General features: G+C 35.3%; 3 protein-coding genes across 3 annotated transcripts; 1 reads left to right on the plus strand and 2 right to left on the minus strand.

Moving 5' to 3' along the window:
- Positions 1-10,583: 10,583 nt before the first annotated feature.
- LOC120428904 (uncharacterized) lies at positions 10,584-108,348 on the minus strand. Its single transcript, XM_052709918.1, has 8 exons — positions 107,855-108,348; positions 34,573-34,628; positions 21,511-22,846; positions 20,091-21,068; positions 19,894-19,913; positions 19,066-19,499; positions 18,752-19,000; positions 10,584-12,198 (listed from the first exon to the last, which is right to left on the minus strand). Exons 1-8 carry the CDS (start codon positions 107,870-107,872, stop codon positions 11,285-11,287), a joined length of 4,005 nt encoding a protein of 1,334 aa, XP_052565878.1. The 5' UTR covers positions 107,873-108,348; the 3' UTR covers positions 10,584-11,284.
- LOC128093484 (uncharacterized) lies at positions 35,259-35,933 on the minus strand. The gene is made up of 2 exons (XM_052710386.1): positions 35,841-35,933; positions 35,259-35,778 (listed from the first exon to the last, which is right to left on the minus strand). The coding sequence occupies exons 1-2, from the start codon at positions 35,844-35,846 to the stop codon at positions 35,305-35,307; spliced, it is 480 nt and encodes a 159-aa protein (XP_052566346.1). The 5' UTR covers positions 35,847-35,933; the 3' UTR covers positions 35,259-35,304.
- LOC128093485 (uncharacterized) lies at positions 36,168-36,802 on the plus strand. The gene is made up of 2 exons (XM_052710387.1): positions 36,168-36,229; positions 36,292-36,802. The coding sequence occupies exons 1-2, from the start codon at positions 36,224-36,226 to the stop codon at positions 36,754-36,756; spliced, it is 471 nt and encodes a 156-aa protein (XP_052566347.1). The 5' UTR covers positions 36,168-36,223; the 3' UTR covers positions 36,757-36,802.
- Positions 108,349-144,179: the final 35,831 nt, after the last annotated feature.

A 144,179-nucleotide genomic window follows, 5' to 3' on the forward strand; every position in this document is an offset into this window, starting at 1 on the left:
AATTGTTTAATTGTAATCCAATTTCGTGAAAAACGTCGCTAAATTTAAAATATACTTAACTTGAATCAAATTTTTGAAAGCAAAAATTTTTTTTTAAAAGAAATATTGATTTATCTAACCATAAGTATTATGTTTTCTGTATTTTATACTGAGAGAAATTTTAAACCGTCTGGATTTATATTTTCAGCTGTGTGATAATTGTGATGGTTTATCTAACATTTTTCATTTTTTCTAGCACAACATAAAACTCATAACTGGAATATTTGTTGTTCTTAAAATTTTATAAACAAGCATAAACAATGTTTTATTTTAATTGTTCTAAGCTAATGAAGCCATTTCATATTTTGCGAAGCTCCTGGTGCTCTCAAAAATAAATAATTTTAATGAAATACAAAAAAAATATAATCGATGAAATGTCAGCTTCTGAAGTGTCTCCATGGTAATTGGACGACACTATAGGCCTATAATAAATATCTGTTAATAAATAGATTTGAAGAAAAAAAAATCAGTGCCTGTGTTTAATTTCAATGTGTTAAAAAATTTAGATAAATTTTATTAAATTAATTTTCAACGCCAAAATATTCACTGGAAGAGTTGTTAATAATGCATATGTAATGCATATGTAACCGTTAAAATTTTCCTCGATTGCATCAAACATTAAAACGATTCATGTTTAACTATAATATTCCGACTAAACGCCATATTTAAATTCATTACTCATTGTATTCTGAAAATTGGTCCAGAATTTGAGCAAAAATAAAATTTTAAAACATGACAAAAAAATTTATTCAGATCTTCATTCTAAAGATAATTTTTTAATAAAATTTAAATCTATCGTTGCAGTGCTGCTTATCTTCGAAATTTAAAAAATAAATAAATTAAAAATAAAATTTTCTGATCAAATAAACGGTTAAATTTAAACCAAAGAGTATCAAAAAGACATTATTAAAGATATCCAGAGTCAAAATATTTAAAAGTCTATGAATTCATAGAATTCATTAATTTTTTATCGATAAAAAAATAAATCCACAGTAAGCTTTAAAGTGCATATTTCGTTAAAACACAAAAATTAACATTATCCAATTTATTGAAAATAGTGTACAAACTGTTTAACAAGTATTTCAATGAAAATGATATAACAGCAACATCAAGCAAAACTTTTATTGTTCTTATCGTGTAAAGACTCAGAACCATTAGAGATTGATCTATTAGTTCCTGAGACACATCTTCTCGAAATAAAATAAAATGTACGATAAAAATTGTAAATGCGAACACGATTAACAAATTAAAATCTTCAATTCACTTATTTATTTATTTTGAAATAACTATCAAAACTATATTCTTTTTAAAATAAGTTTTGATAACCAATATGATTTTACAAGACAAAGGGGAAAAATAATGTAAATTGGCTGTGGTGGTTCTAGAAAAGACTCTCTGAATATTTCTAAGCAAAACAAAAAAAACACACAAATGAAATCCTTTTTTTCTATTTCTGGGATCTAATCATGTTTAATAATTTAGGATTGTAACCATTTATTAAAATCGATGTTTGTTCAAGCAATATCTTGACTCTGGGAACAAAATCCTGTACATTTTATGGTTTAGAAATTGTATATTTACGAAACCTTGTTAAATTAAAAATAAAGAAAACTTTATGTAAGAATTCATAAATCGATTAGTTTTATCCTGTAAATCTAATCTTAGTCTGCACTAGAATTCAAACATACCAATATTCGAAGCATCAAAAAATTAAGATTATTAAAACATAATTTATTGAAATGATTGAATATTATTTTTTGAATATCTTTATTTAAAAAAGATAAAAAATGTTTTTTTTTATAATTTGAGGATTATTTTAGTTGTAATTATTTTATATTTTTTTATGTTTTTGATTTTTTTTTTTCATTTTTGGAATTTCAGATTTTTTTTTAAATTATCATGTGTAATTATTATCTTAAATTTTTGTTTTAAAAGTAAAGAATACTTTATGTAAGAATTCTTAAATCGATTACATTTTTCCTGTAAATCAAATCTTAGTCTGAATTTTGCTGCAAGAACCATATTTTACATTCGAACGAAAATTTTAAAAAATGTCCTGGAGACTCTTAAAACTCCATATAAAAAAATCTCAAGAAACGGTCAAGAAAAGGTTTACGAAAAGACTTCTCTCAAGCGGTACGCAGCTGAAAAGGAACAGAGACAAAAAGCGTCGTTTGATATTTCTTCGGGTGCAATATGTGTTGATGAGATTTTGATTTGTTTATTTGGATGCGACTGAAAATAACGTTTGAAAATAATGTATTCGCTTAAATAATATTGAAGAATTGCCTCATGAAGCTGACTATCAAAACGCTGAATCTTAAAATGCTGAAATAAGGGAAAAGCTATTACAATAATCACCTAATTTTCTGGTAAAAATAAATAAATTTAGGAATACTAGAATTCAAACATAAAAATATTTAAAGCATCCGAAAATTAAGATTGAAAAAAACATAATTTATTGGATTTTGAATAACTTAATTTTAAAATGATATTTTTTTTAGTTTAGGATTTCTTAAGTATTAGGTTAAGGTGGGTCTCGTGGCGCAGGGGTAGCGGCTTCGGCTGCCGATCCCGATGATGCTATGAGACGCGGGTTCGATTCCCGCCTTATCCACTGAGCTTCTATCGGATGGTGAAGTAAAACGTCGGTCCCGGTTTCTCCTGTCTCGTCAGAGGCGCTGGAGCAGAAATCCCACGTTAGAGGAAGGCCATGCCCCGGGGGGCGTAGTGCCAATAGTTTCGTTAAGTATTAATTATTTTATTAATTTTTCAGTTTTAGATTTTTTAATTTTTTGAATTTCAGATTTTTTGATATTATTCTGTTGAATTGTTATCTTACATTTTTTATGTTTTTATTATTTTTATTTTTGATTTCTGGCATTTCTTTGTCTTATACCAAAAAATCTGAAATAAAAAATTATGAAAATTTGGAAATTTGAAAGTGTAAAATGTTTAAATCTTTATTTAGCCGTTGCGAATATTATTCTGAAGTTTATGTCACTAAACTCTGACCAAAGTCGAGAGGGTTAAAAATCAAAACTACAAGCTATGGATTTATTATTTTAAAAGTGTTTCAAAACACACTTTAAATCAGTACAGTTGTTTTGCATCATTAGTTTTCAAAATATCTAGCTGATGGCGAAATGATTTTTTCGTGAAAAAAAACTTTCCGCGGTTCCGCAACATGTTACAAAAATTCTAAATATTTTTAAACGAGCCCAAACATGTCGTATATGATTATCAAAGCAGGAAAAACATTTCAAATTTGTTTTCCAAACCGACCTGGTCGCTGGTCCTAAAAAGACTTAAAATTGTGAAGCTATTTTTTTAATATTGTTTTTGCTCTCTGTTTTTTGGTCCATTTTGAAAAGGTGGCAACATAAACTTTGGAAAATATTTACAATTGATATTCAGAAATAAGAAATTATAAAAAAATAATAAAGAAATTTTTAAATTTTCAAAATGCAAATTCTAATCTGTAAAATCCAAAAAATAGAAATTAAATAGTTTGAAAATGAATTATTGATCAGAAATTATACAATTTGAAAATGATGTTTAATTAATTTAATTTCAGAGTTTTTGAATCCAAGCTTAAATTTTTTTAACGTTTTGAATATTTTTATCATTTTATTTCTTCCTTTAAAAATCGCAAGCTCATGCACAAAGTGAAAATTAGTTGATAATAAGGATTCACTTAGTTGATCTTCCGATTTTTGATATATTAAATAAAAATTGGAGATTGGCCACGGTGGAAACTAAAAAATGTGACCAAAAGAAAGCATTTTGGACGAGTGGTTTCGGAAAAAAGGTTTACGAAAAAGTAATAAAAAAATACACACAGATATTTCTCAAGCATTTTTCTCTAAGGTCTCAGATATGTAACTAACCATATTCTTAAAACCACAACGATAAAATTAGAATTGTATTTCTGATAATAGTCGAAATTCACTCAAATGTTTTTCATATTAAATGCTTTCGTTTTTGAAAACAAAATCTAAATATTTTTGAGAAATTATGATAAATTTTGAAAAATGTAGAAAAAAACATTTGTTAACAGTTTAAAGGTTTTAATGCAAATAAAGGAGGGCTATTAATTTTACAGTCCAAATTCGACTAGCCGAAGCCTCGATTATCCATAGTTTCGATTATCCGAAGTTCAAAGGACTTCGGATAACCGAATCAGGAACAAATGAAATCGGCATGTTTTATTTGCTTATTTTTAACATCAAATTCGGCATCTGTTTTTTTAATGGTCCAATACACCAAATTTTCAGTTTTTGCATTTTGGGTGTTTTTTAATACCCATGACGGTTTCAAAAGCACCCAAAAAGCAAAAACTGGAAATTTGGTTTATTAGACCTTTAAAAAAAACACCAGAAATATTTCTTGACCTCCATTTTGGCCGCCACATTGAATCCAACTAAATTATTTTATGGTTCTTCAGGGGTCATACTTAAGTTCTACAATCAAAAATAAGACAACAAGATCTAAGGATTTTTGCTGTCCCTATTCAGACTGTAGTCCCAATTCGCCCCAGATGACGGTAATTATTTCTATGTAGCCCCTTAGAGCAATCCGCTCGGAAATTGCTATTTTCGAAGGTTAATAACTTTTTAGCAAAAAACCCAAAAAAATAAGGTGTCTTCGGGAAAGTTTTTCCAAATTTAAAGAAGATATTAGTTCTGAAAATTGGTAAGAACTGGATAGTTATTGCGCCTTCCATTGGTCAAAAACTGAAACAGTTGCTTTTCTCCATACAATTTGACGATTTTGCCCAAACTTGGTGGTCAGTGGTCAGAAAATGCTCAAATTTTGGAACTTAGACTAGTGATCAATCTTTGATTTTAGGGGGTAGCCCCAAGTAAGCCCAGATTTGGACCATCCTAACCAATGCACAGTGGTCCAGATCGCAAAATTAAGTGGAAAATGGATTTTCCGAAAAATGGTGACGTTTTGGAGCTTTGGTGTCTTCAGAAGAGTTGTTGCAAATGGAAAGGGGCAACTTTTAGTTTGGTTCAAAATTAGGGTGGTTCACGATTAGGGTGATTTTGAAAATCTAACTTTTCAGGAATATTTTTGGGAATTTTTTTGTCTTCTAGAAAGTTGATGGGCTTGCCAATCCAAGCAACTTTGTCGAAGACATCAAAATTTTATCTCGTAATCTACGCCTTCTATGACCAAATTTATAAAAAGCATCTGAGCAAACCTTCAAAAATCAGTTTTTTGAACGTGGCAATTCAGGGTTAACTTTTAGAGAAAAGTGATATTCGGAGCACTTTTAGAGCTCTACAAAACAAACATTTTCATTTTTTGACATGTCAATTTGGACTTAAGGGTCAAAAGTTACAGCCATTTTAAGGTAAAAAAGATGCAAATTTAAAACTTAAATATCTCAAAATGGCGCAAGCCAAATTTTGAGCACTAGGTTGCATTTGAAAGAAGAGATCTAGCACTACAAACGCTGAAAAAATCTCAGGGGTGTTTTTCTTTAAACTCGAGATATCTTCATTTGAAAAAGTCTAATTTTCAAGGGAAACCCATATGGGACCACCCTAACGAAATTCGAAAATTGTCCAAATATATGTTTTTCCATGTAATTTTGCCCGCTAAATCTGAATCTGCCCTCAGAATTGAGCCAAAATGTCAACAAATCGATTTTTGGTCATATTTTGGGTTTAAATGATAATTTTACATGGAAACCCAAAATATGACCAAAAATCGATTTGTTGACATTTTGGCTCAATTCTGAGGGCAGATTCAGATTCAGCGGGCAAAATTACATGGAAAAACATATATTTGGACAATTTTCGAATTTCGTTAGGGTGGTCCCATATGGTTTTCCCTTGAAAATTAGACTTTTTCAAATGAAGATATCTCAAGTTTAAAGAAAAACACCCCTGAGATTTTTTCAGCGTTTGTAGTGCTAGATCTCTTCTTTCAAATGCAACCTAGTGCTTAAAATTTGGCTTGCGCCATTTTGAGATATTTAAGTTTTAAATTTGCATCTTTTTTACCTTAAAATGGCTGTAACTTTTGACCCTTAAGTCCAAATTGACATGTCAAAAAATGAAAATGTTTGTTTTGTAGAGCTATAAAAGTGCTCCGAATATCACTTTTCTCTAAAAGTTAACCCTGAATTGCCACGTTCAAAAAACTGATTTTTGAAGGTTTGCTCAGATGCTTTTTATAAATTTGGTCATAGAAGGCGTAGATTACGAGATAAAATTTTGGTGTCTTCGACAAAGTTGCTTGGATTGGCAAGCCCATCAACTTTTTAGAAGACAAAAAAATTCCCAAAAATATTCCTGAAAAGTTAGATTTTCAAAATCACCCTAATCGTGAACCACCCTAATTTTGAACCAAACCAAAAGTTGCCCCTTTCCATTTGCAACAACTCTTCTGAAGACACCAAAGCTCCAAAACGTCACCATTTTTCGGAAAATCCATTTTCCACTTAATTTTGCGATCTGGACCACTGTGCAATGTAATGCTAAAACTACAAGATAAATGAGATGTTACTGAATGGAACAATGTTCAAATGTGCAGCTCAATTTTTAAATATTGGATCCATAATCTACAAAAACTGAGCCCAGCAATGGACAGGCAAATTACTTAGTTTGATCAATCTATTCTTGATTCTCTATCTTGCAAATTATTTCTGGGAAGAGAACACACAATCATTGATTTGAGATTTTTTAAGGTATTAGTTCAATTTAAAAAAAAATTGGAAAAAATTTCGGGGGGGGCTGCAGCCCGAAAGCCCCCCCCCTGGCTACGGGCCTGGCGTTTACTGAAATCAACTTCAAAAATGCCGAGTACCGTCATCAGGGGTGACATTGGGTCTGGGGGGTGAGATTGGGTCATACAAATTTCAGCATTTTTGTAAGACACAATCTCACCCCTGATGACGGTACTGTTATCAAATAGAATTTCACATGGGTGTAGTGGATTTCGATAGGTTTTTGCCTTAGGAACAATTACAATTACAACGAAAAATTCCCAAAAATCGTTTAGAACTCGGGATTTGCGATTTATTGTAGTAATCATAGAAAAATCATCTTTTGTTCTTAAACATTGAAAATTAGTTCAAATTTCACTTCAAATCACAGTTAAGAGACCCACGAATAATGTTCTGTATTCATATCCAGGAAGTCGTCATTTTTCATTGACAACATAATTAAGTTGAAAAACTAACATAATCCATCTAAGTGGTTGGTGCCTTCCTCACTCTTTACCAACTATTGGTGATTCGATGGGTTTGGACACAAATTTCATCTAGTTTCCGCAAAAAAAGTACACAAATATCACTTAAGTGGTCATAAGCTCGACACAGGGTTGCCAGATCTCCAATGTTTTGGACTAGTTGGAAGGTCTTTCGATTACCTAACCAACGGTTGGTTGGATGATGGATCCGGATATAGTTTCAATACATTTAAGTGAGATACTCCCTCAAAAAAGTACAAAAATATCACTTAAGTGGTCATAACTCGAGACAGGGTTGCCAGATCTTTGATTTTTTGACTCATTGGAAAGGTTTTATGATTACAGGAGCGGCCGTGGCTGACTGGTTACGGTGTACGCTTTGTAAGCGAATGGTCCTGGGTTCGATTCCCATCTGCTCCCAACGAGAAAGGAAATATTAATCTTAAAACTCTGAACATGAACGAAAAATCAAAGTCGCTCGAGTCGGGGTTCGATTCCCCGCCTTTTGGATTGGTAAGCAAAAATGCTATCCACTAGGCCATCACGGCTTAATGAGCTATGATTGGAAGTAGGAATACTGTTACTATCAACTATATACGCGCTGGGTCCTTGTCCATTTGACAAGGGTTCGGAAGTTCTAAATAACGTTTGAACCCGATTGGTGAAAACGTTCTTCAGGGCGGGGCTTGTCGATAAAAGCTGAGGTACCTCGCGCTCGGCTAGCCAGCGTAGAAATAGGTCACCGAAGCTCGGAGCTGCTAACACCTTCCAAATGCCTATGCGAGTTATTTGCATGTATAGAATATAGATCTTAAATACTTGGAAACAACTCAATTTGTAAGAAGTGGCCGCGTGGTCCCTTTGGTTGGTTGCACACACACACACACATTGGAAAGGTTTTATGATTACCTAGCCAACGGTGGGTTGGATTATGGATCCGGACATAGTTTTAATACATTTAAGTGGGAACGGCCTCAAAAACGTACATATCTAGATTTTTTTTTTTTTTGAGGTCCGATAAACATATGAAAGACAATAGTTGGTTCTTTTCCAAAAAAAACTCTGGATATATATCACTTAAGTGGTCATAACTCGAGACAGGGTTGCCAGATCTTTAATGTTTTGGACTCGTTGGAAAGGTTTTATGATTACCCAACCAACGGTGGGTTGGATTATGGATCCGGATATAGTTTTGATACATTTAAGTGAGATACGGCCTCAAAAAAGTACAAAAATTTCACTTAAGTGGTCATAACTCGAGACAGGGTTGCGAGATCTTCAACGTTTTGGACTTGTTGGAAAGGTTTTATGATCATCTAACCAACGGTGGGTTGGATTATGGATCCGGACATAGTTTTAATACATTTAAGTGAGATCCGGCTTCAAAAAAGTACATACATATCACTTAAGTGTTCTTAACTCGAGACAGGGTTGCCAGATCCTCAATGTTTTGGACTCATTGGAAAGGTCTTGCGATTACCTAACCAAACATGTATAACATGACGATATTTGAATCGATTTCCTATCACTTATCCAACATCCGGATAAATACAAAAACACATTCTTAAACATAACTTTTGAACTACATATCGAAACTTTATAAAAATCAATAGGTACGTATGGGACCTTAAACCAAATCGAATGCAACTGGTTTGACCAAAATCGGTTCAGCCAGTGCTGAGTGAGAATTTTGGTCACATACACACACACACACACACACACACACACACACACACACACACAGACATTTCTTCAGTTTTCGATTCTGAGTTGATAGGTATACATGAAGGTGGGTCTACCAGCTTTCTGTGAAAAGTTCATTTTTAGAGCAGGATTATAGCCTCAGTGAGGAAGGCAAAAATGTTTTTTTTTGCCTAACATTTTGACGAATTCCGAAATCTTCAAAAACCAACTAAAGTGAAATTGCCACCAAAACCAATACCGTCATCTTGTAGGCAACTTGTTTCTGAACATTTTTTTTTAAATTAGTTTTAGGTACTTCAGTGCCAAGGTACAGCCATTTTAGTCAAATAAAAATGGCGAATTTACCATTTTATTTAATGAAAACTCAATTTTGTCACTAACATCACTGTTTCAGCCCTGTTTCCAAACCTTGTGCATTGTTTTATAATAGCAATTGACATGCAAAATCAATAGTTTTCATTGATTTGGATTGAAAACTCTTCAAACTATTCTTATTATTTTAACCAGTGTATTAAAATATTTGTCAGTATACGTATTCTTTACTATCCTTAGGCTGGTACAAATTTTATTTAAAGTTTTTATGGCTTGTTATTTAAATTTTTATATTTTTTTAATTGATATCAAATCATTTGGACAATAGCATACATTTGTTGATCTTTTCTTATTGTTAGATATCCGCTATATAAATTATTGCAAATTTCAAGTTGTTAAAAAGAGTAAATCCATTATCGTTAAATGCAACGAGCAAATCCTAGGGATTATCCGCATCGACGTCAATAAATTTTCTCTTAAGCCGTAAACATGCTAAATGAGATTGACAACACTGCTTGTACAAGTGTAATCCAATATTCTGTCAGCAGTATGTGTGGTGTGTGCGTGTATGCTATCAACACCGGTTGAGTAGACTCATAAATTAAGCAGCAGCAGCAACATCGCCAGCAAAAAGTCAACTAGTATGTCCTGGTGATAATCCTTTCGCCTGCTCCTCTACTTGCAGTCGTAAATCTGGCAAAACTCTCAGTCGCCAAAGATTGAATTGAGAAATTCTTTGGAAAATGAACTTGAGTTTAATTTATCATGACAAACAAGTGTTCTAGATTTATTATAAAATGATGTTATATTCATAGAAGTATTTTAGATTTTTTTTAAATATTTTTTCAATAAAGCTATTTTTAAACTATAATTATTTAATATTGTTTTAAAAGACCAAAAACGTTTGTTAACCAATCAATAATATGAATTGATATTAAACTTACTTTCCAAAGAATTCGCTACCAGGAATGATTGTGATGGATGTGAGGAATAAAACTGATTGCAAATTAATAGCTTCCATAAATGTTAATGACACCCCATTCCAAAAAGGAGGCGACACCCCCGCGGGGTTTTAATTCTGTTGGAGTAAATAAGAAAGAACTAGAACCGTCACCATGTCACAGGCTATAGTGGAACGAATGTTAATGTGAAGATATCATTGCTTCTGGCGGCAGTCGTAAATCATTCGCTTTACGGTGACGATGTTATTAAGATTGAATTATCTTACGAGGTATTTTTGGCTTTGATGTTATTGAAGTCTTTCTCACTGCTTATTTAATATTATAGTATTTTCTTTCAATCTAATCAGTCAAAAAATGCCATCATTTTCCGAACAGTTTTATTAATTTTTATTTGTCATTTTCACTTCCTTTTTCGACCTTACTCGCTAAAATCGCTATTTTCTCTCATTTGTTTTTACTTCTTCTTTCGACTCATGCGTAAGCTTTACTAATTTTTATTTATGCTTTTCTTCCAATTCTTTGTCTTGAATTCTCCGCTGGGAAAGCTACCTAAATCTATTTGTATCGAATTGTGCCACCCCAACCCCTTCTCCATCCTCTAACCTCACCTCACTCACCCGGACTAACCTTCACAAGTGACGTCGCTCCCTTCCCTAAATCTATGCCTTAAATTTTACGGGCTGGTCTCGTAGATCTTCGCCAATGCCATGCTGCTCGCTGGACTACGCGGCCGCGCCTGCTTCCCGGGAAGGCGATCCATCGTCAGTTATTTTTTTTTTTCTCTGCATCGGAGACGATCTACAAAAGCATCCTTCCGAGTATTTTTTGTTGAGTTAAGTTGAGTAATTATTTGTACGGAATCACTTCGATGGCATGCCAGAGGGTGTTCTATAGGGTGGTCGTTCTGGGGACTTCATCGGGGCAGGGCTCGCACAGTTTTTAAGTCTTTTTGTTGATTTTTGATTTTTGTTTGTTGATCCTTACAAAACTAGTTCCCATTCGAGCTGATGCTTAGCACGTAGGGTTGGGCGGCGCCCCTACCGGGAGGCGTCACGAGCAGACTAATAGTAGAAAAATCTGTATGGCGATGGGGTTGAGTAGGATGGATAATTGTAATAGCTTGGGTAGGCAGAGGCCGCGGCGGCCGCAGTTGGGGCAGCGGTGCTGGCCGGGGTGGCGATGGCAGCTGAGTAGTAAGTTCGCTGAGGGTAGTCATACTGGGGCTGAAAGGCATGGGTGACGGCACTGGCCAGGTAGGGGTTGTACTGGGGCTGAAAGGCAGCAAACTGTTGCTGCTGCTGCTGTTGCTGGTAAGCCGCGGCCATCAGGGCCAGCTGACTCTGGTAGCTGGGGTAGGTCTGGTAAGCGGACTGGTACGCGGACGGGTACGACTGGTACGGATTCCAGCTGTAGTAGGTCGGAACGTAGCTCGGGGTATACGCCGGTGTGTACTGCGCAGGGCTGCTCATGTAATCACTCACGTACGGATACGACTGAGGCAAGACGCTCTGGGCCTGTTGACCATAGCCTCCAAATCCAAGCTGCTGCTGCTGACTAGCCGCAATCACCTGTTGCTGAGCCTGTTGCTGCTTTGCCTTCAACCTCAAGCTGGCCAAGAACTTCTCCGTGTCAAAGTTAGGTGCCAACGTTCCGCTCATCTGTCCGATAGCCTGCTGCCGAGCGTCGTCAATTTCGGCCTCGATTTCATTCTGAGAAACGCGAGCCTCCTGAAATCCCGGTCCAACCAACAGTCCCATCGGAATTTCCTGATCCGCAGCAACCAGTCCATACTTTCCCTTGGTGACAAGTTTCTTGTTCACGGTGATGGGCAGACCCAGCGAACCAATCTCGGACGGTTTGATGCCGGCGATGGCAGTGGCCACGGGACGAGCAACGGCCAGACCACCGTCTCCAACAACGGCGGTGGCAACGGGTTTCGAAGACGCAACGCCACCCTCACCGGCGATGGCAAGACCTGTGGAATAAAAACACATGATTATTTTTTGATTTTGTAAAAAAAAAAAAACAAATCTTGATAGACGCTGTCCTCAACCTAAAAACTATGCCAATAAAGGTAGTCCTCACATTTTAATGATGTTTTTTATCGAAAAATATTTCATTAAAAGTTATCAGAACATCAAACTTCACGGCGACAAAAAAAAGCAAAGTAATCCACTTTAACGACCCCCGGGTCTTTTGTGGTCTCTGTTGCAAGTTTCTGCTCATTTCTAGGCGTCCGAAGGTTATGTGTGGTGAGTCACTCAAAACCTCTTTTACGCAAATGGACCGACGTTTTACTTCCCCATCCGATAGAAGGCGTGGTCAGGCAAATCTCGTCTCGAAAAATGCCACCGGGTCCGTCTGGGATTGAACCCAGGCCATACTGGGATTCAGAGGCTACCACGCTAACCACTAAACCACCGGACCCGACTTCACGACGACACGGAATCCATTTCTGATGATGTAAAAAAAGTTTTAAATTATACTCCAGCCTTAAAGTTTTCAATTAATTCTACGTGAGTCACAATATCCAGGACAGTATTTCTAAATAGTAAAACTTTGTGATTTTTCTCAAAGGCTCTCACATATCTTTCAAGCGATGGAACGAAAGTCATTTTCAGCTAAATTCAAACCTTGACAATTTTGCCAGATGTGCAAAACCATTAATTGATGGGTTAACCCCTTCTCAAATAAAATTGCAATTCCGGTATGAAAATACTACCTTTTCTGTCATTCTATAGCAGTGATTCTCAACTGGGTCTACCTAATTTACATTTACATGTAGGGAAGAGTGAGGATACTTGATCCCCGGGGACACTTGATCCCGAGTCTGTATCTCGTCAGCGTGTGTGTAAAAAAATGACTCAAACTGACTGTAGAATACAAAGAGTACATTTAATCTAAAAAGCACTTTTAAAAAACACAAAGAGATCTTTTTTCTTTGTTTTAATGTGTACAAAAAACAATTCAAATTAATTCAAAACATTACTTATCGTTTGTTTGTTAAACTTACCAACTACAAACCCTAACGCGTTTGACGTAAATTAATCGTCCTTCTATTTTTAACAGTCACTGAAATCAGCCTTGAGAATAAAAAATTGGTTTAGTTTTTTGTACTTAGATTCCTATAGCTTAGTTGAAAATGACTTTTGAACCATTTTTTTTATTATTTGTAAACAAAAATTACCAGCTTTTGAAAACATGCTCAATTTTTGTCAATTTAAATAAAATTCAGACTTTTAAAATATTTTTTTTATTTTGAACACAAACGTATAGGTTTTATGTAAAATTGCTGTTACTCACAGGAAATAATAGTTTGGATGAATAAGAAACATGTTGCTTGAGATTTCTCCAAATGTGAAAATACCAGTTTTAAATATTTTATTTTCACGCTTGACGTGATTCAAAGAACACATCTGATCAAATACCCTTGTTTAAGCTTGTAACTCATGCTAACAGTTCATAGTGTAGTTCAAGTTCGTTAAATTCACAGTTCGACGACTCATATTTTCAAAAGCAGTTTTAAAATAAAATACCGTAACGTAAAAGTGTTCTTTTTGCTGCAGACGAAAAAAAGGACGATAGCAAGCAAACAGCCGAATTCTGAAATCTAATTATGTTGATCAGGAGTTCGTAATCGCGTATGCAGTTTTTAGAAAAAAAACGTCGTTTCTAAAGCCGTAAGCAAAAATTCTGTCGTGCTTAAAAATTCGCAAAGAAATTTTTATTGGCCGACGTCTAGTTTCACCTTGAATTACGTGATTTTTTTTTAATCTTAGACACTAGGGTGAATTCCATCAAAAAATATATTTTTGTATTAAACCTTAACAATCGCCAAACCACGCCCCCACCATAAAACGTCCACGTGATATATCGTCACTTTTGTGCTATCTCGTGACACGTCCTATTATTTTACAGCAGACGTGTCACAAGATAGCACACAAGCAACGATATGGATGGCTCTGACTCATACAAGGTATGAGCAAAAAAAATTCAAATACATTTCCATTTCATTGCATGGAAGAAAATGTGTTTATTTACCACTGTCCGTTTTCCTCATTTTTTTTTATTTTAACAAAAATTCAACATTTTCAAGAAATAATTTCAAAATATTATTCAGATTGAAGTGCACACACTTTTAAAAACTAAATAAATATAATGGCTTTTGTTCTCATCACAACTTTTAACAATCATTTTTGTTTTTTTTTTCGCATTGCGTACATAATGAAACGTTGTTCTCGACTGTATTACACAATTAGGTTGTTTTTCGGCTCAGCAGTCAGAGACAAATTCAAAAACTTGTAGTTTTTTCTTTTTTATTCCGACGTTTCGACGCAACATGTCGTCTTCTTCAGGGGATTAGAAGAAGACGACATATTGCGTCGAAACGTCGGAATAAAAAAGAAAAAAACTACAAGTTTTTGAATTTGTCTCTGACTGCTGAGCCGAAAAACAACCTAATTGCGTACATAGTTTGAAATGCGGTTTGTTGTTGAAGAACATAAACTGGGTTGATCATTTTCGGTAATAGAGTTTGAGGCCACTCGATCTCCTCTTGTGTAACCCCTCTGAATGAAATGACACTGGGGATGATTGGGATAAATTGTTCCTTTACAGTTTTCTTTTTTTGAATATTACGACATTAATATTACGAAAAATATTTTTTGGCCTAATTGGTTCTCTATGAGCTCTTAACACATGCTCTGAACGAAATATTGTTTAAATATTTAAAATATATATTTTAACTGCTTCTTACGATTTTATTTAATCATCACTGAATTTTTTATAAGTTATTTAAAAACCGAAACTGTAAAGTGCACAACTTCAATGAGTAAAGCTATGATTTAAAAAAAATATATTTTTTGTATGAAAACTTTAAATTTTTTACCAGGGATTCGATCGTAGCAATCGGTGCGCGCGGGCGCGAAAAGTTTTTGCTGCGTCAAGTTTTTGCGTTTTTCTTCAATTTTAGGATTTCAATGGAATTTCACGGTTATTTTTAGTTTCAAACCAAGTGTTAATACAAAGAAAGGGTTATTTTGTGAGAGTGGTGTCCTAAACGTGTGAGTCGGTGGTTTTTAGAGTCAAAACGGAGGTTTTGGCATCTTTTCCGGGAGCATCGCCGAGCCCTGTTTTGCGACAAGATGGTCATTTCTGCTGGTTTCGAGCGATCTGTCGGAAGCTAAAGGTCTGATGGCAGTGGTCGGTAGGGGTAGAGTGGCTTTTTCAGTGGAATTTTTCATTGCAAATCAGGAAAATTTGGATGGAAGCAGTAATTTTGCGAAAAATCCAAAAAATAAGATGGCGGATAAGCGGCTGCAAATTAAAATGAAATGTCGAAAAAATAACGTACGGTGAAGAGAGAAAAATTAGAGTGATAGCGTGTGCCAGGAATGCACGAGCACGAAATTTAAATCAAACATGTGTGTGAGCTTTTATGGAAACGATATTCCTTGTGATTCGTTGTTGTGAGAGGATGAATAACGGTCGCCGTCACCGTCGTCCTCGCAAAGCATGGAAGAGTGAAAGAGAGAGAGAGAGAGAGAGAGGCGAGCTGCGAACCGCAGCAAATTCTGGTGGGATGAGATTGTCGGAGAGCTTGCTGAGCAGCATTCAAGCTGTCACAGTAGAAGTCGATGACTACTAGCAACCTACTGGGATCATTCGGGTGAGCTCGTTCTATGTTGTACTTTAGTTAACAATAAAAAAATAAGTATTTATAACTTAACTAACTTTAACCTTTCAATTAAATCATAATTATGTTAACGAATTCCACCAATAACATTCATTTTTGTAGTAAACCTAGTTCGTTATGAGTACATATTTAAATGTTTACGTTTTTTAAGTTTAATTGAAGAAACTGTCACTTTTATTTTATATTCGATTTGAAATTTACAGCTTATGGATCCATCTGGTGGCTTCATTGACAAGATTAACAAAAAAATGTTTAGTCACAGGTATAAATTGATGCATTAAATTTCAGATCCAGTCTTTTTGATTTGGAAGATTTCTAACAAATTGGTCAATTTCTTTTTTTGGGGCACAATTTGCCATCAAAATACATTTTTCAATTGTTAAAATTCAAACATTACAGCTTTGGATCCATCTGGTGGTTACATAACGGGTATAAATCTGTAACATTTTTTTTCAGGCTCTCAGGGGAGATTCCATACCTTAATTATATTTGCTTATTATTTCTTGAATCGTCTCGATTTTGGCACCAATATTTGATTTGCTAAATTGTCACAGAGGAGATGACATTCATAAAAAATATCAGTTTGATTTCTTGGGTTGTCACGATTTTGGCACCAATCAAATTTGCTTAATTGTATAAATACAGAAAAAAAAAATAAAATGTTTAAATAGCATCCCAAATAGTCAATATTTTGTGTTTTGCTGTGGTAGTTTTTAATTTATTTTTTTCAGCATTTTATAATTATTGCTGCCAAAAGCGGAACAATTTATAACTGCCAAATAAAACAAGGTTTGACAATTGTTTTGAAGTTTTTCTTTTCAAGCCCCAACATGTCTCTCTAATTTGGTTTTAACTTAAACTGTTGCTTTTAATTTGCTTAATATTTATATGTTATTTTAATAAATTAAATTGCTGCTTTAATAAGCATTTATTGCTTCCAATATTTATAATACTATTTTGATAATTAAAGATTCGAAACAACTTGTTAAGATCTTATATATTAATAATATCGTATATTTATTTTATCTTATATTATTTTCCTAATATTTCATACGAATTCATCTTAGTTTATAATATTCACTATGTTTACTTTATTTGTTATGTTTATCAAATTTATTATATTTATTATATTTATTGCATTTATTATATTTATTACATATATTTCAAACGCCTAACAACCCCCCCAAAAGAAATACTAACCCCTCTCAAAAAAAATCCCAGGGCCTTCATATATTTTACGGACTGGATGAGGGAGTCGTGGATCGCCTGGCCCAAGTCACATGAATGTCATTTTCTTTTTAATCATATCATAACAAATGGTTGGATTGAAAATGATAATCTTTTAAGGTCCTTAAGATATAAGTCGGTTACTAACCAAACCGTCTCAGTTGAAACATACTGTGGTCATGGCCAAGTCCTGCCAAGACGGGGGTACTTATACATACATACATACATACAAAACTTTAAATTTTTTACCAATTTCAGCCTCGAGTATCATTAACAACAGAGATCTTAAAATAATCAAAAAATACTGCTTGTGGAGCAGAGAATCATTTTTTCAGATGATTATTAATCTACAACACATAGGGAAAATTTACCCATTTTAATCAGTCTAAGCCGTTCGACCAATTCTCATCACTTTTGCAGTTTTCCGCTATTAAATCAACATTTGCAGATACATCAACAATGGAGAGTTGCTTGCTCACTTCGATTTGAGCTATTTATTACTTTGTTACTTTGAATATTATTTTGAACAGTCAAAAACACTTTTTGAAAGCTTTAATTCATGATCAAAGTGTTCATTTGCTGATAATAGAAATAGGCTGAGAAAGTATATTTCCCCTATTTTGATTTAAGTTACGAAAGTTTAAATATTTGGTCCAAAAAGTATCTTTTTGATGTACGCCCTTTTGAAATATTGATTTTTGTGAAGAAAACCCTGTTCAAAAATAACAAATTTTTAATAACCTAATGAGAATAATCAAGAATTATGGCCATTTAACTATGATGTATTTTGTCCATAATAACTTGCATGCAAATTCTCTGTACGAAAATTTCTAGTTAACACTGGAACGCCCAACGCATGTCCAACTTACACGGACGCCCAAGCCTCCCAAAAAAGGTGGAACGGTAACTTCAACTCGCTGGTTCTCGGGCATAACTCAACCAATCAGGACGATTCTTGTTTCCAGTGATTTGTAAGAATGTCTAGATGATCCTACAATTTTGCAGAACTTGATTTGAACAAATCTGTAATTTCTGCGTTCGAAAACATCGTTCCACCTTTTTTTAAACGACAGCCTCCGCGGATTTTTTGGCGAATTTTTTTTTTGCACGCGAAAAAAAAAGTTGGAACGATGTTTTTGATCGCAAAAATTACATATTTGATCAAATTAAGTTCTGCAAAGTACTAGAATCATCTCGACATCCTAATAAATCACTGGAAAGAAGAATCATCTTGATTGGTTGAGTTATGCCCGAGAACCATTGAGTTGAAGTTACCGTTCCAACTTTTTTGGAGCCTTGGGCGTTGGAATGTTAATAAAAATTGAAATTTCACGAAACATAAGGTGAGGTAATTTTAGAAACTACCTACAATCTACATTTTCACACACTTTCGCAAAAAAAAACAAATATTTGCTTTTAATTTTAGGTTTTCTAACACTACATATAATAACAAAATTATCAATAGTTCAAAAGGATGTAACTCAAATTGTTACCATTTAGAACAAATCTGAACGCATTCAGCGTCAAAAAATTATCTCTTAAAACTTATTTTGATGTCTAGTATATCAAATATCAATTCCTGTTGTACTGTGCATAAGTTACTCACCAACTGGCTTAGCTTCCGCGATCGAAGCCTCCTTTTCGGGCGAGTTCACCTGCACGCTGTCGTCAGCCTGGGCCGACACGCTGTCCTCCTCGCCAACATTTTCCTCCTCTTCCTTCTTCTTGTGGTGGGCGGTCGTGGGCTGCGGCTTTTCCTCCTCCTTGCCCTTGAATCCCGGGAACGAGGTGACCTTGTAGCTCGTGGTCTTCTTCTTCTGGGCATCCGACTGGGCGTTCTGCTGGTCGTATTCGGCTAAAATTTGAAGTTTGGGGTTAGTGTTTGAGTGTTTTAAAGGGGGGAGAAGGGTGTTTATTTACAGTTGAACAAGAACTTGATCGCGTCATGGTCGTCGTCCTGCTGCTGGATGTGGGCCAACTTCTGCGCCGCCACGCCCAGCTTCTCCAGGTTGTCGGCGTACACCTTCTTCTGGTCCGGCGACAGTTTGCCCGTCTTCTTGACCTGGTCCTGCAGCGTCACAAGCGATGCGGCCGCCTTCTGGATGTTGAGCAGGTAGTCGCCGAAGGACTGATCGGCCGCCCGGATCTCGTCGTCCTCCGCCAGGATCTCCTCGTTGTTCTTCAGCTCGTCTACGATCTGGTGAACTTTTAGTTCCATATCTTCTTCGTCTTCACCGCGCAGTATTTTGCTCACCACTGTTCCGTCCGAGTTCTTGCGGATCTCGAGGATTTGGCCGCGGGCACCCCCGTAGAACGGCAGCTTCAGGACGTCCGCCGCGGAGCGATGTTCGGGCCTGCGGAGAGATGGTGGGGGAGGGGCGGGATCGCCGGAGAAAAATGGGGAAGAGAAAGAGAGAAACGAGGGCGTCAACACTGAGACCAAATCGGACGAGGTCATGTTTTGGGTGGGTGGGTTTCTGACGGGGGTCTTAATTACCTAGTAGTAGTTCAAGAGCACGCGGCTTGGAAGGTGGTTTCCAGGACGGGCAGGAAAGGTGGTGAGGCGGGAGATAGTGCAGGAAAGGTGGTTGAAGAAGTAGGTGTACACAGCTGGATGCGGCCGTGCATCCCAATAAGGCTTAGAGGAGAGGTGCAGCGAACTTCAAGCAAACGCATGGTATATTGGTATATTTACAGTGAACAAAAGCGTGAAGACCTAGAAAAACTGGAATGTTGCGTGCAGGTCACGTCTGCGCAAGCGGGTCAACCTGTCAATGCAAGACCTTGATCAAGAAAGGGGAGGTGGACGTGCGCTAAGAAAACCAACTGTTTTACACTATTTACAACCAAATATTGGTGTGTTTTATTGTTCGGAACCGCTTTTATGTATGTGTGCAATGCATGAGTGTGTGAAGTCTTTTTGTTCTTACGAATAATTAATTTACATAGTCTACAATAAGATCGGCTTGGGCGTGCGCCCTCCCGTTGGCGCCCACGATCGCCACCGACTGCGGTCGGAAGAGGATCTTGGTTGAACTACCGTGCTTGAGAATGGCGTGCGACACCGGAGTCGAGATCGCCGTCCCACCGTTGCCGGAGATGGCCTTCGAGTTAGGTTCCAGAATGAGCGAAGCTTCGTCGCGGTTGTCGGTCGTTGGGACGCCGTAGAAGGGATAGCTAGCGGTTCCTGTTGGAAGCACGGGGGATCGTGCGATCGGTTGATCGGCGGCCGTTGATCCCGAAGCTGTCACCAGGACGGGTTGCTCGGGTAGAATCGCTTGGAACTGGGACGCATCTTGCTGTATTAGTGGAGCGAACTGTTGAGGTTGATATTGAACCGGTTGAACCGCTTGAACTGGTTGAATCGCTTGCAACTGCAGCGGGACAAGCTGAACTTCCACTGGAGTCTGTAAGCGAGCCGACTGCTGCTGCTGCGCAGCTTGACGTTGAGGCGCTGCCGGTCTAGCTCTCGCTGGAGTCTTTGGCAGCTGCACGAGCTTCGCTGGTTTCACCATGCCCGGTGTTACGTTCCGCAGCTTCGTAACTTGCATCTTTTGCACTTTGAACTGCTTGTTCGGTTGCTGAACCGCTTGTACGTACGGTGCGCTCATGACGCGCTTCGGTTTCTTCTGCTTCCGTCCCTGGGTCAGCGAGGCGGGACGTCCCCGTGCGTCGGTCAGCTTGATCGGCGTAACCGTAATCGGTGGTTGTGGTGATGGATTCACCGCGCCGCCGTACGTTTTCGGGATCCGTGCGAACGGATGCGGTGCGAACGCTTCCGCTGGAATGAGCTGAAACGAGCCTTCACCGGTGCCGTAGGGGAAGAACGTAGCTGCCGTTGCTGGCGGTGGGTAGTTCAGGTTCACGTTGGAACCCGGTGCAAGCAGGTAGGGTGAGGGAAACTGTGACGCTGCCTGCTGTGGCTGGAAGGGGAAGAAGCTTATCGTGGCAAAGAGGTGGGGAGAGAGAGCAGGGGAAAGAAAAGAACATTCGATTACTTAGCTGAATCGCGAAGCTGAAGTTGGCGGGGGTTAGAAGCGGTTACCGGCGGTACTTGCTGTTAGGAACTAGGCTGAAGATTAGAGGTTACGAGTGCGGGTTGCAACCACCACGGCATGCACGGTCTTAGCGCTACAAGTGAAACAGGTTTGTTTTGTTGTGGATTTTACTCTAGAGTTTTATTTTAAAATTAATCCTAAAGTACAATACTATTACGGTCAAGTCGAATAAATGCGAAATCTTGGCAGAGATCCGGGTGTCGGACTTGTAGTGACGATCTCCAGTGATGGCAAGTGTCTCGTATGAAATTTGTACACAAGATATATACAGCATGGCCACTTAAACTCCTCTCAAAAACACGGCTCAGTTCCGATAGTACACCACGGGTCCGTTCGCCACCAGGACGGCATCGAGTGGCAGGCTTCTCTTGGTAGCATTGATCGTCTTGCCCAGGTCTACGGACTCCGGTACGGCGTAGATTTTCGCTCCCGGTCCGGCAATCGTCAAGCTTCTTGGATGGGTAATGGCCGTCCCGTTGGGACCGACAATGGCCGTGCCTCCGCTTCCGGCCGTTGCAATACCTCCCGGTCCGGCGATCGCAATCCCTCCCTGGCGCACTCGCAGACGCTGGATCACGATGCCGCCGTTGCCGGGGTCGGTTTGACGGTTGAATAGCCCGAATGGACCTTTCTCCTGTTCAAGCTCCGCTTGAGGAGCGGTAGCATCGGATGTTTCCGAGATGTCTAGTTGTTGCAGTTCTTTAATGTCTGACGGTTCCAGCGTGGTGGTCGGAGTGCTCGAAGGAATGAACCGGTTGGTGAAGTTCTGGAAGGTAGCCGTTATGTTGAAGCTGCGACTAGTGCCGCGGACACCTTTGTTCAGCATCATCACCTCTAAATCAGCCTGCTCGTCACTGTTCTCCTCGCTGGAATCAGTCAATTTGCTGTTCATAAACTTATCATTCGCAAACTTTTCCGTAACGGGCAATACCTGCTGCTTTTCGTCCTCATCGTCATCCAAATCGTAATCAACCGCGTCCAGCACCTCATCCAGCAGGTCCTCATCCACCTTGTCCTCCTCCACAACCTCAGCCATGTCCTCTACCATACCTTTCCCCTTCTTCACCTTCTTCTCCTCATCGTCCATGGCCTTTCCCCTGCTCCTAAAACTCTGCAGCGATCCAAAGTTGACCGTGCTCGGAATGTACCGCACCTCGCTGGACCGCCCGTCCGCCGACGGAACCGCGATCGGCAGCACGAAGATCTTCGGACTCAATTCCTTGCTTCGCTTAATCTCCAGCACCTCCCCGGACTGAAACGCCCTCGGACCATCCACCATCGGAACCCGCAAGTACGGTGCCGGATAGTAGTACACCTGTGCCCTGAATGGGTCCACCGTAGACACCAACCGTTCACCCGTGAACTGCTTGAACATCGGAACCGGTGCCGCGGGACTCATGGTCGTGGTGCGAAAATTCAACGGCTGGTAGACCGGCCGGGGATAAAAGTACCCTTCGTTGAAGTTGGACGTCCGCGGAAAGGCCACCTCCTGCTTCTTCCGGTAGCCCATGGCGATGTTGATGCGTTCGATTTCGCGCAGGATGCGTTGCGTTTCCTCGATCGAGCCACGCTGCTCGATAAAGGGGGGATCCACGAGGGCGCGGGGTTGCGCGAAGAGGCGCCGCATCAGCTGGGGTTCGATTCTGGAACGAGGGGAAAGAAGAAGAAAAAGGGGAGGGTGGCTCAGTGCGATGGGAAATGATTGGTGAGATGTTTGTGTGAAAATGGGAAGAGAGTGTTTATCGAGAAATATATAAAATATTAAGCTATATGGAAAGACATTATGTACGGTTGAAAGATGAGTTTTTGCGGATTTATCTCACCTGAAAATATTATATTTTTTTCGATGATTTTTTATTTTTCCCGTGATCAGTAGGTTGATTTTAATCAGTGTTTTATGCCTATTCTACAAACTCCAAACATTATCTATCCCAGGTATGTCAAAATATAATCTGGGGCATAAGAAAAATTACTACTTACTTATTTCGACATTAAAAGTAGGGTATATATGTTATTACCACGGCCAAAGATTACTGCAGACCATACTTTTTTTCAAAACATTGACAAAGTCATATGAAACATGTAAACTCTTAAACCCAAGATGTCTTAAACATTTATGAGTTTTGCTTTCCAACGCTTTTTGAAGATACAAAATGAGTTCAAATTATTGTTTTGCGGTTTTTTGTCCGAAATCAATTTAAAAAAAAACAGGTTGAGTTGTAAAAGATTAAAATGTATCCTATATTTGCTGGACTGCATGTTGCAAATACACTTTTAACTAAAGCAATCTTAGAATTTCTCCAAGGAAAAAATGAAAAATTCTCCAAAAGGGCTCCAATTTTTTAGAGACTTTGTCAAAATAAGGTGGTAAAAAATACGGATCTTGAAGCAAACTTTAAAAAAAATGAATCAAAGCTTTGATTTATATGAAACATTCCTTTGATTAGCTAAATCTAGCTAAATATTGAAATAGGTGTGTGGTCCAATCCAATACCCGCTACACAGTTAAAAAAATCATGGTAAAATTTCATCTAAAACGGAGTACATCTTTTATGTCAGAAAAAAGCTTTAATTTTACCTCTAATAATGTGTAAATTTACATCTGGCAGACACTAGGAAAAAATATCTGTAATCCTAAAAAAATATCAAACCGGCGATAGTTATATCTAGCTTACTAAGTCCGCGCCCCAACCCGCACGGCCAACTCGCCGCTGTGAAAACTGGACGATCAAAGCCAATGTAGCTCTATGTGCTCCGTACATTGTATACTGTATTTACTGCATATACGATACATAGAGGTACATTGGCTTTGATCGTCCAGTTTTCACAGCGGCGAGTTGGCCGTGCGGGTTGGGGCGCGGACTTAGTAAGCTAGATATAACTATCGCCGGTTTGATATTTTTTTAGGATTACAGATATTTTTTCCTAGCGTCTGCCAGATGTAAATTTACACATTATTAGAGGTAAAATTAAAGCTTTTTTCTGACATAAAAGATGTACTCCGTTTTAGATGAAATTTTACCATGATTTTTTTTACTGTGTAACCGGTAGCGAAATTATGGGAAAGTATAGTTTGTATCAGACTTTGTATATGACTTATCTCAGTCCCGGGTATTAGGTGGTGATAGCCCTCGCGCTGCTTCCAACGACCCGTTTCAGAATGACAGAGCTCCTTGCGGTCCAATTCCGAGGTCGCTGGGCATTGTTTGGCTCCGCCTAAACATAGAAGCAAGCATCTGAAGGAAACTCGATCTATATTTAGACTTCCAATCCCCTCAGGCAAATCAGGGATCAGCGCGTATTTAATATGAGAAGATAACATGTCGTCAGCTGTGTGCTATCTTGTGACAACGACCATTTAGTACTTTTTGAGAAAATCGATTTTTAAAGTTTGATGATAAATATTTTCAAAACTATGAACGGTAGAGCCAAACTTTTTGAAGCAATCGGTTCGTAAACTATCGCTTAACAAACGCTCCAAGTTGCAACTAATTTGGTTACACCAGTTAAAAGATACAGTAAATTATGTAATCAAAAATCTGAAAAGCACGTGTCACAAGTGTGTTTCGAAAGTAAAATTGTACTACGTGTCACAAGTGTGCACAGAATTCCCATACAAACTAATATAGGTTTAAATCATTAGATTAACCGACTTAATCAGTATATTTTCAAAAACAAAAGGTTGCATTGCCTTTAGAAAGTATGTGTGTACATAAATTTGTGAAAAACAAGAAAAATTTTCCACATTTTCCAACAACATGTATGACGTGTCACAAGTGTGCACAATCATTTTGATGATAAATTGGTCTATGTCACAAGTGTGTATTGCGATATCCGGGAAACGGAAGCGAGTTTCCAAAATTGGGTTAAAGCATCTTGTAGTGTTTGTTAAGTATAGCAAAACGTCATCATTAACTCATTTTCGACCAAAATGGTCTATGTCACAAGATAGCACACAGCTGACGATGTTTCAACACTTCGGATCAATTCACTGCTAGAGTGTAAACCTTCTGATGGCCGACTGCTTAGCGTGCCAGACCACCAATCCAAAGGTGTGAGTTCGTATCCCACCTGATTCATTTTCGTTTTTGTTCATATTCAAATTTCAAATTCCTGATTCCAAATTTCAAAGGTACCGACCGGGATTTGATCCCTGAACCTTCTGCTTGGGAGACAGAAGCTGTAACCATTAAGCCACGGAGCCGGTTGAGCTAAATATTGAAATAGGTCCTGTGATATTTGAATTTGTATATTTCAATGTCCTAAGAGCTCATAGGGTCTTTTAAATAGAACGTATCTCATTTTGAGGTGATGCAGCTATGTTATGCTCCATGTACTTAATTTTTGATATTGTATGTGAAATTTGTTGTGTGGGCGAGGAGGTTTCAAAAGCCTTTAAAAACAAATCTAAATTAAATTGTCAAAGAGTCCTAACTGCATAGGAAACTACATATGTTGTTTTGAAAATTTACTATAGAAATTTTGTGTCATATTTGTATTGTACAATCCACTGTTTTATTTGGTTTTCTCGAAACTTCAAAATTCATTTAAGAATTTGGAACAATTATGCAATTATCTACAAAAAAATGCTACAGAAAGAAAATTTTGACATAGTTAGGATTGGGTTCCATTTTCAATTTCAAATTGCTTTTTTTTCACAGATTTTGACAGAAACTTATTTTCTCATTTCCGTCTTAGCTATATATAACAAGATTTAAATTGAAACACATTTTCAAAGCTAATGTCAATGTGCAAATCAAATACTTTTTTCTCAAAAATGGGGAATCGCACTAATTTTATGAAATTGATTTATCATGTAAATAAAAAATCCTGTTAAATTTTTAAAACTTTACCTTTGCCGTTTTTTTGTTAACTTGTGGAGTATTGTTGAAGTTTCAAAAACATTTCAAATTCTTCAAAGTTGTATGTTAAATCATGGCTGGTTTTCAATTTGTCAAAAAATAAATATAAAAAAAACTGTTTCTCCTCTTCTTATGTTGGTGGGTCACAATATAGAATAAAAAATAAAAAATAATAATTCAATAATTCAATAATTCAAAAAAAAAGTCAAAAGTAGTTTTTCAATGAAAAAAAAAAGGATTACTTAAGAAATGATAAATCTATGAAATGGCTGGTTAAAAGCAAATGACATTTTACAATCAAATGTTGAATCTCAATTTAACTATTGATTTTGTTTCAAAATCTCGATCTGATGATAGTGATAATACATTTTGAGTTTAAACTTGTTTGACCTTGTAATTTTTTTAAATATATTTTTCACATGGCTTTGGCTTTGTTTTTTTTCCTAACATTTCCTTAATTTTAAGTAAAATTGCAATAAATGTAATTATTTTGGTGATGTCTTAGACTACACCCTTGCACATTTGTTTACAATTTAAGTGATAATGGTTTCACTATATAGCAGAACATTCAAAAATCAGGCAAATATTGAAAAAGGGCTGTAATATTTAATGTGAAAAAAATAAAAAGGTAAAGGGGTATGATAGGATATGGTATAATAAGTCAAATACTATCACAGTCAAATTAACACCAAAAAAGATAAGTGCAAATTCAAATACTAAAATAAAACAAGATAAACATAAAACAAGAGAAGAAAACTTATTCTCCGAACAAAAGTTGCTTAAAAAGACCTTTTGAACAAGACAAAAAAGAAAAAAAAACTAGTCCTTAGAGGGTTAAAAAGAACCGTCAGTGGGGGTGACTATGGGTCAAAAAATGATACACCTCTCGTAGTTTCTTAATAACAAAAACATTGTAAATAACATCGAAAAAATTTAAACGTATAATTGTACTTAAATAATTCATTAACATTTTCCCAAAATATGGTGGAATTTGATGAACTCTACCTTAAATGCCAATCGTTTGAAAATTTACCCAATCTAACCCCTTAGAGGGTGTTCTATTGGGTCAAACGAAACTAAAGTTATGCTCAAATACAAAGATAGGATCAACACAAGTCATTTAATAGAGATTCTTGTTTGAGATAATCGCATTGACATGCTAAAATGTTTGAAGTAGAAATTTTCAAACATTTGAGTACTTTTCGAGCAAATTCAATTAAAATATTTAAAAGTTGATTTTTCGAAAGGTCATTTTTGGCCACCCTCAACTTTAGGCAGTTGCCAAAATGACATGATTTGTTCTAGAAACGAGATTTTTTCAGCTAAGTCATCTTAAGAAATGTCCCCTACACAACCCTTTTAGCAGAATTTAGTTTCATTGAGAAGAATTTGAACATCTGAAAAAATGAGAAGAAATTTAAAAATCCGTAAAAAAAATTCCTAGACACAATGTCAACCACACTGACGGAACCGAAAAGTTTAACAAGGTAAAAAGTTTATGATAATGGCAAAAAGTCATAAAATCCAAAATTATTTCTATCTGGTCAATTGGACACATAGGTACCTATAAATCAACGTACTTCACCATACTGTTCGGAATAAAAAGTTTCATAAAAACAGGACAAAGATAAATCCGCATAAAATCACCTTTATTCAAATTAAACCATAGATAACCAAGTTCAAACAAACGATGAGCTTCTGCTTTCGTAGTCCAAAAACGTATCTAAAGAAATTGATTTGGTCAGTCAGCACACGGTGCACCATTCAAAGAATCGATCGACTTTTGACACAACAACACATGGAATTAATAAAACAAATTTTGTTAAGCACAGCAACTGAAGCAAGCAGCTCATCATTGGTATTAAACTTGTAGTAGAACGCTTTTTACAGAGATAGGGTAAGAGCAAGCAAGGGAACATTAATCGAGATTAAAAACGTACCTGTATTTACGCTACACGATATCGTTATTTGTGTGTTTTCTTCGCAATTTATGCCTCATTTCAGCAAATTTACTGTTACAGAGAAAGCACATCACAAACAAGGCACATTCACTTGGTGAGAGAGAGGGAAAAGTTAGAACAACAACAACAACAAAAAATGCATCGACTAAAACGAACATAAATCGAAACACAAACACACGCAAGCGATTCGCGATCGGATTCTTCTCACACATAATTCTTCCTTTAGAACAAAAACAACAGAAAAAAGCACAGAAAGCCCACCAGTTAAGGGTCCAGTGCGCGGATAAAAAGCATTCCCCCGCCCCCCTCGAGTGGACCCTTAACTGTCGTGAGCACGCGATCGTAATTTCGTTTTTTTTTTCTTTTTCATGTTGCACCGCAGCTGCTGCCGTCGTCATCGTTCGTGTGGTCGCGTCGTTTCGTCGTCACGAGTTTTGCAGAGTCATCGTGTGTTTGTGAACCCGCGAGATCTGATCTTTGTCAGATTTTCTTCCCTTTTGCAGAAGCTTCCCGCAGGAAGCTGCGAAAGTGGTGATTTGTGGAAACCCGAGCAAAGCATATAAAAATCGAGAGAAGAACACAGCTTGTTATTAGAAGACGCGTAACAAAATATGTTCTCGATTAGTTTTACTCTTTTGTCTCGGTTGTTTTTCTCAATAAACTAATGAAAGAGCTTTGTTAGCTGGGCCTCTGAGGAAATTATATTGTTATTATTATTCTGTTTTGGACTTTTGTTCCACTATTTACTGCACCCACTCTTCTAAGCTTTTCCATCAGCATAAAGCTCTTTCATACACGAGAGTGAGACTATATTTATATCTCTTCTCTAATTTATGTAAATTATCATCTCTGCCAAAAACAAATTATAATTTCAACAAAATGTTTTGATTGAAGTAAGTGAAAATTACGACATATTTTATACATTTATTTGTTTGAATTATCTGATAATTTCACTATTAACTATCACATTATAACATTTTAGGAAATTTTAGTCTTAACTTAGGGTAAATAGATGTCCCAAATGGCATTTTTAAGTTAATAGGTTTTTTTTTAACTATGTTCGATTGTATGAATGTTCTGAAGACGAACTAGGCTTTTATGACCTAAAAAGTAACTAGGGACTTCAAATATTTTAACTTTTTAACTCATTGAGAAAATCTCTCGATAATCTACCAAACAATGAATCAGATGATAAATTCGGAATAAATATCTCGTAAGTGGATTAACATTTAAAAATGGCAATAAATCATGTTTTGGTCTATTTTGATAGTCGTGATAGTTGAATTCATGATAATTCTTTTTTCCATGAATTCAACATGGTAAATATGATTAATAGTTTTCAAGTTATCGTCGAATGAAAAATTGAGAGCTGATTAGAAAGCACTAAGAAAAACATACTTTTTTAATTTTAATTTTTTTTAAATCTCTAAATTTCGGCAACCAAAGTTTGGATACCACCAAGGGTTTCCAGAAGTATTTATTACTTGCCAGTCTGCTAATTAATTACTCAAATTACTGGTCCAAAATGATTAATTACATAAATTACTAAATTACTTTTCAATACGATAAAAAACATTTAATTTTATTTAAGTATTCATTTCTACGGTTCAAAACTTATTATTTATAAATAGCTCATTCGATAGCTCTTTCAAAAATTATGCTGTTTTTTTTTTGTACCAATCAGGATATTGTGAATTTCGCGTATAATTTTTATTGAAAATAGCTATAGGTGATCAAACGTAAAAAATGCCCCCCACTAGAGGGCGCTGAAACTTTGGGTGATTTTTACAGCGAGTTAATTGGTTTGAAATTTGGAATTGTTTTATTTTATTATTATAAAATTGACATTAGTATTTAATTATACCATTTTAAGGTAAAAAATAAGTAGCTCAATTGATATGAACAGTAATATTTGTTTTATGGCCAATTTAACCTGTTCATTGTCTGATTCGAAATTCCATTATGTTTCACGTTTCGATCAACCAAACCCTTATCAATCAATTGCAAAAGAAGATTATTTAAGTTGACTTACGTTTTTTGATGTCGTGTTTGTCATAAAAGCAAAAAAATACTGTACTGTTTTACTTCAATATATGAATTTGAATATAATTAATTAATAATTTAAAATTGATTTCAGTTTATTGCAAGTCGAATGCCATTAGAATATAGAAGTTGTTTGAAAAAAGGCCCCCTGATTTTTTGTGAAATTCATCAAAATAACGTTAAGTTTTAATTTGTTTTTTCTTCAAATATTGGTTTGACATTACTTTGCATTTTTTTTCTCAAGCAAATTAAAAAATCCGCTGCTAAAAATACGAATAATGTGAAATGTGACATTTACATTGGATTTAATTTCTGCATCTGAATATAAGTCAATTTTAATTTCACTGAGTTTGATTTTTAACATTAAAACATTCGTCTCAGAAATATTTCGAAATTTTTCGAGAAAATTGCTTAGCTCTTAATAGAGAGATGTTACAGGACTGTCAATTTCTGCAGATAATGAAGAAATATAAAAAACATATTTTTATTTTTATTGATTTTTATATGGCTATCACTTGAAAACTTTGTTTTTATCAATGATAATTAAGTACGTTTTGGCTTTAAATATTTGATCCACATAAACTTCAAATAATTTTGACTGCCTATTAGAAGCAAAAGCATAAAAATTTATCAATTCTAATGTAGTTCTTGCAAAAAAAAGAAACATATTTTTATAATTACTTAATAAAACTTAATAAATTTCGGATTCAAAAAACATTTTTCACTGGGTAATTTATCATGGCGTTGCCTTTTGTTGTTAATTAGCTTCGATAAACAACAAGATAAAAATAAATTTTAGGAGAGAACCATAGTGAATAAGGCCTTCTACATACAAAACCAGTATTTTTTAATCTTTGTGTTTCACTTTTATTTCAAATAAATAAAATACTGTTATAATAGATTATATATAAAAAGTAAATAGTTTCGTTGAAGAAGAACAGTTTAAAAAAATCAATTGCTTTAATTACTCAAAAATTACATTAATTACCAATTAATTACTTTAAATTACTCTAATTACCATGAAATACTATGTAATTAAAGAATGACCTAATTACCAGCTATAAATCAAAGTAATTATTAATTACTTGCCAGTCCTAGGCCTTGCTGGAAACCCTTGGATACCACTTTTCAATTGAAAATTCAATTTTATATCCATTAAGAGTTTCGGAAACAATATCGAGTGTGCTTCGAAACTTCAAAAATACATAACTTGGATGGAATAGAAACGTAAGTCATGCACTATAGCCACAAGTTAACTGTACGTTTTAACAAATCGGCATTTCTTCGATTTTTTAATTTTAAATAAAGCTTTGTCCATGCATTCTCAATGTCAAAAGAAACCATTTTACATCATTAGTTATTCCATTCAAGGCACATTACAATTTTGAACGCTGATCATACAAAATTGGCAATTGAATTTTCGAAAATCTGTCTTCGGTAAGGCTTTAGGTCACGGTTTGCAGAACAAAATAGTTACACGGAAAAAAACCGGATTTTCTTGTTTGTCCTTTTGTTACGTAAAGTTGAATTTCTAAAATATGTATTTTTTTAATTTCGCATTTGTTTTACATGTTTTAAGAAACAAAAGGCATTTTTTTCAAAAAAAAAAAAGTTTTTTTAAAGAATCTTAAATATTTTCAATTTTGAAATATTTTTTTCTTTGCAAAAACAAATTTACAATCGAAAATGCATAAACATAAATTTTGATGGATTGCACCGTTTTAAGTTACATGCATTGCATGCAGTTTTTTGCAGTATAACATTGTTTTATGATGAAGAAACAACACTGATTTTTTTTTGAATTCATTATTTGACATTGTCGATATGACAACTGGTTGCTGAGATACAACCAACCTCTTAAAGCATTAATTTTGTGAAAAAAGCCCTCATTTTTCAACTCGTTATCTTGGCAACTGTATTGGTTCAATTTCAACTGTTAATAAATGAAACATTTGTGAAATTTTCTGCTCTTTTCTATAAAAATAATTACGAATTTAAAATCTAGTCCAACATTTGAAAATATCCTAAATAAGTGTTTTTTAACCCAAAAGGTCAATGTTGATTCTAAAATTTTTAACCTATTATTTTAGAAGAGACCAGAAAATTCCACAAAAGTTTTTTTTAAATCGCACCCAGAGTTTCCGGGATATCGATTTTTTTTTTAAATGCTGAAAACCCCTTTTTTCAAAAAATCAGGCTTTTACAATGACAAAAAAAATTAAGGACATATTTCAGTTTTTCGAAAAAATATTAATATTATTATTTAAAACTGAACTTTTTTGAAAAAAGTCAGCAGTTTTATTGTAGTCAACAATGAAATTAAAAAAATTCTGTTTGGTGTTACTTAATTTTTTTTCCAAAAATGATCATATATTTCAGAAATTTATAATTTTGGTACAAAAATTTACACCATCCTAAAGACAGATTTTTTTTCGAAAATTAAAAAAACGTATTTTGGGAATTCAACTTCCGGTAATAAAAAGCAATTAAAAAAAATCGGGATTTTTTTCCGTGCACCTTTTTTGTTTTGCAAAGTTATAGTTATATCTTACATCTTTGCCTAAGACACCAAATTGATCAGATTTTTTTCTCAAGATATAAATTCCCGAATAATTACGTGCACATTTTTTATGAACAGCCCGCAGATTTGTATGGAGTCTTGAATAGAAGAAAATAATGATACAAAATAGCTTCTTTCATCACAACGAAAGCATGAACAAAGTTTCATTCGAACAAAAAAAAATCTCGAAAAAACGGTGAAATTCTTTTCAAAATCGAGTTTTTGTGATGAAAAGTTAAAGTTAAAATCGTTTTTGCCTTCCTCACCTTACTGAGGAAAGGCTATAAAATCACTCGGAAAATGAACTTTTTAATTAGACCTCCTAGACCTACCTTCATTTGTACATATCGACTCAGAATCAACAGCTGAGCAAATGTCTGTGTGTTTGGCTGTATGTAGACATGTGTACCAAATCAATGTCACAGGAATATCTCGTCACAGGCTCAACCGATTTTGGTCGGAATGGTTTTAATCGATCCGTTTTAACGTCCCCTAAGTTGCTATTTAAATTCATACAGTTTAATCATGTATTTAAAAAGTTATGTTGAAAAAACTGTTTCATATTAAATTAAAATTATGGTAAAAAGGGTGTTTTTTCATGAAACCCTCACATGTTATATATTTTTAGAAAGCATATGAGAAGACCTTTTAGGTGGAGTAAGAATTTTCAAGATCTGACTTACCTATCTTAAATTACAAGCAGTTTAAAATATGGTCTGAATTCACATAACCTCAACTGGTCGGGTCTGATCGCCACGAAAAAGCCGTGTAGAGGGATGCCATTTTCCTCAAAGGCCGTGTCTGTATAATCTTGACAAAAAGTCTGTAGGTAGTCTGTTTTTTACTCATCACTTATTTTTATTAGAGGAGATCCATAAACATGTGGACACTTTAGGGGGGTTGGAATCACTATAAATGTGAGGAAGTTACGTTTTTTCCATTCATTTTTTCTAAAAAAATCTTTTCATAACTGAAGACCGAATTTGATCAGAAAATCTCTTCTTAAGATATGGAATGTTATTATCACAGCACTTCTCTTTAGCTTGTATGGCGAAATGCAAACTGGTTTATTTAGATATAGTATCATAAAAAAATACAAAATTGAAAATCGCGAACAAGTACACGCGCAATGCCAGATCTTTCATTCATTGGAAATAAAAGTATTAAATTTGAAAACTGAAGGCAGTTAGCAAATGAAATGCTCTTCAAAATTTACAGTTGAATGTATAAATTAAAGAAGAAATTGTTAGTTGCTTTATACAACAATTCATTTATGTAACACCATTTAAAAAAAGATAATATTGGGATATCATAGAAACAATATCAAAAAAGGAATATTATTATTATTATTTCAAATTATGAAACATTTTGTTTCAAAAATTGTTTGTTTTCTGAAATAAACATCAATATTTAGAAATCAAAAACCATTTTATTTTAGGAATCATGAAATATGTCATTAGTATAACAAGTAAAAATCATTGGGTGCGTTAGACGTGCTTGATTTTCAGGTATAATATGTAGTATGTAAGTATTAGGAGAAGCATAACAAGGAACGTGTGCACGTGCAAAGCATAGGATACCGCACCCTCAAAACAAGCAATATATGGAATGGGGTATGGGAATGAAATGAAATGAATACTAGGTACATGAAAGTGAGTTGATGAAAGTAACATCTAGGTCATGACAAGAACAACAACAGCGAACACAAACAGGAAACGAGCCAAACTCTGATAAGGATATCGGGAACGCTGAACACAACTGCGGGTTCGACGGGAAGACGACTCGGTCTGTTAAAAGATTTACACACCACAAACATTACACAACACTAAAGCGTTCCCAATCGAACCCGAAACCCATCAACGGAACATTTAGGAACAACTCTTTTCTAGGTTGGATTATTCATCGTTATTAGCTGTCGAAGAGGTGGCGAATCAAACACTTACTGCACTGCCTGGGGACGGCATTGTATGCTGAGCACAAGCGTCGATAGAATACACGTCTGAAATTTGAAAAAGAAAAATGAAGGTTAATAAAGGATTCAACAGTCTCGGCTAGCCTTTATCGATATTTGGCACAATTTTAAAATGAAAAGAACATAAAAGCGCGCGAAATCAATTCAATAAGAAAATTATTCGAAATCACCGCGCTGAATAATTCAGACCGTCAGACAAAGAACTTCATCGCGGCAAGTGACGAACCCGAAAATTTTGAGCTGTCCGATTGAGCTGCCAAGAACCGTTTTACCGGGCGCGCGTCTGGTCGCATACGAATTAATAAAATTATTTCTGCTCAAAACGTGGTGTGAGAGAAATGTATTTGCATATCAACGTAATAATGGGTTTGCGGGCGCGATTAGTGCGCGAATAGAGAGCGTCCAGAGCGGGTCTAAACTTTGAACGTGGTCTGGAGTGAGGCAGGGATTTTTTAATAATGAAGAATAATCTAGGCCGATAACTGTTTATATTAATATGAGCATGGTGGTGGATGGTTTTGTCGTTGCTAGTAGTATCTGCGATTGAAGATATGAGATGTCCCAGTTTCTTTTAATGAGTTGATAACATTTTGATTTGCATAATCAAATGTTTAATTTTGATAGCAATCTTTGATCCTTTGAATAAAAATAAACAAATTCAAATAAAACTCCTTTTATTCCATCATCATCCAAATCACACTTTTCAAGCAACGATCAGCTTCTGGTTGATGGCATGTCCAACCAGTGGAGCCACATGGACCGATCCGGGGTTGGCCGCGACGTACTTGGCCGCCGGGATCGCCGCTCCCAGGTAGTTGTTGTATCCGTAGCCGTAGGACGACGCCAGCGGAAGTCCCCACGGGTTGACCTTGGCAACGTTGGCCTGGACAACGGTCTTTCCACCGAGTCCGTACCAGTTGTTGGTGTAGCCGTTGGAGTAGGTCGCTGGCCAAGCCGCCGCCGAGGACCACTGGTTGACTCCGTACGGGTAGCTGTTCAGACCATTCCAGGTGTTCAGGCCGTTCCAGGAGTTGAGGCCATTCCAAGAGTTGAGGCCATTCCAGGAGTTGAGACCGTTCCACGTGTCTACGCCGTAGGTGGACACTGGCCACGCCGACGGAGCATATCCAGCTTGGGCGGAAATGGCCAAGGTGGCAACGAAAAGAGCGATGAAGGCCTGATTAGAGTAATTAAAGTGGGTTAGAAGATTTCTACGAGACATGTCTTAGGTTAACTTACGTTCATGGTTTCACGGATGATTGACTCCTGGACAAATTCGAATGCCAACTGTTGAAGACCTGTGGGTGAACTATACTTGACAATATCTCTTGATGAGCTTTTATACTTTATATCGGTCCAAGTTATAAACATTCACTCTTAAAAGTGGAACAAGTTTGCTTTTATAAAACAAACCATCCATAAATATATGTTATACTTTAAATTCAATCGAGTTATACCTCTTAAGGAAGTGATTGTCTTAAATTGGAAATTGTGGTTAAGTTGACCTTCGACCAATAGCGTATAAAATCAAATGCCTGGTCACCTAACAGTATAGTTCAGCCAAAGCTCTTCTGCAGTTATAGCTACTCGAGTTTGTCCAGAAGTCAACCATCCGTGAAACCATGAACGTGAGTTAACCTAGGATTTGTATCTTACAAATCTCCTAACCCAATTCAATTTGTCTAATCAGGCCTTCATCGCTCTGTTTGTTGCCACCTTGGCCGTTGCCGCCCATGCTGGATATGTCCCCTCGGCGTGGCCAGTGTCCACCTACGGCGTGGACTCGTGGAACGGCTGGAACGGCCTCAACTCCTGGAATGGCCTCAACTCCTGGAACGGCCTGACCTCCTGGAATGGTCTGAACAGCTACCCGTACGGAGTCAACCAGTGGTCCTCGGCTGCGGCTTGGCCAGCGACCTACTCCAACGGCTACACCAACAACTGGTACGGACTCGGTGGCAAGACCATTGTCCAGGCCAACGTTGCCAAGGTCAACCCGTGGGGACTTCCGCTGGCGTCGTCGTACGGCTACGGATACAACAACTACCTGGGAGCGGCGATTCCGGCGGCCAAGTACGTCGCGGCCAATCCCGGATCGGTCCATGTGGCTCCGCTGGTCGGTCATTCCATCAACCAGAAGCTGATCGTTGCTTGAAAAGTGTGATTTAGATGATTTTAAAATAAACGGAACTGTGATCAATTTAAAAACATTCGAATATCTTAGTGACTTTTAAAACATCAGAAACTCCATCAATTTCAACCAATCACAAAGAAACTTGAATCAATCAATCAATCACAGCAGGACTTCACACGACTCGTGATGGCAGTACACACAGTGATGACAAGATTACCGTACAAGGTTCATGTCCCCCCCGGACAGTCATCGGAATGTGGTCGCCGCACGGTAGCATAAGCTCGCAAGGACAACTTTTTCAAAGAGTCATTTAGAATCAATTATTCCAAGAGCGCGCGCGTAATCTCGGTGCGATCCACCGTCCCGCTGAGAGTTCGATTAAAGCATCGAGAACGTCCCAATAAGATGAAAGAAAACGCACACATACACAGGAAATGATCGGTTAATTTCTTTCATTAACAGTACCAATTTTGACGTGCGCAAGATGGGGTGTAGGAAAATCAAGAATTGGCGAGCACACATGGGAGGTGTTCTACTTCTAAACCCGTTTCTGGAGCAAACAGAACGTCAGTAGCTTCAGACGAACGCGCAGAAGTGATTTCGTTACTCCCCCCGGGAGTACCATTATGAAAGAAAATTTGAACAATTTCAAAAGACCATGAAATTATCAAATCGAACTTATTGTTAAGCCCCACAAAATGTTATTGAAAATCATTCTTGTCTAGAGAATGAGTAGGAAAAAGCGATAGGTTCAAATCGGCATCACTCCTCAGGAAAGAACTATTCTGGAGTTTGTTTTGATCAGGTCCAATAAACAATATTCTATATTTTTTTGTTTTTTTGGTTGTTTTTGAAACCACCTTGGGTATTTATAAACACAAAAAATGCAAATTGAAAAAGCTCCAGGATAATTTCTTGATTTGACCACAGAAAACAACAGAACAATTTTGCGTACCACAGATTTTTAATCATGTATTTTGGAATAGAAATCGAACTCCTCATGTTTGGGGTGACGACTTCCATTATTGCAATGAGCTTTTTTTCAAAGTTATATATTTTGCAGCAATTTATAAAAAAATATATAAAGTTATTTTTTTTTTTTTGAAACAAAATTCAATCAGGGACTTCCAAAACCGAACACCCGGCAAAAACTATATAATTTTGATGCAGATATTCGTTTAATTTCTAAGTGTATCTTTAAGTTATGTTCAGTTTTCCTTGAAAAAATGGAACTTGAATCAAATTCATGCTGCTCATTAAGAGCCAGATTTTCGCTAGGGGGAACGCTGCTCGCATCGATGAGCTCCGATTTTGATGAAACTTTCAGCGTTTGTTGGTCTACATAAAATATGAACTCATGCCAAATATGAGCCCTCTACGATGCGGGGAAGTGAGGTAAAATATCAATTCAAAATTTTACAAAAATGCTCAACAAAAATAGGCCAATTTTTTTAAATGCTCATAACTCAAGTTTGGCAATACGTAAACCTGCTCGCTTGGTTTCATTCGAAAGGTCGTGCCATGCACTACAACTTCGACTTTGAATTACATCTGTCGGATTCTTACTTTCAGAGATATTTATTAATTACTGAAAAGTCGTGATTTTTTTTAAAATTGTCGTATCTTTCTCAAAAACGTAGATACCACCATACCCTATGTGGCGAAATTGAGACATGGCTAGTACTCTAAGTCTACAATAATAACTTTTTGGTACCTCCGATTGTGGTGAAAAAATCAATAATTCTTTGATAATCCATTTTTTTTAAATTAAATGTTACAATTCCATCAAACCCAAAACAATGATTCGATATGAAATTGTTCTTGTTGAGTCTCAATTTCATCACTGAATATGTTTTATACGCTGGAGTTGTTAAATATGGCATATTTTGATACAAGACTTTGCGCAAAACATCAGTTTTCATTCAAAAAACTATTATTTTAGGACAGGGGTGCTCAAAGTTTTTGGATGCCGGGCCAAATTTGAAGCTCAAATGAGCTTGCGGGCCAAACGTATAAAATTTATTATTGAAAAAATGAAATTACGATATTATAATTTAAAATTCTAAAAATTCATCTATCACTTGATTTTTTTTGATTTTTTGTTATTTTTTTTAGAAAATTTTGGTATTTAAAAATAATAGAAAACAGAAAATGAAAGTTGTCAATCTGTTTTGCTTATTTTATTGTTTTAAGTATTTGAAATAAGGTATTTAGTTAAAAGTTTTTGTGTTTTCATTGAAATTTTAGAGTTTTTATTATATTTTGAAAATAGTGACATGAATTCTGAACAATTAATGTAATGGCGTAATTTTATCTTTCAATCAATTGTAACGTTTTGGACGTGATAATGCAACAATTTGATTCTGGCTATGGTCGAGGGGAGGCAAAAAAATTAAAAAAAAAGATAAATAAAAAGTGAAATTACAAGTCAGAAATTAAAAATTTCAATGAAAAAATGATTAGAAAATGTATTGTACACGCGTTCATTTGATTTGCAATCATTCTTTTTGCTTTGAAAACTTCAGCAGCATAAACGGATATAAACGGTTAGATAGTTTGATTTTTTTTTATTTCATCCGTTTTTGGCGTTCATTTTGTGATCATCTTTGCGAGCCGTTTTTTCATAATGAGAAATGACATTCAAATCCATTTTCAATTTGATTTTACTCATTTTTATTTACTCACCATATCCTATATTAAAGTATCTCCAAAAAGTCATGAATGGGTTATGAAATTCAATGTAACAACAGCAATAAAGATAATAGTTTTTAAAATAGTTTCAGCTTGTATTCACAAACTTTTATTTTTATTTTTTTCATTACAGTTATTGGAATAAGTTTTGCATAAAAAGCTGAAAGCTATGTCAAATTATGCCATATTTAACATCTCCAGCGTATAAAACATATTCAGTGATAAAATTGAGACTTAACAAGTACAATTTCATATCGAATCATTGTTTTGGGTTTGATGGAATTGTAACATTTAATTTAAAAAAAAAATGATTATCAAAGAATTATTGATTTTTTCACCACAATCGTAGGTACCAAAAAGTTATTATTGTAGACTTAGAGTACTAGCCATGCCTCAATTTCGCCACATAGGGTATGGTGGTATCTACGTTTTTGAGAAAGATACGACAATTTAAAAAAAAATCACAACTTTTCAGTAATTAATAAATATCTCTGAAAGTAAGAATCCGACAGATGTAATTCAAAGTCGAAGTTGAAGTACACAGTAAAAAATAATGTAAATTTGGAAGCTTTAATTTTTGAAGGTTGAATATTACTTCTTTTATGATGTAATTTTACTTCAATTTAGACTGAAAAAGTGGCATTACACCAGAAAAGTGGTAAAATTACACATTTCTAGAGGTAAAATTACACCTTTTTTCTGACATAAAAGATGTACCCCTTCCCAGATGTAATATTACCATGATTTTTTTTTCTGTGTATTTAAAACTTGAGTTATGAGCATTTAAAAAAAAATGGTCTATTTTTTTGGTGCATTTTTGTAAAATTTTGAATTGATATTTTACCTCACTTCCCCGCATCGTAGAGGGCTCATATTTGGCATGAGTTCATCTTTAATGTAGACCAACAAACGCTGAAAGTTTTATCAAAATCGGAGCTCATCGATACGACTTCTAGAACAAATCCGTGCCCCCTAGCGAAAATATGGCTCTTAATATGTTTAAGCCCAAGCACTCAATCTTGAAAAAAACGAGTTTGAATCTTTAATTTTCTTTTGGAATTCTACCTTAAAAATGAAATGGCAGTAAAAAAATGGAGAACTCTTTGCCAAAATGATTATAATCAAACTCAATCGTGGTAAAAGTGACAAAAAATGCAGGAAAATGCATTTGTTTCCAGTAAATTGCACTTTTATTTTCACTAAACATTTCGAAGAATTTAGAATTTTTTTTTTATCCCAACAAAAAAACAAAAATGAAGATTTTTTATGTTTAAGCAAAAAGTATCTTTTGATGCTTTATACATGCTATTGTATAAAGTATATAATCCAAAAAATCCCGAAATGCTGTGGTATATATAATGTGTGGTTCCAAAGCTCAAAAATTCAGGAAAAGATTAAAAGTGCCAAATTTAATTTTAAATAAAACTAGAATAAGCAAAATACAATGTTTACAATCGATTGTGCTCATTTTTATAAAATTATTTTTTTTTATTTTTTTAGCATTTCGTTACTTACATCTCTCCCATTTTTGGGATAGGGGGAGGGGACAAAAACATTAAATAAATTTGAAATAGCCTAGCTGCAATTTTACTTTCTGCATTTCGGTATCATTTGATGACTCTGAATATAAAGCATGTTTTTTTATTAGAATTGTTTTCTTCAATAAGATATTCAAAGCATTAATTTCATATTAAATGTTATAACAATTATATTTCAATGGCTGTGTTCCTATCAAACATTCAAGTTTAATTCAAGAGTTCAAAATGTAAATGTCATGTTTTCAACTGAAAACTTATCGAATTCAAACTTGAAAGCTTTGTGAAAAAAATATTTGTTATTTTTGTGCATTGATTTCCGAGACGATTTTCACGCTGTCCACGTATGCGTCAAAAATCACTAACCCTAATCATTATATTTCTGACACAAAATTGAAATTTTGCAAATTTGCTACTGTCACAAATTTGCAAAATATCAATGAATTTTTGAAAATATTTTTTTTCATCATGTCTCACGTTTTTTTCGAAAGCGAAAAATTCAAAATTTCGTCACTTGTTTGCTATCTTGTGCCACGTCTGATTTAAACAGATAAGACGTGTCGTAAGATAACACAAAGGCGACAATTTTTCAAAGATTAAGAAGACTTAATTTGGCTAAAAATACATAAATAAACTGTATACAGTGCGTTACATACATAGTTTACAACCGATTTTGCTAGTTATTTCCTTGAAAATGTAATTGTGCAATAATTTTTTTTGAAAACTTGAAGGGGTGGGCAGAAGCTTGAAATAAAAGTTTGAATTGGCCTTACATAACAAACATTGGTTAAAGTTGTTTTATTTAAAAACACATTACGTTTAAAAATTATCAAAAATTGGAAAAAATGTTCTAGAAACATTTAACTATTAACAATGAACATAGTGATCTTTGCCATAATTAACTAAAATTCATTTCAATTAATGAGAAAGCATTCAGTACAGAGTTTGGAATGTTTTTTATGATAAAATAATCCATAAATCTACTAACTATTGAAAAAAGATTACAAAAACTTCAAAATAACGCTTGGAACAACTAAGCGTTATTTGTAATGTTTTTGCTCATGCGTACATTAACTGTAAACAAAGTATGGAAATTCCACACAGACCAAAATAGCCTCCCCAAAATGAGGCAAAATATTTTTTCCGATTACGCAATTGATGCCCATTCTCGCTGGAACGAACTCGATTTCGTTTGGAGTGATACAAAAAAAAACATAAAAATGGAAAATTGCTTCTCTTGCGGCGGAAAATAAACTTCCCCCCAGCTTGGCACAAAAATAAATCACGAAGCAGCCAGAAATTGATGAGTTTGAGAGGCAAGAAGAAGAAAAAATAACGACAGAACAAACAAACGGGAAAAGGAAGGCAAACGCGATTATGAGCCGGTGATAATGAGCTGGGTAAAATTGGGAGGAGATGCGAGCAAAAGGAAAAACTTCACTTTCGATTAACTTTCGGACTCGACCGGCGCGAGACCAAGAATGATGTGCGGTGATAATGGGGATAGAATTGTGTGGTCGAAGTTTCTGGCCTTTCGTTCTCACAATTAGTGGAACCGATTAGGAATGTTTGGATGAGGTTTCGCTCTCGGTGGAAATTAAATGGAATTATGGAAAGTAAGTTTTTAATACCTGCTAGTAGGAACCTTCAAGGCGAGGCATGTAAAGCAAAAGTCTCTCACTAGCGAAACTGGGACCTTTTGGAGTCATAAAGAATTCTTTGGAATACTTTTGCGATATTCTGGGTCCTCCAGAGTTTTTTGGAATACAGATCATGGAATCTATCGATTCTGTTTGTATTTTTAAGGAAAATAAATTATTCAGGCATAGTTGATGAATCACAATCCAACTTAATCCACCAAGCGCTAGTAACTAAGGTAATTAATTTCAAGAGTCTTTAAAACCTCATTCATCATATTGATCAATCTTCTCTGAATCGCATAATCATGCCTTATTTGTCCAGCTCGCAATCCCAGAACTTCATCAGCCAATTTACCCCAGGTATGTGTGGTAAAATATAATCACTCAACCAACCGTCAGACTCCAGGCCTTCACGTATCAAGCTACGATGATAACCTCCAGCACGGAACAGCAGCAATAGAGCTTTATGACGTTTTGCGTACACACACTAGCGCACCATTTGATTTTGCTGGCCGGACAAAATTTAACCTCAATCTTTTTTGTGTACGTACACGCAATACATGCGCACGTAGATAGCTCTATTACATACTTTTCAACGCGTGATCTTATCTTATCTCTTGGCTAGAGACAAAATTAACGATACTGCCGCTTCAAGCTCATTATGTTGAGCAAAATACGTCTTTTGCATAAAGATGTCAACGACTTGCAAATGTCTTCACCGCGTATTATGCGCCACGAGTCTTATCGCTACCTTTTATGAGCTTGCTCTCATTTGAGGCATGCTTCCAGACAGCACAGACTGATGGCGCGCACTTTAAGGGGAAACAGGTTACGTACATACATTAGTCGAACATGGTTGATACATTTTATGAGTACCTAGATTTACATGCTACTTATCGAATGATGATAGAATTTCCGGTTTATCTAGTGAACACTTTTAAATAAACTCAAATAAAAAGCTGAAGTTGACCTTTGAAATTTTTGATCCAAATTACACCATAAACCACGAATCTTCTGAACCAGAACCAAACTTGAAACTGACCGTGTTGAAATACTCATCTTGCACACCTTTTGCTGGAAAAGATTAAAACATCCCATCCTTGGCCAAATCTGCGGGAGTGTAATACGATCCACAGTTGGAGGAATCTGCCACTTTCTTCACGCAGCGAACGTTTTGCACTGCGTCCAGGTAAGTGTCATCGTAAATCTCTCGGCCCTCTCTTGGAACAGAGGCGTTAAAACCGTTGTAGCTTTAGCGATATGGCTGGGGACTTCCCGGTTCCAAACAAGGGCATCGAGCGTTGGCCAAGCACCGCGTAATGTGCAGAGTTCTGGGGCATAACGATGTAAAAGAGGTTCGCTTAAAAGGATTCTCAGCTGATTTGGTAATAAATTGGGTTGAAATGTTTCCTTAACAGAAAAATGGAAAAAATGTACATTCAGTGTGTAATATTAAATGACTTTTCTGCGAAAAATATTTAAGTGAATGCTTTTAAATACGACATTGAATTCGAAAAACATGATTTTAAATTCAAAATTTCTCTAGTTTGTTTTGTCTTAATAAACAGAAGGTAGTATTTCTGAAACAAACTGTTAAGATTTTTTAACTTTGATAAAAAGGCTGAACCTCTCCAATTTGCCTCCGATCACCAAATCTTTTAATATTCCATTTCCCGGAATTTCAGCCAATTCTTGAGAATTTAATTTTCCAGAAATCAATTCTTCTTATCACGAATTTGCATATTTTTTTAAACTTCACTGTACTAGAAGGTTTGATTCAAATTTTAAAATTTTAAAATTTTCAAACCTCTAAATCTAAAAAATTTTCATATCAACAATACTGCAAACCATCAAATATTTGAATCTTCAAATCAATTATTTATCAAACATGTAGATTTTCAAGTCTTTGAAAAATGCAATCCACAAATTTTAAAATTTTTCATTCTTCACATCTATCTTCAAATCTTCAAATGTTCTTCAAATCTTCTTATTCAAATCTTCAAATCTTCAAATCTTCAAATCTTCAAATCTTCAAATCTTCAAATCTTCAAATCTTCAAATCTTCAAATCTTCAAATCTTCAAATCTTCAAATCTTCAAATCTTCAAATCTTCAAATCTTCAAATCTTCAAATCTTCAAATCTTAAAATCTTCAAATCTTCAAATCTCAAAATAAAATCAAATAACAAGCCATAGTCTCAACATTTAAATGCAAAAAGTGTTTTAGAATGCATTTACACTAGTTCATTAGTTTTCAAAAAATGTTTCAAAAATCCAATCGATTTTTAAATCAACCCAAACACGATAAAAATGATTCTAAACGCAGGGAAATGCATTTTAAATTGATTTCAGTTCATTGCACTTAAATTTCCTTTGAAATTTTGAAGTTTTTATCGGGCAAACTTGGTGGGGGTAATTTCATATCTTCATGCTTCAAAAAACCAAATCCACAAATCTTAAAAAAAAAACATTTTAAACAATACATTCTGAGATTTTTTTTCATTCTGGGCAATGAAAATCAGAGAAATTGTCATTTGTGGCATAGGAATTTCTAATAATAGCTCCGAGGATTCCTACAAGAATTTAATATTTTTTTCGCAAATTTTCGAGGATTTGTTGCAAAAAGACAGTTTTTTTCCTATTTTTTTCCAAAGCTTAAAAAAATGCTTTTTGAAAACAATTTTTTTACCAATTTGTGCCATACCGTCATCAGGGATGACATTGGATCTGGGAGTGAGATTAGGCCATACAAAAATGCAGAAATTTGTATGATCAAATCTCACCCCCATACTCAACGTCGCCCCTGATGACGGTAGTTCAAAGATGCTTTTTATGTTATCTAAATATCTCCAAAAATTTGATTTATCAAAAATAATTGTTTTCTGTAGTTAATTTTTTGTGTGAAAAGTCGAATTAAAAAAAATGAGTAATTGTTTTCAAAGTGCAACTTTTTTTCTTAGAAGTTTTAACCAATGTGTCTCAAAGTTTTATCCAATTCAAAATGCTTAATAATGAATAACTTATCTTACAGCATAGATAAAACTTTTTTCATGTGTTATATATGATGATATTATAGAATCCTGTTTCAGCACCTTGGAGCTTTTTGATAAAAAACTAATTTTATCTACTCTTAGTTGAAAATTGTTCAAAGTATCCGAAAACGAATTCCAGTGTTCTATTCAGAACCATTTTGATAGAGAAAATCTAGACTTTTTTAGTGTTAAAAAATAAATATGAAGGCCTATTAAGGTTTTTTTTCTCTTTTGATGAATTAATCTTCTATATATATATATATATATAAAAAAAATTCGACGGTTTTGTTCGAACACGCATCAGATGAAAATGGAAAGTCGGATCAAGGTGCTCTTTGTTGCGTTGGGTTCGTATAAGCCGAAGGAAGGTTCTTACCCCAAAAAATGATATGAACCGATTCCGGAAAATCTACAGATAGTATGGGAAAAGTTGCGCAAAATCAAATTCTAATCACAGGAGGCTGAATAAGCAAACAAGCTAAAAACGTCAAGAAACCAAAAAAGGGCAAGACGAAGTTTGCCGGGAAAAGCTTGTATTGAATAAATAATTTCACAAATGCTAATGAAGTTGATGCAAACTAACAAACTTAAAAGTTCAATTCTAGTGTTTTTTTTATTAGGTCCTATAAACATATGAAAGACAATAGTTTATTGGCCCTTTTAAAAAAAAAAACTCTGGAATTATATCATAAAATTATTTAAAGTGACAGTAAACCAAGAAAATGTACCTATGCACAATCTAACCTCTAATTTTCCCACCTGCAATTTTCACCAGTTCTCTGCCAGGTCCATAAAAACGTAAAAGGTCAATAAACAGAGCACTGCCACAAACCCCTCCTTCGTTCAATGACCCTTTAGCAGCGGGGCCAAAATGGAAGATAAATTTTGCATCATTTTCCAGGTTTGTTAGTTTGTCTTCGCTGTGGAGCAATTCTCTGCTAAATCAGTAAAGTGGTTTATGTCATGATGTTACATTTGCTAGATCTTTAAACCCCAAAAAGATTTTATAATATTTTTTGCGGTTTCCTTGAATGTTTGTTTTGAAGTGATTCTCGTTTTAAAATTACATAAATGTGTTAGATTTTTCTTTATGTTTAATCTCCTGAGAATACCTTCACGGTACAGGTAGTAATTTTCAAGCTCACACCACCGGGCACAACTTCAATCGCTCAAATTTACACCGCTCGAAACAAATGTAGGCCTCAACAACTTCTTCAGTAAACCCGCACTCCAAATTACAACGGCTTGGCAAACAAAACTGACTCGGCATAGGTTTGTCATTTCACGCGGCGCACTTCTAATTGGCACAAAAGTGGCCACTTTCAACCTGGCCATCCCTCTTGGTCGACCCCGTTACCATCAGCGCTGGGCCATTTACGATGACCGTCAAACGAGTCCCGTCTGAGGTCGCTCGGTACGTGCCAAGACACACAAAAAATTACGACTTTCGGGTTGAGCGATTGAACGCATTAATTGTAATTTATTGTAGTACTTAACGACTTTTGCGAGCAACTCATATCGGTGTGGAATGCTCGCCTGGAAACGCCCCGCTCATTTCGTGTGGAATATTTGAAGAACCAACCATTCTTTGAAGAGGTTGTTCCAGGAGGAATTCCGAGCACGTGGCTGGAGTGACATTTGTTGGTTTTGTACTCGGCTCCAAAAAAAAACAAATCGGCATTAACCCGGGCATGGTCTTCGGGTCTATTTGACCCAAGAGCATGATAAAAGTTATCGTAACTTTTGACCTTTGGCACTTACAGAGCTGAAATTTTATGACTTTGTGTATTTTACCAAGACACACATTTGAGCCAAAAATGGACTTCCGGTGGCCACCGGAAGTGCCCCCCAGAAAAAAAGTCACACTTATGGTACTCGGGTCTATATGACCCAGAAATGTTTTTGGCTGCCAAAATTCGGAATCTTGACCGATTTTGGATGTCTTGGCCGCAAATGAAAGGTTAGAATGTCTACTTTGCGATTCCAACTGGCAGAACCGGTTTTGGGCACTGTGGCCACCGGGAACCTGCTACAACCGAAAAAAGTCCTTTTTGAGGCCCCGACTTTGAGGACCTGTATCTCCGGAACGATAACACATAGCAGGTTGCTTCCAATTGCATTTGACGGGTAATAACATCAACTTTAAGCTCCCGTAGAGATGATTTGTCAAAAGTGGACACCGGTTCCGTTAACCCGGAACATCCGAACAACATGATTTTTTCAGCTTTTGTTATAAAATCAACACATTAGTCAATTTTTTCAACCGGATTTTTTGTAAATCATTACATACGCACACTACATACTACCCCTGACTGTTTGGGATCGTTCCGGCCAACTGTGGCCAATCCGGAACCGGTTCCAGGGTACCACCAAAACGGTTCCAATAATGGTATCGCTAGAAACCCGTCATGTTGCATATCAAACTTCATGAAATTGAAAATTATGACCATCTGAGGTCATGCCGATATCCTCTGACTCAACCTGGTCATGCTGGAACCGGTTACCGGTGGCCAGTGGGGGACACTTCCGGAGTATGCAGGGAAGCATATCATGCGACATATCAAACTTCATGAAATTGAAAATAACGACCATCTGAGGTCATGCCGATATCCTCTGACTCAACCTGGTCACGCCGGAACCGGTTACCGGTGGCCAGTAGGGGACACTTCCGGAGTATGCAGGGAAGCATATCATGCGACATACCAAACTTCATGAAATTGAAAATTATGACCATTTGAGGTCATGCCGATAACCTCTGACCCAACCTGGTCACTCCGGAACCGGTTACCGGTGGCCACTGGGGGACAATTCCGGAGTATGCAAGGAAGCATATCATGCGACATATCAAACGTCATGAAATAGAAAATTAGGAACATCTAAGGTCATGCCGATATCCTATGACCCAACCTGGTCACGCCGGAACCGGTTAATGGTGGACACGGGGGGACACTTCCGGAGTATGCAAAGAACCCTACCATGCGACGTATCAAACTTCATGAAATTGAAAATTATGACCATCTTAGGTCATGCCAATATCCTCTGACCCAACCTGGTCACTCCGGAACCGGTTACCGGTGGACACTGGGGGACAATTCCGGAGTATGCAAGGAAGCATATCATGCGACATATCAAACGTCATGAAATAGAAAATTATGACCATCTAAGGTCATGCCAATATCCTATGACCCAACCTGGTCACGCCGGAACCGGTTACTGGTGGCCAGTGGGGGACACTCCCGGAGTATGCAAAGAACCCTACCATGCGACGTATCAAACTTCATGAAATTGAAAATTATGACCATCTGAGGTCATGCCAATATCCTCTGACCCAACCTGGTCACTCCGGAACCGGTTACCGGTGGCCACTGGGGGACACTTCCGGAGTATGCAAAGAACCCTACCATGCGACGTATCAAACTTCATGAAATAGAAAATCATGACTATCTAAGGTCATGCCAATATCCTCTGACCCAACCTGGTCACGCCGGAACCGGAGGCCACTGGGGGACACTTCCGGAGTATGCAGAGAAGCATATCATTCGACGTATCAAACTTCATGAATTTGAAAATTATAACCATCTAAGGCGGTGGTCACCAAAATGCGGCCTGCGGGCCGTATGTGGCTTACCGAGGTCTTCTGTACGGCCTTCGGGAGGGTTTTGAAATTATTTTGGAATCCGGCCCACTTTGCGTTCTCATATGAAGTTCGCTAGGGAAATCATGAACTAAGTTTCTTTAAAAAGAAATTTTTTTTTTGACGAAATAACCATAATTGATTTCTGGTTTCTACAATATTTATAAGGTCGCGGGAAGTATTAAACTAGTGGTGCCTTATTTTCCTGAAGAATTTATAAAACGATTAAATTTCTAAATTTGGAAATAATGAATATGAAACATTCATTCCTTTAAAAATATAAAATTATGAATGTGATAGTGTGACAAAAACTTTGTATTATCTGGGAATCACGTTGCTAAAAATACTAAGAATAAATAAATATCCAACAGTTCTAAACATCAGATCACTTTCTGACTAAAACTTGTTAGAAATATTGAATTAAGAAATTATAAAATATGAATTCCGAGCTAATATTTTTTGGTTCAATTTTGTTATCCTAAAAAATCAACAGAACATAAACATTCTATTTGATTTGACTTTTTTTTTGTTTTTTTGTGCCCTAATCTTTGATTCAAAATGAAACGAGCAGATTATACTTCGTACGAAAAGATCTTAAAAAATTTCAAAATCATTGAAAAAACACTTTTTTATCTTGTTCAATAATACAAATTTTTCGAAGCAAAATAAACTTCTAAAATTCAATAAACATGATTTTTTCCTATAACATACGAATAATTCAAAACTTATTACTGTTACTTCAAAATTCACTCAAAAAATCATTGAAAAAATTAGCAAAACATTCAAAGCTTAAATAGAACAATCAAACCAAATGTGTACGCAAAACCAAGAAAATAATTATCAACAATAAAAAGTTATTATAAATATAACAAAAAAATATAATTTTTTTAAGTGAAATATTGTCGAATTGTACAACAATTATATTTTAAAACATGAAATATGATGAGAAAAATTTATGAAGAATGTTGATTTTTTTTCAATTGATTATGTATAATTGGTGACAATTTCTAAGTTGTCAAAAATTTAGTTGTTTGTCAAAATTTCAATTTCAAACTATTCTACTCTACAACTTATTTTTTATTTATATTTTACATGTTGCCCACGACTCTGGGGCAAATTTCCAAATTAGCCCGCGATGATCAGCTGGCTGAGGACCACTGATCTAAGGTCATGCCGATATCCTCTGACCCAACCTGGTCACTTCGTAACCGGTTACCGGTGCCAGTGGGGGACACTTCCGGAGAATTCAAGGAAACATGTCATGCGACGTATCAAACATCATGAAATTAAAAATTATCACCATCTAAGGTCATGCCGATATCCTATGACCCAACTTGGTCACTCCGGAACCGGATACGGGTTGCCACTGGGGGACACTTCCGGAGGGTCTGTAAGTTAGGTAATTTTGGAAGGTTCAACTAAATTTATCTACTACAGAAAATTCAAACCGCCATCAATTAAATGGTTCCGGAATGGTAATCGGGCTCGGTTGTGTAGCTGCTAGTGTGATTGCGTCCACATTTCTTGTGACGAGTAATGTGTCATCACGCCTTCTATCGGATGGGGAAGTAGAACGTCGGTTCCAGCCTCAGTTGTTGTACGGTCATTTGATCATTCCAGTTTTCTCCCTGCTATAAGTACAATCAACACTCCAAACCAAGCCTGCTCCGGTGGAGTCGCTGGCGGCGGTTGGACTCCCAATCCAAAGGTCGTCAGTCCGAACCCTGGGATGGAAGGTTCCTTGGAAAATAAAAAGGATTTGGTGCTCTCCCCATTAAAACCTTTTAAATCTTAGGTTCGAGAAGAAACTTCAAACTTGGTTCTTTGCATGTTTCACAAATTTCCTCCATTCCCAACCCATTTTTGGTTCCAAATTAATCAGGATGGGCCGGAGGACATCGCCATCAGAAATTGTCTCCCAGTGGCCAGGTTGGATTAAAAAACGTGGGCAAGACCTTTGGTGGTCATAATTTGCAATTTCATGAGGTTTGATATGTCACATGATATGCTTCCTTGCATACTCCGGAATTGTCCCCCAGTGGCCAGCGGCAACCGGTTCTGGCGTAACCAGGTTGGGTCAAAGAATAGCGGCATGTCCTTAGATGGTCATTATTTGCTATTTCATGAAGTTTGATATGTCGCATGATTTGCTTCCCTGCATACTCCCGAAGTGTCCCCCAGTGGCTACCGGTAACCGGTTCCGGCGCGACCAGGGTGAGTCAGAGGATATCGGCATGACCTTAGATGGTCATAATTTTCTATTTCATGAAGTTTGATATGTCGCATGATATGCTTCCTTGCATACTCCGTAAGTGTCCCCCCGTGTCCACCGGTAACCGATTCCGGCGTGACCAGGTTGGGTCATAGGATATCGGCATGACCTCAGATAATCGTAATTTTCAATTTCATGAAGTTTGATATGTCGCATGATATGCTTCCCTGCATACCCCGGAAGTGTCCCCCCGTGGACACCGGTAACCGATTCCGGCGTGACCAGGTTGGGTAAGAGGATATCGGCATGACCTCAGATAATCGAAATTTTCAATTTCATGAAGTTTGATATGTCGCATGATATGCTTCTCTGCATACCCCGGAAGTGTCCCCCCGTGGCCACCGGTAACCGTTTCCGGCGTGACCAGGTTGAGTCAGAGGATATCGGCATGACCTCAGATGGTCATAATTTTCAATTTCATGAAGTTTGATATGTCGCATGATATGCTTCCCTGCATACTCCGGAAGTGTCCTCCAGTGGCCACCGGTAACCGGTTCCGGCGTGACCAGGGTGAGTCAGAGGATATCGGCATGACCTCAGATGGTCATAATTTTCAATTTCATGAAGTTTGATATGTCGCATGATATGCTTCCCTGCATACTCCGGAAGTGTCCCCTACTGGCCACCGGTAACCGGTTCCCGCATGACCAGGTTGAGTCAGAGGATATCGGCATGACCTCAGATGGTCATAATTTTCAATTTCATGAAGTTTGATATGCAACATGACGGGTTTCTAGCGATACCATTATTGGAACCGTTTTGGTGGTACCCTGGAACCGGTTCCGGATTGGCCACAGTTGGCCGGAACGATCCCAAACAGTCAGTATGTAGTGTATGTAGTGTGCGTATGTAATGATTTACAAAAAATCCGGTTGAAAAATTTGACTAATGTGTTGATTTTATAACAAAAGCTGAAAAAATCATGTTTTTCGGATGTTCCGGGTTAACGGAACCGGTGTCCACTATTGACAAATCATCTCTACGGGAGCTTAAAGTTGAGGTTATTACCCGTTAAATGCAACTAGAAGCAACCCGCTATGTGTTATCGTTCCGGAGATACAGGTCCTCAAAGTCGGGGCCTCAAAAAGGACTTTTTTCGGTTGTAGCAGGTTCCCGGTGGCCACAGTGCCCAAAACCGGTACTGCCAGTCGGAATCGCAAAGTAGACATTCTAACCTTTCATTTGCGGCCAAGACATCCAAAATCGGTCAAGATTCCGAATTTTGGCAGCCAAAAACATTTCTGGGTCATATAGACCCGAGTACCATAAGTGTATGTACGAAACGAAGACCATGGCCAGGTTAAGTGATGAGTTTTATCGTTCCCGGAAATCAGCGTAGTTGGTGGATTTCGGCGATGAATTTCAATTGAGAAATTGGGACAATTTTGAGGTAGAAATGCCTTAGTCTACTTATTTTTATAGCTGCTGGCTTGACGTCAGTCATTGGTTGTAGAATTGTTGAAGGTGATTCTTACCTGAAAAAGAAAAGAAAAACAAATAGTTATATTACACTGTGATAAACGCAAAAACATGATTTTATTTAAATAAATATTAAAGATAACACAAAGCATCATCAAAAAAAAAACCACCACAAAAAAACTAACAAAACTACTCAACTTCAAAAATCTCAACAAAACTTTTACATTTCTTGAATTTTAAATTGTCTTCGACTTGTAACTTTGAAATTTTCCAAAAATCCTTAACACTTGCTGAATTTTGACAGTTGATAAATGATCGTCATATTAAATATGAAGATCTACGGGAGCGTTCTTTTATTACGTAACGCAGGGGAGGATCGAAGGCCGTGTTACACTACATACAAAAAAAAAAAAAAAATTTGCATGGAAATTTTGTTAGGCCGTTGCAAATATTTTTCAAAGTTTATGTCCCTCGACCTTGGCCATAGTCGGAGGGGGAGGCAAAAAAAAAAATATAAAAATTGGAATTAAAAGCCATGGTATATACATTTGATAAAAAAAAGTGTTTTAAAATGCATTTTACACCTGCCCAGTTGTTTTAAAGCCACTAGTTTTGAAAATATTCAAGTATTGAAGAGATTTTCGCCGAAAAAAAAAACTTTTGCGGTACTGTTTATTGAAATTCCACAAAAAAAAATATTTTTTTACCCACTGATTTTTCGGAGCGATTTTGAAGGGGGGGGGGCGAAAAAAACTTTGAAAACTATTTGCAACGGCCTTACGAGGGGGTCCAAAAATACAAATTTTTGCGTTACGTAATTAAAGAACGCTTCCTTACAGCGTTTACAGATTCATTGAACAATTATTTTTACTGGTACATATTTCTAACAATATTCATTGTTAATATCATCAACTGTAATGTTTGTTTGACGATTTTTTGTTTTGCAAAATTCAACAAAAAATTGTAAAATGAAAACGTAGCTTTATATTTTTTTGCAGAGTTTTATTAAATGTATGTTTGCCATCAAAAATTCAATGGTATATAAATATTGGAAAGTCCATTGAAATTCAGATCGATCTGGTGTTTTTGGGAAAGTTGTAGATATTGATGAAGAACATTTAGACAAAAAGTGATATTCTTAAATAAACACTTTTTTTTTTATTTTACTTTTGATCACTAAAAGCTGAATTTACAAAAACCATTTTACATTTTTTTTAGGAATCCAAATTGCCATGCAAAGTATGTGCGGGAATTTTGCCGCCAAGTTAGGGTTTGTTAAAAAAATACGTTCTAGAATAGCGGAAGGAGGGGAGGGTCTGGTTTTGTGACAGCTCATGTTAAAGGTATAGGAAATATGCGTGACAGAAGGAAAGGGGAGGGGGTCAGAAATCTAGGAAATTTTTGGACGTAATATTTGAAGACACCCTTATGATTTGTTGAAACTCAGTGATTTTTGGATAAATCGGATTTCATGCAAAAAATCTATTTCGCCTAATATTTGGACGTCATTCATATAGTACAGTGGTGCTCAAAGTTTTTGGATGCCGTGCCAATTTTGAAGCTCAAATAAGCTTGCGGGCCATGTGTATAAAATTGGTTATTTATATAATGAAATTTCGTTATATAAATGTAAAAGACTAAAAAATACATCTATTACTTGAAGTTTTTCTTTACATTTCTGTTTTTTAAACATTTTCGTTATTTAAAAGTAATAGAAAGCGGAAAATTACAGTTTTTCATCAGTTTTGTTGATATAATTGTTTTGGGTATTTGAAAAAAGGTATTTAATTGAATGTACTTGTGTTTTCATTTAAATTTTAAGAATTGTCTATATTTTGAAAATGAACCCATAAAATCAGATCAATTTATGCTACGGCATAATTTTATTTTTGAATTGTTACACTCATGAAAAATGGTTCAATTTTTTTCCAACAATAAGGCCGATGCAAATATTTAAAAAAGATGTTGTCCCTCAACTCTGACCATGGTCGAGAGGAGGCAAAAAAAAAAAAGAAATATGAAAATTGAAAATACAAGCCAGAATATTCAACATTTCAATGAAAAATTTGTTGGAAAATGTTAGAAAAACACACTTAGATTTGCAATCATAATTTTCAAAATATGTAAGATTCGAAAAAAAAAATAATTTTGGCGAAAAACACTTTTTGTTGTTTATCCAAAGTTTACTAAAATTCAAATTATTTTTGAATAAACCCGAGCATGCCCAAAATGATTCTAAACGCAGAGGAATGCATTTTAAATGAATTTCAGCTAATTGCACTTAAATAACAAAAGCTTTGAAAAATATTAGCAACCGCCTTATTCTTCCGATTTAAAAATTTTGTCAGTCTGAATCAGATGGTAGTCAATAAGTTTCGTTATCCAACTGTCATGAGTTCGAATCCCGAGGTGAAATATTTCTGCAAAGTAAGTTTGAGGCTCAGTTTATTGAAATGGTCATAATGACTTTTAAATTAATATGTAATGCTTAAATTTTTGCTATTATTACAGCTTTATAAAACAAAAGCAAAACAATCAAAAAGGTTATGTGTGAAGGATAAGGCGGGAATCGAACCCGCACCTCATAGTAACTTAGGGATCGGCAGCCGAAGCCGCTAACCACCGCGCCACGAGGCCCTCCCAGTTTTATACCTAAGTTAAATTTGAACGTTTCATTAACATTTCCAAAAATATTTGATGAATATTTTGACAATATTTACTAGTTTCACCACGAGTTTCACTCACATTGAAACGTGTGAAAATAGTTTTAATTAGAAACATTTTTGAACAACATATTTGTATCGTGAAATAAGGATAAAAAAAGAATAAATCATGAGTTTAATACTAACAAAAAAAAAACAAAAACAGATCAGCACTAAAAAGTTAAAATAAAGTTTAATTTTGAAAAAGTTTAAAATCATTTAACAGATGGTCAGCGGGCCATTTTACTTGATCATTCAAAATGGGTTCGCGGGCCACAAAATATCACCTCGCGGGCCACGTTTGGCCCGCGGGCCATACTTTGGTCACCCCTGATATAGTATGTCACGCAAAAGTCGGCTAAAATTCACAGAATATTTTCAGCGAAGGGCAATTATGGATCTTTTTTCCGAAAAGTGTGCAAAACTCTTTGGGATTTCAAATAAATTTTATACTACAAATAATTAAATTTAAAACTTTTTCATTGAACAAAAATCAATTTATATTTAAAAAATCACTTTTTTTAGTACACAGAAAAAAAATAATGTTGGAAGGTTCAAAATTTGGTTGGTTGAATTTTACCACTTTTAGAGTCATATTAAAAAAAACTGTGCAAAAACTGATGAAAATTTATCAGTTCCTAATCTAACAAATTTTTTTGACACAAAATCTGTCATCATTCCTTGATGAATATCCAAAGTTCGTCAGTTCGAATCCCGGGGTGGAAGGTTCCTTGGAGATACTTGGACTCCAATGTTCGAGCAGAAACTTTCAATAGAGACTAAAGAGACCTGGGGGTCGTTAATGTGGATGGTTTTTTTTTTTACTTTTAAATATTAAATTTGCAAAAAAAAAAATCAGCAAACTTCTTTACAGATCCGACTGCTGGCGGAGATTCTGTCCCGCAGGGCGTAAAAAATGAGGGAACCCGTTCAAGGCGGACGGCCTTCTATTGCGGGCCGCTCCGCTCTAATCGATCCTCGAGATGGAGCGCTGCGCGATTCCATGGAACAGAGTCCGGCGCCGGAAATCAACCCGATCGCCGGTCCGAGCACGCTGCACCGTTATTAGCAGCACATCTATCCGGGTGTCCTCGCCGCCGGCGTCGACCAGAACTGCTGCACTTAATGCAAAACGGTGCCGGTCACAAAGTGCAAGTGGAGCATCAACGAGTGCACAGCGGCCACGCCTCCTACTCCTCCATCTGCTAGCACCGAATTCACGTCACGGGGAGCAACGTGCCAACGGCGGCGACGGCGCCCAGGAGTTCCCAGCTACATCACGGACTTCGAGGCCGGTTTGTCCTGCCGGATCTTGCAAATATACTCCTTCGAACCGTCACCAGTGTCACTTGGTCCGTGTTTTTGACTAAACTTTCAAAAGCAACACACAACTCGATAGAATTGATATTCCTTAGTGACCCACGTACAGAATTTATTTGATTTAGTTTTATAATGTAATAAAGAAATGAAAACTCAGAAAACTCTTCTTCTTCTTATTTCCAATAAAATTTCGGCAACAAACGGTCAATTCAAAAAGGTAAATATTGAAGTGGCTGCGTGCTGCGTGCTTTTGGCGGGGTAGGCGTTACTGCGTTACGTTTGCGATATCGAAAATCATCGTTTGCGATATCGGAAGCAATGCTTCCTGCTGACGGGTGGAAACCGAGATTTGCGATTTTTAGAGCAAATCGGAAGCAAAGTTTGCGATTCCGCAAACCGGATTTTGTTCCGTGTATCATTTTTTCTGTGTAGATTCCTTCCCAACGTGCTATTTTTGTATGGTTGTTGTGTATGAAACGGAATTTGTATACACGATTCGAATCAAATTCGTGTTCAGAATTCAAATTGTACTGACTGGGAGATTCGGCCAAAGCAAACAAGCATTGATTTATTTTTAAAGTGTTAATTTTCATCATTGAATTCCGTAAAAATCAGTAAAATATGAACAAAAAACCGTACAAAAATTCGGCCTGCTAAAAAGCCACGAAAGGGTCGTGTTCAGATACACAGAAATAAAAAGGATTAATTTTACATCAAAAATTGGTTAATATTCATCAGATTCAGGATCACATTTTACACATTTTTAAGTAATATTAGCATAGCATAGCATAGCATAGCATTGGTGTCTTTCTGTAGCTGCTACTTCGTTATTGACCAGGACCTCCAAAAATTGCTCCGTGGACCACAGATGAAAAGTAGGAACCAATCATCACCCCTTCGCAATTTTCAAAGATCTCTATCATGCTGATCAATATCGACGCCGGCCACGACCAGTAGTAAGACATGGGGAAGTGGATGGGAATGTTAGTCCGATACTTGAGTGATGGGACCGCTAAATCGGCTGCGTCTCCGACAAAGTATCACATGAGTTTTGAGGGGTTAGTAAGATGGGTATGAGGTCAGGATTCACTGTGGTAGGTGATGCGACCATAAGCAATTTGTTTATCTGTTGAAATTTTTAAAAAACATACTGATTTTCATATTTGATCTAGCAAGGAAGTTTAAACACATCTTACAGTTATGTTTTAATTAATTCTTTAAAAGTTTCTTAATAAATTGTTGAGATTTTGAGTGTTTTTGATAATTTGAAGCAGACACATTGTCTGATTCAATTCCCAGATATAATTTTATTTATTGATTTATCCGCTCAAATTAGTTCCGTTGTTATTGTTTGCTATCTGGATAACTTTTGGACATTTTCCATTAATACATGTAAATTTAGGTAAAACATCCCCAAACTAAAATAAAGACTACTTTGTTACACCTTGACAAGTGCTTTTAAAGCCTTTTTTTTAAGTATCAGTAAAATAATTCGAGCTGAAAGTGAAATGATTTTTTTTTATCAAAATTACTTTTAATATTTTACAAAAATATAAGAAAAGCATCAAGTTGATGTGAAAAATTCATCTTATTTCGCAGTATTGCTATATCATAAATTGAATAAATCACGTGGAAATTGTTGCGTCTGCACTTTACTTTTTAATAAAAAAAAATAAACAATAAAAAAAGTTCATTGATTGATGGACAATTCCGATTTCAAACCAGGATTTAATCATCACAAATTCTGACACCATTTCAAACCCTTTTCTAGATATTTGTAAACTTAATAGACGTAAACGCTTGAACCATTTACTTTGCTCGGCCATCAAGTCTTGATCTACAAAACGAAACCAGCCGGGAACTGGAATCTGTTCAACGATCGGGCGGTCAGCCCCTAAGTACCGATAAGATTCCCGGGTGCCATTCCTCCGAGCGCCTCCGAGAGGAGCGCAAAGATTTCACGCTCATTAGCGATACAAGTTTGCTGAATTTAGTCGATAAGGACTGGCATTGCATCGTTTTGAAACAGGTTCCTGTGGCAGCGCGGCCAGGAAGAAAAATGATCGCCCTTACTTGGGGGCTTTCTTATGAGAGAAGTGAAAAAGATGTGTCTTTTCCCGCGGGAAACAGCGGTATTTGTAATGATAAAAAAGTGCTCATTATCGCCTCAAAGGCACGAGGTTGTAACGGTTGTGTAGAACATGATTTTAATATGTAGGAAAAAGAGGCGATTAACACAGTTTAGGCATTTGATGTCAGTTGGCAAATTATCTCTTTATAGATATTTTTCTCGTTCCGTTTCATTTGATTGCTAACCAGATTTCTCTAATAAATATTTCATAAAAAATAAGTGCTTTCAAATGACTTAACCTCCAAATGATCGCCAATCATGAATTCACTAACGGATTTGACGATTGTCACTAGCTTGGTCATCCCTGAATGTCAGCAGAGTTTGGTTTGGGGGAAGCTGTAGGTTACGGGTCACTACGAAATCTTGCAACAGTTAATGTAAAGGCTGTACAACAAATGTCGGCCAGACGATATATCATGAAAAAAAAAGTTCTAGATTGGGAAAGAACAACATTTTTAAAGATTTGTCAATAAAGACTACATAAAACTGCAAGCAAAATTACTGTTTACTTTTCTGCTGCCTCAGGTTTTTATAAGCTTTGTTTTACTTCACCAGGCTCGAACCCAGCCCACGGAAGTTGTTCCAGTTCATTCAAGTCGTGGGCCGCTGAAAAGTATCGCAGAAGATAAACCTCAACCTCAACCAACGCCACATCGTGTACCAACAATCTACCCAGCAAGAAGGCGTTATACGTGCGCAGTGCAAAATCCAAAAACTCACTGTCAAGGGCAACTCGTGGTCGCACAGGTGAGTGAACCGCACGCGATGAGAAATGCAACCCGAGCTCTACTCCCCTCACTGAAGGTGGTGAGGGTCATTAATTGGAGCAAATAGCGCACACCGGCCAGGTCTTGCAGGTTCAGAAGCGATTAATTTGGACACTAATGAGAAGGGAAGCTATCTCATTAATCGATCCATTATCGCTAGTCGCTGGTGTTCAATTATGGGCTCGAGCAAATATGTTGCTCTGGTGGGATTTGAGATTGTCCGATGGGCTGAAGAGGCTGGGAATTCTATGGGCTCTAGGAAACGAAAGTAGATCGTGATGGGACGTGAGAAAATTGCAAGTCGCGAGGGGACTGGTAATTAAAATTGTGAAGCACACGAACGTGACAATATTGATGGGATTCGATGGGTTAGGAGAGTCAAATCAAGAACGACGAATTTAATTATTTTAAACTAGAAAGAAACAGTTGATAAATTTTGCCATGCACATTAACACTCCTTCGTCCAAGGCATCCCGTACTTACACGAACGACACAGGCGGAAAAAAGTTGGAACGGTAACTTCAACTCGCTGGTACTCAGCCAAAACTCAACCAATTTGGATGATTCTTTTTTCCAGAGATTTGCCCAGATTATGTTCCAAAAAATTTGAAATGATCTCTGGATTATAATGAGCTTCTCAAATTTCAATTATTTAAAAAAAATCAAAGAACTACGCATCATTGTTGACGAGAACTTAGAATTAATCGCGATAACCTATGTATTTTATTGTTGGAAAAGTTGAAATAGGATTCAAACATATGATTTCTTTACAACACTACGTTAAAATAAGAAAATACTAATATAATACTTTTTCTGTATATACATTTTCAAAACTATATCAACAATTTGTTTCAACAATATTTCGCTATCAAAATACTACAAAATTTTACTAAAACTACGTAAAATGCGAGTGGTGGCTTTCTCAGTCAATAAAACAGATCAAACGATTTTGTTGTTTGAAATTGCCCGACGTTTTGGCTTGGGTTTGAGCCTTTTTCAAGGGAAACTATAATTTTAATTGTTTGAAACAAGTTAAAATACACATCAAAACAAACAAAGAAATGGACAAACAGGGTCTAATCGTTATCGTTAAAAGCCACAAACAATTCGCACAACTACGTAAAATACAAAAAAAAACTTTCTTTTAGAACTATATCTGCTTCATGGAAAAATCATTGATTTCATATATGAAAATGTTCCATATAATCTAAAATAAAAGTTTCAAACTCCCATCAAAAACAGATTTTTTGCGAGTGTTTTCCTGTTTTTCGTTTCGTTTTTCAACACATTTTATTTCTATCGATTGAGATAAATCTACACCATATTCTTTTTTTAAGTCACCTTTTTTTAAACGATTCTCGATTTACGCAACTTTTTTTAAATCATGACTTAAATGAGAATGAACATGACTAAAATTAAGAATCTTTGGAATTTCGTAATTTTTCGGAGAGTTTTCTAAATGTATCAATAATATTTTGTTTAGTTATGTTATTAAAACATTTTGGTATGGTTTTGGAACACCTGGGATGTTCTAGTCCATCCGAAACTTCCGGGAATTTTGTGCAACAGGCTTACCAAAGAAACACGTTCTTCAAGATTTTGGCAACGGATTCTACCCAGACTGCTTCAGTGAGTGTGGTAGGCTACAGTGCAATGTTGTAACTACTTATTGGGATGATCTGGGTCATCCAAGGACTCCCTGGAGTCAAGATCTGTGGGTCTACTACTCACTGGAGCTATGTGAAGGTTTGGGTGCTCTCACCATTCAAGCCTTCGGACTCCTAGGTTCGAGCAGAAACTTGCAAAAGAGACCACAAAAGACGCGGGGTCGTTAATGTGGATGGTTTGATTTGATTGATGGCACACATCTCATGAGTTACATAAGTCAGTTATACAAGTAGTGAAACAAACTGTTATTTAACTAACGTTGACATTTTTTCTCGTACGTTGATCCAAAACAGCTTTCTAACTATTATTCAACAGTCGACAAGTTATGAGTGCTACTTGGGAAGTCACAGCTGTGAGGATCCCGCAAAACTCTGTTCTGCACCTACAAAAACTATTGTTAAACAATAACTTTTGAAAAAAGTTTCATAATTCTGAGTGTGTTTTCTAAATCATCTGTCATAGTAAAATCCTTGTTTTTTTTAATGAAAATGTTTCAAAATATGTTTCAAAACATGTTTAGATTATTTTATTCTTAAATCGTCGCCATCGTGCTAACTTGTCGTACGTGCATTTTGGGCCAAATTGAGTTAAGAACGCCATTTTGTGCAGCTAACAATGCCTCACCTTTTGACCTTCACAGATCCCCAAAATTCGATTTCAATCCTGAGATATTCAACAAAAACCGAAAAAACTCCGTGCATTTTTGTCACTTTACATATGAAAGTAAATTCAATCTTGTCGTGCTATCTTGTCACTCCATGAAAATTGATGTAAGTGCGACAAAAGGCCAAAGGGATTTCAGGCCAGGAAAGTCAGGATGCGTTTGTCGCACGTACAAGCTAGACTACCGTAAACATTTGTAATTATAACTCGGAACTCCAGCAACCAACTTCAACCAAACTTCGGGACAATACACAGAATGGTTAGCCAAACAAAACGTGTTTGTTATTGTTTACATTGCGTGCTCTCGTTTTTGTATATTCAAGGTCAAACATTAAAATGCGTTTTTCTCGGAACGTCAAAATGGCGGGTGCGACAAGATAGCACGACGACGTCGAAATACTAAAACTTTTTACCAAAACTACGTAAAATACAAAAAAAAATACTATCCTTAAGAATTTCATCTGCTTCATGATAAACTCATTGATTTCTTTTATGAAAATGTTTCGAATCATCGAAATTATAAATTTCTAAAACCTTATGAGTGTGTTACGCAAATGCTACAAAATAAATATAAAAACTACGTTAAATAAAGAAAATTATTAAGAACTTCATCTGCTTCTTGGTAAAATTGTTGATTGTTTTGTGAAAATGCTTCAATAATCTAAATTATACATTTGAAACCATTTCTTCCTAAATTCTAAAATATTTTACCAAAATTACGTAAAAAACAGAAAATTTTAAAAATTTATCGAGAACTCCAAATCCTTGATTTTTTTATGAAAATGTTTCAAGCTATGTAAAAAATAAATTTTGAAATACCAGTTTTTATTTTCAAATAATCATATCTCGGACTCCTGTTAATGAACACCTCCAGTTTTTGAGTGTGTTACGTAAAATTTTCCGAAAAATCCGATAAAAATATTTTCAGGCATAGGCTGTTTGGTCCAGACACGGCCAAAATGCCATTTTATGTTTTCATACGACTTTTTCAAGTGTTAAGCTAGATTTTGAAACATCTTACTATTTTTTTTTTTCAAATACCCACCAACCTTGCACGATGTAGGTCATCCTAATGACCAAACAAAAAATACGGGTCTGATTATTTTGGCCAAGGAACCCCCAGAAAAATGTTGAGCCCGATCGGAGAACTTTTTTTCGGTTTAGGATTTTTTCAAAAGGAATTGCTGTATACATAAAAAAGGGTTCATATGAGCCTAGGATAACATGTCAACAAAGTTTCATTGAAATCGGAGAGGGTCGAGTACAAAAGTACCAGAAAAATTCCTGATTTGAGCTTGAATTGCTCCTTTATAAAACATCCTGAATGATGATGGTCTGGCCTACTGCGTACAGTTCACCGCCATTATGAAATGTTTTGAATGGAGCGTAAATGTTTAAAGAGTAAAACATTTCTGAACTCATAGAAAAATTTGAGGAACCTTTGCTCAAGCCTTAGCTAAAACAAATATATTCAATTAAATTGAAGTTTAAGCAATCTAGGATGATCTAGAAAGGCACCCCTGAAAGAGTTGACATCACCAATAACAATCATCGCCGTAACTGTTCCAACTTAAGTAAACAATTATGGACACACAAGTGTCAACAACAACTGCTCGACAGGCCGTTAGATCACGTACTGCGCTTGTGCGAATGCTTCAGATGCTGGCAAATTATTTCATCCTCATTAGGGATCCTCCAAGTGTCCAACGCATTCCCAACGTGGTTCCAAGGTGCAGCGCGCAGCTAGTCGTCTTGACCAGCAGGAATTCAACACCGTAAGACCGGACTGTCTCGATATCATCTCGACCAGACCAGCTGATGATTGACCGTTTTGCTAACATGCGGTGGCTTGAAACCCGGTTAATTGAATCCCGGTGGCCGGTTCCCGAGGCAACCCCACCGGCAACGGGTTATCGATTTGCCACGGGATCATACCTTCCCTCTGTTTTCCAATCATCTTCAATTAGTAGGGACGTCCAGCGTGGAACAGCCAGATGATTGCTATCTGGGGGAATCTTGGGCCAACCAGAAGCTGTAATGAGCCTCCAGAAAATCCCTCGAGGGACTTTCCTATCTCACGCGCCGTATGAAGTTATCAACGGTCTCCAAGAACGACTAGTCTGCGGAGTTTATTTTCCTGTACTAACCGGAACAAGCAGGTCCGTTGACCCACGCGTCGTCAGCTTTGACGGACATCGTCAAGAAGTGTTTAACTTTACACCGCACTTAAGTTGTGCGCTGAGAAAAAGCGCGTTAAAAGTTATGGTTATGTCTTACTTAAAATTCCGCTAGATTTAAAACGAACAATCTGTTCTACACCAAGCCCGTCCGGTCCAGTTAGCTTCCCGGGGAAGATTTATGTGGGCCACCAACTGGCTCGGCCCAGCCTGCAAAATTCTTCCTGCCCTTCTGAGCCGCCGAACCAGAACATCGGAAAGCGATCATTTAATGCGGTTGGAAAGAGCTTGCGAACCCACTTTTCGCTAGATGTTACACATTTGCTTCTTTCGCTAATCACGACACATGCTTTTGCTCTGATAAGTAACGGAACGGACCATTCAGCGAATGGTGAGTGCTCGCGAACAACAGTTGCAATTAAAAGAAAAGGTGCGTAAGAATTAGGATGGCTGGAGGTTCAGTGGGAAATTTTTACACAAGTGTTTAATTGCGTCAGAACAAATGTATATGCACAGAAAAAAAAATAATGGTAATATTCATCAGGAAAGGGTGACAGATTTTGTGTCATAAATATGATTAATTTTACCCCAGAAAATGATGAATTTTTATTATTTTTTGATGAATATTCATCAGGTTCACATTTTTACACATTTTTATGTAATATTACTCAAAAAAAAGAGGTAATATTCAATCAACCACATTTTCAACATTCCAAAATTCTACTTTTTTCTGTGTTTGATTACATTTGATTTCAAACATTTATAAGTTTTTTGTATAATTGGCGTCAAAAGTTAAAGGAAAACGTACTTTTTGTACAAAGCGGATCAATAACACCAGACAACAAAATAAGTATAAAAGACATTCGTATTTTCAAATAACATTATTTTTATGCCATCTCAAAAGTTAGCTAAATTTCAGTGAGAATCAATCAAGTTATTATGATAAAAACTTAAATAAAAAGAAAAATTCCAAAATAAGAAGCAGTTTTTTTTGCCTTTCTTGCTAAAGAAAGGTATAGGTTTTACTTAAGGCAGGACGTCATTTCCATCTTCGTAAATATGTCGATTCAGCATGAATTTTAATCGGAAAAATCGTCAAAAAAACACACTGCATCGATTTTCGACGCTCTATCGATTCACCTTGACAGAACTCGTCTATCTCCAACCCTCGAATTTTGAGAAAATAAATTCCATGGAGGTCGAGTGATGTTCGTATGTGGTAAAATTTTGCAAAATTTTGTGTCGCGCCGTTCTCAGCTCCCATATATCCGATTTCGATTCTTCTGAATGCAGATGAAAGCTAGTGTGCTGAACCTGGGTGAGTTGCCACGCAAATTTCGCAATATCCATCTGTTTTCGGATGCGGCCAGACTTTTCAACAAAATACACAGTTTTCAAATGAAAATATGGTAAATTTTTTTCATTTTCATGTCTTTTATTAATCTCAAAAATTGCATTTTTCGAGCCCTACAACCTCCCAAATTTTCATCCAGATTCATAATATGGTTCTGGAGTTAGAGCCGTTTGATTGACCTGGTTGTTAAAAATAGCTATCTCTGAATCTGTCACTTTCGTAGAAGCTGAATGGCTAGCTTCCCTGCACCGTGCGGCACACGCGGTTCACTTGTACCTCGGTCTTTCTTGTCTTGGTGCGCTGGTACGATGAACCAAAACACCAACACAGTCACACAAAAGGGCTCGTACCGAAACTAGAAAACCAAAACCGCGGTGTGCTTTGTTGGGAAGCTTGCTATGATCGCGTTTGTCATAAACGCTTGTTTGATTAGAAACGTACAAACATATTGTACGATTAAAAATATTCTTTTGGTGAAAATTGCGTTTTTAATTTCTTTTGGAAATCATATCATTCATAATACTCATAATATCATCATAATACTTTGCTTTCATCATAAGACTTTCTTTTGTGCTGACGTTATAAATAATCAAAGTCGATGTTATTAATTGAAAGAAGTTCTACCATTGTTATATTCTTTAGTAAGAAAGGCTCTTTCTCACCTCAGGTGGGATTAAATCGGGTTTTTAATACAGTCATGCCTCGGTTTAGCACCGCATATCGGGGATGCAAAACCTAGGCGTGCATAACTGAAGCACACAGCTTATGGGATTTTGGCTATATGCAGAGAAAAAAAAAGTTTAATTTTGGAATGTTGAAAATTTGGTAGGTTGAATATGACCTCTTTTTTTGAGTAATCTATCTTCCATCTATATGTATAAAAAATTTCGACGGTTTTGTTCGAACGCGAATCAGATCAATACGGAGCGTCGGATCGAGGTGCTTTTTGTTGCGTTCGGTTCGTAAAAGCCCAAGGAAGGTTCTTACGCCAAAAAGTTACAACTTTGGCCACTCTAGAACCGATTCCGGAAAATCTGCAGGTTGTATGGGAAAAGTTACGTAAAACCAAATTTTGATCACAGGAGAACGAAAAAACAGGCAGAACGAAGTTTGTTGGGTAAGGCTTGTATTACATAAAAAATGTGTAAAAATGTGAACCTGATGAATATTCATCAAAAACTGATTAAAATTAATCATTTTCAGAGGTAAAATTAATCAATTTTTTTTTACACAAAATCTGTCACCATTTCCTGATGAATATTACCATCATTTTATTTCTGTGTGGGAGACATTGGCTATATTCGAATGAAAAATCAGGCAAACATCAAAAAATTATAGTGTTTTGAAATCGGAATGATGGCAGCTATGCAATTATAATAACATGAAAATTTTAACAAAAATACGTATTTTTCCTGTATTTTGAAAATGCAAATTTTTTTCTCTAAAAAAACCTTAAAATAATTTTTATCGCAATATGGGTATCAAATGATCGGGTTTTTCATACATTTCGAATGTAATACCATTTATTTGTTGAAAATACTCAAAATTTTCACAAAACTACGTATTTTCGAAAAAATACTCAATTTTTTTTTCTACGATATGGGTATCAAATGAGAGGAATTTTTTCATACATTTCGAATGTAATAGCAACATTTTTTGCAAATACTCATTATTTTTAACAAAATTTCACAAAAATACTCAAAATATCAGTTCTTTACAAAATGGGTATCAAATGATCGGGATTTTTCCATACATCTCGAATGTAAAGACAACATTTTTTGAAAATACTCAAAATTTTCACAATACTACGTATCTTCGAAAAACTACTAAAATCTTCAGTTTTTGACAATACGTGGTTTTGTGAAAATTATGAGTATTTTCAAAAAAATATGTGATTACATTCGAAATGTAAGAAAAAATCCAGATCGTTTGATACCCATATAGTAAAACACTTAAATTTTTAGTATTTTTTCGAAAATACATAGTTTTGTAATAATTTTGCTTATTTTCAAAATTGTAGTTATTACATTCGAAATGTATTAAAAATCCTGGTCGCTTGATAGCATTATTGTAATAAATGAAATTTTGAGTATTTTTTCGAAAATATGCAGTTTTGTTAAAATTTTGTGTATTTTCAAAAAAAATGTGTTATAATATGTGAACTTTCAAAATGTATGAAAAAGTTTTGTAATTTTTTTTAGAATTTTCAAATAATGTTGTCTTTACATTCGAGATGTATGATAAAATCCCGATCATTTGATACCCATATAGTGAAAACTGAAATTTTGAGTATTTTTTCGAAAATACGTAGCTTTGTGAAAATTTTAAATAATTTCCCAAAAAAAAATTGTTACATTCGAAATGTATGACAAAATTCCGATCGTTTGATACCCATATGGGTAATTCTCTACCAACTCACACGAAATCGGAAAAATTTGCCCCGACCCCTCTTCGATTTGCGTGAAACTTTGTCCTATGAGGTAACTTTTGTCCCTGATCACGAATCCGAGGTCCGTTTTTTGATAACTCGTAACGGAGGGGCGGTACGACCCCTTTCATTTTTGAGCATGTGAAAAAGAGGTGTTTTTCAATAATTTGCAGCCTGAAACGGTGATGAGATAGAAATTTGGTGTCAAAGGGACTTTTATGTAAAATTAGACGCCTATGAAAGGCCATGATCGACGACGACTAACTTTTTCAAAACTTTTTTTTCGTAAAATCGCGATAACTCGTGATGTTTATAAGCAAACCCCTTATGTTTATAAATCAAAATTTTTGTAATTGTCTGCTCTAAAACTTTGTAGAACATTATTATACTCCAAAAAATAACCCTGCAAAGTTAAAAAAAAACATGAAATTTTAAAACGAAACATTTTGTCCTAAGTGAAAAAATGACCCTTGTGGGTCAATGTAGATTCGAAAAGTACATTAAATTTTCCTTAAAATGACATGTTACAAATTTTTTTACAGTCGAGTAACGGAAAATGGCAGAGTTTTCAAAACTTTTTTAGTGTTTTTTTCGATGAAAAATACGTTTTTTCGGAATTCTGAGTACGCCATCAAATCGGGCGTACAATTTTACAAAAAAAAGTCCCTTTGAAACCAAATTTCTATCTCATCACCGCTTCAGGCTGCAAATTATTGAAAAACACCTCTTTTTTCGCATGTTCTAAAATTAAAGGGGTCATACCGCCCCTCCGTCACGAGATATCAAAAAACGGACCTCGGATTCGTGATCAGGAACAAAAGTTACCTCTTAGGACAAAGTTTCACGCAAATCGAAGACGGGTCGGGGCAACTGCTGTGTGAGTTGGCGGAGAATTACCCATATTATAAAAAACTGAAATTTCGAGTAGTTTTTCGAAAATACGTAGTTTTGTGAAAATCTTGAGTATTTTCAAAAATGTTGTTATAACAATCGAAATGTATGAAAAAATCAGATCACTTGATACCCATATTGCAATAAAAAAAACCGGGGCATGACTGTATACCAAATTGACTCCAAATGGCCAAATTTGAAATTTTCTATCCGCATTGTTGCTGAATTAACAATGTATTCCAGATCTCCTTCAGAATACCAACTAAACATTAGAACATAAACCGAAAACACGAGTCCACTTCCAAAAACGCTCATGTCCCCAACTTGTACCACACCTGTCTTTCGGCATGCCCGTAATAAAATTTCAATAATGTCGCAATTGCGCTTCTTTAAACAGGAAATTCCAGATCGACCCCCGAAAGCAAACCAAGTCGCGTCCCGCCGGTTGTGCCATAATCTTAATTGGGCGATCGTGATTGGAATTGGTGCAAAAAAAACCCGAGAAGAAGTGATCCGCAATTTTTTCGTCCGCTGGCGTGCCCGGACTTGGCCAATTTCGTTTGAAATTTAATGGTCACTACCACCCATCGGCCATGGTCAACTTTTACGAAATGGATTTCCTCTCTTTGTGGGCTCACGGTGAGGTGACTGACCCGCGGCTGGATGGGTGGGCGGTTTTGCGGACGAACCGAAAAATGTGTGGCAGATTGGGCAATTAGAAAAAGAGGTGCGGGTCAACTTACCGGAGATGACCCTTCTTCCCGTTTATGTGAACTCAATTGGGGAGCAAAAAGTTCTTGGCTGTGATCGGCGTCCAGCGTTTTCCAGGAGGAAGATGCGCCAATGAAGATAATTTAGATTGGGCAAACTTGATGCTCAATTGGTACAGTCATCGTAAATTTTAATCAATATGGTTTGGATTTCTCATACGGTTTATGTCAACCGAATGCATTTTGACAAAACGAAATAAAGAATTTAATTCTAGATAACTTTTACAAAACAAATTTAGAAATAGATAGTAATTTGGACTATTCCACAATAAAGTCTATCAAAAATCAATAAAAAATATTGAATATACGTAAACACATCTGTTATCAACTATATAACTGTTTATTTCATTGATATACCTTCGCTAAACTAACTTCGCGTTCTAAAACATGTTTTTAAAGAAAAAGTTCACAAATTTTAGCGCGCTCAAAACTTTACGTTCATTATCTTGAAGCATTTTTTTTTACTCGTCTTTTGCAACCAGTTTCATTTAGATTGATCCAGCGAATCATGAGAAATAATCGATTTTGTACTTTATTCCGGCAAAAAGGCATACGAATTTTGGCAAGTAACCTCATTAGTGGCGCCACCTACATTTGAAACACAGACGTGCTGAGCAATTCTCTACGAAATCGGTCTTTTTTCTTCAATTTTAATTTTTGTATTTTTTAATCCGACTGAAACTTTTTTGGTGCCTTCGGTATGCCCAAAGAAGCCATTTTGCATCATTAGTTTGTCCATATAATTTTCCATACAAATTTGGCAGCTGTCCATACAAAAATGATGTATGAAAATTCAAAAATCTGTATCTTTTGAAGGAATTTTTTGATCGATTTGGTGTCTTCGGCAAAGTTGTAGGTATGGATACGGACTACACTGGAAAAAAATGATACACGGTAAAAAAAATTGGTGATTTTTTTATTTAACTTTTTATCACTAAAACTTGATTTGCAAAAAAACACCATTTTTAATTTTTTTTATTTTTTGATATGTTTTAGGGGACATAAAATGCCAACTTTTCAGAAATTTCCAGGTTGTGCAAAAAATCATTGACCGAGTTATGATGATAAAGGCTTTTGAAAAAAATATTTTTGAAAAGCTGAGAAAATTCTCTATATTTTGCTTCTTCGGACTTTGTTGATACGACCTTTAGTTGCTGAGATATTGCAATGCAAAGGTTTAAAAACAGGAAAATTGATGTTTTCTAAGTCTCACCCAAACAGCCCACCATTTTTCAATGTCGATATCTCAGCAACTAATGGTCCGATTTTCAATGTTAAAATATGAAACATTTGTGAAATTTTCCGATCTTTTCGAAAACAATATTTTCAAAATTTTCAAATCAAGACTAACATTTCAAAAAGGCCAAACATTCAATATTACGCCCTTTTAAAATGTTAGTCTTGGCTTGAAAATATTATTTTCGAAAAGATCGGAAAATTTCACAAATGTTTCATATATTAACATTGAAAATCGGACCATCAGTTGTTGAGATATCGACATTTAAAAATGGTGGGCTGTTTGGTTGAGACTTAGAAAACATCAATTTTCTTGTTTTTAAACCATTGCATTGCAATATCTCAGCAACTAAAGGTCGTATCAACAAAGTCAGAAGAAGCAAAATATAGGGAATTTTCTCAGCTTTTCAAAATTTTTTTTTTCAAAAGTGGGCAAACATGTGCACTAATTTAAAAAAATGAAAAACTGCGACTATTTTCAAAAAAGTCACTTAAATATGTCTATAACTTGAAAACGGTGAACTTTATCAAAATTTAACTTAAGTACTTTTTGATTGCAAATTCAATTTTACATCGAAAAATAAAGTTAAAAAATTTTTGCGACCAAAATTTCGATTTTTTTGAAAAATTAGTATAGATTAAAAAATTTATAACTCGGTCAATGATTTTTTGCACAACCTGGAAATTTCTGAAAAGTTGGCATTTTATGTCCTCTAAAACATATCAAAAAATAAAAAAAATTAAAAATAGTGTTTTTTTGCAAATCAAGTTTTAGTGATAAAAAGTTAAATAAAAAAATCACCAAATTTTTTTTACACTGTATCATTTTTTACAGTGTAGTCCGTATCCATACCTAAAACTTTGCCGAAGACACCAAATCGATCAAAAAATTCCTTCAAAAGATACAGATTTTTGAATTTTCATACATCGTTTTTGTATGGACAGCTGCCAAGTTTGTATGGAAAATTATATGGACAAACTAATGATGCAAAATGGCTTCTTTGGGCATACCGAAGGCACCAAAAAAGTTTCAGTCGGATTAAAAAATACAAAAAAAATCGAATGACCGAAATCCTAGAGAACTGCTCTGCTGCAAAACCTCAAAACTACTTTTTGACTTTAGATTTTAATGCCAAAACAAATTCGCAATCGAAAAATATTTCACAGATATTTTTGGTAAGGTTCACCGTTTGTCAGATATAGCCACTACCAAATACGACAAGTTTTCTAAAGTGACCAAATATAACAGGAAATACTTAATATTAAATACGAACAATTATTTAATATTTTAACTTACTAACTTATGTTTTTATTCATAATTTTAGAAAGTGTGTCATAATTTTTAGCATAAACAATGTATTTTCCATAAAACGTTTTCAATTTTATTCCACGTAAAAATAAAAAAAAACGTCAAATTTCAATTGTGATATCTAAAAAAAGACACCGATAGACACGGAGATATTTTCAGGAAATGTAGTTGAAAGTGTCTACTTTTAGATGCTTTGTTCAGTTTTGCGCCAAAATGCGCCATTTTGAAAACAAAGCAATTTGAAAATAGGCTCAAAATCACATAAAAAGGGTATAACTTCTCTGTAAAGGCTCAACACATTTTGCTGTCTTGAGCAGAGATGTGTAATTTTATGTCATAAACAACTCTTCAGAACATAGTAGGCCGCTAAAATGCTAACATTTTAAGTTATCACCAAAAAAGTGCTTTTTTGGACCATTTTTGCAAAAATTGCGTATATCTCGAGAGGATAAAAAGCTACAAATTTTGCGCTCTCGACAAACTTTCATGATTTTTTTTCCTCTACAACTTTGCCCAAGACACCAAAGCCCTACAACGTTATCCAACAAAGTTAGTTGTTGGTTGACACCTTGGAAGGTCGTCACCCTGTAACTTCAAAAGATAGCCTTTATCAAGTACAACAACTCTTCCGAAGACAACATTTAGCTAGGGCGTCAAATAAAGGAGTTATTAATTTGTTCCACTTATTTTTGCCATTCCGAACACTGTGCATTAAAGATTGGACCTCTGGTTGCTGAAATACAGCAAATGAAAGAAAAAGAAACAAGAAAATTATGTTTTTCAAGCCTCATCCAAACATTCTCACATTTTCTAATGCCAATGTCTCGGCAACTAATGGTCCATTTTTTAATGTTGAAATTTGGAATCAAGACTCAAGATTTCAATAGGACCAAACATTCAATATTACGCCCATTTAAAATGTAAGTCTTGATTCCAATATTTTCAAAATATTTTTTTCGAAGAGATCATAAAATATCACAAATGTTTCAAACCTTCTGGCCTTTTCGAAACAAATATTTATAGGAACGGACAATTATGAACACTATTTAAAAAAATAAAAAACGGCAATTTTTCAGTTAAAATACAGCTTACAAAAATTTTCATGTTCCTATTTTTTCTGAATAGTCCTCATCAATACCTACAGCTTTGCCGAAGACACCAAATCGATCAGTAAATTCCTTCAAAAGTTACAGAATTTCGAATTGTATGGTGCCTTGTATGGGTGAACCAATGACACCAAATGGCTTCTTTTGGCATAGGGAAGGACCCCACAAATTTTGAATCAAATTAAAAAAAAAACTAACTTAATCCACCTACGTGGTTGGTGCCTTCCTCACTCACAATTGGTGATACGATGGGTTTGGACACAAATTTCATCTAGTTTTTCTTAAAATCCGCAATAAAAAAAGTACACAAATATCTCTTAAGAGGTCAAAACTCGAGACAGGGTAGCCAGATCTTCAATCTTTTGGACTCGTTGGAAAGATTTTTTGATTACCATACCAACGATGTAAAACATTTGAGTCGATTTCCGGTCACTTATCTAACATCTGGATAAATACAAAAACACATTTTCATACATAACTTATGAACTACTTATCGAAAATTTATAAAAATTAATAGGTACGTGTGGGACCTTAAACCAAATCGAATGGAACTGATTTGACCAAAATCGGTTCAGTTAGTGCTGAGAAAACTCAGTGAGAATTTTGGTCACATACACACAGACATTTGTTCAGTTTTCGATTCTGAGTTGATAGGTATACATAAAGATGGGTCTATGAGCTTTCTGTGAAAAGTTCATTTTTAGAGCAGGATTATAGCCTTACCTCAGTGAGGAAGGCAAAGTATAAATTATATCCATTTTCGGTTTTGGTGGAAAATTGCTCAGGAACGATTTCATATGAAGATTATTCCGAAAGGTTAAACAAGCTCAAACTTTGAACAGCCATAATTTGTTTCAAAATCCATTCAAAATACGAGCATTTCCTCCCAAATTTCAAAATTATCCTTTGCTAAATTGTCCACAAATTGCTCGCCACCCAAAACTAACGACGGTAATTAACCTGCGTGGAACATTTCACCTTTCATTGGCTCTAATTTCAGCTTGCAGGGTTCAAAAACCTTCCGGAAATGAACGTTGCTACTCTCTCATCGGCCAAACCATATAGAAATACACGGTAATAGCAGCAGCTCCGGGGCATCCTATATGCAGTTAATCCCTCCAATTATCGGTAGTTATTTCATTGCTGTGAGATCGGGTGTTTGATTCGCGAACCGGTTGCGCGTACATCGCACAGTTAATTACCCACCCGAAGAAAAGCTCATGCTGCCGAACAACTCGTTAAACGTTTTTTTATTTGGCCTGCATGTCCGAAAATTGTTCCATTTAGCATTAGTTTGCACAATTGGCCAGAATTTGTAAGCGTGTTTGTACCGTGAACATTGCTGGCATCAACTGACATACAAACAGCGAAAGAATAAAATAATTAGTTAATTACGGTTTTCAAACAGTTTTGATTCTTTTTTTGGAGAAATGAGATAGAAAGAAAGAGAGTGAGGAATGTCCGAAAAAAGCTTACAGCTGAAGCGTGCTTTCTCTGCTCGGTGTGACCTAAAAGCGCGTATTTTTACCACCTGCTTGATTAGGTTTAGGCAATGCAATATGCACAACGTGTAACATTTTTTTAATGTTTAGATTAGAAACGGGTTTGAAAGAAACATACAGTTAAACGTCGCATAGTCACAGGCGTTACGCTTTGTATTTCGTCAATTTCTCAAACACGGCATAATATTTTTGTAATCTTTTTGAAGTAGTCTGTTCGTCTTGTTCCAATCTACCATTAGCTTCAAATAGATTGCAAAAATATTAAGCCGTTTTAGAGTAATAGAAGAAATACCAAGCGTAACGCCTGCATAAAGGTTGCAAATTTATTAAGTCGCATTATGCGAGGTTCAACTGTATTGCTCATAACAATGTTTCCAAATAATTCTTAATTTAAATACTAAAATTTCAGTAATTTTCAAATGTGATTCAAGAATTCATGTAATTAAAAAATCACTGCATTTGCATAGAACTTTCAAATACTAGTAATAAGCTCATATCTTCAGACAGGATTCAGTATTGAATTTTTCAATAGCATAACGATATTTTAAGGATTCCATCACAAGGGTAATATTGGACCAAAGTGAATTTGATAGTTTTGCTGATATTTTAGAAACTTATCAATGAAACTAAATATTTAAAGGAATGTGTGTAGAACTTTTCCGTCAAACATTGTTAAAAATATAACGTCCTCAGTTATATCCATTTCAAGCATTCAAAGTTATTAAATAATGAGGTATGTTTTTGCATGAAAGTTATGTCTTATTAATTGTCTTTATTTGTAAATTCTTTTAAAATGCTAAGGTGATTTTCACACTCCACTGTCAATAATTCAATGTTATAAGATATATTATGTGTTTAATGAACACACTGTGTATGCTTAATTGTTTAATTGTGTAATGTGTGTAATAAAAATGGTCGAAAATTTAAAGTCAAAAAGAAATAAGGCTGGTACAAATTTTATTTTAAGTTTTTGTCCCCCCCCCCCCTTCAAAGTTGGCTCAAAAAATCAGGGGGCAAAAAAAATATTTTTTTAAAAAACTCTAATATTTCAATGAAAATTTAAGTGCAATCAGTTGAAATTAATTTTGAATGCATTCCCCTGCGCTTAGAATCATTTTTAGCATGTTTCGGTTGATTTAAAAATCATTTGAATTTTTTGAAAATTTTCGATGTTTATTATCGCAAAAAGTTTTTTTTCGCAAAAATTTTGGTTATCGTCAAATTTTACATTTTTTGAAAACTAATGATTGCAAAACAACTGAACTAGTGTAAAATGCATTTTAAAACAACTTTTCCGTGCAAATGTTGAAACTATGGCTTGTTATTTCAATATTTTTATTTTTTTATTTTTTTGCCCCCCCCCCTCGAACCCGGCCCGAGCCGAGGGACAAAAACTTTGAAAAATATTTGCATCGGCCTAAGGTCAAATTGAGAAAAAAAAAACTTCAAAAGTGGACAAAATATTAAATGTACGGAAGATCCAATGTTGATGGCGAACATGATTAAATAAAAATGGATTTTATGTTTTAACATTGCATATTTTTTTCGGATAAATTATTAAAATGAAAATCCAAAAAGATTTTCTGTCCTTTGTTTAAAAACTGAACATAAAATTTAGAATGCAATCATAATTGAAATACTACTACTATTCAGGATAATGCCAAAAATTGATCATTTTTTTAATTTAATAAGCTTTTAAAATAGTAAAATTATCAGCTTTTTATTTGATCAATTTCAAGCACATGTTTTGTGACGCTATTAAAATAGGGATATTTTAATTATGAGTATACTTAGTTATTTTTCACGCTAAATATGCGGAACGTGAACGTGAAAAATACTTAAATAACCTGTGATTTTCAAGCTGAAAATTTCGAGTTCCACGAGACCATCAGGTTTCGTGGAAATTAAACGGGGTTAAAAGAAACTACAATATTTCAGAAAATGATTTTGAGCGAACTTGTTCTTGACCCTGAAAAAAATATTTAAAACTCAAATCTAAAAAATTAAATCAACAAGAATCAAACATTAATACATTTTTAAAGTTGCATGGGGGAAAGTGGGACAAGTGTACCAATCTAAGAAAATGCTCGTTAAAATCCATCAAAAACGTAAAAAAATCAATCGGATTTTTTTATAATCATCTTACTCCAGGTGTTGACCAAGACTTTGATGGAACAAGTTTTTAAAAAATCCTGTTTCCAATGCAAAAAAATTAAAATTTGAAAAAAAAAACTTGATTTTCTGTACGTTCTACTCAACTAGTGGAGCAAGACGAACCCGTTGGGGCAAGAGGAACAATGCATGAAACAACATGTTAATTTGCTAACAATTGAACTGTTACCACGCAGACACATCAGATTAGAATGTATTAAAAACGTTTCTTTCATTTTTAAATTAAATAATAATATTTTATAAAAAATTTGATCGTTTTAACAAAAAAACTAATTACTTCGATGATAAATAGTAAATTTTCATAATATCACTTTATTTTGTATGGACAATTTTTTTTAACAATTGTTTATAATCAAAATTGTAAAAATTACGGCCGTACGAGCGATTGTTCCCCTTGCCCCATATGGTTGTCTTGCCCCAACTTCCCCTACTACACCAAAAATATAAAAAAAATATGAATGAAGTCTTCACAAAAGATCCCGGAGTCCAATCTGTGGTTCCAAAGATTAAAATTTTGAAAATCTTTAAATGCCAAATTTCATTTTAATTGCTAAAATAAACGAAATGCAATGCTATTTTTTCAATAAAAATAAATGTTTTTAGCGAGCATATTTGTTAGCCAAATTTACATTTAAAACCTTTGTGTATAAAAAATTTGCTATTTTTTTTATTTTTGATTTAAGAAAAACTTAGAATTTTGCGAGATTTCACCGAAATTGTGGAATTTCACGAATTTCACGCTGTCCGCGAAATTGTGAAAATTCACTAAGCCTGGTTATGAGTATTGTAAAAAAAATGTCGTTACTTCTTAATGCCGAATGTTATTAATTTTACTAAATTTATTTATGAATATACGCCAAAAAAATGTTTTTAGATTGACATCCATACAAACACAAGCTTTATTTTAGAAGTGTATACTTCGAGTAGTTGTATAGCCCCACCTTCTTTTGAATGATTGATTTTGGACAGGTTCGCCCGTAGAGCGGAAGTTGGTTAACTAAAGAGCTTTCGACTTTTTCGGTAATCCGTTTGGAAACGGTTTGATTTGGGGCTACCCCCTCCTTCATTTTAATTTGGGGTCTTTCAGTACCGCTTGCGGAGAAATGGGCATGAAGCTGGGCGATGTAAAGTGCATTTTAAAGGGCCTTTTGAGAAGAGATTTAAACGGCCTAATCTTAATTGGCGTGCTTCCCAGCCAATTTAACGGGGAGAGAGTAGCTTGACTGATGATTTGATTCGATGAACTACTCAAAATTGAGAAAATATTGCCTTAAAAAACTAACTTGATTCTTCGACTTGGTTGGTGCCATCTTCACTCTTAACCAACTGCAACTTTTTTTGTTAAAGTCATCAATTATTTAAGTATATTTGTATTGATAGTATTTTCAGAAATTTTATACTTGTGTTAATAGTCACCACTCTTCGAACCAATCATCCTTGCATTCAAAAGCTTACCTGAAAAAAGAAAAGAAATAGCTTGTTAGTTATATGTAATGATAAAATTCTTATAAATACTTTGTTCATTTTTCCCAAAGTGAAAATTTTATGAATTTTATTATAACAAATCTGTTATCGTAATTTCAAGATCCGAAGAACATGTAACTTTTGATAAACGATCCGCAAACTCCATTACCATAAACATGGTCTTAAATTATGCCAAGTTTAATATCATTTCAGCATAAAAAAGAAGCAAAGAAAGCCGACGATGTGTTGCATGCCAGGCCGATATTAACAGCGCAGAATCAGCCATATTTCACGTGGAAAACACAGACACGACACGAAAGTGTATACATTTCTCCAAGAACTGGAACCCAGCGGGGCGAGAGGATCGATTTGCACATCGCATTTTACGGGTTTAGTAAATGAATCCGACAAGCGATAAAATCGAACATCTTTCGAGATCTGTTTCTGGGATTCTGGAGTTAAAAATACATTTTGATTTGACCTTTTGTGATTATTTTAAACTCGATATTTAACAACGTATCGATTTTTAAATTTTTTTTCGTATAAATCAAAAATGCTAAAACAGGTTCCAACAGAGTCTCAGCTGATATTCCCTCTTGCTTCAATTCTTCGAATCTTAACAGTTCTGGTTTATCTTCACAATCGACACGCAGCAGTTGTGCAGGTGAAGTTTCGAAAACAACAATCTCTTTGTACGCGGTAATAAAGTAAAATATGGGCCTGGCCGTTGCACAGGTTGTTGGTGGTCTGAATGACATTTCCTGACGAGACACCCCCTGAAGAGTGCCCGACTATAGCCAGGTTCAGTAACACTTGCCGATGTCGAGCAAATCTGCAATTTTGCAAGGCACGAGAGAATAAAAAAAAGTTTCAACTTGAGTCATGGAAAGTACATCCGTTTTTGGAACGCTTCAAGGTTCGCAAGTGGACACGGCCTTGAATGAGGACACTTGCAGTTGTTGGACAGTGGACAAGGTTGCATCAAAATGAAGTTAAATTATTTTATGTTAATACACATTTTATTTTTTCAAAGCAAAGGAACACAACTCTGCAGTTTCAAATAAAAACAAATTTTAACTTAATAAATAATACAAAATTCAATTAATTCAGCTTAAAAATTCAGGCATTTCAAAATCGTAGAACCACTGTCCCAAAGACAACCGGTCCCGCTGCACCACAGTGCATACAGTCCGGTCAATTTATCACGTCGTAAAAAAGTAGATCATTATGACTCCGGGTAGATAATAACTGGGCTGGGCTGGGCTGGCTTGTCCCTGCCCCATCCCTTCATCTTCCAGGCGGCGCCTGAAGAAGGACACGCACTAATGAGTTCACCCTAGGCGTCATCCATAAAGTATGTCACGCTCTAGGGGGGGAGGGGGGGTCTGAGCAAGTGTGACATTGCGTGTTATAAGTATAGGAAAAGTGTGACAAAGGGGGGGAGGGGGGGTAAATTTTGGCTGATTTTAGCGTGACGTACTTTATGGATGAAGCCCTAGATGAAACAATCTCCGCGTGGATTCGGACTAGCTTCCCGGTCGAGAAATGCATCGAATTTACGTAATTATTGGTCGCAAGAATACAGGAAGTAAGATTTACTTACAAATGAGGATATTTGAAATTATGAATGTAAACCAAATGTATGGAACATCAGTGGTGTAAACTGTGATGGTAAAGGGGAAGCGAAATCAACTAGTCACTGGCCAAGGTAGTGTAGTGACAGTCATTGTGTTGTAATTACTGTAATAATTGAAGCGTAAGAACAACCTGCAAATAAATATGTACTCGTCAGCTTGGATATTATTTGTTCACATAAAGAAAAAATTACAACTCAATAAACGCTACCGCGTAATGGACCACACATGAATGTTTAGCAATTTTCTACGTGTTTAATCAATTCAATTATTGACGAAAGTTTACCAATTTACTTCATTCTTATCGAATATATATCGAATAATAACTTCACCATAGTTTTTCCAATGCTTAAATATGAATCAAGTCATTATCTTTGTAAACGCAGAATGATTTTAATTAAGAAACAATTTTCAGCTATTAAAAGTTTTTTATATCCCCTTCAATTGAGACCTTAAATGACAGGAGTCCTTTTATGTGAAAAACATCCCATAGAATTAAAAACATTTCAAAAACATTAATGACAAATTTACCCAATCGTTTATTTAAAAAAAAATATCTTTGGTAGAATTTTAAGCTCTGTGACCACAAAGCAGTTTGAATAAATATGCTTAGTTTTGGATTCCGATTTACTCATTCATTTGTATCCTGAAACTGCTTTTGTTTTAAATGTTTTTCTTGGGTTTTTGTTATTATGCTTGGCAAGATAATAAAAAAAAATGAAAAAAAAAAATAAAAAAGCTATGAAATTCATCATTTAGAAATTTGATTTCCCTTCAAGTTCATGAAACCGTGCAATAGAATGGGAGTAAAGTTGGTTCTGACCTTTCTCCAAAAAAAAAAATAACGCCTTGCAGACTTCCAGGCAATGTTGCTCTGCTCCCTTCCTTTTTTCAAATTCAAAAAGAGGTGTTTTATGGGTCTCAAATTTCATTATCTCACATGCCTTGCCTTATTCTTTCAGGTCCTTTCTTTCCAACTATTTTTTTAATATTATCCCTTGTAATTTTTACATCCAACATTCGGAAAGTGCCAGTCCAATATACTATTTTGAAATCTGAGTCTTAAGCTTATAATTTCTTTTTTTAAGTTTTAGTTCTTTAAAGTTACTGTTTCTAAAAAACAAAAAGACTAATCTTCGATGATTTAAAGAAAGATAAGGACTAAAAATCAAAGGAAAAAAATCCATTAAATTAATTTTTCAGCACTTGTTTTCAATTAAAGACATTTATTGGTAGCATAAAATGTTTTTTTAGATCCAGGAACTATTAATGTTGTATCTACATATATAAAAAATTTCGACGGTTTTGTTCGAACGCGAATCAATTCAACACGGAACGTCGGATCGAGGTGCTCTTTGTTGTGTTGGGTTCGTATAAGCCCAAGGAAGGTTCTTACGCTAACTAATTGACACTTTGGCCACTCTGGAACCGATTCCGGAGCATCGGCAAATTGTATGGAGAAAGTTACGTAAAATCATATTTTGATCACAGGAGGCTGAATTAGCAAACAAGCAAGAAACGTCAGGAAACCAAAAAAGGGCAGGACGAAGTTTGCCGGGAAGAGCTTGTTTCTTATAACTTATTTTAAAAGAATAAACTTTCACATGTTCAACATTGCAAAATTGGCAGAACTTTCCAAACGAAAATACTTTCAAAAGCATAGGGTTAATTTTAACACGTGAGAATAAAAAAAATACCAAAAATCGTATTCTTGAAAATATTTCGTTTGATTAAATTACGATAACTTTAAAACATGCAAACATAACTTTGAATTTTATGTATAAAAATTTATTATTTTTATCTTGCTATTCAACTTTGAACGCTATGAAAATGTTCATTCTGGAACTGATTTCGCTATAAAAGCCCGAAAAACTAAAACATTTCGACGTCGTCGTGCTATCTTGCCATTTCAACGTTCCGTGAAAAACGCGTGTTAATGTTTGACCTTGAATAAACAAAAACGAGAGCACGCAATGTCAACAATAACAAACACGTTTTGTTTGTCTGACCATTCTGTGCATTGTCCCAAAGTATGGTTGAAGTTGTTTGCCGGAGTCCCGAGTTATAATAACAAATGTTTACGGTAATCTAAACTGTACGTGCGTCAAACGCGTTCTGACCTGAAATCCCTTTGGCCACTTGTCGCACTTACATCAATTTTCAGGGAGTGACAAGATAGCACAACAAGATTGAAACTATTTTCATATGAAAAGTGACAAACATTTTCGGAGCCTTATTGGTTTTCATTGAATATTTCAAGATTGCTATCGATTTTTGGGGATCTGCGAAGGTCTAAAGATGAGGCATTGTGATCTGCACAAAATGGCGTTCTTAACTCAATTTGGCCCAAAATGCACGTACGACAAGCTAGCACGACGGCGACGATTTGTTGTCCCAATTTTGGGTGTATTGCTCCCAGGATCCGACCTTCAATGTTCCTATTTTCGACCCACCTTCTGATTGATTGAAATTCCGAACTACGTGGCAAGCCCAATTTTGGTACTATAGACTTAGCAAATCGAAGAGAGGTCGGGGCACTTTTCCGATTTCGTGTAATTTGAAAGAGATTTACCAACAAATGTCTTTTTGATCCCCTATAAACATATCGATGCCGCTGTGCTATTTTATGCAAACTAGATAGGAAACCTGCAAGCTTAGTACAAGAGAGCACAGAGGAATCGATATCCAATAGGGTGCCCAGAATATGGAACTTTTTTTCAAAACCTCGCTCCACAAGCTGAATATTGTTCCTTGACCTATTTTAGGACTCTGGGCCAAATATGAGCAAAAACGGTCATCATTTACCCATTGATACTCGGAGGTGAAGTCTGTATGGGAAAAATCGAAAAAATATTCCCAAAAGTGATATTCTTATTGAAAATTTAATATCCTACAACTTTGTAGAACATACCGAAGCTGTAAAACTCGATCATGAAATGTTATAAGCGATTTAAAAAAAGTCATTTTTGTATGAAAAACATTTTTTTCACCAACTTTAGGCTTGGGTATCAATGGGTTAATCTCATTCAATTTCACTGAAAATTTACACAGATGCTTTAAATAACCCAAAAAACCGTTTTCCGCTTGTGGAGCAGTGGGTCATTTTTTCTGGGCACCCTAATATCCAAACATCTCGAAAATTAAAAAAGTGGGTAAATTTGTTTGAACAGAATAAAACATGCAAAAACGTTAGTTAAATATGCACATCACTCGAGTTAATGCAGCTCAAATCCAAAATTCTTCATACATATTAATAAGTGTGTTAGCGCGTGATTCTTCTGCATACTAAAACAAAGAACTAAAAAGTATGAAGAATTTCGCAGCACTTTCCGACTGAGAAAGTCGGAACTGGCGATTGCACCAACAAATAACACACAGACCCACACTCACAATCGCCAACGATGGTTATCTCCACCACATTCAAGCTGAGAGTGAGTGTAAAAGAGAGCCACTACAAAATAACACTTTGCTGCAAATGCGCTTTCCCCTCCCACTCACCCTCTTGAAAGATGAAGAGGAAGTCAAAAAGAGTTGAAACGCTCATATCGCCTGCATCAAGTTCAAGTCCAAGAGAACTCCAACAGTTGAGTTGGCCTTTCATCTTTTAGCAGCTAATTTGAGCAGATTTGCATAATTTTCTCGATAAGATCGCTCGAGTTGAGTTTAGTTGCTCACAGAGCGTGACTTTTTTTCTGTGAGAACCTTGCTTATTCACTTGAAGGCGCTCTAATTTAGTAGAATAGTAGAAATTTACGGTAAGCGCGCGGGGGTGGAGAGTCTGGTTTTGGAATGCCAACTCGAGACAACTCAAAGTCAAAAAAAATGAAGAAGTTCAACAACCGGCGTGCGCCCACGTCGAGCGATAAGAATGATTAAGAACAGTTCGTTTCTTTTTTTTTTCCTTCAAAAAAGGTGAAAGAAACGAGTAAACGAGAGTCAGGCTTAACACACACACATGGCTCGAGCTCTTTATGGTGGCGGCACACTGTCTGATGATATATATGTGCTATAATTAATGTTCTATATGATTAGGAAAGGGGAAAAAGTTAAAGCTTAACAAGTTAGCAACGAGAACACTTTGAGAGGAAAGCAGCTTTTGAAATGTGTTATTAGAGTTCCCGTTATTGGAATTTTATTGCCTGAAATCAGCTAACACTTTTTTTCTGCAAACATTAACTGCTATTTAAAAGTTCTTAAACTGTTCATAACAGTAAAAAGCAGATGTTCAGCCCTCTTAAAATAAATTTTTGCAATTCCGTTGTGCAACTACTTACTTTTTTCAACTTTTCAGCACTTGTATCGTAAAGTAATACTTTTCGATACTGTCATTTTTTTGACGACAAAAAAAAAACATTCAAGCGGGAAAACAAACGTTTCACTGAAAAAATCCAATTCAAAGAGTGTTTTCCGGAATGGCAAAAAAGCGTTTCTTGGCAAAACATGATTTTTCAGCATTCCATGCAAATTCCCTTTTTTTAGCTTCTTATTCTTATTCTTATATTTTTCTTATTTTAGTACAGTTAATCGTTGAAATGAGGCTGACTTGACCTTAACAACTTGATTGAAAGCAAACTGTTGCATTTGAAAAAAAAATTATCAAATTTTTATTTAATTTTTTATAACGGCATGACACATTCTCAAGAATGCATAAAAACCACCTCATCTTAACGCATCAATAAGTTTACATACTCGAATGATAAAAGATAGGTATTTCTTAAACTAAGACATTGAGCACAGATCAAACTTTTCCTAATATTTACATAAACTACACCCAAAACTGTGCACCGCTCGTCCGAGAGAATAATGGCCTCGAGTCGACAGAATAGTGGTACCACTCACGGACACAGAGAACACAGCTCGAGATGGGCGAGAGAATTATTCTTTCGAGGTTCATTTGCAAAAAAAGTGCATCCGTAAAAAAAAAAACAAACAAAAGTGTCGACTACGGGAATCGACCCAAAGACCTTTGACAGACTAACCCTATGGCTTAACTGCCTCGGCCACCACAGCTTGGTGATTAAGGAGTGGTCAGATGTCGATATATGACACTGGTTGGAGATTTATTGTATCAATTAACGAATGAACACATTTTTATGATGGTGTGAGTTAGTAGCATTATTCTTTCGATTTTGGCTTTGAGATCTCAATAAATTTTGAGGGAACGGTTCTCTCGGCCCTGAATTTTGGGTGTAAGATTATATTTGGATAAAATAGTTTAGGAAAAGTTTCTTAAGTACGTTGCGAGCAATAAAAACTAACAATTATATAAAAGCACAAATAAAATGTATATAATTTGTGTAGGTTAAAGGACCAAAGTGGTAGTTATGTTAATAACGCATAAAATAAACCAAAAAAAAAGCTATTCCACACCCAAAATTCCGAGTCGAGAGAATCGTTCCCTCAAAATAAATTGAGGACTCATCGCCAAAATCGAGAGCATAATGCTACCAACTCACACCACCAAAACAAATGAGTTCATTCGTTAATTGAAACATCGACATCTGACCACTCCGTAGTTACCAAGCTGTGATGGCCGAAGCAGTTAAGTCATTGGGTTAGTATGTCAAAGGTCTCTAGTTCGATTCCCGTAGTCGACACTTTTGGTTTTTCGTTTTGACCAATGAACTTTTTTTGCAAATGAACCTCGAGAGAATAATTCTCTCGCCCATCTCGACCTGTGTTCTCTGTGTTTTTCCGACTCGAGGCCATTATTCTCTCGGACGAACGTTGCCAGTTTTGGGTGTACGACTTTTTATAAATACAATACTACATACTAAAACAGTCCCAAAAACCAATATTTTAAAATGAGGGTGCAACTTTGACATGAAAAAAAGTTCAAACGTTGAAAAACTAAACTAATCTAACTAAAAACTAAATCGAGCAGAATTTCACAAGGTCCGTTTTGTTGATGAATAGCAGAAATATTGTTCACATGGTCTATACAGATACAGATATTGCCCGCTGAATCTGAATCTTCCCTCAGAATTGAGCCAAAGTGTCAAAATATCGATTTTTGGTCATATTTCAGGTTTCTATGTAAAATAATCAAGCCAAACAAAAAAGACAACAAAATTCCCAAAAATATTTCTGAAAAGTTAGATTTTCAAAAACACCCCTAATCATGAACCACCCTAATTTTCAACTAAGCCAAAAGTCACCAAAGCTCTGATACTGCACAATTTTTCGGATAATTAATTATTCTTTAACCCTCTACTGTCCAATTTTTTCGATTTTTTTTATTTTTCCCGTGTTCAGGAGGTCATTTTGAGCAATGTTTGTTCTACAAAAAACTTTACTTCTTATTACTTGTTTTATATTTTTCTTGTTTCATTTTTAGTATTTTAATTTGCATTTAGTTTGTGTTTGTTTACTAGCATATTTGGTTTACTCTACCACCCCATCATTACCTTTTTCCTATCTAGTTTTTTCATACTTTTACAGTCACTTTTTTCAATTGTTCGCATGTTTTTCACAGTTTCTACTATAGAACGATACCATTATCAAATAAATTGTAAAAAAAATGCTTAGGGGCAAACTTTGGTACACTTCAAAAATTACTTCAAACTTATTTTCACAAATGTTTGGAAATGTTAGAAAAAAACACAGCCGAAGTTGACCCAAGAAAAAAAAAACATTTTTAAAAACATTGGCAAAGTCACATAAAACAAGTCACACTTAAATTTTAAAAGTTCTTCTTTCCAATGCTATCTAATGATCAAAAATTGGTTGAAAAATTGATTTTTGGCGATTTTTTAGATCGAAGCCCGCCTAGAGGCGGGGTTAGGTTGTAGAGGGTTAATTTTGCGATCTGGACTACTGTGCATTGGAACTTTGATCACATTTCAGCAAGCTTCGTTAAATTTTACAACAGAGCAGTTCTCTAGGATTTCGGTCATTCGATTTTTTTTGTATTTTTTAATCTGGCTAAAACTTTTTTGGTGCCTTCGGTATGCCCAAAGAAGCCATTTTGCATCATTAGTTTGTCCATATAATTTTCCATACAAATTTGGCAGCTGTTCATACAAAAATGATATATGAAAATTCAAAAATCTGTATCTTTTGAAGGAATTTTTTGATCGATTTGGTGTCTTCGGCAAAGTTGTAGGTATGGATACGGACTACACTGGAAAAAAATGGTACACGGTAAAAAAAATTAGTGATTTTTTTATTTAATTTTTTATCACTAAAACTTGATTTGCAAAAAAACATTATTTTTAATTTTTTTTATCTTTTGATATGTTTTAGAGGACATAAAAAGCCAACTTTTCAGAAATTTCCAGGTTGTGCAAAAAATCATTGACCGAGTTATGAATTTTTTAATCAATACTATTTTTTTCAAAAAATCGAAATTCTGGTCGCAAAAATTTTTCAACTTCATTTTTCGATGTAAAATTGAATTTGCAATCAAAAAGTACTCAAGTGAAATTTTGATAAAATGCACCGTTTTCAAGTTACAGCCATTTTTATGTAACTTTTTTCAAAATAGTCGCAGTTTTTCATTTTTTTAAATTAGTGCACATGTTTGCTAACCTCTGAAAATTTTTTTTTTGAAAAGCTGAGAAAATTCTCTATATTTTGCTTCATCGGACTTTGTTGATACGACCTTTAGTTGCTGAGATATTGCAATGCAAAGGTTTAAAAACAGGAAAATTGATGTTTTCTAAGTCTCACACAAACAGCCCACCATTTTTCAATGTCGATATCTCAGCAACTAATGGTCCGATTTTCAATGTTAAAATATGAAACAATTGTGAAATTTACCGATCTTTTCGAAAACAATATTTTCAAAATTTTCAAATCAAGACTAACATTTTAAAAGGGCGAAATATTGAATGTTTGGCCTTTTTGAAATGTTAGTCTTGATTTGAAAATTTTGAAAATATTGTTTTCGAAAAGATCGCAAAATTTCACAATTGTTTCATATTTTAACATTGAAAATCGGACCATTAGTTGCTGAGATATCGACATTGAAAAATGGTGGGCTGTTTGTGTGAGACTTAAAAAACATCAATTTTCCTGTTTTTAAACCTTTGCATTGCAATATCTCAGCAACTAAAGCTCGTATCAACAAAGTCCGATGAAGCAAAATATAGAGAATTTTCTCAGCTTTTTAAAAATATTTTTTTCAAAAGTGAGCAAACATGTGCACTAATTTAAAAAAATGAAAAACTGCGACTATTTTGAAAAAAGTTACATAAAAATGGCTATAACTTGAAAACGGTACACTTTATCAAAATTTCACTAAAGTACTTTTTGATTGCAAATTCAATTTTACATCGAAAAATGAAGTTGAAAAATGTATGCGACCAAAATTTCAATTTTTTGAAAAAAATAGTATTGATTAAAAAATTCATAACTCGGTCAATGATTTTTTGCACAACTTGGAAATTTCTGAAAAGTTGGCTTTTTATGTCCTCTGAAACATATCAAAAAATAAAAAAAAATTAAAAAAAGTGTTTTTTGCAAATCAAGTTTTAGTGATAAAAAGTTAAATAAAAAAATCACCAAATTTTTTTTACCGTGTACCATTTTTTTCCAGTGTAGTCCGTATCCATACCTACAACTTTGCCGAAGACATCAAATCGATCAAAAAATTCCTTCAAAAGATACAGATTTTTGAATTTTCATAAATCATTTTTGTATGGACAGCTGCCAAATTTGTATGGAAAATTATATGAACAAACTAATGATGCAAAATGGCTTCTTTGGGCATACCGAAGGCACCAAAAAAGTTTCAGCCGGATTAAAAAATACAAAAATTAAAATTGAAGAAAAAAGACCGATTTCGTAGAGAACTACTCAACAATTACAGCCAACTGAACATGCTGTATAATAATCAGCTTCACCTTAACCGGTCTTCATCAAACTTTAGGATAGTCCTCGTTTGTTATGATAAAATATTATTGTTACTTTTTTTTTGTTTCGGATTGTTTTACTTTACTTCTAAAATCATAGAAAGTTTGTAATCGCTTAGAATGACAAGACACACGATTCATTGACAAACTGTGATGTTTACAGAAATGTTCATTTTATACCAAACTTATTTCAAAAGACATCGTATTCAAACGTCTAAGCATTTTCTATTGCATAAAAAGTAGGAAATAACATTGAGTAATGTTCACAATTTTCTTCATATCACAAAGATCAAAACTACGCAGTTATTATTACAAAGAATATTAACATCCCAGCTGTAACCAATCCATTCGCAGTTCCATTAATCAACAGTCAAAATTCCATTTCTCTTGACATGGTCATCACGTTTTTGAGATAATCATTATTTCAAGAATGATGTACAACTTATGTCACTTCACGTAATCCCAGGTGCAATAACCCCTCTTCAACACGCTGCCCCAACCATCAGAAGCCCGTTCTTCACTCTGTTGACATTAAGCCTTGTTTGTGCGAAAATTAACGGTTCGTGTTCTGCACACACGGAGAAAAAAGAGTTCCCAAAATCGTGAACAAGCGTTTAATCCCATGGTACGATTTCGAAAAACGTATTATGGCATTTGAACACTTTGTTCGTGGTTCCCATTTTCATGAACGCTTGTTCACGATTTTGGGAACTCTTTTTTCTCCGTGCAGCAAGCAAGTTCGTTCGCAGAATGTTGGATGGCTGGCAGAATTTCCATACCCCTCCTGCTGTTGCGAAGCTAATTTTTCCATTAGCCACCGCCGTTAGTTCACACTTTTACTAGAACAAACGCGGCTGACGTCCGACAAATGAGCAATAAATATTCATCAAATTGATTGATAAAATTGGTCCACGATCGGGGCGCAATTAAGGGCGCCAGACCAGACCGGTGGCGATCCAGTTCCAGAAGTCCAACCGACCGTATCCAGGAGGAGGAGGATCATGTTTCTAGTGATGAGCGTGCCTCCCTTTGTGTGTAGATCTAAAAACGGGTTAATACAATTTAAACCAACCCATAATTATCATTTAATTAATGCACACACCGACTGGATGCGCCAGCTGATCGCAATCGAGCCGAGTTAATTTCTGCCGCCACTTTCCAATCAAGTCGGGCTTCTGCAACGGGATGACCATCAGTCAACCCATCGATCGACGCAGGAGAATGTCTCAGTGATCCACCCTAACGTAATTCAAAGCGATCGCGGTAGTGTGCCCCTGATGACACTTATCCCCCAGGCTTGAGGACTTCACGGCCCATCAATACTCTCCGACGGCTGCTGCTCAGCTGGTGCGGTCTAGCCGCCCAGCTGGTTCAAGTACGTCCTCTTAACCAAGAGAGGTTCCCGGCGGAGAAAGCTACAACATTTGAAGAGCGCGGGGCTTTCAGTCTGGAGGATGCATTGATTTAATTATGACTCAATTACCCTGGGGGGCATCATGGGTGAACTTCCCCACCTTCCTCCCCTTGCTTTTTAAAAGCTTAACGTACTGAGGGAATAGAGTAGGTTACAAACCAGCTGACGTGGCTGTAACGCGTTGAGTTGTGCAAATAACCGTTAGAAATGGTTGAAGCTGGCACGTCAAGCCGGGTGACACCCCCCAGCTGAGCTGGCTGAGTAGTTTGAACCTTGATGAATTGTGCAGCGGGATATTTTGACATAGTTCGGATTTGACGGAGAAACAAAATATGAACGCAAAATACATTATTGTTCCTAATATTTATCACCGCATCAACTACGGCAATTCACGTCCAAAGAACTACTTCATGTTCCACTAACTTTTCCAGTTGATATTCCCAAAGCGATAAATTTTATGAATCGCTAATTAACCTTTCAGCACGCACGACTCTGCTACATCTTGCAACTAGCCCTAATTAATGGTTAAACTTCCTCATTCCAAACCCCTTAACCGAGAAATCCATTAATAAAGTAAGTCGTTACCGCAAGAAGACGACTGGCGACGGTCTGACACACAACCGGCGGCGGCGGCAGCTGGGGAGAGAGATGTGTCAAGTTACGTTCTCATCACCGGGACTCTAATCACGCAAACCGCAGAAACCTCGGGAATCCTCCAAGACCAAGGAAGCCCATCATCAGCGTGCCAAGAACCGTGCAGTGAAAATTCGCACTTTGGCACAAGTTCGCAGCTCGGGACCGGTAATCATCCCTGGTAAGCTCTCGGATTTCTTGGCCGGCTTTCTTCTCAGGCATAACTTCACTGCTGGAGAGTGGTTGAGTATGATGCCTTATGACAGTCACGCCACCTTTCCTTTTGTGCGATCAAATATTGATAATGACTTCTTTCTTTGCTTCCGCGCACGTAGCTGCCCCGCCAATCTCAACGCAATGACTCGATGTGAACTTGAACTTTTCCATTTCCAAGTCCACTTTAAACTGTTTCTCGATTACGTCTAATTTTGCCTCTTTCCATCTTCTTGCTTTCCAATATGCGAGTACAATTTTACTTTGCAATAACCACACACATTTCTCAGCTGAAGAAGCAAACTCAAACTCACGACCCCCAGGGGAAAAGAAAGACCATTATCAATCACCCCCAGAGTCCCCCAAGCTTTGTGGTGATTGAGTATTTGATTAAATCAATCTTTTACGCAGAACGCGCGCGAGCGCGGAATGGAGCGGAATGATTTGCTACTGTGGGTCAAGAATAGAACCGAACAACGAGCGTCGGTGATGAGCTTCTGCAGGCGGAGATAACGCGGAAAAGTAATCGAAAGATTTCATCAGCAAGCGACGAACCCCCCTGCGATTTTGGTTGGGTGGTCGCCAGAATGACAGAGAGAAAATGACTTCCCGGTTATCATTTTATTTAGTGCTAAATGCTGTAAACCAAACGTTAGGGAACTGTTATTTGATGTTTTCTTATGATTTTTGAGCAAATTGACCCTAAATATTGATTTGCGACCTTTTAAATATGATTTTTCTGACTTTTTCAAATATTAGGCTAGATTTTGAAACTTCAAAAACATTTTTCGGAAGGATCGAGAATTTTGAACATTAGTGAATTTTTTCGATCTCTCCGCTTTTTTACAACACAAATCTGAGGAATGGTTGTCGAGCAATAGTCTTTATAAAAAACAAGCCTTACCCGACAAACTTCGTTCTGCCTTTTTTAGTTTGTTGACGTTTTTAACTTTTTTGCTCATTCAGCCTCCTGTGATCAAAATTTGATTTTATGTAACTTCTCCCATACAATCTGCAGATTTTCCGAAATCGGTTCCAGAGTGGCCAAAGTTGTAACTTATTAGCGTAAAAACCTTCCTTGGACTTTAACGAACCCAACGCAACAAAGACCACCTCGATCCGATGCTCCGTATTCAAGTGATTTGCGTTCGAACAAAACCGTCGAAATTTTTTATATTTATAGATAGATAAGATCTAATTTGAAGATACTAAGGAAAAAAATATCATTTTTTATTCTTTGAAAGGCTGTATCATAGCAACTAACTGATTTTGAAAGTTCAATAACAAAATTCATTCATAATTTTCTAAGCTCGACACACAAATCAAAAATATCCCTCTTTTTATTTACCATAAATAATACTTAAACTACGTATCAATTTCAAATTTAATTTTACAACTAAAGTTTTATTCCATATATTTTCAAAAAATCATAACTTGATGGCAAATGTTTTGTCCGTACTTCTCTAGGGGAGCTGGGGGTAAGACGGCCAGGCGGGGTAAGACGGCCACCCCACTGTTTTAATAAGTATACTAATGAATATTACTAAAATGTTTAGCAATACTGTTCTCATGCTGAATAATGCATATGGAGTCACCTCTGCCAAACATATTGTTTGAAATAGTATAAAAATAGCTTGAAATAAACAAATAATTTTTGAACTTGAAACTGGATGTAATTTTCATGAATTACAACTTAGGCTTTTTTGGTAGGTAACAATATGTTTTCCTGTCTTCAAATATTTTTTCATGTTAAATTGAAGTTTTCTCTAGATTATGTTTCTCGGAAAAGTTTAAAAAAACGCAATGAGCTATATGCAAATTGAAAAAAAATAAGTTATTTAGGGGAAAGACGGCCACCTCCTCCGGGGGTAAGACGACCACCCGTGATTTGTAAATTTTATTTGATATAGGCTATATTTTTGACGGTTTTTTTACTATTAAGACATATTTGTAGATAAGGAAAAGCATTTTCAATAAAACTATCCATTTTTAATCAAAATGCTGTTAACTACCGTTTCGACAACATTCTTTACTGTGATATAGCAAAACTCATTGAATAGTATGAAATCCTATCAAATTTTTTCATAAAATCGATAATTTAATATTGTTTACATAATTTTGATTTACTTATTCTGATCAAAATACACAAACTAATTATTTTGCATCAAATTGTGTTTGTTTTGTAGTAAAAATTCACAGTTTTTCATAAAATGTGGTTGCAATAATATGAAATTCACTGAGCCAAAATATGACATTTTTTAAACAGCATTTTTCTTCACATTTGAAACTTGATTTTTTCAACCAAAATAGTTATGACGTTCAGAGAAGTCTGTGCAACCAACCATGTAGGTATTTGGATGGATTTAGCAAAGTTATTGAGTTAATTTAAAGCACTGACCGTCTTACCCCACATGACCGGCCGTATTACCCCGCGTATGCGGCGTATGTCATATATATATACGATTTCAATTGTTATTTTTTAAATTGCTGAAAAGTATTGAAAATTGGTTTTTAGACTAACTAATTTATGTCATTTCTATAATGGACTACTAGTAGAACAATATGTACGTGTTTTGAGATCAAAATACTCTGTTGTGTAAATTTTATGAGACTTCTCCCTTAGGGTGGCCGTCTTACCCCCATCTCCCCTATGGCTCAAAAGTTCTTTGTCACATATTTGAGACCAGGCTTTAAAAAAGTGTACATTTAACACTTGAGTGTTCATAACTATTGACAGGGTTGTCAAATTTTCTATCTTTTGGACGCGTTGGAAAGGTCTTTTGATTAGGCATCCAACGATGGGTAGTATGATTGATCCGCACATAATTGTCAAAATATTGTGAGATCCGGCTCCTTAAAACTACTAAAATATCACGTAAGTACTCTTAATTTTTGATAGGGTTATCAGATCATCAATTGTTTGAGCACATTGAAAAGATCTTTTAAATACCTTTCTAAAAATATAACAACACTGGTTTTCTTACACAAACCACCCTTTTTACAATCTTCCGGACTTCTTCCAAAATCCTATGACATCTAAGATTCGATAACCCTATCAAAAGTTATGAGCACTTAAGTGTTATTTAGACACTTTTTCGAGGCCGGATCTCAGATATTTTGATGAAAACGTTGTCCGTATTTTTCATGCGACATGCGTGTTGAAGGGCAATTTTGTGCAATCATTGTTGAATTAGACTGCTTCCAGCGAAAGAAGACTTTTCATGAAAAGAGTTTCTTTGAACATGCACTAAAATAATTATAGGAAAAAGTAACGTTTACCCATAAAAAAATAAATTTTGAATTCTCTGATTGCTTATTTTTTTAAATTTTAATATCCACAAAAAATGAAAATCAAAACAAAGTCACACACCATGAACATATCAACTTAACATTCATTATGCTTAAAATTCAGCTCAAAACATTTCCAATTTTTTTCTTGCTTTTTTTAATTTTAAGAGCGAGTCCACGAACAGGGCATACCTCTTTGTATGGGACGTCGTTTGGACCTCACCAATCTGCCTGAAATTTTCAGGGTTGTTTGTACATATAAAACTAGCATCTGGCCAAAATATGAGCACTCTAGGTCAACGGGAAGTGGGGCTAATCGGGACACAAAGTTTGAAGGTTCAAAAACGTCAAAAATCTTAAAAAGGCTATAACTTAGGCAAAATTCAGTTTATTTTCAAAATTCAAAATGCATCTGAAAGGACTTAAAAAATGCAACAAAATGCAGGATAGAGCATCCCAATTGATTAAGTCTAAAGGGAGTTATTGGCATTTTAGCGAAAAAATAGCATAATTTTCAAACTCAAATAAAAAAGTGTTCCATCCAGATATCAACATCTGGGGCTACCATCTGAGACTGAGAACGCTTTGGGTAAGGCAGTTTAACATATTAAAAAGACACTTTTACTTTTAGTGAATTTTTTGGTTGTAAATTTTTGCTCGGGGGACCCCTTAGATCCCATTTTCTGGTGATAATTTTATCATATTCGTGTTCCTGAGACAATTTCACAATAGAAACATGCTTAAAAATGTTTATTTTGATCCATTTGAACCCTTTAAAAAATAAAAGTTTAAAAAATAAAAAGCTGCTTATTTCTGGTGTCATCTAGTATCCTTGGAAACGAGCTTGATTTTTAATAAATATGAATCGAAGATTTTTTTTTACTTTTATTTTTTAACGGGTTAAAATTGATCAAAATAAACATTTTTATGCATGTTTCTATTGTGAAATTGTCTCAGGAACACAAATATGATAAAATTATCACCAGAAAATGGTATCTGAGGGGTCCCCCGAGCAAAAATTTACAACCAAAAAATTCACTAAAAGTAAAAGTGTATATTAAATATGTTAAACTGCCTTACCCAAAGCGTTCTCAGTCTCAGATGGTAGTCCAAGTTGTCCCCTGCAAGCTGCAGGTCAAACTGAGTTGATATCTGGATAGAACTTTTTTTTTTATTTGAGTTAGAAAATTGTACTTTTTTTGTCTAAAATGCCAATAACTCCCATTAGATTTAACCAATTGGGATGCTTCTCCCTGCATTTTGAGTTTTGAAATTAGACTGAATTTTGCCTGAGTTATAGCCTTTTTTAGATTTTTGGCGTTTTTGAATCTTCAAACTTTGTGTCCCGATTTGCTCCACTTCCCGTTGACCTAGAGTGCTCATATTTTGGCCAGATGCTAGTTTTATATGTACAAACAACCCCTGAAAATTTCAAGCAGATTGGTGAGGTCGATGCGAGATGGGTATGCTTTGCTCGTGGACTCGCTCTTAAGATTGCTATTTGGAAATTAATAAAAAAAATATTTTCATGCTTTAAACTAATACCATTGCCTGATTTTTTGTGACATTCGAACATTTGTAATCTGTGAGGCAAATATTTTTCTTTATGCTTGTTTTCAAAAAAGAAAACAGCAAGTATTTAATATTTTAGTAGTATTATAGCAAAAAGAATCACGAAATACAATAGACATGATCACTGTCAGAAATTGTTAGGAATGAAAATAACTAAAAAAAAAAAAGGACACCCATCATAATTTGGCCAAAAAAGCAGGGGACATAAAAATATATTGACTAAAATTTATTTTTTTATTGAAAAAACTTGTAAAATCTATTGTAAGCTGTTCGGAATAAATTTTATAAGGCTTATTTATGCAAATGATGACTTTTATCATTTTTATACATTTTGAATTTTGTGAATTCAATAATATTTTGCAAATTTGTGACAGAAGCAATTTGTGATACTTTTTGTTCATTTTTAAGATAACACACACAACAATTTTGAGTTTCAAAAAGCTCTGGAAATGATTTTGTAATTGCAGTTTCGGAAAGCATTTTCAAAAAGTTGAAATAATACCTTAAAATAGTGAAAATCTCAGTAAGGTTACTGTTTCATTGGATAACTAAATTATTAGTACCGTCATCAGGGGTGACATTGGGTCTGGGGGTAAGATTGGGTCATACAAATTTCTGTATTTTTGCATGACCCAATCTCACCCCGCAGATCCAATGTCACCCCTGATAATGGTTATTAAATTCATTGAAATGTTATAAATTTATTACATTTCATTAAAATTGTTGGTACTATAGTAATGATTTTTGAATTCAAACTAAAATTCCCGGGTCCCAGGAATTTCCAGGAAAAAGTAAAATTCAACTCTCGTTTCCCGAGAAATTGAAAATGTGCATTTTGGACCAAAATTAGTTAAGAACGCCATTTTGAGCTGCTCACAATGCCTCACCTTTTGTCACTCTAAATATAAAAGAAGTTTCAATCTTGTCGTGCTATCTTGACACACCCTGAAAATTGATGTAAGTGCGACAACTGGCAAAAGGGATTTCAGGTCAGAACGCGTTTGACACACGTACATGTCCGACTACTGTGAACATTTGTAATTATAACTTGGGACTCCGGTTACCAATTTCACCCAAACTTCGGGACAATGCACAGAATGGTCAACCAAACAAAACGTGTTTGTTTTTGTTTACATTGCGTGCTCTTTTTTGTATATATCCAAGATAAAACATTAAAACAATGCATCTCGAAACGTAAAAATAGACGTGCGACAATCACGTCGATCTTCTAGTCTCAACACTTAGTCCAATCAGATTGCGTTGAATTTACAGAAGCTCTAAGATACATTTGAACCTCTGCCTTAAACATCACAAGAAAGTTCAATTATAGATGCCAATCACTGCCCCCAGTCAGTGTTCGATAAAAAGGCTACTTAATGATTTCAATAAAAACACTTCCCATTGTCTTCTTAACCCAGATGCCCTATTCGACACATCAAAAACATCAGTTCCAGCCACGAGACCTCTCTTACGAGAGCCTTCCCAACATCCCCCGGGAGCCAGAAAAACCTGCTACCGAACCCTTCATTTCCGCACTTGAATACAGTCATGCCTCGGTTTTGCACACCTCGGTTTTGCACTGCCCCGGTTTTGCACCGTTCAGCTGCCTCGGTTAAGCACGGCCGAGTGCTTAACTGAAGCACAGAGCTTTTGGGATTTTGGCTATATGGGAGACATTGGCTTTAATTCTATGAATAATCATGCAAACATCAAAAAATTATAGTGTTTTGGAATCGGGATGATGTCAGTTATCCATTAAAATTATTATTTCATGAAATTTTTCACAAAAATACGTATTTTTCCTGTATTTCGAAAATGCATTTTTTTCTCTAAAAAATCCAAAAATATATTGTTATTGCAATATGGGTATCAGATGATCAGGTTTTTTTCATACATTTTGGATGTAACAACAACATTTTTAGAAAATACTCAAAATATTCACAAAACTACGTTTTTTCGAAAAAATACTCAAAATTTCAATTTTTACAATATGGGAATCAAACGATCGGGATTTTTTCATACATTTCGAATGTAATAAAAACATTTTTAGAAAATACTCAAAATTTCCGTTTTTACAATGTGGGTATCAAACGATCGGGATTTTTTCATACATTTCGAATGTAATAACAATTTTTTTTGAAAATACTCAAAATTTTCACAAAACTACGTATTTTCGAAAAAAAAAATACTCAAAATTTCAATTTTTACAATATGGGTATCAAACGATCGGGATTTTTTCATACATTTCGAATGTAATAACAATTTTTTTAAACACTCCAAATTTTCACAAAACTACGTATTTTCGAAAAAAATACTCAAAAATTCCGTTTTTACAATGTGGGTATCAAACGATCGGGATTTTTTCATACATTTCGAATGTAATAACAACATTTTTTTGAAAATACTCAAAACTTTCACAAAACTACGTATTTTCGAAAAAAATACTCAAAATTTCCTTTTTTACGATGTGGGTTTAATACCGGCATCGGGATTTTTTTAATACATTTCGAATGTAATCATTTTTTTTGAAAATTCTCAAAATTTTCACAAAACTTCTTATTTAAAAAAAATCAGTTATTGCGGTTATTGTTATATTATTATATTATTATCGTTTGATACCCATATTGTAAAAATTGAAATTTTGAGTATTTTTTTCGAAAATACGTAGTTTTGTGAAAATTTTGAGTATTTTCAAAAAATGTTTTTATAACATTCGAAATGTATGAAAAAATCCCGATCGTTTGATACCCACATTGTAATTATTGAAATTATGAGTATTTTTTTTTCGAAAATACGAAGTTTTTTGAAAATTTTGAGTATTTTCAAAAAATGTTGTTATTACATTCGAAATGTATGAAAAAATCCCGATCGTTTGATACCCATATTGTAAAAATTGAAATTTTGAGTATTTTTTTTTCGAAAATACGTAATTTTGTGAAAATTTGGAGTATTTAAAAAAAATTGTTATTACATTCGAAATGTATGAAAAAATCCCGATCGTTTGATACCCATATTGTAAAAATTGAAATTTTGAGTATTTTTTTTCGAAAATACGTAGTTTTGTGAAAATTTGGAGTATTTTCAAAAAATATTGTTATTACATTCGAAATGTTTGAAAAAATCCCGATCGTTTGATACCCATATTGAAAAATTTGAAATTTTGAGTATTTTTTCGAAAAAACGTAGTTTTGTGAAAATTTTGAGTATTTTCTAAAAATGTTATTATTACATCCAAAATGTATGAAAAAAATCTGATCATTCGATACCCATATTGCAATAACAATATATTTTTGGTTTCTTTAGAGAAAAAATATGCATTTTCGAAATACAGGAAAAATACGTATTTTTGTGAAAACTTTCATGAAATAATAATTTCAATGGATAGTTGACATCATCCCGATTCCAAAACACTATAATTTTTTGATGTTTGCATGATTTTTCGTACGATTAAAGCCAATGTCTCCCATATAGCCAAAATCCCATAAGCTCTGTACCTCGGTTATGCACGCCTCGGTTTTGCATCCCCCATATGCGGTGCTAAACCGAGGCACGACTGTATGCCCAAATTCGTGCTACCGCGGCCGTCATCGTCATCGGCTCCTCTTAACCCGAGTGTATCAATAATAGAGACCAGTAAGAGGGGTGTTGGGGGGGGGGACCTAGCACCCGCCATGACCGATTGCCAACAGCAAACATCATTTCAAGCAGAGACACATTGAACACAGTGAAAAATACTAATAAGATAATTACAATTAATTTTATTAGTTTGGTCCTTTGAACTATTTTGAAAGAATTTTATGAAAATAGACATTAAAATATCAGTAAAACATAATATTTGAATTAAGTTCCCTTGAAAGAAAAAAGATAATACCAAACTTTCCACTGTGACCAACAAATCACAAAAGCTAAAAAAAAAAAAAGGTCTCAAATGTGTGCCACCGTGCGGCCATTACTTCGAACTCGACCCCAGCACTCACTATAACTCCCCAACCCCGCACACCAGAAGCCGACAACTTGGAATCGAACGAGTGATAGAGAGAGAGAAACCACTCAAACAGCAAGTTCAAGGTGGCGATGCAGCAAGCTCTTCCCATGCCGACGACCAACTGCCACTAGCTAGTGATAGTGTGTCGTGCACTCACTCTGGGTGGAAGTGTGTCGGATCGGGTCTTGGGGTCATTTCGTTGGTTTATTTTTTTTACTTCTGGAAATGAGTTGTTTCTGTGATTTGGGTTGTTTTACGTGAGTGGAGATAGTTGGGATTAGCCAATTTAGCAAATTTGCTTAAAAATTTAGCACTTTACTACAACAAATTACATATCGAAATTTCCAATAACAATTTAAAGTCGTCATTTTTGGTGATAATTGTCATAATTATAGAATAACAATTCGTCTGTTGTGTGCTATCTTGTGACAACAACCCTTTAGTACATTTCGAGAAATCGATTTTTAAAGCTTGATGGTAAATATTTTCAAATCTACGCATAATGGAGTAAATCTTTTTGAAGCAATCGGATTGTATATTATCTCTGAACCAGACATGCATTGGCACTAAGAGCTCTTCTTAACGGCACTCAGCTTGTTCTAGTTGGCATTTACGTTTAAAGTAATGTTATGCTTGTTGCCAGTTAAAAACGTATTGTTTTTAGCTTGAATAATGTGTAGAAAACATTGGTTCACTGGAAAAACCGATTTTAGGTATATTTTTATGTGACTGTTCTCATAAGCTCTCAAGAAGAACTTCTTAAAAGCTCTTTGAGTGCACTTAACGGTTCTTACCCTATATCTCACTTCGTGTATAATATAGCCTCCCAGGGTCTTCGGGAGCTTTAAAGATTAGCTTAAATAGTGTACTCTAATCACTGGCACAACATGCTGGGAGTCATCTACGCGAAATGCCAAACAAGTTCTTCTAAAAGAGGAGTTAGAGCGGATGCACGTCTGCTCTGAACAAATGCTCCAAATTTCAACTTTTTTGGTTACACCAGCTAAAAAATATAGTAATTAATGTAAACAAAAATCTGAAATGCACGCATCACAAGTGTGTTATGAAAGTGAAAAATGTAAATGTAAAAATGTCTACTACATGTCACAAGTGTGCTCAGAATTCCCACACAAACTAAAATAAGCTTAAATCAATAGTTTCACCGACTTAATCAATATATTGTCGAAAACATAAGACAGAATTGGTTTAAAAAAATGTTTGTCAACATAAATTTGTGAAAAATAAGAAAGAAAAAAATCCACATTTTCCAATAATTTTAATGACTGTACAAGATAGCACAATCATTTTGATCAGAAATAGGTCTATGTCATTAGCGTGTATTGCGATAACCGGGAAACGGAAGCGAATTACTAAAATCGGGTTAAAGCATCTTGAAGGGTTTGTTAAGTAAAACAAATCGCCATCACTAACTCATTTTCGACCAAAATGACCAAACCGACCAATCGACGAATTGTTTAAAAAATCCACTTCCAATAAGATGGAAAACTTTTCAGTAAAATGCATTATGCCATATTGCAATGAAACAAATAAAAAAATTTAAACAAAATTGGAATGAGATCCAGTTAAGACTCAATTATTCGGGGTCTCGATTATCCGAAGTTTCGATTATCCAAGGTTTAATTTAGAGAAGGTTTCTGAAAAACTTCAATAAATTCATTGTTTTTCAATTTTTTAACATTAAAATTCAAAATCGCGTTCTGTAACACATTTCAAATCACTTTATTTTTTTAATTTTTTTAAACATTGTTCATGTTCAAACCCTTAGACGATTTAACATTTCAATTTGTCGCAAAAGTGTTATAGCGGTCAAATCTGTGGTTTAATGATAATGAAATACACGTATAATACATTTTTCACTCGAATGTAGCTAAATTGCGAGGTTTGGTTTTAAAATAAAAGAAATCTTTTACCAAAAACTAATTCAAGGGTGTTTTTTTTCATAAAATTATTTTTATTAGGTCCTTTTCGGTGCTGGGACCTGGTTAGGACCCAGTCGGCTTTTGTAATTACATTGTTCTTAATGCTAAGAGTAATTACAGAGGATCTTGTGTGTAAATGTTAGTGGGAGGGGAACCCGCGGCCTACTCGGGGTTAGTAGGGAAATTCAAGGGTGTTATTGTAAGTTGTAAAATGAATTTTAAATTATCATTTTATGAAGTTGAATTTTAAAATCAATTAAAAATGTTTCAGATCGACATTTTTAACAAGCATTTCTTGTTAATTCATAATTAAAAATAAATTAAATTTCAAGATTTGTGTGTTACAAAGTTTATAAATTATCATAAGTAAGAGCGTATTAAAATATTCTCAAAATTTCAGGGTTGTCTTAGTAAAAGTATTTTTTCAAAAATAAACTAACTTCAAAAGTGCATGTTAAAATAATTTACGTTAAATGGACTAATATTAATTACTTTTCTGGAGCAACATTTTGCAACCTGTCCATTTATATCGCATTTTTCTCATGATGGTGTTGATATTGATATTGAGCAAGACAAAACATAAAATTTTGGTTAAATTTATTACAATGAATATTTTCGATACGGAAATCGAGTTCTTAAGTTCAACTTTGATGCTCGAATTATTTTTAATAATTTGAACTTTCAATAAACATTGTTACACTCTAAAAAATAACCCTGCAAAGTAAGTAAAAAACACGAAATTTCATAATGAAATTTTGTTCTAAATAGAAAAATGTCCCTTATGGGTCAATGTAGATTCGAAAAGTACATGATGGAGAATTACCCTATATTGAATATATTCAACAAAACAAGAAGAAGAAGTTTTTTTGCGTTTTATTCAAACAAGCTAAAACAATGTAATATTTTTATATATGATTCAATAGATTCAATCCGAACAAAATTCGGTGAAAATTTAATGACCTCTGCTGAAAAGGCGAAAGCTTGTTTTGCATTGCATTTTATTTTTTTCACACATACTCGTGAAACACTTTTACCCGCTGTTTTCTTGTCTTATTTTGCCTGGGATGAAGTTTCAGTCGATATTCTTCTGTTTCTTTTATCTTTTCACCACGCAAGAACTTGTGTTCTTTCTCTCTCTCAGATGGAAGTGTAATTACAATTTAGCATATCTTCAGCGTGTACAACTTCGCCAAGAGAGAGAGAGAGAGAAAAGAAATGGGAATCAACCTAACTGTAAACAAACCGTGCGCGCACATACACGCTGTGTGTACAAAAGCTTCTTCGCACACACACACACAAACGCACTCGCACAGAGCTGTCAATAGTGAGGTGCGGTGAGGTGAGCATAATCAGACGTATAGGTACATCGAGATGGGCATTATGCTGGCTGGTTTGTCCAGGAGCATCCCCACCAACCACGAGTCGGTTGATGGATATGCACTATGATGACGAAGGTGCTCGCGCAGTTGCGCAGCATAAAGGGATGGATGGTCCATTTGCAAACTCATGTTGGCAGAAAAAGGGCTCAACAACAGGTTCCCCCCCTACGTATAATACGCAATTATTGAGGACAAATTACAATTGAATTATGGGCCGGGCTTGGGCATTGTTTGGATTGTTGGCCCGTGAGTTGGCGAAGGAATGTAGGCCTGGTTGGGCTGGAAGTGCATTACTGTGCAGAGAAGGTCAGGACTTTTGAGGTTAAATATGCTAGTCATATTGATAGGAGGTGTATTTTATCTCTTATCTCTGTGTCTATATTTTGCAATTAATTTTCTTAGCTCGTCTTTTCACTTCTGAACAAGTAAAAAATCAAAAATTTAAATTTAACGAAAAAACAGCAAGAGATGGACACCCAAATTTAAAGGAAGGTTTTTTTGCAATCAGTATATAAGTTAAATGTGAATAAAAAAATAAGCAATACCATTAGCGAACTATAAAATTATCAAATTTCAGGTATCTTGCTAGAAAAACCAGAGCTGTGGAATATTAAATTAAGATGTAAGAAGTAACCTAAGGAATCTAGCAACTACATGGATATCAACGAAACGAAACTATTGGCACTACGCCCCCCGGGGCATGGCCTTCCTCTAACGTGGGATTTCTGCTCCAGCGCCTCTGACGAGACAGGAGAAACCGGGACCGACGTTTTACTTCACCATCCGATAGAAGCTCAGTGGATAAGGCGGGAATCGAACCCGCGTCTCATAGCATCATCGGGATTGGCAGGATATCAAATATAAAAACTAAAATGTATTTAATTACTGAACGAAGCACACGATATAAATTGAAAAAGACTTAGTTTTACTTCGAAGTTTTGGGATTATTATGCCTTTTTAAAACACATTTCTGTTCTCAGCCTTATTGTACATAGTCATTTAATAAAATCTTCCAAAAAAGCAACTGCCCTAACGTTAAAAAATAGCTTAAATGAGAGTTAGGAAAAACTTCCCTTCAATCATTTCTCGAAAAAAGTTGGCTTGATACCAATTGAAAGCTTCAAATAGGTAAGAATAAATCGCACAACTGTATAGGCTAAAAAAGTATTTATTTCTCCTAGGCATTTTGTTATTTATATTGGTTAAACATCCCAGATTGAAAAAAGTTTTAAGAGAAAAGATTTGTTAAGCTTCAATAAATTTACATTTTTACAAAATGAAAAATACAAAATCATACTGGACTTGGTAGAGAAGTGTCCAATAATCCTCTAGAAGCAGATTCCAATATTAATAAAAGTTTCATAAGATAGTTAAGTGTTATTATGAAAACATTAATAAATAGGATTATTTAAATACACTCAAAGTAACAAGTTTTTTTCTCTTTAAAAATGAGTTCAAATTCAGCAAAAAATAGAACAAATTTAAAATGGTATTGAGATTGAAATCAAAATATCTTCAAATTTATAACAATTTCTAGTAGAAAAAAATTTCATTAGTATATTTTTTATTTATATCTTTTTTTATGTAAAAATCTATTTCTAATGAATTTTGATCTGACATGGATCTTTTTATTTACTCAACACCAAATTCATAGAAATTTTATTCAAAGCTAATGAACTTAGTTAAATAAATATTTCATTGTACAGTATGTAAAAAAAGTATTTACACCCCTTGGGCTCTATGCACATTTTGTGATGAAACATGTAAAAAAATTAAAGTTTGACAGGAACCTAGTACTACGTTTTGTTCAGAAACTCATGCCAAACATTTTGCAACAAAAAGCTCATGAAAAGATGATTTCTATAAAAAGTTATATAACAAATACTATTACGAAAATAAAAAAGGTGCAAAAAAATCTTTGTACACCTTTCGAAAAATTAACATAAATAAGGTTATTTGTTGACAAATCACCATAAATCCAGTCTCCCAACTCCAAATAGGCATCCTTGACTGATTAAAAAAAATAATTTGGATTGAATATAAAGTTTACTAACTACTTAGTATAAAAGTTTATATAACTCTGAAAATTCTATATAAAACTTATCTAAACTTAATTTTGCAAACTTTTAATTCAACTAAATGTCATAATACTACCATAGAATTGCTAAAAAAAACATTTTGGGGTGGGTATAGCACCGTTTTGGGGGTCTTTGTATCTATAGAATGGATTTTTCGTTGAAATTTCGTACCAACCCGGAATTACGTCGTAGGAAAATCCGCCGGCATCCGAACCGGTACACGATTCACAAGTCAACCTATGTGGAATCGGAAAGGGCATAAAATTTCCGATCTTTTGATACCCATACATCTAGGTTTTCTTTAAAACCTACGTTTTTAAATACCTGGGCAAAAAGTAAGTTTGATCCACGAGAACAAAAATTACGAAATTCCATACATTTTTGGCAGGTTGTTCAAACGAAACCATAACAACGTTTTTGCTTAGGTATTAAAAACGTGGGTTTTATAGAAAACCAGGATGTATGGGTATCAAAAGATCGGAAATGTTATGCCCTTTCTGATGCCACATAGGTTGACTTGTGAATTGTGAACCGGTTCAGATGCCGGTGGATTTTCCGACGACGTAATTCCGGGTTGGTACGAAATTCCAACGAAAAATCTATTCTATCGATTCAAATACCCCCACAACGGTGTTATAACCCCTCCAAAATGTTTAATTAGCAATTCTTAGGTAACATATTGACATTTAGTTGAATTAAAAGTTAGCAAAATTAAGTTTAGATAAGTTTTATATAGAATTTCCAGAGTTATATAAACTTTTATACTAAGTAGTTAGTAAACTTTATATTCAATCCAAATTATTTTTTTAATCAGTCAAGGATGCTTATTTGGAGTTGGGAGACTGGATTTATGGTGATTTGTCAACAAATAACATTATTTATGTTAATTTTTCGAAAGGTGTACAAACTTTTTTTGCACCTTTTTAATTTTCGTAATAGTATTTGCTATATAACTTTTTATAGAAATCATCTTTTCATGAGCTTTTTGTAGCAAAATGTCTGGCATGAGTTTCTGAACAAAACGTAGTACTAGGTTTCTGTCAACATCAAATTGTTTAGATGTTTCATCACAATATGTGCATAGTGCCCAAGGGGTGTAAATTCTTTTTTTACATACTGTAAATTCTTCAAATTAAACATTAAAAGAAGCATTACTAATTTGACGTAATTGATTTAATTTGTTCATTTTTAAGCTGATTATTGAATGAAACCGGTACGGTACTTGCATTAAATTTTAAAATTCTGCATGACAAATCACAAAGTCTTTACTCAAAGTTTGCTTTTATTATTGAATTTTCATATTACTTTACTTGTTTTATTGTTGTACTCCAAAATTAAATATTTCTTTAAATATCTTTCGAATGATTGGATTCTTCAAATACACACCTTTGATAAAAAATTTATCAATCAAAATTTTAAATTTTGTATTCAACACTCGTTATGCTCAGAAGCTTTCGCGGAACTTTGAACTATGAAATCAGTTTAAAATATGAATAAAAATATCCAATCAATGTTTGCTAATATCCAAGCTCAAAAATATGCAATTATTTTTTTTTATAAATTTAAAAATGTAAGCGCTTTCCATTTTCCGAATTCCATTCCGAACTCTTTTGTTCCAAAACAGTTTTAAACGTTATGCATTTATACAAAATGTAACTGCACTTAGTTGAAATATGAGTAACTACAATTCAAATATAAGTTAAGTTTCCCATTAAGAACCTGGAAAAAATTAAGGAGCCAAAGAATCTGTCATAACAACAATCAGTTGAACTTTTCATCACTTGTATCGAAAAGTATTACTTTTAACACTGTTCTAGATTTTGAGAAGACCAATCTCGCGGACACCAAACCAAAGAGTGAAACAAAGTTTTCACTGAAGATCCTATTCGAAAGTTGTATTTTTCAGAATTGCAACTCGTAGTAAACTCGATTTTTCCGTGCTCGTCATATTTAGGTGTATAAATGTACGATCCGTGCTGGAAAAATCATCATTGTGCAACTTGTTGCCTAAACGACTATTTTTATTGAGATAGAAATGTATAAAAAAAATGTATTTATTTTTAAAGATTTTAATATGAGTCAAAAATAAAAGTTTTCCGGTTTATCGAATTGAATTGAATCAAATCGAATTTTCTACAGTAGAGAATCATAACACTTTATCACTAAAGATTGACTATTCATAACTCCGTTTTATATCAAATCGTAAAAATTGTCTTCGTTTTCTCACAAACTTCAACTCTACTCACCACTAAAATTAACTTCATCTCCACTGCCTTTTCTCGTCGATGTCACGCCGTTGAACTTGAACTTGACCTCTCCGCTTCTGCCTTGCTTCCAGATGATCACTATTGCCGTCGCAGCAGCAACTAACCGGAACGATCTTTGCTTTCCAAAATCACTCACACAAGGTCTCACACTAGTCGCTTCTTCGGGAGCTTCAAGATTCTTAAACTCTCACTTTGTCTCAAGAACACCAAACTCTTTACGACCTCCGCGTGCCACAATACACTTCTCCAAAGTCTCCACAACTGAAACACTCTGGAACTGTACTGAAAAGCTGTCGATGGCTTCCCGAGCCGCTTCTGTGCGTTCTGGATGTTCTGCTGCTTCTTCACAGAACCAATTACACAAAATAAAACAAGAGAAGAACCCACGAATGCACTCTGGTTCCAAATCGGGGAGGTTCGTCGTTCCCTGCTCAACTGCTGAAATCGGACTGTGCGTTCGGACGGCCAAACAATCTGGTTTTAACATCCACAGCGGACCCCAACCCGTGGCCAGCGATGAACCACCCCGCGCAAGAGGTCTCAGGGGGAGCATCGCCGCGACGTTACAAGATCGGTGTCGCGCGACAAACCTCCGATGAACTCGGCGAAGATGTTGCATCGCGGGAGGTGTTCATTTTGGTGCTGATCGCAACTTTGTCAAGTTCAAGGTAGGCGATCGAGCGGGAGAAAGAGAAGAGAGTTGAAGAACTCTCGGCAGATCGTGGAGTGATGCAAGGTGGAACTGGTGAGAAGAAATGTTTGGCGTGATAGTCAACGGCAACATGGTGACGGATTGTAAATAAAACATTAAATTTCAAAACTTAAAAATTTTATTTGAAATACCTCTTTAATGATGCATTATTCCCTCAATTCAGACTTAAAATGTGGAATGGAAACATTGGAAAAGAAGTAAAATTACACATTTTTCTGACATAAAAGATGTCCTCATACCCAGATTTAATATTACCATGATTATTTTACTGTGTACTAAATTTTTGTTATCTTAGCTTATTAAATAATAGTTATTATTATTGAATTGTTATTTTGAGGCAAAACTATTAGCAGTAGTATCTCGCTTTTCTCTCAGTCACTGCTAAAGAGCAGAGCAGAGGAAACCGAGAGAAAAGAGAGTTACTCTCTTGCTCACTGTCTTCCCCCCGAGATCGTCACCCTGCCCAACCAGCAAGAACTACAATTTTGAAGTGTAGCAACCCACCATGCCCATTCGGCAAGTTTCGTTTGTAATGATACATCCGAGCAGTCCGTGACTTAATCTGTTGAATCTTTCTTTTTTCCTGCCTGCCTACTTTGTTTGGGAGACCGTGAACACTACTGGCCATGAAGAACACGCGGAAAAGTGACTATATGGTTGAAAGGTGAAACATGTGAGTGTGTCTGTCCAGGTCCAGGTTCGGTCTGATCCGACTGATGATTGCTCTAACGGGAGAATCGGCGGCGAGGTTCAGAACATCCCGCAAGGGATTTTAGACGATTGAGACCGAGAAAAAGGGAGGATTTTATTGTTTGCGAAAGGTGCTAAGAACGGTTATTAGGGTGGTAATTACAGTCCGGGAAATTTGCGTAGTAGACGTGCGCATTTGGGGGAACCGGAATATGGGATTTTTTTGGGAGGCTCAGCAACATGATGATTGTTTAATTAAGGTAGCGGAGGAAAAGATGGATTTAAAAGGTTGCAACTCACTTTGTTTTAGCCGTGCTTTTTGTTTGTGAAAGGAGTTATTAGTGGATTATAAGGTTATTAGGTTATTTGTTGCATAATTTAGATGGCCTAGGTTGTAATGCTCTCATCGTGAAAGATAAGATTGCGAATTAACAGTCGAATATGTGGGATTTTTAACGCACTCCGGCCTAAACATTATAGCATTGTGGATTTTTATTTCAATGAATTTTTCAATTTCATTTTTCGATGTAAAATCGAATTTGCAATCAAAAATAATCTTAGTGAAATTTTGATAAATTGTACCTTTTTCGAGTTATAGCCATTTTTAGGTAAGCATTTTGAAAATAGTAGCAGATTTTCATTTTTTTAATTAGTGCCCATGTTTGCCTATCTTGAAAAAAATATTTTTGAAAAGCTGAGAAAATTCTCTATAATTTGCATTTTGAACTTTATTGATACGACCTTTAGTTGCTGAGATATTGCCATGAAAAGATTTAAAAACAAGAAAATTGATGTTTTCTTAGTCTCACCCAAACAACCCACCATTTTCTAATGTCGATATCTCAGCAACTAATGATCCGATTTTAACATGAAACATTCCTGAAATTTTCCGATCTATTCGAAAACAATATATTTAAAAAAAACATTAAATCAAGACTAACATTTTCAAAGGTCATAATATAGAACGTTTTGCCTTTTTGAAAAGATCAGAAAATTTCACGAATGTTTCATGTTTGTTCATTGAAAATCTGACCAATAATTGCATTAGAAAATTGTGGGCTTCATCAAAATTTCACGACTGAGCAATTCTCTGAGATTTCGGTCATTCGATTTTTTTTTTGTATTTTTTAATCCGGCTGAAACTTTTTTGATGCCTTCGGTATGTCCATATAAGCCATTTTGCATCATTAGTTCGTTCATATAATTTTCCATACAATTTTGGCAGCTGTCCATACAAAAATGATATGTGAAAATTCAAAAATCTGTATCTTTTGAAGGAATTTTTTCATCGATTTGGTGTCTTCGGCAAAGTTGTAGGTATGGATATGGACTACACTGAAAAAAATGATACACGGTAAAAAAAATGTGGTGATTTTTAATTTCACTTTTTGTCACTAAAACTTGATTTGCAAAAAAACACTATTTTTAATTTTTTTTATTTATTTATATGTTTTAGAGGACATTAAATGGCAACTTTTCAGAAATTTCCAGAATGGGCAAAAAATCTATGACCGAGTTATGATTTTTTGAAATTTTTTGAAATATTGTGTGTGTGTGTGTGTGTGGTCCAATCCAATACCCGCTAACCGGTAGCGAAATTATGGGAAAGTATAATTTGTATCAGACTGTGTACATGCCGAATGCTGATACAGCTTATCTCAGTCCCGGGTATTAGGTGGTGATAGCCCTCGCGCTGCTTCCAACGACCCATTTCAGAATGACAGAGCTCCTTGCGGTCCAATTCCGAGGTCGCTGGGCATTGTTCGGCCCCGCCTAAATATAGAAGCAAGCAACTCAAGGAAACTCGATCTATATTTAGACTTCCAATCCCCTCAGGCAAATCAGGGATCAGCGCGTATTTAATAATATGAGAAGAAGAGATAACATGTTTCAACACTACGGATCAATTCACTGCTAGAGTGTAAACCTTCTGATGGCCGACTGCTTAGCGTCCCAGACCAGCAGCAATCCAAAGGTGTGAGTTCGAATCTCACCTGATTCATTTTAGTTTTTATTCATATTCAAATTCCTGATTCCAAATTTCAAAGGTACCGACCGGGATATGATCCCTGAACCTTCTGCTTGGGAAACAGAAGCCGTAACCATTAAGCCACAGAGCCGGTTGATTGGGACGTGGTTCTCTGTATGGCCTTTTGCGAGATGAGAGCAGAGGACAACAATCATCTCAACGTTTCCACTTTACCCGGGCTAACGACCGGCAGTTCCAGGTCACGATGATTTTCCTTCATATGTTAAAAACCACTTATGATTTTGGCACATATTCCGTTTGTCAGCGTTTCCTGTCATTACTGGCGGGAAAAATCTACGTGGAATCAGCTGTGCAGACCTCATGTGTGACAGGAATGTAGGTTGAGCGACACCCACGGGCTTGAAATTTTTTGAAATATTGGTCGCAAAAAAATTTCAGCTTCACTTTTCGATGTAAAATCGAATTTGCAATCCAAAAGTATTTTAGTGAATTTTTGATAAAGTGCACCGTTTTCAAGTTATAGCCATTTTTAAGTCCTTTTTATAAATAGTCGCAGTTTTTCATTTTTTTAAATAAGTGCCCATGTTTGCCCACCTTTGAAAAAAATATGTTTGAACAGCTGAGAAAATTTTCTATATTTTGCTTTATTAAACTTTGTTGATATGACCCTTAGTTGCTGAGATATTGCCATGCAAAGGTTAAAATTGATGTTTTCTAAGTCTCACCCAAACAACCCACCATTTTCTAATGTTGATATCTCGGCAACTAAGGGTCCGATTTACAATGTTAAAATATGAAACATTCGTGAAATTTTCCGATCGTTTCGAAAAAAATACTTTCAAAACTTTTAAAACAAGACTAACATTTTAAAAGGGCGTAATATTGAATGTTTAACCTTTGCATGGCAGTTCATATCCATACCTACAACTTTGCCGAAGACACCAAATCGATTAAAAAATTCCTTCAAAAGAAACAGATTTTTTTTTAATTTTCACATATCTTTATGGTATGGACAGCTGCCAAATTTGTATGGAAAATTATATGAACGAACTAATGATGCAAAATGACTTCTTTGGGCATACCGAAGGCACCAAAAAAGTTTCAGCCGGATTAAAAAATACAAAAATTAAAATTAAACAAAAAAGACCGATTCCGTTAAGAACTGCTCTACTGTACATTTTGATTGCAAATTTAATTTTACATCGAAAAATTAAATTGAAATTTTTTGCCGCGGATGTTTCGATTTTTGAAAAAAATCAGTATTGATTCAAAAATTCATAACTCCTTCAAAAAAAAATTTGCCCATTCTGGAAATTTCTGAAAAGTTGGCATATGATGTCCTGCAAAACATATCAGAAAATGAAAAAAAAATAAAAATAGTCTTTTTTTGCAAATCAAGTTTTAGTGACAAAAAGTGAATTTGAAAATCACAAAAAAAAAAAGTTTTACCGTGTATCACATTTTTCCAGTGTAGTCCTTATCCATACCTACAACTTTGCCGATCAAAAAGTTCCTTCCAAAGATACAGATTTTTGAATTTTTATAAATCATTTTTGTATAGACAGCTGCCACATTTGTATGGAAAATTATATGGACAAACTAATGATGCAAAATGGCTTCTTTGGGCATACCAAAGGCACCAAAAAAGTTTCAGCCGGATTAAAAATCATCGAGTTTCAAAAAAAACTAGAACAACTGCTGTAAACATGTTTGGTAATGCTAGAAAATGGATTAAAAATTTTAAACAGTCAAAACGATAAAACAAGTTAAATATAGATTACAAACATTATTCCTTTCTTAAAGACCCACTACACACGAACAATTTTTGCTTCAATTTTTTTACGGAAATTGTCATAACTCTGAATAGAAAATAGTTAGAGACCCACTTTTTGTATAAGGTACTTTAAAAATGTTATGCAAAGTAAACAAGACCTAAACTGATGTGATTGTTTCAATAGTTTTTTCACCAAGCCAAAAAAAAACTTGCGAAAATAGTGGATTCTTCAGCTTATCAAACTTATCTAAAAATATATGAAAAAAATCACTTGAAAACCCCATTCCGTTCTTTAGAACAAATTCCACTTTGTTGTGATTATCTAAGCTAACATTTCCCACCTTCAGCAATCCAGAGCCCTCCTCCACAACGGTCCCGCATAATTCGAATCAATTAGCAATTCCACACTCCAATCTACTCAAGTTCAGCCCCTCTTTCTTAAGCCAGAACCGTTCCCTAAAATAAATCAAAAAAGCAATCCCACCAAATTAATGAAAGCTGTCAGGCCAAACGTAAACACACCCTTCACTTCTCCACCCCCTCTAGTTCATACTCTCTCCTCAGTTATGCCTTTACTCCAAGTGCTAAGCACCGTCCATTTATTACGCAATTATTTACCTGACGAATTAATTCGGCAGGTTTTCACGTTAGATGCACCGCAAGACGCCTTCAAACAATAAATATGTATTCAGTACGGTCTATGGGATACGGCGGCCACCAAATAAAGTCATTTTCTTTCTCCAACCTCGCGGGCTCGCGGAAGAGTAGGAGGAGGCGCCCAAAAAAAAGCCGAATTTCACGATCCCCGATCTACAGCTGGGGTTGCCCAGGTTGCGTCGTCTTGCTCCATCGAATCTATCCAGAACTTCCAAGCTGACCATCTCTAGCCCCAATTTTCAATGCTTTCACGCGCTTTTAATCGGTTCTTCTCGGGTCTTCTTTGTGTGAACCTCTTAAAACTTGATCGAACCGCGCGGCTAAACCTTTGCCCGCCGTAGAACCCACGATCCGCGTTCTTTGTGATATGCATGAAAGATCCAAGCCGGCAAAGCCAATCAGATTCAGCTTTTTTAATAATTTTCCTCCCCATGTTCATTCATTAACCTCGCGCACAGCGTCGAAACAGTGGATTATAATCTCCGAGAAGAGTAGGAATATCGAAAGAGAAGTTACAGAAAGGTTCCCAATATCGGCCCGCTAACCTCCCTCTTCTGTCACAAATCGAGGTCAGCGAATAAGACCAACCACTCCACAACATTCTCGCCCAACATCATCGTGTTGCACACGCGAGATCGTCGCGCAGCGATGGTTATCAGGCGTGCAACGCAACACGTCTCGGAGCATTGTTGCGCGACGACCACCTGCTGCTGCTGCTGCTGCGAGACATTGTTGCAACGATCGTGGCACGTGACGAAGAAAGTGTGGAGTCGAGAGAGGAGCAAAACCAGCGATGGGTGCTTCGGAGGAGAAGTGCAATGCTGAAGTTAGTACTACGAAGAGACCAATAATGGTCCGTCGAATTGGTTTGTTTTCTAACTTAGTTGTGGGATAGAGAATTTGGAAGCAAAAAGAAACTAAAATAAACACTTTAAATCTTTAAATATATTTCATCAGGATAAATGTCCCATATCCGGTAGAAAAAACATAATTGCAGTTATGTTGAGAAAAAACTTTCTTTTTGTGTATTTTTTTTTTTCATTTTTTCTCTTTTCATCACCAAAAATAACAGTACTACAGTAACAATAACAGTAATAATAACAGTACAGTACAGTACTGAACTACTGAACTACTTACTTTTCCTGTCATTCTTGAACGACGAAATGGTCTACTTTTCTCTACGAAAAATAACGGAATGGAAAATTAATGTTCTACTTTTCAGCACTGAAATGGGTGCTGAAAAGTTTAACTTTTCAACACTTATATCGAAAAGTAAAATTTTTCAATATTTTTTAGATTTGAACGGTGAATTTACTTAACACATGAATATTTGACAAAAAAAAATCCATTCAGTAAGCGTTTTTCGGATTATAAATGTTGCAACTCGTTGCAAAACTTGATTTTTTCAGCATTCGTCGTAATTATCCAACTCGGTAAACATCGTTGGATAAATATTCGACTCGTGCTGAAAAAATCTTTTTCTTTGCAACTTGTTGCATAAACTACTATTTTGGCATCCCGTTCAGTGCTGAAAAGTTCAACGTTTAAGCACATATATCAAAAAGTAATACTTTTCGATAATGTTTTAAATTTTACACAAACTCAAGTGAAAAAACACACGTTTCACTAAAAAAAAAACAAATGCAAAAGGATTTTTTCGGAATTGCAGATAAATTTTGATATCAACTCGCTGCAAAACTAAATTTTTCCAGCACACAACATATTGATTCAACTCGGTAAACCTCGTTGGACTAAATGTACGACACGTGCTGACAAAATTTATTTTTGTAAATTTTTCTTATCTTTTTACAGCAGACGTGTCACAAGATAGCACACAAGCGACGAAATTTTTAAAGTATTTATAGGTAGTTCATAAATTTGGAAAGTTCTTGGAAAACCCAATTTTTAAAAAAAATCTATAAATAACTTGAACAAATAACCTTTTTTAATGTGAATTAATTTTTAATTGATTTTTTGTATGAATGAGACCTTTTTAAATATTTGCATACAGTGACCAATTTCACTGAAATTTATCTAAAAGTGTTTCAAACTTAGAACATAATTTTAAACACAGCAAACTCAATTATCAATCTTTGATTTACCGCTTTTCAGTATTATGATATTTATAAAGATTCACTCTTCTTTTTCCTTCCTTACCAAACTTCTAAATTCGTCTTCCTAGACCAGAGTAGTTTGTTGAATAAAGGGCCAAGTTTGATTCTCACATTAGCTTGCGTGCCAAATAAAGGAACAAAATTATTTAAAGCAATAATCTTTTTACATCTAAAACACAGCCATGAATTTATGTTTTTGGAAATTTAAGGAAAATTTAACATTTTCATTATTTTAATAGGTATTAGAGCAGCCTGAAGACAATTCTAGTTTCATAATAAAAATTAAAACAAAACTGTGTTTAATCGAAGGAACTTGCATTTACATTGATATTTTTTAACTAAAAGTAAAAATATGAAAATTTTATGTGATGGAGATATTCGATTTCAAAATAAAAAGCAGCGTGTTAAAATCCTTGCAAAATCATTAATTAACCATTATTAAACCGAATTGACTAAAGTTTCTCGCCCAGGATCAGGTGGTAGTCATTCAGATTCGTGTGTTCGAATTTCGAGGCGGAAGGTTATAATTGCGAAATAAGTTTGTTCCTCCAAAAAAAAGCCCAAAAAAATGGTGCGTTATAACTCTTAAATTAAAATAGAATATATAATATATAATATTATTTATATTTTCTAAGTTTAGTTAAGCTTGTATTTCAAAATTTATGCTGAAAAACGATTTTCACTAAAGTCCGGAAGATTGAATTGAATTGAATTGATTGAAAATTCTTAATCTCTTAAGGGGTTACATACATGTAGAAAATCACATAATTTCATATTGTGTTGAGATATCGTGGCACCCGTTTTTTGAAACTGCTAACTTAAAATAGCTATATGGCTATATCTCGGCAATGGTATATCCAAATGTCTTCATATTCATTTTGTTAATAGATGAAAATTTATGTTTTAATTTCCTGCAACAATATTTGAAAAAAGTTTAAATGTGTGCTTGCACCAACCTCTGCCATTTTTAACGATTTACATGTATGTAACCCCTTAAGAGTAGTTAAGGGTTTATATTCAATTATCCTAAGGCCTTGCAATAATGTCAAGGATTCGGATAATCGAATCACGAAAATACTTTTTTGTCGATGCCTTATTTTTGATTTTTGAGCTTAGGTATATAGCGTTAAAGTAATTTAGAATTTGTAAAACCAAGATGGCGGCCAAAATGGTGGTGGTTAAATATATTCAAATAAGCATTTGAGCAACTCTCTACGAAATCAGCCGATTTCGACCATTTTTATTTTTTGTATTTTTTGATTTGACTCAAACTTTGTGGGGGCCTTCCCTATGACCAAATAAGCTATTTTGTGTCATTGGTTCACCCATACAAGTCTCCATACAATTTTGGCTGCTGTCCATACAAAAATGGTATGTAAATATTCAAACAGCTGTAACTTTTGAGACCGAGCCACGTAGCCCAGTGGTAACGCTTCCGCCTCGTAAGCGGTAGATCGGGGTTCAAATCCCGGCTCGGACCAACACAACTGGTGATCTTTTCCCTTCTGGAATCGATTGCTTAGTAAAGGGAAGGTAGTGTATCGTCACAAACTGGACCTTATCACGACACCTTAGGGAGGCGACCTATGGAATGTTAACATTAACCTTAACATGTTAACATTAAGTTGAGAATGAAACTGCCACTGAATCCGCTTTGTAAATGCCGGCCCCGATACTCTTCAAGGGTGTTCCCCTCAGGAACTGGGAAAGATTTACTTTACTTTACTGTAACTTTTGAGTGAATTTTCTGATCAATTTGGTGTCTTCGGCAAAGTTGTAGGTATTGTTGAGGACAATTGAGAAAAAAATAAGTACACAGAAAACAAATTTGCAGATTTTTTTATCAACTTTTTTTTCACTAAAACTCAATTTCCCAAAATACATATTTTTTGATTTTCGAGATTTTTTGATATGTTTTAGGGGACTAAAATCCGCAACTTTTGAGCTATAGAAAAACATGGTCAAAAAATCTGCCGCCAAGTTATGAATTTTTGAAAAATAGTGATTTTTGGAAAAAATCCAAATTTCATGCAAAAACAAATTTGAAGTTATTTTTTAATGCAAAATTGAATTTGCAATCGAAAACAACTTTACAATTTTTTTGATAAAGGGCTTCGTTTCCAAGATATAGCCACCGAAAGTTTGATTTTAGCAAAATATTTGCAGTTTCTCGATTTTTAAAAATAGTGACCATGAGCGACCATTTCTGAAAATATTTTTTTTGAAAAGTTCAGAAAATTTGCTATAAAATTGTCTAAGAGACATTGAAGATTGGACCTCGGGTTGCTGAGATACAGCCGCTTTAAGAAAAAGAAACACGAAAATTGAAGTTTTCTAAGTCTCACCAAAACAACCCACCATTTTCTAATGTCGATATCTCAGCAACTAATGGTCCGATTTTCAATGTTAATACATGAAACATTCGTGAAATTTTCCTATCTTTTCGAAAAAAATATTTTGAAAAAAATTAAATCAAGACTAACATTTTAAATGGGCGTAATATTCAATGTTTGGCCCTTTTAAAATGTTAGTCTTGATTTAATTTTTTTCAAAACATTTTTTTCGAAAAGATCGAAAAATTTCACGAATGTTTCATGTATTAACATTGAAAATTGGACCATTAGTTGCTGAGATATCGACATTAGAAAATGGTGGGTTGTTTTGGTGAGACTTAGAAAACTTCAATTTTCGTTTTTCTTTTTCTTAAAGCGGCTGTATCTCAGCAACCCGAGGTCCGATCTTCAATGTCTCTTAGACAATTTTATAGCAAATTTTCTGAACTTTTTAAAAAAAAATATTTTTAGACATGGTCGCTCATGGTCACTATTTTTAAAAATCGAAAAACTGCAAATATTTTGCTAAAATCAAACTTTTGGTGCCTATATCTTGGAAACGAAGCCCTTTATCAAAAAAATTGTAAAGTTGTTTTCGATTGCAAATTCAATTTTGCATTAAAAAATAACTTCAAATTTGTTTTTGCATGAAATTTGGATTTTTTTCCAAAAATCACTATTTTTCAAAAATTCATAACTTGGCGGCAGATTTTTTGACCATGTTTCTGTATAGCTCAAAAGTTGCGGATTTTAGTCCCCTAAAACATATCAAAAAATCTCTAAAATCAAAAAATACGTATTTTGGGAAATTGAGATTTAGTGAAAAAATTTTTTTTCCGTGTACCTATTTCTTCTCAATTGTCCTCAACAATACCTACAACTTTGCCGAAGACACCAAATTGATCAGAAAATTCACTCAAAAGTTACAGCTGTTTGAATATTTACATACCATTTTTGTATGGACAGCAGCCAAAATTGTATGGAGACTTGTATGGGTGAACCAATGACACAAAATAGCTTATTTGGTCACAGGGAAGGCCCCCACAAAGTTTGAGCCAAATCAAAAAATACAAATAAAATCCATTTCCGGTTTTGATAGAGAATTGTTCATTTTCTAATTTATTAGGCAATCAACTATTCAATTTTTTTTTGAAATGGTATCGCAGAATTCGAATTTGATATTAGACAAGAAATTAAAAAAAAAAGTTCGAAAAATATTTGTTTTTATGATTCGATTATCCGAAGTTACATACAAAACCTTCGGATAATCGAACTTCGAATAATCGAAACTTCGGATAGTCGAGCCTTCGGGTATTCGAGTATGGAATGTACCTACTTCCTATTTTTTAAGATAGATGGCAATAAAATTTTATTGCTTTATTAGGGATAGCCTTAATCAACTTATAAATAAAGTTTTCCCATGCCCAGAAGGAGCTAACCTTAATCCTAGCTGGTCGGTTGATCCACATCACCTGGAAACAATTGCTCTCATTCAACACCAGCAAAAACAATCTCAAAGGCCTCCGCGGTTCGGCATCCATTGAACCTCTCATTGAAAACAATCGATGCAGATATTCAGACCGACAGGTCGATAAAAACACTTTCATCCCAAAATTGGAAAGTATCCCATATATTCGCACCTGGTTTCCCTTATTTTGCATGCCTCATCCCTGGCAACCACCAACATTTTTTGTTCGACAAGTAATTAATCATTGCAAGCGGTTCGGGCTCACCTCTTCAAAATGAGGGTGTCGAAACGATGACCACCGGAGACTACCTTGATATGGCCTGGGCCATAAACATCCTCGTCATCTTCATCCACTTCCATAATCCGCGCAGCTTGGACCAGGTTGGCCGCGGAACAAACACGGATCATGGCCAGGGGCTCGGCTCGTGCGAGACCTTAAAGAAAAAAAAAGAAAGAGGAAAAAAAGCTTTTAGGGGCAATTAAATCCCTGACCAACTGGCGCAAACTTCCCGCTGGGAACACTGGAACACCCTCCTTCCTCCTCCCAGTTGTAAGTCCCATCGCGAAGGTGAGTCCCGCGGGTTTGCAGAAGTGAATTTTTAATTTCACGCAACAATTTAATGACGATAATCGATTAGAGCGCTGTTTCCCTGTTTGATGGCGAGCGATCGAGTTTGACCCGCGCGTTGAACCCGTCTCGCAGAGTCTGTTTACAAGTTACGTTTCAAGCGGTATATTCCGGGAAGATCAGACTCTTGTTTGCAAACTTGGGGTGAGCAAACTTTGCAATGATTCTGGAATCAGTTTCGGCAAAGAATGTAGAACCTACTGTCAACGCTCACTCACCAGCCGCGATGACTTTCTGTTCCGAAAATTGCTCCAATTTCCAGCCGCACTGAACCAGATGTTTGCAAAATTTCCCTGGATGGCCTCTTCGGGGCCATAATAGGCCGTCCTGGGCCATCATTATCGCGTGAACGCACATTAATGCGCGCCTGAATGGGGGTCGTCCGCCGGTCGAAATCGAATCAAAAAGTACTCCGACGACCGACGAGCACTGATGGTGCTGATGGACGTGTTTTGCCTGCGGAATGCAGCCAGCTCTCACCTGTTGGTGTTGTTCCGCCGCAAACTCTAATCGCCCCACGGCCCAAAAGAGGTTATTGGCAAATTTGGCAGCTTTAAAGCTTAGAGCAAATCAGTGTGCTACAACAGTGAAACACTTACTTAAACCGAATTACCCTAATTAGCCCGATAAAGAGGGGGAAAATTGCCTCTCGCTTAAAATTAGGTTAAAACCGAGCGCGAAAAGTATGCATTGTTTTAGTAAACCCTCCACCCGACTAATGGGTGTTGGGGTGCGCCCTCGGAAATTGGAGAAGTCTGCGAAAACCTTGGGGCAGCACTTCTGCGTAACCTTCGCTCATAGATAAATGGATATGTGTGATCTCATGCGATAGTAAATTATGTGAACAAATGATTTTAGGCATAATAAAAGTGGTATTGGTTTATCATTTGAAGAAAGAATCATTTGGAATTTCAATAATTTTGGTAATACTGAACACATGTTTAGTTCTGAAATTGATTTTTTTTTTAACTTCTATCAAATATTGACCCCACCATCGAATTCTTTGTAAAATTTCTACAGGTTTTCCTATTTCGATCAATATTTTACTTCTAAGTCTTGAGACATTGAATTATTAAATTCAAACATTCAAAATACCAGGGCTACGGAGTCGGGTCATTGTTCAAGCGACTCCGACTCCGACTCCGACTCCGGCTTTCAGAGATTAGCCGACTCCGACTCTGACTCCGGCTCCGGCTCTCAGCTCCAACCGACTCCGACTCCGACTCCGACTCCAGCTTTCTGAGATTAGCCGACTCCGACTCCGACTCCGACTCCAGTTTTTAAAAAATGGTTGGCTCCGACTCCGACTCCACATATTTTTAAATGTTTCAAAAGTTAGTTAGAAAACATTGATGAATAGAATTATTTATTATTTATTAGTTATTGAAACAGCAATCAAAAAATATCTCCATTTTTGAAGGCATTTTCAGAAGAACAGTTTGGTAAGTAAATTTGGATTTATTTACTTAACCTCAAATTTCTAATAAATTTATTAAAAGCTGAAATATTGATATGTTATGTTTTGAATGATCATTAAAAGAAAACTGGCCTTAATAATCGATTTACATATAAATTTAATTTGCTCACTTCAAGGCTGACATTTCGTCAGCTGTGTGCTATCTTGTGACATAGACCATTTTGGTCGAAAATGAGTTAATGATGACGTTTTGCTATACTTAACAAACACCACAAGATGCATTAACCCGATTTTGGAAACTCGCTTTCGTTTCCCGGATATCGCAATACACACTTGTGACATAGACCATTTTATCAACAAAATGATCGTGCACACTTGTGACACGTCATACATGTTGTTGGAAAATGTGGGAAATTTTTCTTGTTTTTCACAAATTTATGTTGATACTCATTTTCTGAAGGCATTGCAATCTTTTGTTTTTGAAAATATACTGATTAAGTCGGTTAAACTATTGATTTAAGTCTATTTTAGTTTGTATGGAAATTCTGTGCACACTCGTGACACGTAGTACAATTTTACTTTCGAAACACACTTGTGACACGTGCTTTTCAGATTTTTGATTACATAATTTACTGTATCTTTTAACTGGTGTAACCAAATTAGTTGAAACTTGGAGCGTTTGTTAAGCGATAGTATACGAACCGATTGCTTCAAAAAGTTTGGCTCTATCATTCATAGTTTTGAAAATATTTATCATCAAACTTTAAAAATCGATTTTCTCGAAAAGTGTTAAATGATCGTTGTCACAAGATAGCACACAGCTGACGATTTATAAAACGCACAGTGACAATCAAAGTCACCTTGTTTTGTTTTTTTAAATTAAAAAAAATGGTCGCGCCTCCATCAAAATATATGAAAAAACTTAAAATTGGATAAACACAAAAATCTACAGGTAAAATAATTTCTAGGGCACGGATATCATAATGGCGTGGGACAAACAGAATGAGAAAAATATTACCGGTTGAATATTATTTTGAATTTAATCATTTTGAATAATATTTTAAACATAAATTAAAATCCTATCATTTTTTTTATACATTTTTTATCTTGAAATTCTATTCTGTTCAGAAATCTTGAGATTTGTTCAACGATAATATGCGACAATATCAATATAGTTTGCCTAAGGATCAACATTCTCAGATTTTAGTAGAGAAATAGTAAAAATTAAGATAATCGATATATTTAATAGTCGAGAACAGAACACTGATGAAGTCTGCAAGTAGTTGACGAAATACGTATCTGTCAAGATATAAAAAATATATAGAGCAATTCCAGCTCAAATCAGGAATTTTTCTGGTACTTTTGTACCCGACCCTCTCCGATTTCAATGAAACTTTGTAGACATGTTTTCCTAGGCCTATATAAGCCATTTTTGTGTATATGGAGCCAATAGTACTCGAAAACAACATTTGAGAAGGGCGTAAGGTATTTAAATATTTTTGTATTTTGTAATTTAAAATTACTGTATCTCGAAGCCGTTGCGTCGTACCAAAAAGTGGTCAAAGACAAACTTGTAGGAAATTGGATGGGCTTTCTGAAAAAAAATCACTGAAAGGAAAATACACGCCACTTCTATGGGATTTTTAAATTTTTATGTTTAAAAGTTAAATTTTAAGGTGAAGTCACGATTTTTTTTTTGTTTAAAATTTTTGAGAAGATAGCCTAAAATGTTACCAAAAGACTGACGGAAAATAAAGGATGGTATGTCTCTCCTAAAAAAATACAAAAATCATTTATTAAAAAAGTTTTTTTTGAAAAGTGGTCTAAACATCAAAATTTTGTAAAACCGGTAGTGGCATTCGATTCCCCAGACAATTTTACATAAAACTCTCCATATTGACCATTGTCCTATGTCCAATCCTTGGGAAGATACAGCGGTTTTAAAAATAAAAATGTTGAAAAAACGGGTTTTTATTGTGGTATAAGATGATTGTGTGTAAACTTTTTTCAGAACTGAATTAAATTTGGTCAAATTTGCATTGAAAGGGTACATGAATACAGGCAAAAGGAAGCAGTCAAGAATCAATTAATTCTGGCTACAAAACCAATTATGATTTTAATTTTTTGAGTTATTAAGCGGTTTCATAGCAAATACTGGAAAATAAAAAAAAATTGTTGAATTTAAGATAACTCCGACTCCGACTCCGACTCCGGGTTATCAGAAATCTTTGGCTCCGACTCCGACTCCGACTCCAGCTCTTCAAATTTAGCCGACTCCGGCTCCGACTCCGACTCCAGCTGTTCGAGTTTTGACGACTCCGACTCCGACTCCGACTCCAGGTCCCCAAAAAGACCCGACTCCACCGACTCCGGCTCCGACTCCGACTCCGACTCCACAGCCCTGCAAAATACAATATCTCGTAAGCTAAAAATAAAAAGTTGAACGAAATTGGAAAATAACAAACAGATTTTGTACTTCAAGAGTTATCTTTTTTTAAAAAAAAAAGATCCAATAAAAAATCAATTTTTACTTTTTGGGTGTTTTTAAAACCGCCGTGAGTCAGGGTTATTCAAAAACACACAAAAAGCTAAAGTATGTTTATTCACTGAGATTATTTTTTAAATTGTACATTTTATTTTTTGGTCATTTTCTTTGGTATGACTTCCCAATTCCAATCATGGAATAGGCATTAATAACTAGAATTATCATGAATTTCTAAAAAAAAATCTGCTGAGCTTATGTTCGATTAGAATTAGTTAAATTAAAAAATGAATATTAAAAGAAAAAAATAGTATTTTTTTTTTAATATTTTTTCACACAAAGTTTAAATGCAATGTGAAATGTACGGACTAAATTAATCGCTTCAAAATATTCGGGATTTTTAATGGGCCCAAAATTCAAAGAAAAAATCTTGCTCTACAAACTAAACATGACTACTGGAAATAAAAAAGTTTTGTTTTTACAAAAAAGTAACAAAAAAGTGTTTTTGGTTGGTTATAAATTAAAATCGATGCACTTAATTAGAGCGTCAAATTTCTCAAAGTTTCAAAACTCTGGGAAACGGGAAATTTGAAATTTACCGAAAATTGTTCCGATCCTGGATCCTGGATCCTGATTATAATTTTGCAATACATTTGAATAGACAAGCAACTTAAATATTCATAATACGAGTTGGGATTTATGCCTTGACTTCTTATAAATAAAACATATAACTTCAAGAAAATATAGAAATTTACTTAATTTATTAGCTGTTTTTGAAAATTTGTTCAAAATATCTTAAAATAATCATTAGCATTTTTTTTGTTAAAAAGTACATAATATTTTTCAAATCACAGTGTTAGAACAGAGAGTAAAATATCCATGCTCCAAAACCATAAAATTGCTTTTAAATAATGTATCCGTGAATAGTATGAGAGAATATGATCAAGAATAATATTGACACATTAAGTTGGAATGAAAACAAAAACCATGCAGAAACCATGGTTTTCTTTGCAAATCTTTTTTCCAGAACAAATCTTACTGGTTTAAGCATTGAATTTACATTAAAAATCAGCTTTTTCACTCGACAATTTTTATGTAATCACAACTCAAAGTTTTCATATATTTGGAGCGAGGTTCTGAAACATGTTTGCATTTTGGGAACCATTTATATAATACGAAGTAGTTTTTTATTGATTTTTTTAGGATTGAGCTAAAAAATATCTTTGATTAAAAGAATTTTCATAACATTAAAGATTAGATATGTTTTATATATTTAAACCTCTTAGGCCTTTGGTAGCTCTATGGCCCTAAAAACTTCAAACTTTAAACTGTAATTTCATAAACACATTTAAACAAAATAACAAAATTCTTCTTGCACAAACCTATTTGAGAAATTTTATGATACCAATTCAATTTTCATCCAATTTGGTCGTAAAAAAACGTAAAAAACAAAATTTTGATCTTAGCGGGAAGGGGTACCTTATTTTCAAATCATATAACAACAATTTTCATTTAAAATCTTACCAAAATTATAAAAGTTTATTTTCATTCAATAAAATTATAATTTTTGTTGCCAAAAATGTTAAACAAGATTTATTCCCAGTTGTGAATAAATCAGAAATGAATATTATTTGAAATAAACCTTGACATGAAATTTTATGAAGAACTGATAAGTTCAATAAAATCTCTAAATTAAATAAAATTGAGTATTTTCATTATTTTTTAGATAAATAAAAAAATGCCAAAAAGTCAAGAAAATTCATAATTCCGCTTGAATATCGGAAATTTCCCGGGAAACGGGAAATATTTTTCTCGAGAAATCCAGGGAAGTTCCGAGAATTTTTTTTCCCGGAATGGGACATTGGACGCTCTACACTTAATCAATTGTTTTGTAAAGTTTTAATAATGTAGTGTTTATACAAACTTGGCAACACTGCCAAATAAATGTTAGCCGTCAAAAGACGCAATTTTAGTCAACCTAAAATAAACCTAAACATAAAAAGAAGAAAACTTTTTTTTAACTTTAAATATGTTTTTTTCCTTTCTTCTTATCACAGTTCATCAAAACACTGTTAATTTTATATTTTGCGATATTTTCATGAAAAAAGAGTGGTCAGAAATGGTTCTCTGAAATGCCTTTTTGATTTGAGCAAGTTTAAATTAACACCCTTTAGGACACTTGGACCTTTCAGACGTTTTCCTAGACTATTATGAAAGTAAACATTAGGGTGGTCCAAATCTGGAATTACTCGAGGCTACCCCCTAAAATCAAAGATTGACCCATCCCTAGGCTAAATTTCAAATTTGAGCTCATCCTGACCACGGGAACCCATCCCGCTAAGCCCTCGGAGATTGTATGCATCGCAAAAATGGTCATTTGCGGAAGCTTATAACTTTTTATCAAAAAATCCTAAAAATATGATGTCTTCGGTAAGTTTTTCCAAATTTAATGAAGGTTTTTGGTGCCGAGAATAGGTAAGAGTCGGATAGTAATTGCGGCTTATTCAGGTTAAAAACTGAAACAGTTGCTTTTCTTTTCTCCGTACATTTTGACGATTTTTCCTACACAAAATTTGAGGGCTTAGAGGGAGGGGTTCCCGTGGTCATAATGAGCTCAAATTTGGAATTTAGCCTGCACCCAAAACTGAGCAGCGCTCGTCCAAAAGAATAATGGCCTCGAGCCGAGAGAATAGTGATACCATTTACGGACACAGAAAACACAGCTCGAGATGGGCGATACAATTATTCCCTCGATGATCAATTGCAAAAAAAAGTTCATTCGTCAAAACAAAAAATAAAAAGTGTCGATTTCAGGAATAGAACCTTTGACGAACCAACTCAATGACTTAACTGCCTCGGCCACCACAGTTTGGTGACCAAGAAGTGGTCAGAATTCGATATATGACACTTGTTGGAGATTCATTGTTTCAATTAACGAATGAACACATTTGTTTTGATTGTGTAAGTTGGTAGTATTATTCTTTCGATTTTTGCAATCAATTTTGAGGGAACGATTCTCTCGACTATGAATTGAGGATGTACACTGAAATAAAAAAAAAGTACCAAATTCCTAAATTCTAGGATTTTTGCCACTTTTCCTTATTTAGTAATCGGATTTTTTGGATTACTTAATAAGGAAAGGAGGCAAAATTCCCAAAATTTAGGAATTTGGTACTTTTTTTTTATTTCGGTGTAGTGATGGGTCAATCTTTGATTTCAGGGGTAGCCCCGAGTTTTCCCGGATTTTGACCACCCTAGTAAACACATTTGAATTCACAAAAACTAAAAATACATTCTTCAGGAATTTGCTTTCCGTGACTATTTTTGTATTAATTTCCAAGGTTCACCTCCGCTTATCTCTGCTACCTTCACACGTGCACAAAAAGGCGGTGTGGTATCAATCAGTTACATCAATTGGGTAAACCAATTACGTCGTTTTCCGCGCCGTCTGTGGCCTTTCGAGAGGGCTCTCACTGGCTGATGGGGTGAGGGCTTCCCAAAAATTACCCGCACGATATGCGCCAAGGCCTAGGCCAAGTGATGACCCTCTTCGACCAACGACCAGCCGCCGTGGAATGGCCAAGTTCAAGCGTTGCTGCTGCATTTTTGAAAGGTCGTTCAGTTAGTAGGGCGCAGACGGCGAATGTTTTGGGCATTGTTGGGGGGCTTTTCCACGCCACCAGGTCATCTTTGATTAGGTCTTCACACACGCGATTGCCAAACTTGCTCGGGGCCAGGGCTCGTAAAAAACAAGGGGTTTCCAGCATCAAGGATTACTGACCAGTCTAAATGGAATTACCAGGATTACTGGCAATATGTCATGAATTACTTTGATTTCCCAGAATTACTTGGGATTTCCAGAAACCACGCAGAATTGCTCAAATTTATAAAAATAACTTGGAATTACTGCCTAGCTTCCAGCATATTGAGAATTGGATCGAATGACAGCTGTCAAATGCACAAAACCACGTGCTTGGCAATAGTACGTCCATCCCGGGAATTCCCGGAACAAAATTCTCGGGATTTTTATATGTTGTACGGGGAATTCCCGGAATTAAACAAAAATCTTAATTTGGCCTGGAAATTACATTAGTATTACAATTAAAAAGTTTAAACTTTTCTAAAATTTTACATAAATTGGTACCATTTTATTTGTTGTCATTTTTTTTAGACATCTTAAACCAATTTTTAAGCTGTTTTAGGCATGTCATATAGAAATAAATAAAAAAATAAATATTTATAAGATACTTATTTAATTTGAATTAGAAATGTGGTGCATTTAAAATTCAAAGCACAACAGAGAACAGCAAAAATTTGTTTAAGCTATCTAAAAACTGCTATCCTTGTTTAGATTGATATTAATAGTATTGAGCTAATTCTATAAATTTAAAGCTTGAAAAACATATCAAATATAAAGAAAACATAGATTTTATGACTTTTTTAAAAACTAAAAACTTCCCGGGAATAAATACAGTGAGTCAAATATTTGTCCGTACCCCCCCGTACGGGAAATGTTTGTGATATAAAAGTACATAAAATTCGACTAAAGTGCCATGTTTTATACATCAATCGACGCGGCAGAATGTCCTCTTTAAGACATTGTCATTGGATTTTACTTGAAAAATACAAAAATTGTTTACTGAAAAAAGTCAAAAAAAGAGGTCAAATAATTGTCCGTACCCCTAGTAAAAGTACAAAATCTGATCGATTTAAGTGAATTCATTTATGAAATGTTGTTTCAGTGTCAAATACTGGTACCTTTAGCCAGTTTGTGACAACTTTGAACTTCTGATAAGTTTGTTTAGTTAATTTATATTAAAAATTGGATTAAATTTAGTTTTTTTAAGTAAAACTTATCAAAACATTAGTTTATAAACAACTATTTTTATAAAATTGCTATTTTGTGTTGTAAGAGTCTCTATTGAACAAGTTTCAACAATATTTGTTCAAAATATACATTGTTTTCATCTTTTTTATTGACATTTTTCGACCAAAAATACTGTTTCGGAACAATACCGTTAAACAATCCGGATTGTCCCGGAACCGGTTCAACCCCTCGGAGGGAAATTTTGTGGTGATCAGATAGAGGACAAAAAAACCCACCTCTTGCAATTTGAAGCATCCAATTTCGTCCACTACAGCCCGATTACGAGTCCCTAGTCTGAAATTTGAAATTTTCACTTTCCGTGCTGAGAATTTCTGTACCGTTCTGGGTCAGAATGTTTTGCTTGGGGAATTTGAAAATTTCAAATTTCAGACTAGGGAATCGTAATCGGGCTGTAGTGGACGAAATTGGATGCTTCAAATTGCAAGAGGTGGGTTTTTTGTCCTCTATCTGATCACCACAAAATTTCCCTCCGAGGGGTTGAACCGGTTCCGGGACAATCCGGATTGTTTAACGGTATTGTTCCGAAACAGTATTTTTGGTCGAAAAATGTCAATAAAAAAGATGAAATCAATGTATATTTTGAACAAATATTGTTGAAACTTGTTCAATAGAGACTCTTACAACACAAAATAGCAATTTTATAAAAATAGTTGTTTATAAACTAATGTTTTGATAAGTTTTACTTAATGTTTTGATAAGTTTTACTTTAAAAAACTAAATTTAATCCAATTTTTAATATAAATTAACTAAACAAACTTATCAGAAGTTCAAAGTTGTCACAAACTGGCTAAAGGTACTAATATTTGACACTGAAACAACATTTCATAAATGAATTCACTTAAATCGATCAGATTTTGTACTTTTACTAGGGGTACGGACAATTATTTGACCTCTTTTTTTGACTTTTTTCAGTAAACAATTTTTGTATTTTTCAAGAAAAAGTTTTTTGCAAATCCAATGACAGTGTCTTAAAGAGGACATTCTGCCGCGTCGATTGATGTATAAAACATGGCACTTTAGTCGAATGTTATGTACTTTTATATCACAAACATTTCCCGTACGGGGGGGTACGGACAAATATTTGACTCACTGTAAATATTTTTCCCGTTTTCCGGGAAACTCAAAACCTGGGAAAATTAGACGTCCTGTTTGGAAATCATCGAACAATTTGGTAAATATCAACATCATTTTGAAAACTGATTTTGGCGTTTGAGTGCATTTAAAATTCAAAGCACAACAAAGAACAAAAAAAAATCTTTAAAACTATCTAAAAGTGCTATCCTTGTTTAGATTGATTTTAATGGTATTGAGCTAATAATTTGATTTTAAAACATAACGAATATAAAGAAAACATAGTTTTTATGACGTTTTCAAAAATTTCCCGGGAAAAAAGATATATTTTTTCCGTTTTCTAAAAACCCGGGAAAATTGGACGCCCTACTTGGAAATCATCGAATAATGTGGTAAACATCAACATCAGTTTGACAACTGATTTTGACGTTTGAGTGTTTTTCATCCGAATACATTTGAATTAGAGAGCATCCAAATTTGCGGACATTCCGAATCCGCTCTTTACTTTTTACAACCATAAAAAGCATCAAGGAAAAGCAAAATGCATTCTGCCGATTAACCTTTAAAGAATTACTAGTAGTTACTTGAATTAATGGGAAATTCACGAATTACTGAGTAACTATGGAATTACTCGAATTACTACGGAATTACTAGGTAATTCCAGAATTACAGGAATTACTGCAGAATTGCGGAGTAATTCTGGAATTACTGAATTACTTACTCAAAATCCGAATGATACCGTACTAGCTGAACCTTGGTTTCTTACATGAAAATTAATAGGCAATATATAGAATCATAAAAGGTTTATCGAAATTATCTTTTAACAGTTATTTTTTATTATTTTATTATTTTCTGAAGTATTTTTTCACAAACAAGAATCATGGAATTACCAGGATTACTGGGATTATTAGGAATTACCAGTATTACTCTGGAATTACTCAGTAAATCCGGAATTACAGAATTACTTGCTCAAATTCCAAGTAATTCCGGATTAGTGACCAGTCTGACACGATGCTGGAAACCCCTTGGTAAAAAAAGGGGCAACAGTAGATAAATTGGCGCTAGATTAGTGGGAGAAAGCATGAAGCGATTTGGCAGACGCGTCCGATGCTGCTTTTCTTGTTGACCTAGCCGTTGGGAGAGATAATTTGTGGAGGAAGCTTCTTTATTTCACTGGGAAGTTCGAAAGTGATTCATTTGAGTATGCGATGTCATAAAGAGTTTGTTTTCAACGGGTTGTTCAATAACTTCAGTTTACTACTTTTTTACAACTTTTTTCCGGTTGTTCAGCTCAATAATAAAGGGAATATTCACAATTTTCAAAGCTATCCTAAATTGTCTCCGAGGATCTTTTAAAATTTTGCATGAAATATTTCCTGATCTTTTCTGAAAGAATATACGAATAGCGGTAAATGCTAATGCTCTATATTTCAAACTGAATTTTATTCTTGACCTAATCCAGATTATGTCCATAACTCATAGCGACACCATAGATAAATGATGCCAAACAACCATATGGGAAGAAATCCCCAAGATAGAATCGATTCATCTCCATATGCGGAATCAATTTCACAGTTCTGTCCCCCTGGGAAAAGGTGACAAACGGTGGCCTACGCAGAATCGTAACCAAAGAACGAGGTGGGAAGTCTGGTTTTACTGCATTCCCCCAAGCGTTATCGGACCAGACCAACCGATACCGGTCCTCCTCGCGAGACGACCTGCGCAAAGATTATGCTAAAGTGAAGTGGCGTCTCCAGGTTGGCAAAATTCCAGCTTGAAGCAAACGTATTAATTCAAATTTTATGACCCCCTCTCGAGCACCGTAAACCGTGCCTTTGGCGACATCTGTGACGAAGTCTGGGGAGTTGCGCGCGGGGATGACCTGGATTCTGTGCGATCCTGGCGATGATTCGCTGGTAAGCTGTTCTAATAGTGGCCGGTTTTGGATGTGTGTGTCTAAGGAATACAAAAAAAACTAATTTTCATCCATCACTGTCACCTCGAGAAAACCATAAAGAATGGTTGCGGTTTTAATGGGAAATAGAACCGATATACAGTTTTGAAAACCGGTTTTTTAATCATCCGAACTAAGTGGGCAATTAAGTATGTGATGACTGGTGTGTAACATATGAGCCATAAAATGGGAAAAAATGTGTTTTCATATCTTCCCTGATTCCTAGGGAACATTTGAAGATATCGAAACCTTTAAAATGCTGTAATGACTTTAATTTGATTCGCGTGAAACATTGTTCTTGAGAGTAATTTTTGTTCTTGATAACGAATCCGAGATCCATTTTTCGATATGTAATAACGGAGGGGCGGTACGACCCCTTCCATTTTGAACATTCCAAAAAAGACTTTGAAAAGACGTGTAGTTTATGTAATTATATAATAATTTGCTGCCTGAAATGGTGATGGATTGGAAATTTGGTGTCAAAGGGACTTTAAAATTCCCGAAAAATGGAAAAAAATCAAAAATTCTTCCATTTTCCATTATTCAACTGTACAAAAATTCGTCACATGTAAATGTCCCATATGCAAAAGCAAGCTGCTGAGAAAAACGCAAGGCAAGTTTAGCGTTTTTTTTTTCTTTTTTCAAGAAGACACACCATCCTGAATTTTTGTGAGGCTTCTAACAACATCTAAGGTTATTTTCACAAAAAATTTACACGTTAAAAATCTTGACATCACCATCAAATTTTACTTCTCAGCTGAAAAAATCAAAAAATCATAGAAGCGGTGTGATTTTTTTTCTTAGCGTGTATTTTTTCAGAAAGCCCGTCCAATTTTCTACAAATTTGTTTTTGACCACTTTTTGATACTCCTTAATTTTCCCACTTCGTTACATTTTGTAACAGATCTTCCCTGACTGCGTTACGTAATAAATGAACGTTACCATTACAAAAAAAAAATAACTTTCGCCTTTCTCAAATATCATTCTCGAGTGCAACTGTCTCTAAAAACAGGGCTGAGCTGTACGTTTTTGAACTAGTTAGTCACTGTTGGCAGGTTTAGGGCGCCAATGTTCCTGTCGAGGGCGCTTCTCCTCGTAGGACGCCTATATTTGTACAAAGGGCGCCAAGTGCTGAGCGGGGGGGGGGGGGCCTTCCAAAGGCCTTTTGAAGCACTTTAAAATGTGCTATATACATCTAAGATTGGTCTGACTTTTTCTCATTGGGATATCCAAGATCATCAAGAACTCCCAGAAGTTGAGGCCTGAGGGTCTACCACCGTAATAAGCAAGTGTCGATAGATTTCGACTCCGGATCATATGCCAATAGCTTCAGTGGGTTTACTTTGCTGATATGTTGAGATATCCATGATCATCAAGAACTCCCTGAAATTGATTCCTGTGTGTAAGTAAAAGTAAATCTTTCCCAGTTCCTGAGGGGAACACCCTTGAAGAGTATCGGGGCCGGCATTTACAAAGCGGATTCAGTGGCAGTTTCATTCTCAACTTAATGTTAACATGTTAAGTTTATTGTTAACATTCCATAGGTCGCCTCCCTAAGGTGTCGTGATAAGGTCCAGTTTGTGACGATACACTACCTTCCCTTTACTAAGCAATCGATTCCAGAAGAGAAAAGATCACCCAGTTGTGTTGGTCCGAGCCGGGATTTGAACCCCGATCTACCGCTTACGAGGCGGAAGCGTTACCACTGGGCTACGTGGCTCGGTCATTCCTGTGTGTTACCATTGAGTAATTCTCTGAGATTTCGGTCATTCGATTTTTTTTGTATTTTTTAATCCAGCTGAAACTTTTTTGGTGCCTTCGGTATGCCCAAAGAAGCCATTTTGCATCATTAGTTTGTCCATATAATTTTCCATACAAATATGGTAGCTGTCCATACAAAAATGATATGTGAAAATTCAAAAATCTGTATCTTTTGAAGGCATTTTTTGATCGATTTGGTGTCTTCAGCAAAGTTGTAGGTATGGATATGGACTACACTGAAAAAAAATGATACACGGTAAAAAAAATTTGGTGATTTTTTTATTTAACTTTTTGTCACTAAAACTTGATTTGCAAAAAAACACTATTTTTAATTTTTTTTATTTTTTGATATGTTTTAGAGGACATAAAATGCCAACTTTTCAGAAATTTCCAGAATGGGCAAAAAATCTTTGACCGAGTTATGATTTTTTGAATCAATACAGATTTTTTCAAAAAATCGAAATATTGGTCGCAAAAATTTTTCAACTTCATTTTTCGATGTAAAATCGAATTTGCAATCAAAAAGTACTTTAGTGAATTTTTGATAAAGTGCACCGTTTTCAAGTTATAATCATTTTTAGGTAACTTTTTTGAAAATAGTCGCAGTTTTTCATTTTTTAAAAATAGTGCCCATGTTTGCCCACCTTTGAAAAAAATATTTTTGAAAAGCTGAGAAAATTCTCTATATTTTGCTTCTTCGGACTTTGTTGATACGACTCTTAGTTGCTGAGATATTGCCATGCAAAGGTTAAAAAACAGGAAAATTGATGTTTTCTAAGTCTCACCCAAACAACTCACCATTTTCTAATGTCGATATTTCAGCAACTAATGGTCCGATTTACAATGTTAAAACATGAAACATTCGTGAAATTTTCCGATCTTTTCGAAAAAAATATTTTCAAAAATTTTAAATCAAGACTAACATTTCAAATGGGCGTAATATTGAATGTTTGGCCCGTTTGAAATGTTAGTCTTGATTTAAATTTTTTGAAAATATTTTTTTCGAAAAGATCGGAAAATTTCACGAATGTTTCATATTTTAACATTGTAAATCGGACCATTAGTTGCTGAGATATCGACATTGAAAAATGGTGGGCTGTTTGGGTGAGACTTAGAAAACATCAATTTTCCTGTTTTTTAACCTTTGCATGGCAATATCTCAGCAACTAAGAGTCGTATCAACAAAGTCCGAAGAAGCAAAATATAGAGAATTTTCTCAGCTTTTCAAAAATATTTTTTTCAAAGGTGGGCAAACATGGGCACTATTTTAAAAAAATGAAAAACTGCGACTATTTTCAAAAAAGTTACCTGAAAATGGTTATAACTTGAAAACGGTGCACTTTATCAAAAATTCACTAAAGTACTTTTTGAATGCAAATTCGATTTTACATCGAAAAATGAAGTTGAAAAATTTTTGCGACCAATATTTCGATTTTTTGAAAAAATCAGTATTGATTCAAAAATTCATAACTCGGTCAAAGATTTTTTGCCCATTCTGGAAATTTCTGAAAAGTTGGCATTTTATGTCCTCTAAAACATACCAAAAAATAAAAAAAATCAAAAATAGTGTTTTTTTGCAAATCAAGTTTTAGTGACAAAAAGTTAAATAAAAAAATCACCAAATTTTTTTTACCGTGTATCATTTTTTTTCAGTGTAGTCCATATCCATACCTACAACTTTGCCGAAGACACCAAATCTATCAAAAAATTCCTTCAAAAGATACAGATTTTTGAATTTTCACATATCATTTTTGTATGGACAGCTACCATATTTGTATGGAAAATTATATGGACAAACTAATGATGCAAAATGGCTTCTTTGGGCATACCGAAGGCACCAAAAAAGTTTCAGCCGGATTAAAAAATACAAAAATTAAAATTAAAGAAAAAAGACCGATTCCGTAGAGAACTGCTCCATTGTAAAAAGCAAGAGGTCGACAGATTTTGACTCCGGATCATATGCCAATAGTTTCAGTGGGTATGGTAGACTACTTTGTTGATATGTTGGGATATCCAAGATTGTGTGTTATAATACCAAAACCAATATATTTCATTATCATTGACCTGATAGCATTTTTGCAAAAAGTTGTTGGTGGTAAAGTTGAAGTATTTTATTGTTTTAGGTTTTTTTACCATCTTTATTCAGCTTTTTTCTCCTGTGCATGCAACAAACGCTGGGCCAGGCAAGGATGCCGGTACGACAGGGAATGTCCGGAATCAGACTTTCAACTTCCTTCTTACTTTTGGCCGCTTTGGGAGGCACTTCCGGGGAAATCCGGGTACCAATCGATTCCTTGAAATGTCCCCAAGTGACTCAATATGTTCTGAGCATGGTTTATACAGTGTTTTTGGTGGATCGACGCATCCAAAAAAAGTTTTTTAGTTTCCATACAAACAGCAGTTTTTCATTCAAAAATCTTGAGTTCTGCTTATTTTTTTGAAGAAACTATTAGATCAATCTCATCAATTTTGGTTTCATTAGCTTCGTGAATCATTTTTCAACAAAATGAGTTAAAATGGAGGTTCTAAATGTAACCGGGTTAAAGATATATCAATTCAGGCCGGAAAATTCGATTTAGGTAGAACCTTAAACGTTAACCGATTTGGCTCTAAATCGGCACAGTTACATATTTTTATCTGAAGAATCGAGCCAGGGGATATCTCTTAAGATTTTCCAAAATTTTCAATTTGTCCCTTAATCCCTGAAAGTAGGCCTGGAGCACAAGCGTAGGCCACGTGCTTATTTTTGTATAATCCACAGATTTTATTTTCGGAGGGCTGATTCTCGCCAATGGTATGGTTTAGTTTGAGATATTTTATTATTCTTATGTGAAATTGTCCGGGGAACACAGTGGTGATCAAATAATAAAAATTTAAAATTAGGGAGTCGGTTAAAATCACGCATAAACTGCAAAGAAACAATATTGGGATGGTATATTGAGGATTGCGATATTTTGAATGAAGATCGAGTTTAAAAGTGTACTCAGTTGACGCTGTAGGGAGTGTATTGCTGATTCTGCAAACACTCAGTTGCAAAAAGACACAAATACGATTTTTTTTTTAATTTTCGTCTATTTATTTAGCCATAGCCGGCGTTCATAAAATCATCGATAAAATTTCAAAAAAATATTCGAAAAAACTGCGCAATATACATTCCAAACACTCCACCACCCCTCTTGAGCTGTCTGCGAGGCGGCAGCATCACAAGGTTCAATCGCCGATCAATGTAGCTTCGGGTTCGTCTGGGTGGTGTGTGCTGCTTCATTATCATCTCTAAGAGGTCGGCTGCATATTGTCTGCAAGTGTTTATGTTTTTGCGCGAATTGTTTACGCCAAGCGCGAAACCACTCACGAATGTGAGTTTTTGGGAAGTAGTTCAAGATACCTTTTTGGCACCTTTTTTTCACTACAACAGGTGAACTTGGGAAAGTGATCTAATGAGGTTAAAAGGGAGAGTACGTTCAACGAACAAGAACTTTTGTTAAGAAGCCAATATTCTTGATATTGTACCCTCACTACTTAGCAAGTGATACAAATTAAAAAATGCAAGCTTATTGTTCTCCCTAACAAAAAAGTGCGTCACAACATGACGTCCTAATGACTTCATTCGAACCGGATTTAAACCTGGCACGGAAAAGTAACAGTTAGAAGAATACTTAAAATACATTTACGCATTCCCATCGGAAGTCAATGATGGGTACTCAAAACCATCGCGCAGACCAAGTGCAAAACTCGCTCAGCGGTGTAATTGGTCTGCGCACTTAAATCATTCCTGGACTGCAGTGGCGATGGCGTCGCTTTACGACTTTACAGCCCATCTAATTTCCTATGCATCAGCACTAAAAATGTACACGTTTTGTTCCTGCTGCAGCGCGCAGTCAAGGAGAAAAATTAATACCCCTCGTCGGATGCAGTTTTTGCTGGTGACTAACTGCTCCTCCTTTTTCCAGAATGCTGGTTATTTACTTGAGAAGGATTTTTAAACGTCGTAATATTTTCAGATAATTTCAACTTGAACTTGAAATTTTATTTAAAAATAATAATATTGAAATAAATATTACTACCCTACGAAATTTTCAAAATGTATTCAAGTGTTGCTCCATTTTAAGATGCTTGTTCCAATCGATTGCAATTGCAAATTCAAATATCAGGTGTGCATTTATGTATGAATGTATGCTGAATGGAACAAACCAGAAGCGGCACAAATAAAGGAGCAGTGCAGGAAAAAATACCTGTTCAAACGGGAGCTTGAAACGCATACCTCTTAAACGTGTCTTCTAAACCCTGAAAGACACGCATTGCGTTAGTTACTGCCTGAATGAAAAGTCGAACAGCTTGAACTGGATCTGGGATGAAATAGTTGCTTTTAGGTGTTCGGATCCCCTTTCAAGTTAATTAATAATTTTCATGTACGTCATCCAGATTATATTACTGATAATGGCTTTTTCAAATATGTATTTTTTTAAACGAGACTTTTAAAATTATCGATATTATGGGTAATTTTACGCCAACCCACACAGCAGTTGCCCCTCTTCGATTTGCGTAGATTATTTTTTACAGTGTAACAATATTGTAAAATAGACAATTGCAAAAATGTCAACAATTCATCTAGAATTTGTTATATTGCCAAAATCGCAAAAAAAAACTTTGGCTAATAGTCACCGCCACTTTCAGTTTAAGATAAAACTTCAGCCATATTCTTATAAGTAGATAACAATATTGGAACCTCACTCTCAGTTCCCACCATTAAGCTGTACAGGAAACACTATAATCTGTAACACCTTACCCTCACAAGAGGGTCTACAGGGAGGGGGAGGGACGCGCTCTGACCTTACGATATAGCGGCTCAACCGTGGGCATCTAAATTGATATTTTGAACACTTTAAGCGCGATCGCGCCGAGGATAGCGGCCTGGAGAAAAAGGTGTTTGTGGCGGGTGGTAAACGTCTCTACAGTAATCTTCACCTTTGGAGGGGGCGTGTTAACACCATGCTATCAACGGACTTAACCGCGCGGAAACCGTTCATCTCCGGAGGGGGGTGGCTATCAGCATGCAGTCCTTTGAATAGGGAAAGGTGGGGTCAAACATTATGTTTTAAATTTAGAGTTAGACCTCAGGTTACCCTAACTCCATTGAAAATCTCACGCTAGATTTTCTTCGATCTCAAGAATGATAGATGGTGGTAGGTTTTAGCTAAGAGCAATCCCAGGTAGAGGTGAGTGCAAATGAAGGTGGCAAAGATGTTTCAACAGCACTTCATGTGTTTAGAATAGGTATTAAAAGGAAAGCCCTCGCCCTGCCATTAGAACGTGCGGTCATTTCCGGTGGATGCGCCTCTGCTCTGAAGTGAGAAAAAGTGTTTGCAATCTAATGACCGTTTTGAATCTGATAATAATAAAATTATCATAATTACATTTTACTACACCCCCAGTGGAACCGGGATCCGGCGTCAGTTGCTGCTGTGGAGCGAAGATAGTGGAGCGCCGCCAACTTCACTGATGACAGTTTAATAGTGCTGAATTGGACTGGTGGAACAACATTTTATGACAAGTATTTAGCTAAATCATCCAGACGATCGAATCGGACCATGTCATTAAATTTATACTCCTTTTTAGTGGAGTGTTTAGTCTTATTATACCAGTTATAATAGCTTTTCTAAATGATTGTTAGTTTTAAGCATATTTGACGATTAGAAGAACATTTTAAATTTTTATCAATCAAAAATACCTTTTCAGATTAAAACATAATAGAAAACGAAATGAATTGTTAAAGTGTTTTTTATTTTACCAACATTTTTCATATCATTTCTTTAAAAAAAAACTGAAGTACTTATCACCAGTATCTCTACACAGCAAAAAATCCGATGGTAAAATTGCAACCGACTGGATTCAAACCCAGCACCAACAGTAAGGACTGACGCCTTAGCCCACTCGGCCATCAGACCGAATGAAAGCTGTAAGGATAAACGCATATATGAGCTTGACATTTCGGTCAAGTAGGTTTCCCACACTGATGGGCTACATATTTCAGGGTGTAAAATCACATAAAATTGCATAAAATAATGCAATATTTATTTTATACCCAGGCCTTTTACACGCAGCTGGATTACTACTTTTTTAGCTGTGTAGGAACGATCCAGAAACCATCGAAAATATTGACTGCATCAAAGCTGACCCTTGTGTAAGAGAAAGAACCTTCTCGTGCCGTCTTCATTAATTCTTCAGAGTCATGACCTCTTGTCATGATTGCCTTTTTACTTGGTAGAGAATACAGTCCAGACTCGATTATCCGAAGTGGTCGGAAACATTTCACTTCGGATAATCGAATCACGAAACAATTTTTTTCGTTGTCTTATTTTTGATTGTCGAGCTTAAGTATGACCTCTAAACTACTCTAAAGTGATTTAGATTTTTTAATGCAAGATTGCGGGCAAAATGGTGATGAAGAAATATTGGAAAAAATCATTTTGTTATTAATAGGCAACACAGCAAATAAAGTAGCAATCCAGCTGCGTGTAAAAGGCCTGGGTGTATAATAAATTTTGCATTATTTTATGAAATTCGGTGTAATATTACACCCTGAAATATTTAGCCCATAAGTATGGGAAACCTACTTGACCGAAATGTCAAGCTCACATATAGGTATCCTTTCCATTTTTCATCGGTTTGATGGCCGAGCGGGCTAAGGCGCCAGTCCTTACTGTAGGTGCTGGGTTTTGAGTCCCGTCGGTTGCAATTTTTTTTGTGTTTACAAAAATTGTACATGCAGCGTGAATTATTAAGTGTCTTTTTTGACGAAGGTGATGTGCATGCTTTTGCATGCGATTTTTCCATCGGATTTTTTGCTGTGAATCAACTATTCAAATTTGAATAAAATGGGGTCGTAGAACTCGAATTTGATGTTAAAAACAAGAAAATGAAAAAAATACGAAAAAAAAATTTATTCCTGATTCGATTATCCGAAGTTCTATACAAACCATCGGATAATCGAGTCTGGACTGTATGTAAAATTCTTTAAATCTGACTCGTTTGTGCTTTTAGTAGAACAGAGCAATTCTCTACGAAATCGACCGATTTCGACCATTTTTAATTTTTGTATTTTTTGATTTGGTCATTGGTTTACCCATACAAGTCTCCATACAATTTTGGCTGCTGTCCATACGAAAATGGTACGTAAATATTCAAACAGCTGTAACTTTTAAGTGGATTTCTGATCAATTTGGTGTCTTGGGCAAATCTGTAGGTATTGTTGAGGACTATTGAAAAAAAAATTGGTGCACGGGAAAAAAATTGCTGATTTTTTTATTAACTTTTTTTTTAACATTTCAAAAGGGTAATATTGAATGTTTGGCAAATTAAGTCAAATTTGTTTTTGCATGAAATTTAGATTTTTATCAAAAATCACTAATTTTTCAAATAATCATAACTCGGCGGCAGATTTTTTGACCAAACTTCTTTATGGCTCAAAAGTTGCGGGATTTGGTCCTCTAAAACATATAAAAAAATCTCAAAAATCAAAAAATATGTATTTTGGGAAATTGAGTATTTGTAAAAAAAAGTTAATAAAAAAATCGGCAAAAAATCCATGTACCTATTTTTTCTCAATAGCCCTCAACAATACCTACATCTTTGCAGAAGACACCAAATCGATCAGAAAATTCACTAAAAAGTTACAGCTGTTTGAATATGTACGTACCATTTTTGTAAGGACAGCAGCCAAAATTGTATGGAGACTTGTAAAGAATTACTCAACAGTAAAATAAACCTTAATTTTTGTTGATTTTGATGATTATTACGACAACAGAGCATAACAACTCAAACAACTGCCGTATCTCTGAGCTGTAGGTGGAGAAAGAAGAAATTGAAACTTTTTGCAAATCATCCCTGATGGTGCGGACTTCAGTTCTGAACGATAGCACCGGCGTTCTCACGTTCTTCTGGAGGTTAGCTGACAATCGTTTGCGAAATTTTTTGATCGCATCGGATAATCTATACCACCCTCGCGTCATTCAGAAGGGGGCTACAATTTGTGAGAGTTGAGGTGGAAAGGAACGTTAAACATAAGTTAGAATTTGAGCAGTAAGAATAGCTATCGAAGATTATCTGTATCATCTTTGTCGAGGAATTTTCACGACTAGCGATATCCAAGGATATAATTTGCCATCAATTTGCATTTTATTGAGTCATAATGGCTCGTAATGGTGCAAATCTCTCTGTTTTCTGCGCGTGGCTTTCGAAAATATTACATCACATAAAAGCAGAAGCACATCACTTATCCATCGTCCATCACATTCTGTACGTTTGGCTTCAATTCAGATTACGGTATTCTTGAGCAATTTGCCTTTTACTTGAATGCTCGCTGAAGATGATGTGGCTTGAGTTGAGTTCTGAACTTCTGAATGCCCGGGCCAGGAATTTCGCAATTGGCCCATTTCGAATAATGAGTTCATATCAGAGAGCGTGCTTTCGCCGGGCCCTTTGCTGGCCAAAATCTGCTCCCTGGCCAATGGACTCGCTAATTGCAAACGTTTCGTTCTTCACTCTCCCAGGAGGAACACAGCTCAATGCTCATTAACGGATTAATGCAGATGTTTGCCAGCGGAATTATTTTGCCTAATTTCACGGAAAATACACACGCCTTTTTTCGCATCATTTTGGCTACTTTCGGGGATGGCTAAACATCTCAAAGCGCTCTGCCGTTGTTTGTGCAAATCGAGTGGGGGTTGCTTGCTCAGCCAATTTGACCCTTTCCGTACGGATGCTGTGACCGTTCCGGGGTGCAAGCTTGGGAAGGAGTCAGCGGAGTGGAGTGGAATGGAAAAGTCCAGTTAGTTGATGAGTTTTTAATTTTGGCAAGAATGGAGATGGCGGAATGACAAAGCAGTTGAGCTGAAGTTGTTTTGTTCTAGATCACGGTGCTTGTCGATATTAAAGTGTTTCTCCTTACTATTATTACCAGCAACAATACGATCGATTTCTCTTAACTAAAAATATGATGGATATGCAAGCATTTTTCCTTCCGATCTTTTCGAAAACAATATTTTATTTTATTTCAAATCAAGACTGACATTTAAAAAGGGCCAAACATTCAACATTACGCCCTTTTGAAATTTCAGTCTTGATTTAAAAAAAATGAACATATTGTTTTCGAAAAGATAAGAAAATTTCACAAATGTTTCATATTTTAACATTGAAAATCGGACCATTAGTTGCTCAGATATCGACATAAGAAAATGGTGGGTTGTTTGGGTGGGACTTAGAAAACATCAATTTTCCTGTTTTTAAATCTTTCCATGGAAATATCTCAGCAACTAAACAGCCCATGTTCGCAAAAATGTCCCATATGCAAAAACAGCAAGCTGAGAAAAACGCAAAACAAATTTGTCCCTCACATAAGGCTACGTGGTAAGTTTGCACGAAAAAAAAAACAGATTTCCTCCTGATTTCTAGAACAAAATACTGGATGTTGCAGGCACTTTTGAAAGAGCACACGATTTTGAACCAAATGGCATCAATAACTAAAAAGTGATGAAAATGTATATGGGACATTAATGCGATCAGGGACAGTAAAGGTCCTATCAACAGAGTTCAAACACGCAAAATACAGAGAATTTTCTCAGCTTTTCAAAAATATTTTTTTCAAACGTGAGCAAACTTGGCACTAATTTAAAAAAAATAGCTGCGACTATTTTCAAAAAAGTTACCTAAAAATGACTATAACTTGAAAACGATGCATTTTATCAAAATTTTACTGGAGTACTTTTTGATTGCAAATTCGATTTTACATCGAAAAATTCAGTTGATAAATTTTTGAGACCAATATTTCGATTTTTTTTAAATCAGTATTGATTGAATGACTATTTCAGTTTGTATGGGAATTCTGTGCACACTTGTGACACGTAGTACAATTTTACTTTCGAAACACACTTGTGACACGTGCTTTTCAGATTTTTGTTTACATAATTTACTGTATCTTTTAACTGGTGTAACCAAATCAGTTTAAACTTGGGGCGTTTGTTAAACGATAGTATACGAACCGATTGCTTCAAAAAGTTTGGCTCCATCATTCATAGTTTTAAAAATATTTATCATCAAACATTCAACATCGATTTTCTCGAATAGTACTAAATGGTCGTTGTCACAAGATAGCACACAACAGACGAGATAATGAAAAAAATTCAAATAGTATTTTTTGCAAATCAAGTTTAAGTGACAAAAAGTGAATTTAAAAATCACCAAAACTTGTTTTACCGTGTATCATTTTTTTCAGTGTAGTCCTTATCCATACCTACAACTTGGCCGAAGATACCAAATCGATCAAAAAATTCCATCAAATGATACAGATATTAGAATTTTCATGTATCA

Source organism: Culex pipiens, chromosome 3 (genome assembly GCF_016801865.2).
Source record: "Culex pipiens pallens isolate TS chromosome 3, TS_CPP_V2, whole genome shotgun sequence".
NCBI classification, from domain to species: Eukaryota; Metazoa; Arthropoda; class Insecta; order Diptera; family Culicidae; genus Culex; species Culex pipiens.

Coding starts and splice junctions, on each gene's coding strand:
- LOC120428904 (XM_052709918.1), bottom strand. Junction 22,847..34,572: donor TGCCGTCCCCAGGCAGTGCA/GTAAGTGTTTGA, acceptor CCCTCGTTCCAG/AATCGAACCCCAGCTGATGC. Junction 19,001..19,065: donor GATCAAGTTCTTGTTCAACT/GTAAATAAACAC, acceptor TTCAAATTTTAG/CCGAATACGACCAGCAGAAC.